Raw genomic sequence first — 121,896 nt, forward strand, 5'->3', positions numbered from 1 at the left:
CACTGTTTAGCTTTTGTATTTCTCTCAGTGGAAAATTAAACCAGATATTTCTCTGTGCAGAAAAGCCCATAACAAGGAAACAAGAGAGGAAGCCATTTGGAACAGTTGGGTAGATAACACAGCCCCGCAACACAGTATAGCAGTTGTAACTAGAAGTCAAGCTAAAGGCATCTCTACTAAGGCCCCTGAACCAACAGATGATGCTGTAAATCCCCGAACTCCAGGAAAGGAGGAGAGGCAAGAACTGATTAATGTAGCCCATCAGTTCATGCATGAGGGAGTAAAAGGAACCTTGAATAGGGGGAAACAAGTTGCAGAATGGAAAATCATGGAGGATGATGTTAGAACATGGGTAAGGAATTGCATTCGGTGTGCACAGGATAAAACACGGCCTCCTCACTGGCAACCCATGATGCATCAACGGAGGCTCGGGCCCTGTCATAGTGTTCAGATTGATTTTATTGACAAGTTGCCTAGAAGTAAAGAAGGATTTCAATACCCGTTCGTAATAATTGATTCTTTTTCAGGATGGCATTTCCTACCAAAACCAAGAGGACCAAGGTGGTGGCTAAAAAGTTTTTTAATGAGGTGGTGTGTAGATGGCACCCCGAGATAATAGATTCCGATAATGGGGGGCCCTTTGTGGGAGATATTTTTACATGAATGTTGCAAACTTTAGGAATCAAACAGAAGTTTCATGTCTCATATCGGCCCTAATCTTCGGGTCAGGTAGAGAGTATGAATCGCACCATTAAGGAAGCACTGCGGAAGGTAGTAAACCACACCGGAAAAGATTGGCCAGACAAGCTGCCTCTAATTCTAGCAGCTATCCACAGCAGAAACAGATTAAAAACCAAAATCCAGCCATTCCAAATTATGTTTGGATACTCTGTGCACCTAATGATTGACACTAGCCACTTGACACAAGGTGGCGGGGGGTGGGGGGAGAACCCCTAATGTGACACAGTATGAACATTTGTAATGGCTTAAGCAGCTGCAAGAAGACAAGACCACTCTTCAATATAGGGTCAATCAAGCTATTGAACAAATGAATAAGAAAATTCATGCACAGAAGTGTTCTGAAGCAGTCCTATGGGAAACAGGGGATCAAGTTATGTACCTTAAATTGGAAAAAAGGGGAAACTCCCTGGAATCGAAATGGACAGGACCCTATTCCATAGTGGACCACCTCAGCCCATTGGTATATCATATTGAAAAGGATGGAAAGTTGAAATGGGTATATGTCTTACAAATTAAATTTTTTGCATAATTAATAATGTTTTGGACTTTTTACAGAAAAGGACTTCTGGAACGTAAGACGCTGCTCTCGACCACTGCTATGTCCATATCCATGAAACCCCAGTATAAGGTTTGGCAGTCCCTGTTCTTGGGGGCATGTATGTCCCAGATATTTAAAGCTGTCTTGGGAAAAGCCACTGCCATCTCCCCCCGATAACAAATACCTCCACTCTAGCCAATCAATCATGGACTCTAGCCAATCAATCATGGATCCCCATCCGGGAACCAGGAATTCTCTTAGAATGGTATGATAAAAAAACAAATTGAATTCTGAGGCCAATAGGGAATACTGATATCTATGCCTGGGAAGGGGAAGTGGGACTCAAGGTTCACCTTACAAACATCACAGGAATACCAAACTACTGGGAAATAGGGGTTAAAATAGAGGGTCCCTATCGGGACACCACCTGGAGTGCCAGTTACCCAGGATTACCATATCAGTGGGATGAGCCTGTTAAGACAGGAACAATAGTAACTGTCATAGTAGGATATTGTCCAATACCTAACGGAGATTCAAACCTTTGGTTCCCAGACGGTGTACTAAGGGTATGTCTTCACTACCCGCCGATACGGTGTAGAGGCACGATAAATCGATCCCTGATCGTTCTGCCATCAACTCCGGAACTCCACCGCGGTGAGAGGCGGAAGTGGAGTCGACGGGGGAGCGGCAGCCATCGATCGAATCTTAGGTCGATCTACCTCTCCCACCATTGTAGACCAGGCCTAAGATTTGGGCCAAAGATATCGTGTTTAAAAGAAGCACTCCGATCAGGATGAAGAAGCCCAAGTTGTTTATAACTCAAAGTGAACCTATAAGGGTCCTTCTGAATCCTTTTCTAGTAGAGATTAGATTTTATATGGATTGGACCCAGTTAAATGTGTCAAGAGTGGAGCCAAAATGTTTGCCCTATGCCCTTCTTATTTTGAAAGCATGGATAAAGACACACCGAAGCCCCTATGGCTGAACCAGGCGATGTGGCAGATACTATATTAGGAGGGGTTGGTTCTGGAACCGGGATTATGAATACAGTAGATTTAGAAGGAATTAGAAATAAATTGAGTGCCTTATCACAATTACAGGAGAGTCTTATACACGAACAGGCAGATGCTAATGTGGATTTGGTGCAAATAGGCCTAGGCAATCTGAAAGCAACATGGAATTTGTGGAAATGGTTAAATACCACCACTTGGCTGGTATACAGAGAACAGCTGGAATTGGGAAATAAAACTGCCTTGGCTATGGGATGTACTGAAATGCAAATTCTTAGTTTAGCATCACTTGAACATGAAATGTTCTGGGTAATATCAGGAAATGTTAAAGTACTGGAGCACCTGGTTAAAACAACAAAAAAGATCTTTGTTCGTTACGTATAAACATGAATGGATACAGTATGTCTCCAGTAAAGTTAAGCCTGAATTGTTACTAAGAGAAATTATTGTTAAAATTGACCATCAACAATCTGTGGAGGCAGAGCTATGGAAAGTCAGTCCACTACCAAAATTGGCCATGCGATCTTTCTGGTTACCTCGCATTATGGGTCAGTGAAAGCGAAAAGATTATTGGACACACAATAGTGTACAGAGTGGGACCCTCACAAATGGGTATGCCTGTCCCTGCCTGCCACCACAGAACCATGCAGTAGGGAAATGTCACTAGGCACATGCATCTGGGATGAGCTAGAGAATATAACTCGTGTGGTATATAATGGACAATGTGTATGTGTTGTGTCCTGGCAAGCAATATTTTGGGAGGATTATAGCATTAGCCAGCCACCAGTGGATGAGTGTAGATGTAACACAAGCATTTTATACGCTAAGAATCACACTTATTATCTTCCTAAATTGGAAAAAGCCCCTGGTACTATGATTGCCCCCTTAGTGAACTTCTCCATTTCTCTGTGTTTGGATTGGCAAGAGTTAGCTGATCAACTGCTTTTAGAAGCCAAAGTAATGCAGTTTTTACAGGAAACTCAAAAGGGTAGAGGAAAGCGAGTTCTCCAAATAACACATACCAATGGAGATATGATTAACATTGCTAATGCTGAAAGGGCACTTACTGCATATCACTGGTGTGGTGTTTTCACAGGCTGGTCTCCTCTTCTAAAGGCATATTGTCAATCATGCTTCATCCATTGCTAATTGTATTGGTATTATCCTGAATTTGCCTAACTGGAATGTTATGTATGTGTTGCTGGATAAAAAGAATGTTTGTTAAATTGCAACCGCAAGCTCAAATTGCCTTTCAATTATATAAGATATGACCCACTAAAGAATTGTGCTTGAAGGGTCAAAAGGGGGATATGTAGGAGCAGGATTTTATAAATGTACTATGGGAATTAATGTATGATTTGATTTCATCCTTCCAGACACCCTTTTTGAATAGCAAAAGAAATGACAGACCAGAACAATCCTTATGACTGATTATGGTCACCCTTTTTTTTTAGGATAAATTATAATGTCTACTATGGTTTCCTATATGTATTACAAATTAGGCACTCTAGTTAACTATACGTTTCTTTGTTTTAATGTTTAGAAAGTAAGAGACAGGATCTTTTATTGTATCTATGTTAATGAGATTAGAGGAACATTGAAGGCCTGAGCCCCAGTGTAACTTGTTTTGATTATAAGGTTTAGGAAAGCTTAATTTACAATGCCTTTTCTTGCTCAACATAAAAATTACTGTATATCTTTAACTGTAAAAGACTGTGTGAATGAGGAATGTATGCATCAGGAAAAGATAAGGTGTGAAGACCATTGTTATAGCCAAATGATCAAGGAAGAAGGAGTGAAGAGACTTAACGACACCATCAACGCACATCCATAATGAAGGAAGGACAGATTGACGACCCTGACATGAAGGCTGGCACCCCTAAGGACAATTGATTAAATCTAAACCATGACAAGATGACCCTCTCGGAGGTGTATTGGAATGTTTACACCAATTAAGAAGTAACTGGTCAGAAACTGACACAGCAAAATCCATAGACTTCAACAGAGAAAAAAGACTATAAGAACAGGGTGCTTTGCCATGGGGTTTGGGTTCATCTTGCCACACTCCAGGAGCATCGGATCACAACCGAGAGACCCGGCTCCCTCCTGTGACCAATCTGGCTGGCCACTAGATTGATCCAGACTCTGGACTGGTAACTATAAACATCGACTGGCAGAACTCTGTGTGTGTGTGTGTATATGTATGACTGAAAAGCATATGCTAACTGCTGTATTCTCAATAAATGTGGCGTTTTTACCTTCTCCTCTATAAAAGATTCTGTGTGTTATACAAAGAACAATTGGAATTGGGAAATAAAACTTCCTTGGCTATGGGATGTACTGAAATGCAAATTCTTAGTTTAGAATCACTTGAACATGAAATGTTCTGGGTAATATCAGTGTAAGTGTGCAGGACTAACCGCTGCGGCGCCTCCTGATGGTTGTCTCAGGAATTAGCTTGTCCAGCCTCTGGAGCGCCCCCTGCAGACTGGTGTCCCACTGCCACTGGGCCCCCGTGTCCCTCCCTGGACTCCGGTGCTCCGTTATCTGGGGAGCTGCCCCTGGCAGTAACCTTTCACTCTCAGGGTCTCCCCTCCCCAGGGAACCCCCACCCCTATCCCCTCCTTGCCTCAGTCATAAGGCTACTGCCAGTCATTGTCTAGCCCCTGCGACCAGGGGCAGACTGCAGTATCAACCTACTCATCACCAGCAAGGTTTGGGTCCCTCTCCTGCCACAGGTTTCTAGCAAGAGGAGCCACCTGCTTCCTTCTTCTGTAGTCTGGGTCCTCACCATAGCCAGTCCCGTTTCTGCGTGGGTTCCCCAATCCGTCTGGGTCCCCACCGTAGGTCGTCCCGCTCCTGCATGGGTTCCACTTTTTATCTGGGGCTTTTCTGCCCCAGAGAATCCCCTTTCTAGGGCCTGGTCCTAACCACCTCTTCCTTTGGGGAAGTTCCAGACCCAGCCCGATCCTCCGGTCTCCCCCTTCTTCTCTGGGGGCAAGGCCATCTTTCATGGCCGCCCTTGTGGCACAGGAAGCACAGCCAGTGCCTTCTTTGGCCACCTCTGGGCTAGGCCTGGCCTTGTGAGTTCTATGAGAGCACTCCCTCTTCTTTTGCCCCGGCTCCCCACGGGCCCAACAAGTTGGGAACCCTCTTGTTAACTTCACAGGGGGCACTCGAATCTCTCCACCATGTTCCGGGTGGAGCCTCTTTGCTCCATCCCGAAAGGGGAACTCCCTTTTCAAGTGACCCTGTCGCCCACAGGCGAAACAGTCTTTAGGCCTCAGATTTCAGAGTAGCAGCCATGTTAGTCTGTATCCGCAAAAAGAACAGGAGTACTTGTGGCACCTTAGAGACTAACAAATTTATTAGAGCATAAGCTTTCGTGGACTACAGCCCACTTCTTCAGATGCCCTGTCACTGGCCTCAAGTCCAAGGTGCTTGGCCCCCATTGAGGTCCATGTGCCCTTCCCCTCAGCAGCTGAAGCAGCCCCGCTTGCTGCTCGACGAGCTGGGCCACACAGGCTCTTCAATAATAGTCCCTCATTCCATCCTGCATCTCCACCTTCAGTTCTTTCACTCGGATTCGGGCAATAGTCCCACAGTCCTTGTCCTTGCCCCTTGTATCGGGGCGGACCACACATACCTGCATTCTCAACCACGTGTAAAGGGGCGGGACTCACTGGCACAGCGGCTCCTGCTGGTCATCTCAGGGAATTAGCGTTTCCAGCCTCCGGAGCACCCTCTGCAGGCCGGTGTCCCACTGCCACTGGCCCTTGTGTCCTTCCTTGGACTCCAGTGCCCCGTTTATCTGGGGGGCTGCCCCCTGGCAGTAACCCCTCACTCTCAGGGTCTCCCCTCCCCGGGGAATCCTACCCCCTATCCCCACCTCTCCTCAGTCATAAGGCTACTGCCAGTCATTGTCTAGCCCCTGCGACCTGGGGCAGACTGCAGTATCAAGCTACTCATCACCAGCAAGGTTGGGTTTGGACCTGTTGCCTTTGCCTACCCCTGGGCTGCCCTCTGCAACCCCCAGTACCCGGTGGCCCTCTGCTAGGCCGCAGCCTGGGGCTTTCCAGTCTGGAGCCTCCCCAGCTCCTCAGCCTTTCCCCAGTTCCTCAGCATTTCCCCAGCCCTGCTCCACTCAGGTACTCTGCTCAGGTCCCTGCAGCCAGGTCCATCTCCCTCTATAGCTAGAGAGAGACTATCTCTGGCTTCTGGCCCCAGCCCTCTTATAATGGCCCGCTGGGCCCTCATTAAGCCAACCTCAGCCTAATTGGGGCATGGCCCCCAGCTGAGGCTGCTTTCCCCAATCAGCCCCACTTTTCCTTCCCTGCCACAGCCCTCTCCCCAGGCTGTTTTAAGCCTTTTAAGGCAGGAGCAGGTGACCACCCTGCTACAATCAGGAAATGTTAAAGTACTGGAGCACCTGTTAAAATAACGAAAAAGATCTTTGTTCAATACATATAAACATGAATGGATATAATATGTCTCCAGTAAAGTTAAGCCTGAATTGTTACTAAGGCTAGGTCCACACTACCCACCTGATTCAGCGGGTAGAGATCGATCTTCTGGGATCGATTTATCGCGTCTCATCTGGACGCGATAGATCGATCCCAGAAGTGCTCCCCCGTCGACTGTGGAACTCCTGCTCGCCGAGAGGAGGAAGCGCTGTCGACGGGGGAGTTTGCCTGCGCCACGTGGACCCTCAGTAAGTAAACTTAGTTCGATCTAGGAAACGTCGACTTCAGCTACGCTATTCTCGTAGCTGAAGTTGCGTTTCCTACATCGATCCCCCGCCCCAGTGTGGACCAAGCCTAAGAGAAATTATTGTTAAAATTGACCATCAACAATCTGTGGAGGCAGAGCTATGGAAAGTCAGTCCACTACCAAAATTGGCCATGCGATCTTTCTGGTTATCTCGCATTATGGGTCAGTGAAAGTGAAAGAGAAAAGATTATTGGACACACAATAGTGTACAGAGTGGGACCCTCACAAATGGGTATGCCTGTCCCTGCCTGCCACCACAGAACCATGCAGTAGGGACACGTCACTAGGCACATGCATCTGGGATGAGCTAGAGAATATAACTTGTGTGGTATATAATGGACAATGTGTATGTGTTGTGTCCTGGGAAGCAATATTTTGGGAGGATTATAGCATTAGCCAGCCACCAGTGGATGAGTATATATGTAACACAAGCATTTTATACATTAAGAATCACACTTATTATCTTCCTAAATTGGAAAAAGCCCCTAGTACTATGATTGCCCCCTTAGTGAACTTCTCCATTTCTCTGTGTTTGGATTGGCAAGAGTTAGCTGATCAACTGCTTTTAGAAGCCAAAGTAATGCAGTTTTTACAGGAAACTCAAAAGGGTAGCGGAAAGCGAGTTCTCCAAATAACACATACAAATGGAGATATGATTAACATTGCTAATGCTGAAAGGGCACTTACTGCATATCACTGGTATGGTGTTTTCACAGGCTGGTCTCCTCTTCTAAAGGCATATTGTCAATCATGCTTCATCCATTGCTAATTGTATTGCTATTATCCTGAATTTGCCTAACTGGAATGTTATGTATGTGTTGCTGGATAAAAAGAATGTTTGTTAAATTGCAACCGCAAGCTCAAATTGCCTTTCAATTATATATAGGGTGACCAGACGTCCCGATTTTATCAGGACTGTCCCGATATTTCCTTGTTTGTCCCGCGTCCCGACCGACGTGCGGTCGGGACACTGGACAAACAAGGAAACGCGCCGGAGCCTGGAGCCCGGAAGTGCTCGTACCCCTCCCCCCTCCCCGGCTCCACCCCCTCCTCCCCCGATTGGCTCCCTCCCCGAATCCCCGCCTCTTCCCCAGGCTCACCATTCCTCCTCCCTCCACAAGCGCTGGAGGGAGGCCCAGGAGACTCAGAGGAAGCGCGGGGCCAGGGTGAGTGAGAGTGCAGCCTGGCCCCGAGCAGGCAGGACTCAGTCGGGCGGTACGGGGAGGAGGGGGGGCAGCCCGCGGGGCCAGGCGACGGCCGTTCTCCCCCCCTGGGCAGCGGGGAGGAAGCGGCTATGGCACTTGGCGGCTGCGGCTCTGGCGCCCCCGAACCCCCCGAGCCTGGGCCTGCTGTGGGGACCCAGCAGCGCGCACGCTGCGCCCAGCCCAGCCCCTGGCCAGTCGCGTCTGGGCTGCTGCCCAGCTGGTACTATCCCGCGGCGGCCCCGGAGTGGGGGCATCGGCAGCCCAGCCCCGTTCGTTCCCCTGCGGGACCCGAGTGGGACGGGGGGACTGGGGCCTGCTGCCCCCACTCTGGGGCCGCCACGGGATAGTACCAGCTGGGCAGCAGCCCAGACATGACTGGCCAAGGGCTGGGCGTACGCAGCGTGCGCACTGCTGGGTCCCCGCAGCAGGCCCAGGCTTGGGGGGTTCGGGCCCGGGCGCCAGAGCCGCAGCCGCTGAGCTTGGCCATCGGCCGCTTCCTCCCCCCGCGGCAGTGGGAGCTGCAGCAGCGGCTGCTCCCGAGTCCTGCTGCCCGGGGGGGAGAACAGCTGCCGCCTGGCACCGCAGGCCGCCCCCCTCCTCTCCCTACCACCCAACTGAGTCCTGCCTGCTCGGGGCCAAGCCGGACTCTCACCCTGGCCCCACGCTTCCCCTGCGTCTCCCGGGCCTCCCTCCAGCGCTTGTGGAGGAAGGTTTTTTTTTTTTCCCCGCCACCCCGCCACGCCCCCCCCCCCCCCCCGCATCACCCTCCCGCCTCCCCCCGCGTCCTGATATTTGACTTGGGTGATCTGGTCACCCTAATTATATAAGATATGACCCACTAAAGAATTGTGCTTGAAGGGTCGAAAGGGGGATATGTAGGAGCAAGATTTTATAAATGTACTATGAGAATTAATGTATGATTTGATTTCTGCCAGACACCCTTTTTGAATAGCAAAAGGAATGACAGACCAGAACAATCCTTATGACTGATTATGGTCACCCTTTTGTTTTAGGATAAGTTATAATGTCTACTATGGTTTCCTATGTGTATTACAAATTAGGCACTCTAGTTAAATACGCGTTTCTTTGTTTTAATGTTTAGGAAGTAAGAGACAGCATCTTTTACTGTATCTATGTTAAGGAGATTAGAGGAGCATTGAAGGCCTGGGCCCCAATGTAACTTGTTTTGATTATAAGATTTAGGAAAGCTTAATTTACAATGCCTTTTCTTGCTCAACATAAAAACTGCTGTATACCTTTAGCTGTAAAAGACTATGTGAATGAGGAATGTATGCATCAGGAAAAGATAAGGTGTGAAGGCTGTTGTCGGATGCTCCCGGTGTGGTGCTCTGCTCTGTTCAATGTTGATATCACTCGGCTGCGTGCGTGTGTTCCCTCTGTGTGCTGCCCCAGCTCTGCGCAGATAGCTGACACAGCAGAGCCTGAGAGAATCCCCAATGACCACAGACTCTAGTAAGGTACGAAGGCACATCGGCCAGGTTTATTGTCGAAGAGAAACACAGTCTCCAGCTTTCCCTGGCATAGAAGTCCAAGGTGCTGCTAAGGTGCTGCTAGCTAGTACAGATGTGCTCCCTGACAATGGACTCAGCTCAGTCAGTGGCGGGACTTTCCACTGCCCCCTAGGCTGGACAAAGACATCCACTCAGGGGTGCATTCTTATACACAGGTACAAACAAGTTACACATCAATCCTGACGTGTTGAGGTGCAACCCCTCTACGTAGCAAGGTACAAGCCCTGTACGTAGTAAGGTGCCACTTCTCACCTTGCTACATGTTGGTTCAAACAAAACAACTCTATCCGTCATATTACCCTTTTGGCCCTGTCATTGGGATGGGTCAGCTTGTTCCTTGTTATCTGTGTGGAATGTGCAAGTATTGGAGTGTTCTGATATCTAGTGTCCAGTACCTTTTAGGTATGTCTCTTTTTGCAGCATCAGGCCTTTCCTTGCCAGCTTCTGTGGGCAGGGCCTGCCTCTGGCTCACAGCTTAATTTTGATTTATATTAGCAATGTCTTGACCATTACTTTAGTTCAGGCCTTAGGCTTCATACTGGGCCTCTGATAAGAGTTTATGTTTCAGGGCCTCATCTTACTACATTCCCGCACTTTTTGTCTTTTTATGGGGAAGATGTTTACCCATCATCCCGGAAAAGCATAATGCATGGACTAAAGATTACCCAGTGGGCTAAACACTGTTATGCGGTAATCTTATTTTACTATCCATACACTCATACCGCATTTGTCTTTTTAGTCTGCACATTCCCATGTACAAATGATAGGCAGATTTTATTATCCAATTATTTTTTAGTCCCTTATGTTGGGCCTGGGAATGTTAGGCCCGGGACCATGACTGAGGAATGTAGTATTATGATTGAGCCTTAGAGGCACTCCCAAATAATTAATATATATCAATTATATGGATATGGCATATATATTTGTTGTGTGTATGGGCATATATGTATAGTATGTATGTGTATATATGATACCACCTTATATCCAAGCATAATAATGTTTTTCCAGTCTGGTGTTGTACTCTAGCCCTTTTGCTTTGGTGACACAGATAGAAACACACTCCTATTAGGGCAATTCCAGTTATCACCTGTCTCATCATTAGTAGTAGGCTGAGTGTTTTGAAATACTGGGATAGGAATTGTGATAGTGTGTCCCACAGTGCTATGTATATGAGAAGTAAAACAGAAATTTGGAGCAGTGACACCACCACTGAAGCCTTTATAAATAAATATATTGTAATTAGTTACTACACAGTACTGTCCATTCATGTTATAGGTTACCCTTACTGCTGGTTGTCACCCTCGGGTAAGCTTCACTGGGCAGGAAACAGAAGTGGCTAGCCTCTCTGTTCCATTGGTTGAACTGCTCTGTGATGCACCAGTAGTCGACGTAGATCCAGTTGTTTCTTATGGATGCTGTCTTCCAGATAACCTACTGAATGGACAGTAACCAATTTATCAAATTGTGCTGTGTCAGGATTTCGTATTGGTACCCAGACACTGAACAAAATTGTTTTGAATAACATGTGCCTTAGTTAGGATGCAGTGTCACTGACCCAAATTATGACTGGTACTAACAGGCAATTTCTTTACCCAATTTGTAGTTACTATGTAACTTTTTGTTTGTTTACCACTTTGTTTTTTCCTTGCCTTCACGTTGTTTGCTGCCATTTGTTTGTAAATTTTTACCTGTGTGTTGATTAAACAGTTTAGCAAGGTTATGCACATTGTAAATGTTGTACAGCAATAATACAATGCAGCAATAAGACAACAGTACAACAATAATACAGTAATACAGCAATAATACAATTGTTTTTACACAGTAACCAAGTTAAAATTAAATGTTGGCTTATCCTGGTCCAGCTAGTGGTTTTTAGCTGATTGTTAACTTAATTGTCCATATATGATAGATAGAGGTGTATTTGACCAGTCTCTTATTTACAAAGCACTTCATTTTTCTTTTCTTGATGCTTGGGGGTTTCTTCACTGTATCCTGATATTTTCTGGTGTCTTCAGGGTGTGATATTTTCTGGTGTCTTTGGTCTGTTGGATGCACCTTAAACAACTTTTGTTACTAAGCATAGTAAAGTTTTTTGTTTGTTTTCCTTTTTTGTTTCTGTTTTCAGTAACCCAAACTTAATACAAAGTTTAAATTAATTTGCTTACAATGTAATAGGGCTTAATGGCTAAAATAGATGCTCACAATCTTCCATGAGAAGGTGTATTGCTTTCCCTTGCTGAACATTTTGTTTCAGCAAAAGAGTTAATAACATAATTTTAAAAAGCTTTTTAGAGTTAATTTGCTTGTGATACCAATTTCACCCTTGTTAACTGTTTAGAAGCACAAACTTTAACAACCATTGCTTCCCATTAACATAACGTAACAAAAGAAAAGTGTATGAATTAAATCAACTATAAAATTAAACCAAAATACATTTTAAATCCAGGTACATGTAAATACTTTGAGGGTATTTATGGGTATACTTTCATGATGCTTTGTTATGTTTGGGAGCCAAAGGTGGAAACCTATTGAAAACGCGGAAACTTGTTGAAATTGTTTGGTTAGCTTTATGCATAAATTGTTATTTTTAAACATTTTTGCTATCACATTCTTATAACTATATTTAAAAGTGCAAACAAGTTTATAAAAAGCCCAAACAAGAAATTAACATTTTGTTAATATTATCTTTACCTTAATGTTGAGGTTTCACCTTACATTTTTTCTTTGAATAACAAATAAAAAAAATTAAAAAACAAAACTGTGATTGATAAAAAATAATTATTTTTGTTTGCAATTGCATTATTTGTTGAGGCAGAAATATATGTACATATATTTGTAACTGAAACTTTTTTGAACTTTGCACAAAAAATTGGTGCTAATAATACTATGATTATACCCCAACCATGATCTTAAAATAGTGTGGTACCATATATATATATATATATATATATTTTTAAAAGGGTATAAATTTGACTTTTGTTGCAACAAAAAATAAAAATAGTAAAAAATAGTCACGTGACCCACACAACATACAACACAAGACAACACACATGACAAACTTCTAATTAAAAACAAATGGCGCCAGAATTCTATTCATAACTATACAAAATGAGACAAACAAACAAACAAAAAAAAAGGATTAAACATTTGAAGAAACAAATTATTTCCTTATTTAAAACTTGTAACATAAATTGATAAAAAATATATTAATATTTGCCAAATGTATTGTATTAATTTGGTAACAAGGAATTTTGCATTACTTTATATATAACAATATTTTAAAACTCTGCTATATGGAAATAAGAAAAGCCCATGTTTCAAATATTAGTGAATGGTTAGGATTAGAAGCAGAGAGTGCATTTCTGTTGCTTGGCAACCATATCTTCAAGAAAGTTAGGAATAATTCCAGCTGTTGCATTCCTGAAGGGTTAAAATACTTAATTTACTAGATTTATTTAAAGTAAAGTTTTTACCTTGTTTTCTTTTTGTTTCTTGTTTTATTCTGTTTTCAATTGCTTTATCTTTTGGAGGTTTCTGCAAAAACTATAACTTTTAACTTTTAAAACAAAAAGAGAGCAGAAGTGAGGAGAGTCAGGGGAAAGGGGGGTGGTGGTGAAGAGCAACCTAGGAAGGTAGCGAGACCTGAGCCAAGAGAGATTAACTCTATCAAGGTATTTGAAAGTACAGGCAGCATCAGCAAGTTTAGCAAACTGAGAAAGCATATAAAGGACAAAACTTAACCGGTATGTAAAAATATTTGAGAAAGAAGGTTATATTTTCAGATATGAGCTCGGAGTGTGGTTCCATGGGTCAAAGCAGTTGGGAACCTGCACAGTTGGGAATCACGCCCCTGTTTTTTATCCTGACTCTGAGAGGAGAGTGGGGATAGTTACCTGCCCTTGTAAAATCTGAATTTGTTCCCCCAGTGTCTGTTGCTTTTGTGTGCATGCCAAATGGATAGTGGGAGTTCCCTTTTTTGCCGCAGTTAACTGGTTTTGGGCAACTCCATGTGTTAATGCATCAATTCTAGGTGTTAACCTGCTTAATTTCAGTTTTTTACTTTGAAATTCTTTTTTATTCACTCCCCAGCAATCGAGTCGCAGTTCCTGTCTCCTAATGTGCTCTGTGAAATGTTCCATATTTTCCTTCATCTGATTTACCAATTCTGTGAAAGTATTGTGTGCTACTCTTTCCTTCTGTGCACTTACTTGTCCCGTTCAGATAGGTACCAGTCTAGGTCTCAGTTTAAGTTTAACCGGCACCTGGCTTTTATCATAAGGTGGTGGTTGCAATGCAGTGGACCCTGTTTCATCTTTTTTCTAGGGCCACCTTTTTCCATTTCTGTCCCCATTCTTCAGGCACAGGGTAGCTACCGGATGCCTGCTGTTTACCACCCATATTTATAACAGGGGACAGCACATGTATTTTTTGTCGGTACCTTGCAGCTGTCTCCAATGTTTTATTTTCCTGCTTTATTTGCTCGAGCATATCGTGAGTCTGGACTGCCTGTTGCCCTGCTAAAAGAGCTTGGGCTTTCCAGTGCTCAAATGCCCGGGTTGCCTCTTCTACTTCCCCAGTTTTTTCCATTACCCGTCCAGCCAGTATGGTGGCGTGCTGTTTGAGCCATCTCACTGCCATAGATATTAGTTGCACAATTCTTGCTTTTTTACTTTTATTATTATTTTTTAGAGCCTCGGTTTCTACCATTGCTCTACATATGCCAGTCCATGTTTCCCCACTTTTTAAAAATTCATATGGACCCCCTTTACTGGCAATTGAATGGGTCCATCAGTTATCAAACTCTGTGGGGATATAAAGGGAGGGGATAAAGGAGTTCCCTAGCTCGAGGTTTTCTGCCATGTTAGATCGCGGTACCTACAGTGGGCAGCTCGCTTACTCACCAGATCAGCGGTCAGGGTCACCAGTGTTGTCAGACGCTCCCGGTGTGGTGCTCTGCTCTGTTCAAGCAGCAAAAGAAAGCGCCGACCCCGAGACCCCCCGCTGAGCACCGTGCCGCCCCCCGCCGAGCGCCGCTGGAACCCCCCCAAGAGCACCGCCCTCCCGCACCGCCCCCCTGCTGAGCGCCGGAACCCCCCCCGAGCGCCAAGCCCCGTGCTGCCCCCCCACGCCGAGCTCCGTGCCGCCGGAACCCCCCCAGGGCCGAGCCCCGTGCTGCCCCCCCCGCCGAGCTCCGCGCCGCCGGAACCCCCCACAGTGCCGAGCCCCGTGCTGCCCTCCCCCCCGCGGAGCTCCGTGCCACCGGAACCCTCCCCCGAGCGCCGAGCCCCGTGCTGCCCCCCCCCCCGCCGAGCTCCGCGCTGCCGGAGCCCGCCGAGCGCCGCCGGACACACCCCCCCCGGAGCCCGCCCCCCGCGGAATGCCGCGCCGCGCTCCCCCCCCGCCTCCCCTTACCAGGTGCCGCCCCAAGCATGTGCTTGGGTGCCTGGTGCCTGGAGCCGGCCCTGCTTTTGGCCCTGTCATTGGGTTGGGTCAGCTTGTTCCTTGTTATCTGTGTGGAATGTGCAAGTATTGGAATGTTCTGATATCTGGTGTCCAGGACCTTTTAGGTATGTCTCTTTTTGCAGCATCAGTCCTTTCCTTGCCAGCTTCTGTGAGCAGGGCCTGCCTCTGGCTCACAGCTTAACTTTGCTTTATGTTAGCAAAGTCTTGACCATTACTTTAGTTCAGGCCTTAGGTCTCAAACTGGGGCTCTGATAAGAGTTTATGTTTCAGGGCCTCATCTTACTATACAGGCCATTGTTATAGCCAAATGGGCAAAGAAGAAGGAGTGAAGAGACTTAACGACACCATCAATGCACATCCATAATGAAGGAAGGACAGATTGACGACCCTGACGTGAAGGCTGGCACCCCTAAGGACAATTGATTAAATCTAAACCAGGACAGGATGACCCTCTCAGAGGTGTATTGGAATGTTTACACCAATTAAGAAGTAACCGGTCAGAAACTAACACAGCAAAATCCATAAACTTCAACAGAGAAAAAAGACTATAAGAACAAGGTGCTTTCCCATGGGGTTTGGGTTCGTCTTGCCACACTCCAGGAGCATCGGATCACAACCGACAGAGCCCGGCTCTCCTCTGCGACCAATCTGGCTGGCCACTAGATTGATCCAGGCTCTGGACTGGTAACTATTAACATCACCTGGCAGGACTCTGTGTGTGTATTGTGACAAAGTTCCTCCTCTACCTTGGTGGGTCCTGCGCTTATTGGCAGATTCGGTTGCCTCAGAGCTCTTCCCCTCTGGTGGAACCCACAGTCCGGGTCAACACTTCCTATGCCTGATCAGGAGTTGGGAAGTTTGGGGGGAACCCGGGCCTGCCCTCTACTCCAGGTTCCAGCCCAGGGCCTTGTGGATTGCAGCTGTCTATAGTGCCTCCTGTAACAGCTGCATGACAGCTACAACTCCCTGGGCTACTTCCCCATAACCTACTCCAAACACCTTCCTTATTCTCACCACAGGACCTTCCTCCTGGTGTCTGATAATGCTTGTACTCCTCAGTCCTCCAGCAGTACACCCTCTCACTCTCAGCTCCTTGCGCCTCTTGCTCCCAACTCCTCACACTCGCACCACAAACTGAAGTGAGCTCCTTCTTAAACTCAGGTGCCCTGACTAGCCTGCCTTAATTGATTCTAGCAGCTTCTTGATTGCCTGCAGGTGTTCTAATCAGCCTGTCTGCCTTAATTGTTTCCAGAAAGTTCCTGATTGTTCTGGAACCTTCCCTGTTGCCTTACCCAGGGAAAAGAGACCTACTTAATCTGGGGCTAATATATCTACCTTCTATCACTCTTCTGAAGCCATCTCGCCTGACCCTGTCACATATCCCACCTCCCCCCCACCCCCCCCGCTCAACATCACAGGGTTGGGCAACTTGGGACGTCAGGCAGTGTATACATGACAAGCCATCTGCATTGCCATGGTGGCATCCAGCCCGGTGTTGTATGGTGAATTGGAAAGGTTGTAGGGACAGGAACTATCTGGTCACCCTTGCATTCTTCTCGTTATTTCGCTGCATCCACTGGAGGGATGCATGGTCAGTCACAGGGGTAAATCGTCTTCCCAGAAGGTAATAACGTAGTGTTTCCATGGCCCATTTCGCAGCTAGGCACTCTCTCATATCCACGGCATACTTCTGCTCTCTCAGGAGGAGTTTCCTGCTGGGGTAGAGGATTGTGTGTTCTTCATCTCCGTCCATCTGCGATAGGACAGCTCCCAATCCTACTTCAGATGTATCTGTTTGTAACATGAATTCTTTGTTGAAGTCTGGGGCTATAAGCACGGGGTTGCTGCAGAGGGCTGTCCGTAAATCCATGAATGCTTTCTCTGCAGCATCTGTCCACTTCACCATGTCTGGACCCCGGGCTTTTATCAGTTCCGTTAGGGGACTCACTCTGGTGGCGAAATGGGGAATAAATCACTGGTAGTACCCCACCACACCCAGGAATGCCCGGACTTGCTTTTTCCGATTTCGCCGAGGCCAATTTTGGATAGCCTCCAGTTTGTTTAGTTGGGGCTTGACCATGCCCCTTCCTACAATGTAGCCAAGGTATTTAGCCTCGGCTAGCCCTATAGCACACTTGGCTGGGTTGGCTGTGAGGCCAGCCCGTCTTAGCGTGTCCAGAACCGCTTCCACCTTTTTCAAGTGAGTCTCCCCGTTGGGGGGTATGAATAATCACGTCGTCCAGGTACGTAGCTGCATCACTGGTATGGGGGCACAGGAGCTTGTCCATAAGACTCTGGAAGATGGCAGGTGCCCCATGCAGTCCAAAAGCAAGAACAGTATATTGAAATAGACCCTCTGGGGTAGAAAATGCCATCTTTTCTTTCACATCTTTGGCAAGGGGAATCTGCCAGTACCCCTTTGTTAAATCAAGGGTGGTAAAAAATCGGGCATTTCCCAGGCGGTCAACTAACTCATCGATACGGGGTAAGGGGTATGCATCAAATTTGGATATCTCATTCAGCTGGCGAAAGTCATTACAAAACCTAGTGGTGCCATCAGGTTTTGGCACCAACACAATCGGGCTCTACCATTGGCTGTGGGACTCTTCGATGACTCCTGGCTCCAACATCCTTTTTACCTTCACCTTGATCTCCTCCCTTTTCGCCGCTGGGACCCGGTAGGGCCTTTGCCCCAGCGACTGTGATAATGTGATCTGTTTCGGTGGTCCAGCCTGGTTTGGTTGAAAACACGTCCTGGTATAGGTTGATCATCTCAGTTACCTCCTCCTTCTGGTTTGGTGTCAGATCAGTGGATATCCAGTTATTTCCCTGGATCGGGGTCTCTTGGACCACTACACATGCCTCTCACTGGTGCCAAGGCTTTAAGAGGTTAATGTGCTAGATCTGTTCCTGTTTACGGCGTCCTGGATGCCGCACCTTGTAGGTTACTTCCCCGACAGGTTCAACCACCTCATAGGGCCCCTGCCATTGGGCCAAAAGCTTGCTTTCTGCCATGGGTACCAACACCATCACCTGATCCCCTGGTTGGAACTGGCGGACTTTTGCCTGGCGATTGTAATGGGTTCACTGGGCCTCCTGCGCCTTTTCCAAATTTTCCCGTACAATAGGGGTGACCCGGGCAATCCAGTCTCACATCTGCAATACATGTTCAATTATATTTCTCCCCTCATTGGGTTCCTCTTCCCAGATCTCTTTGGCGATATCTAATATGCCACAGGGGTGGCGCCCATATAATAATTCAAAGGGTGAAAACCCAGTTGAGGCCTGAGGTACTTCCCGAATGGCGAACATAAGGTAAGGTAATAGGGTGTCCCAATCCTTCCCGTCCCGACTTATCACCTTCCTTATCATAGCCTTGAGGGTTCGATTAAACCTTTCTACCAGCCCATCAGTCTGCGGATGATAGACTGAAGTTCTCAGGGTGTGTATATGGTGCAGCGTACAGAGGTCCTTCATTAGCTTCAACATAAATGGGGTTCCTTGGTCGGTTAATATCTCCTTTGGTGGCCCCACTCGGGCAAAGATCTCCACCAACTCTTTAGCTATTGTTTTAGAGGCTGTGTTCTGCAGAGAGACGGCTTCTGGGTAGCGAGTGGCATAATCCAGAATGACAAGTATATATTGGTGGCCCCAGGCTGTCTTCTCCAGGGGTCACACTAGGTCCATGGCTATTCACTCAAAGGGGACCTCTATGATGGGAAGGGGTACTAAAGGTGCCCTCAAATGGGGACGGGGACTGTGCAGCTGACACTCCGGGCAGGAAGCACAGTACCGCCGCACTTCTTCATGTACTCCGGGCCAGAAGAACCGTCGTAGGACCTTTGCCAGGGTCTTCTCTACTCCCAAATGTCCCCCAAAAAGATGACTATGGGCAAGACTTAATACAGCGTTCTGGTGTTTTTGAGGTACCAGGATCTGCTGTACCTTCTGCCCCTGTACTGGTGCGACCCGGCATAAGAGATCCTTCTTCATTATGAAGTAGGGTCCTGGTCCCTGGGTTTTCCCTTCCACGGGGACCCCATCTATTTCGGTCACCTCCTTTCTAATGTTGTCGTACCTTGGGTCTTCAGCCTGATCCTGTCCAAAATTTCCTCTCACAGGGCTAATCTGCTTGAGAGCTAGAGCCCCAGTCTCTGTTGCCTCTACTGGTTCAGAGGCATTAGGGTGGGGTTCAGACTCAGGTGCTTCTCCCTCCTGGGCGGCCTGCTTTTCAGCTGCTCGGGTTCGCCTACCTATGAGAGCGACCCTCTGGCTTTGGGTCAGTATTCGGGTTCCCAAGGCCTTAGCTGCCCTTCTTTCCCTTTTTGTCTTCCTACCCTGTCTGGGAGTGGAGAACAAATCTGGGGCTATTTCAGAGAAGACTGGGGGTTGACAGTCTACTGTGGATGCCTCACTAACTTCAGGGTTCCCCTCCTTCTCCAATCCTCCTACTGGGAGTAAGTCTCCAAACCCTGGGAAGTCCCTCCCTATGAGCACCGGGTATGGGAGTTTAGGGACTACACCTGCTGCTACCTCAGTAGGTAGTGTTCCCCGGATTTCAATTTTTATTGGGATGGTTGGGTAGTAACTAACTGTCCCATGGACGCAGGTTATCCCTGTACGTTTAGCCTGTAGCAGCTGACTACGCTTCACGAACTTTCCTGAGATAAGCGTGATAGCACTCCCTGAATCAACCAGTGCCGTGGTCTCTACCCCATTTAGTTTCACTGCTCTGGTGTACATATCTGGGATTAGTGAGACCCCTACAAGGTGGATTAGGGAGCATGGATCTGCCCAGTTCCCCAGGTTACACTGCATAGGCTCTTTGGCATTGGGAAACTGTGCAGCTATGTGTCCCCACTCTCCACAGGCATAACATCTGTATGGAGCCCTAGGTGGTCCCCCGTCTCTTGGTTTGGGCAGTCTAACATCCCAATCCTCTTCTCCCTCAGTGCTCCAACTCTTTGTGGCCTCTGATGGGCCTTCAGCTCCTCTCTTTTTCCACCTGGGCTCTCCTGGTGGCCCAGTCACCCGAGCTCTAGCGCTTGGTGCTGCTAGTTTAACCCGGGGTGCCTCTTCCTTAACTGGTTGGGTCAGCTCCCTCGCCGTCCTTTGCCTCTCTACCAGTGCGACAACCTCATCATAGGTGAAGGGTTCGTTCTGGCTTACCCAGGCACGAAGGTCTGGCGGTAGCCCCCTCGTGTATCGGTCGATGACCAGAACCTCTAGTATCTCTTCCGAACTCCGGGACTCAGTTCGCAACCACTTTCGTGCAAGATGGATGAGGTCATACAATTGGGACCCTGGGTTTTGTTTTCCTGGTACCTCCACTCATGATACCATTGGGCCCGCACTGTGGTCGTTACCCCAGATCTGGCCAGGATCTCCGCTTTCAGCTGGGGGTAGTCTGCTGCAGCCTCTTCAGGCAGATCATGGTAGGCCTTCTGGGCCTCCCCACACAGGAATGGGGCAAGGATGCCAGACCACTGATCTCTAGGCCAGGCCTCCCGTAGAGCTGTCCTCTCAAAGGCCAGAAGGTATGTCCCATCATGGTCGCGGTTCAGCTCTGTAAGGGTTTTTACCTGGTTTTCCAGTTCCCACAACATAGCATGGTCCTGAGCAGCCTGGTCCATTAGCAGGCGATTAGTCTCTCGCTGCAGCCGTACTGCCTCCTGTTGGGTGGCTGCCTGGACACGGTTAGCCTCCTGCTGGGCTGCCGTAGCTTGTATTAGTGCCCGCACTATGTCATCCATTGTGGTGAGAAAAAGAAATAAACTCTCTCCTTTTTTATATATATATATATATAATCACCCTCCTTCTTCCGCCACGCTGTACACACCAAGATCCCACCCCTAACACCAGTTGTGACAAAGTTCCTCCTCTACCTTTGTGGGTCCTGTGCTTATTGGCAGATTCAGTCGCCTCAGAGCTCTTCCCCTCTGGTGGAACCCACAGTCCGGGTCAACACTTCCTATGTCTGATCAGAAGTTGGGAGGTTTGCGGGGAACCCAGGCCCGCCCTCTACTCCGGGTTCCAGCCCAGGGCGATAGCTTTCCAGTCCATAGCACAAGGGAAGCGGGACAAGTGGAAGGCTCGGGCTCCGATCCATTCTTCAGATTCGGAAGCCCCCCTGAAGACCAGGAAGGGGGACACCAATGCTGATCCTTCCGCTTTGCCCCCTGCCAATTCCCATTCAATGGTGCCGGCTGGGGACACTGTGGCAGCACTGGAAGGTAACATCTCCCTGTGACGTTGTGCAGTCTATATGGTTTTATAAAAACTTGATAATAAGTCAATATAATGTAACTGAGATAGTTTTAGAGAAAATACGGTAATAAGTGAATGTAACGTAACTGGGATATGCCTCATGCAAAAGGTCTCTTGTAAGGTATCATTACAAAGCTTATAATCTACTGAGTGTGATCATCCGATTTGTATAAATGTACCACTCTTGTATCTAAAACTAGAAATATAAAATGTAACTCTGAGGGCCTATTGTAATTGTGTAAAGTGTGGACCATTAATGATGGTTTGGAATCTTGATGACTCCCATTGTCTGCAGATGGCTGTGTTTACCTGTGAGTCTTCCTGTATATGTGTGTGCTGGCAAGTGAGTAATGAAGTCTTGCAGTGACATGTGATCATGTCACCTGAACTGGAATCCATCTTTAACCTGGTGCTTTTCCAGTGAGGGGGGGTGGAAAACCAGAGAGACAAAGAGTTCCCGCCTTATGCAAAAGATATATAAAGGGGGGAAGAGAACAGAGAGGGAGAGGAGCCATCATGAAGAATCCCCTAGCTACCACCTGAGCTGCAACAAGAGCTGTACCAGGGGAAAGAATTGTGCCCAGGCCTGGAAGGTGTCCAGTCTGAGAAAAACTTACTGAAGCATCTCTGAGGGTGAGATTATCTGTATTCAGTTTGATTAGGCATAGATTTGCGCATTTTATTTTATTTTGCTTGGTGACTTACTTTGTTCTGTCTGTTACTACTTTGAACCACTTAAATCCTACTGTCTGTATTTAATAAAATCACTTTTTATTTAGTAATTTACTCAGAGTATGTATTAATACCTGGGGGAGCAAACAACTGTGCATATCTCTCTATCAGTGTTATAGAGGGCGAACAATTTATGAGTTTGCTCTGCATAAGCTTTATGCAGGGTAAAACGGATTTATCTGGGTTTAGACCCCATTGGGAGTTGGGCATCTGAGTGCTAAAGTCAAGCGCACTACTGTGAGCTGTTTTCAGGTAAACTTGCAGCTTTGGGACAGGAGATTCAGACCCTGGATCTGTGTCTGGAGCCAGACGGGAGTGTCTGGCTCAGCAAGACAGGGTGCTGGAGTCCTGAGCTGGCAGGGAAAGCAGAAGCAGGGGTAGTCTTTGCACATCGGGTGGCAGCTCCCAAGGGGGTTTCTGTGATCCAACCCGTCTCAGTGCTTTGCCCCCTGCCAATTCCCATTCAATGGTGCCGGCTGGGGACGCTGTGGCAGCACTGGAAGGTAACATCTCCCCTCTTCCAGAGTCCCTTCCTATGGAAACCCCTGCTGGAGCCCCTCTCGCGCCCTTACAATCTGAAGCTCTTGCAAGCACCAAGGCAATTGTTGCTTTGGGTGCTGGCGGGGAGAGCCCTGGGGTGGTGGAAGGTGATCTCCCCTCCATTTATGAGGAGATCGAGGCCCTGGGTCTGACCCCGGTTACCCAGGGGGAGGACGACCCTCTGCCAGCGGGCCTCGATCTAAAAAAAAAAAATCACTCTCCTGAAGCCATCTGGCCTGACACTGTCACAGTATGTATGTGTGTATGACTGAAAAGCATATGCTAACTGCTGTATTCTCAATAAATGCAGCATTTTTGCCTTCTCCTCTATAAAAGATCCCATGTGCTTTGTATAGCATAACACCTGTGCAGTCAGGATTGCTGCCTACAGTACATTTCTCAATCCCTCCACACAGCTCTCCTGTTCCTCCTCCCTCTACCAGTACAACTCCTGTTGGAGTACTGTAGGTGGCACATTTGCAACTATTGTAGGGGCCAGTAGAAACTTATCCTGTGAGAAGTATCATTAGTTCCTACTCAGATATCCATGGTTTTGGGATGGAAGCAGGCTGTGGGGAACTGCTGCTGCCTGGCTCTGTCCTCTCCCGTCCTCAAATATCCATGGAGCCCTAACTGCACAGAGCTCATACAATGGAGCATGGGAAGGGGGAATATGTAATGGATCTGGCCCTACACCTTTTATGGCCTCTCACCCTGTTATCACCAGGTCAGAGCCACATCTATTAATTTTGGCAGAGCGGAGAATATAGCCCTGTGCATTTTTATATATCTACAAGAAACAAATGGCCTGACCTGTGTGACTAATGTAACTCTTCCGCCTGTCAGAGTTGGCAGCAACAAGGGCTGGGTTCAGTATCTATGGGTTCCGTCTCAATAACACAACTCAAAACCAGTTCGAGCCCCCACCCAGTGACCTGGACTTCCCCTCTCGCAAGTACAGAGTCTGAGTGTAGCAAAAGCCTTTTAATAAAGGAGGGAAACAATGCATCATTATGTTCGGGAAACACCACAAACAGGATTCATAACACAAACCATGAGTAAAAGGCCCACCCCCAAGTAAGTTTGGCAGTGTCCTTCTCCCCTCAGGGTCTTAAGTCCAGCAACCCAACAGTCACCCCACCCACAGTTTCTGACCTTGGTCAGTGCAGCCCCCAGAGTTCAGAAGTTCCTCTGCAGAGTTTACCTCCCAGCCTGGGTAGAAGTGGGGAGAGATATGGGAGCATCTTACATGCTCCGCTGCTTGGGTTGACGGCCGATTGTCGTGCCTTTCTGTGGGGTTCTGCTGCAGTCTTCACCGCCAGCTGCATCTCTCCGCCAGCCGCCATGCTATCCGCTCTGCTCACCACGCCTCTCCACTAGCCATCCTGCTAGCCACTCACCAATTTGTCTTCAGGTCCCCCCCATTTAACACAGCTCTCAGCGAGCACAGCTCTTTCATGACTTCAGCACTCAGTGATTTTAGTTGGTAGTAGGGGAGCCTTGGTGCTAGTGCACCACTAGCCTAAAGCAGATCTAACACTTAGACCTTGGTATTAGTGATTTCAGCTCTGTAGCATGTAACAACACTCCTAATGGAATCAAAATTAGCTCTGTTGTTGCACAGTGGAGAGAGGAGCGGTAAAAGTGGTGTTTAGGGCCCATAGATATTTGTATCTGGTAGTATGGAAAAAAGGAGAGAAAGATGTCCCATACTACCAGCTACAAATACCCATCCCCACCCCTCTCTCAGTTCACTGGGGTTCGGAACCCATGTCCCTTGCCCAGCAAATGCTACTTAGTTGAGGGCGAGTCCCTCTGTCATAAAATGCCAAGTACAGTTCTACTGTCCTTGATTCACATAACCAAGATAACAACACTTTATTACTCCTGCCCCAATAACAAAGAGATTAAAGAGCACACAGCAGCCAAAGTGACCATTTGGGCAAGCTGTCCATCATGCTAGGCAGGGTGGGTGTGCCCATGCAAACGAGATCAGCCCCTGAAGTCCTTTTCCACAGCTCACCATCAGATGTCACGGGAGACCTCATTCTGATTCTGCTTACATCCTCCAGCCAAGAATTTGTCATCCCGACATATCACACTCCCTACTAAACCAACTCATTGGTTCCCTCCAAAGGGCCTCAGGAAGCCCACTATGGCTTCCACAAGTCCGTGTGCTAAACATATTGGCTCCTCACTAATGACCCCAGGTGCATCATAAATTAACTGTTTTACTGGTCCTATTACCCTGTCCTGTCTATTTAGAATCTCTCTTGCAGGGGTAAGGGGCACATCGTCTTGAGCAACGGATGGAAATGTTTCCTTGGAGGGTTCCTCGGCTACTGGCATAGACCCCTGCATCTCCGGTTCTAACAGTGGACAGTCTAAGGTGCCCAGGACACCCTCCCCTTGTATGTCTCCACTGTCCAATAACCTGTGTGTGTCATCACAGTGGGGTCCTATTGGCGGCATGGGGGTGCCAGTAACGGGCCTAAATACTTCTGCCATGGGGTTTAGAGCTGAGGAGGGGGAGCTCTCTCTTGGTTCAGCTGATCGAGACTGAAATCTTGTCTCCATTCCAGGATACACCATGGTCATGGCTTCCTCCTCAGACTCACTCTCAGATGTGCTGAATAGGGGTAGGTTAGCTGCAGGGGGCCGACTGTCCATGTTGGATGGCGACTTTGTTCTAGCACTTTTTTTCTGCCCGGTTGCCCTGTTGTGGCCCATCTCATAAGGAGTGCCTACCAATTCCCCCACGGGGAGCAAAAGCTTTCTATGCACCGTCTGTATTTGCCCTGGACCCACTTCAGGTTTGATCTTGTAGACTGGCAGATCTCCCAGCTTTTCCATCACCAGGTAAGGTATTGCCTTCCATCAGTCAGCTATCTTGTGTTTGCCAGCAATATCCAAATTTCGCAGCAGGACTCTGTCCCCGGGCTGGAGCTCCTGCGAACCCACCCTAGCATCATATCGATGTTTGTTGCAGTCTGAGTTCTTCCGAGCTAAGTGATAAGCATCCCGCAGCTTTTCTCTTAGTCGGGATACATATTGCTGATGAGTTTCATAGCTATCTCCATCCTCTGATACACCAAAACACAAGTCATAACACAAACTTTTAAATATCTGTTTTAATTTTCCACTGCTCATGCTGCTTGTTTAGTTTTTGTATTTCTGTCAGTGGAGATAATGAAAACAGTCTTGTCACTTTTTAATTTCATGCACAGCAATTCTCAAACTCTGGTCCCTGGACCACTGCTATTCTGTAGAGTGCTGGCTGGCAGTCTGTGAATGGGCGGCTGGTCACAAGGGGGTGGCTCTTCCTCTCATCTCCAGCTGCTAAACTACATTAAAAGAAAATACTAATACTGTACAAAATACTTTTGCAGTGTGACTCTGTAGTGAGGCGGCCTGGCTCCCGACGGCCCCTGAGAAAGAGGAGCCTGAACTGGCACCCAAGTGGGCGGAGCCACCGCCACCTGTTCCCGCCCCCCGGAAGTCAAGGGGCGGGGCAGGAAGTATAAAAGCCAGGCCCCAGCACTCAGTTGGAGCCCAGCGGCCGGAGAGGACAGACGTGCCTCCACAGCTCCCTCCCCCTCCCTGCTGGATATAAGACCACTTATATCTCAACCTATGGATTTAATAGCAAATTTTGTGTGCCAGTGTTTGAAAAACTGAGCTTTAAACACTCAGTTAAAATGGGGGCTGAAAGCAACTGAGATCTCTGGATAGAAATGGCTACAGATTGAAGCTAGCCCCTCGTTATCAGCTCAGTATTCAAGTTACCTCGTCCTGCCCCAACACCTAACTTCTCCGGGAAGTAACTGATCTTCCTGAAATTTTGCGTTCCGTCTCTCATTCAAGGATAGAATTTTTCTGGGAAGTTTGATTATAAGAAAATTAGTCAAAGCATTTTAAAGCTATGGTATGTTGAAAACTTCCCCAACATTCACTTCTTTTCCACATCCAAAATGGCTTGGCTGATGAACTCAAAATTTGTTTTGTGGGCCTTGCTGAGGAGAGATGCCTTTTAGTTTTGGGAGGCACATGATGGAAGAAAAGATGTATAAAGAGTTGTTTTTAAGTGTACAGGTCACCATCCAATACCCATTAAAGTCAATGGGAGTGCTTCCAGATTCCTTCCGTTAATGTCAGTGCGTGTTGGATCTGGCACATAAAAAGCAACATTCATTGAATAATAGTTATAAATATTTACAGTAGAAAGGTTTTTTTATAACTTAAATGTTTATAAGCATAAGCAGCCTGTCTCCTGACACTAGCTCCTGACTGTGCGAGAAGTGGGGACATGACCTGAAGGGCAGGACACCAGGAGACTCAACAAGGCTTTTACGAAAGCTAAGACCATTAAATTCAGTTTAATTTCAATGGAAACTGATTTAAAAAACAAAACTTTCTGCAGTGTTGGTAACCCCAGCATTGGTCAGAATCTGTGGGTGGGGTGACTGTTGGGTTGCTGGACTTAAGACCCTGAGGGGAGAAGGACACTGCCAGACTTACTTGGGGGTGGGCCTTTTACTCATGGTTTGTTTTATGAATCCTGTTTGTGGTGTTTCCCGAACATAATGATGCATTGTTTCCCTCCTTTATTAAAAGGCTTTTGCTACACTCAGACTCTGTACTTGCGAGAGGGGAAGTCCAGGTCACTGGGTGGGGGCTCGAACTGGTTTTGAGTTGTGTTATTGAGACGGAACCCATGCTTGAGAATTGTTTGCAGACGTGTTTCCTGTATTCCGCTTTTCCTCTGGTCCTTTCTTTACTTATTTCCCTGTCTTCCCCACCCTCCACCCCCCCACTGTTCCTTAGTGAGGTTAGCTGTTGCTTCAGAAATGACACTGAGCTTCTTGCTTCTGCAGTGTGTGGCAGTTGAATCATTTCAGCAATTTCAAAGCACAATTTGATAGTCATAGTGACGATGAAATGCTAAGGGAGATTAGAGAGACTATCAAAATAAAGAACTCGATAATAGTGGGGGATTTCAATTATCCCCATATTGACTGGGTACATGTCATCTCAGGATGAAATGCAGAGACAACATTTCTCGATACTTTAAATGACTTCTTCTTGGAGCAGCTGGTACAGGAACTCACAAGGGGAGAGGCAATTCTCAATTTAGCCCTGAGTGGAGCACAGGATCTGGTCCAAGAGGTAACTATAACAGGACTGCTTGGAAATAGTGCGCATAATATAACAACATTTAACATTCCTGTGGTGGGAAGAACAGCTCAACAGCCCAACTGAGTACACTGCGTAGACTATCGGTCCTTCATCAATTGAGACTGAGCCGATCACAACACGTCTTCCAATTTTCTCTCACTCTGGCCATCCTTCGCCATGCTTGTCCATATCTCCTTGTTCAGAAATCATCCCACATCTTTGGAGGCCGACCGTGTGGCCGTTTCAGTTCTCGCAGATACCACTCAGATATAGCTGCAGTCCATCTGTTGTCGCTGAGTCGGGCCACATGTCCTGCCCACCGCATTTTGCTGAGCCTGCTTTCAACAACAACGTCTCGTACTCCAGACTGCTGCCTAATTATTTAATTGGGGATGAATCGCGGAACGAAATGTCCAAAAATGTTCGTTCGATCGCCCTCTGTGTGACAGACAGCTGATGTTCTTCAATCTTTGTCAGCGACCATTTTTCGCTGCCATATAACATCGCTAGAAGCACGGTCGAGTTGAAGAGATTCGCACGAGTTGTTTTCCTGATCTTTCCTTGGAAGACGTCCTTGATGTCATTGAATGCGCACCATCCAGATTTTTTTCTGTGCAACAGTTCGCCTTTCTGATCGTGGTGCACGTTGACTTCCTGGCCCAAATAAACATATTTATCAACCTCTTGGATCTGCTCTCCTCCAAGAGTTATTTGGGTTTTTGGCAGAACATCTGATCTCATCTATTTCATTTTCAACTGATTCATTTTTAATCTGACTTGACTACTTTTCGTGTTCAGTTCTTTAAGCACTCTCTCAAGCTGGGCTGTATTTTCGGCTATCAGCACTATATCATCTGCGAACCTGAGATGGTTTAGCCACTCACTATTGATATTAATCCCATCTTTCAAGTCTGCTCATTGAAAAGCCAATTCAAGACAGGCTGTGAATAATTTTGGTGAAACTGTATCTCCTTGTTTCACACCTTTCTCAATGGGGATTTGGAGGGGAGTATCAAACAGCAATATGTCCGTGCTGCAGCCAGAGTTCGCTTCCTTTAGTAATGTGATATATTTCATGGGTGTATCGGGTTGTCAGGGAGGGGTAGTACCTCTGATGGGGGAGCAGTCGTACTCCTAGGAGTAGTTCATCCACTTTGGTCCCCACTTGACACCCAGCTCTCACCTGTGGCTCCAAGTAGCTGTCAGCATGCAACAGTGGCCACACCCCAGAGACCGTCTCGACTAGCAAGCTAAACCAGGTGAGGGTAGCCGACGAGTATGAGACTCTCGGTGAGTTAGGGCCTGTCTACCCATTGCATGCGAAGGCTGAATCCGGCTGACTGAGGCAACCTGGTTCAATGGTCAGGAAGGCAGTGACAGCAAGCGTTGTGGAACGCTTAAGAGCACAACAAGACACATAGGCGTCCTAGTCATCCACTGCACCCTGCCCTATCTCCAGCCGTCTCAACTTCTGTCCTGCCACTGGATACAGATAGGAACTGGGAAGAGAGAGTGAGGCTGACGTCACGCAACTCTCCCTCACTTTAATCCAATTCACGCGCAAGTCTTGACATCATATCATATCATATTACATCATATCAAGTTCTGTGGCGATGGGCGAGTGACGAAGCAGCAGGTGTGGATACACTGGGAGCTGTGGACCTGCACATAGGCGGCTCAGGCATAATGGTCGTTCCTCACTGACCGAAGCAGCAGTGGAGCTCGGCATCTTCTTGAGCGACTGAGCAGCCCTATTCAGGATTGCACTGCTCACCTCCGTAGAATGAGGAGGGGGCTAGAAAAGGTTCCCTAAACATTGCCTGCTTCACCTTACCCTGGCCAGCATACCGCGGCTGGCGGGGATCCCACAAAAGTGGTCGAACAAAAACAAAAACAAAACTTAGAGTGACACCGATCACAATTGAGACATGGAATGTGCGCACGTTACCGGACAACATCACGGCAGACAGACCGGAGAGAAGAACAGCACTTGTCGCTAGAGAGCTCGCACGCTACAGCATTGACATTGCAGCCCTTAGCGAAACTCGCCTTGCTAATGAAGGACAGCTGTCTGAGTCAGGCGGTGGCTATACATTCTTCTGGAGTGGCCGCAGCAGTGATGAGCGTCGCGAATCTGGAGTTGGCTTCGCCATCAAGAATCATCTTGTTCGGAAACTTGCCAGTTCCCCCAAGGGTATGAATGACCGGCTCATGACAATGCAGCTTCCGCTTCAAAAAGGAAAACAAGCTACTTTGATCAGCGCATATGCTCCTACAATGACCAACCCAGAGGATGTGAAGGATAAATTCTACGAAGAACTAGATACTCTGCTATTGTCAGTGCACCGCACAGACAAGCTGATTCTGCTTGGTGATTTTAACGCAAGAGTTGGATGCGATGCCGCAGCCTGGGAAGGAGTCATCGGGAAAAATGGAGTGGGAAAGTGTAACAGCAATGGCCTGTTACTGCTGAAAACTTGTGCAGCACATGACCTTCTGATCAGCAATACGGTCTTCCACCTTCCTACCCGTAACAGGACTTGGTGGATGCATCCCCGTTCCAAGCACTGGCATTTGATCGATTATGTCATCATCAGGAGAAGGGACAGACAAGATGTCAGGGTTACAAAAGCTATGCGTGGCGCTGACTGTTGACGGATCATAGGCTCATAGTATCCAAAATGAAGCTCCGTATCATGCCGAAGAGACAACCACAAGGCTGTAAGGCTCTCAAAAGGATCAACGTGTCGAAGCTGAAGAACAGCCGCATCACTGAAAATCTAGCGGAAGACCTAGAGAATGAGCTTGCTGATCTTCGTATTGAGGATGACGCTGAGAAAGACTGGGAGCGATTCCGCAACACTGTCCATACAGCTGCATCGAATGTATTGGGGCCCTCCACATGCAGGCAGCAAGACTGGTTTGACAAAAATGATGCAGAAATCCAGGCCTTACTTGCTGACAAGCACCGCCTGCATCGTGCATATCAAAACGATTCATCCTCAGCGGCAAAGAAGACTGCCTTTATCAACGCTCGCAGAACAGTACAGAACTGACTGCGCAAAATGCGGGACTTGCGGCTGAGCGCCAAAGCAGATGAAATATAGGCATATGCGGACAGGAACGACTATAAGCAGTTTTATGAAGCCCTCAACACACTCTATGGTCCACAGTCTTCTGGGAGCTTTCCCCTCCTGAACTCTGATGGTACTGTGCTCCTTACAGAGAAGAAGCAGATTCTCCAGAGATGGGCTGAACACTTTGAAGCAATTCTCAATCGTCCCTCAGTCATCAATGATGAGGCCATTGACAAGATGCCCCAGGTTGCAGTCAATGACTCCATGGATGCTTCACCAGAAGAGGATGAAGTGAAGAAAGCTATCAATCAGCTGTCAAGTGGCAAAGCCCCAGGGTCAGATGCCATACCAGCAGAGGTGTACAAATTCGGTGGACCCGTGCTGTTACGGAAACTCACTGAGCTGTTTCAGTCCTTCTGGAAGCAGGGAACCATTCCACAAGAATTTAGAGACGCATCCATCTTGCACCTCTATAAGAGGAAGGGCAATCGCCAGGTATGCGACAATCACCGTGGAATCTCGCTGCTTTCTACAGTGGGGAAAGTTCTTGCATGGGTTCTGTTGAACTGATTGATCACTCACCTGGAGAAGGGCTTACTGACAGAATCACAGTGTGGCTTCTGCGAGGGATGTGGGACTATAGACATGATCTTCGCTGTGCATCACCTACAGGAGAAATGTCAAGAGCAGAATCGTGAACTCTACACAACTTTTGTGGACCTCACGAAAGCATCTGACTGTGTCAGTTGCCAGGGCCTGTGGAGGATCATGTCGAAATTTGGTTGTCCAGACAGATTTATACGAATGGTACGTTAATTTCATCACGGTATGATGGCTCGTGTCCTGGATGACGGTGAAACGTCTGAGGCCTTCCCAGTCACCAACGGTGTCAAGCAAGGGTGTGTCTTAGCACCCACTTTGTTCAGCATAATATTCTCTGCCACTTTGATGCCTTTCAACACTGTACTGAAGGAATAGGCCTGAAGTATAGAACTGATGGGAAACTATTCTATCTGAGGCAACTGCGTGTCATCACCAAGGTGAAGGAAACTGTACTTCGAGACTTTCTCTTTGCCAATGATTGTGCTCTGAATGCTAGTACAGAGCCAGAAATGCAAGCCAGTATGGATAAGTTTTCAACTGCATGCAACAACTTCGGTCTCACCATTAACATCAAGAAGACTGAGGTCATGCATCAGCCAGCTTCCCACACTCCGTACTCAGAACCGTCCATCACTGTAAATGGACAGAGACTTCAGACAGTGGACCACTTCACTTACCTGGGCAGTACCCTTTCCCGAGCAGTGTCAATTGATGATGAAGTAAACTGCAGAATTGCTAAAGCCAGCTCTACATTTGGCCGATTGCGCCCCAACATTTGGGAATGTCGAGGGATCAGCCTACCAACAAAGCTGAAGGTCTACCGAGCAGTGGTGCTTCCAACTCTGCTGTACGCCTGCGAGACGTGGACTGTCTATCGGAGTCATACAAGAAGGCTCACTCACTTCCACATTTCCTGTCTGCGAAAGCTTCTAAAAATCAGATGGCAGGACAAAGTGACCGATACTGATGTCCTTACTAGAGCCAGTCTGCCGTCAGTTCACACATTGCTGATGAGAGCCCAGACCAGGTGGGCCGGACATGTCGTGAGAATGTCAGACGAACGCATTCCTAAACAGCTCTTCTACGGAGAACTCACTCAGGGAAAGCGCTCCCATGGAGGACAAAAGAAGCGGTTCAAGGACACACTGAAGACCTCTTTGAAGTCCTTCAAGATCAACACCACCACATGGGAAACCTTCGCACTGAACCGTCCAGCATGGCACAGCCTCATTCACACAGACAGTAATACCTCTGAGGCGAGGTGTGACAGGACGTTCCACGCCTGAATCGGACTGATCAGTCATCTTCGGACGCACAGAGCCCTGTCATCGAAAGAATGAGTTCTTGAGGTCTTCATTGATAACGATGGACGAACATCATATTTCATGCTGATGCCCTGTTCTGAAAGAGCTTCAAGAACGGCATTAGTCTCTACGCTGTTCTACACCTTCTCGTAGTCCATGAAGGCAATGCACAAAGAGAACTTATATTCCCTTGAACACTCTAGTAGTTGGTTTAGAGTGAAGAGGTGGTCTATCGTGTGATAATTCCTTCAAAAGCCAGCCTGCTCTCTAGGTTTCAGTTCATCCAGGTTTTGCGATAGTCGATTTGTTATTATTTTAGTGAACAATTTATAGATATGCAAAAGCAGGCAGATTGGGCAATAGTTCTTTAGATTTTCTTGATCACCTTTTTTATGCAACAGGATGGTATTGGACTCTTTCCAACTGGACAGTATCTTCTGGATTTTCAGATAGTGGCTGAACCTTTGGGCGAGAACTTTAAGCACTTCTGCTGTCAGACTGTCCTTACCTGGAGCCTTCCCCTCTGTCATTTGATGGACTGCATGGAGGACTTTGCTAATGAGAACTGGGAGTATGTGTTCATCGGTTTGTTGAAGTGATGGCATTGGGACCTCTATACGGGATGCAAACAGCTGGGTATAGAAATCCCTGCAGATTGCTTTCATCTCTGTTCGATCAGTTATTGATTCTCAGTCCCTGTTCTTCAAAGCCGATAATGACCTGTACAGTGCCAGTTCCCGTTTGCATTTTTTGAGACTTTTACGATCTTCAGCAGCCTTTAAGAGCTTTTTGGTTCAAAATTTCTTGAAGTGTTCCTTCAACTTCATTCATATAAGCTTGCAGAGAAGGGAGTACTCAAGTCTGTCGCTACCATTTCTTTTAATTTTCCTCCTCTTCTCCAAGAAAGTCTTTGTATTCTCCGAGATTCTTCCACTAGCTCTTCTTGGTCTTTCACATTCAGATTTCACACACCGTTTCAGTCTCTTACTGAAGTTCTCATAATCGTCGTTGCAGTCATCCAGGAAGCTCCAATCTTCCCTAGAAATGTTTTCCTTCAGGATTGCCTCATCGAAAGCTACCAGTTGGTGCCTTCTGTTCACCATACACGGCACCTTTTTCTCCACCTTCACAGTAAACATGAGTCTAGCTCTCAGTAGACAATGATTGCTACCGATATTGAATGATGGCACTACTGAGATATCCTGAACAATGAGTCGTCTATTGATCAGAAAGTAATCAATTTCATTTTTTCTCTTCACATTTGGTGCGATCCATGTACATCTTCTGTTGGCCTTCTTTCGGAACCAGGTGTTACCAATGAACATTCTCCTCATATCTGCCAATATAGCTAGTCATTTTCCTCACATGTTTTATTCTCCAATATCCTACCTTCCTATGAACTTTTTGCCCTCTCTCCCTCTTCCAACCTTGGTGTTAAAAATCTCCCATCACATTTGTATATGTGGAACTCTGAACGAGGGTTTCCTCAAGTTCCTGACAGAATCCTTCCACATCATCATCTTCGCATGCACTTGTGGGAGCACATATCCGGATGATTTTGAGGGTACTATTTTGGTTCAATTGGAGGTAAAGCACCCCGATATGTGATTTCAAATGGCATGAGACAATTTTCGAAGACCATTCCTTGTTTATGATGAATCCGACTCCTCCAACTGTCCTTGTGCATTCTCCTTTTCCAAAAATGACTGTGCTTCTGTCCCTCCAGCTGACCTCCATTTCCTTCTTTCGTCGTATTTGCAAACACCCAGCACATCGCAGGCTGTTTTTGCCTTTTCCTCCATGAGATGGTTTATCGATTCCTCCCTCATCAGTGTTCTGCAGTTATAAGTTCACACTGAGAGAGTTGTCCGGTTTCCTTTTGGTGACCTGGCACCTGAGATTCTTTGCAGACTCTCGTCGTTCAAATGCCTCACTGCCTCTGGGGATCGAGGGATGTGCTGAGAACTGAGACTTGGTTTTCCATGTTGTTTTAGCCATTGTTTTCAGTCACTCACTGGCTGGGCTGTCAGTAGCACGTTTACCTCCTCAACTTAGCTATTTTTCTCATAACCAGTCAAGAAGGCGAAACTCCAAATTGGCTAACAAACTTTGATTACTTGTGCTTTAATGGAAATGGGTATACTTAGTTAATGAAAAATGTGTTAGGTATAACTGATAGTGTAGCACAGGAGTTTTTTGAAGTGTTGGTTGTGGATGAAGATTTAAATGGGGGTAATCTGGGAAATTTCTTGAAAAATATCTATTCCAAGGCAAAATGTATGTTCTTTGTGAGGCCCAGGGAAAAGTTATCTCCAAAAGTGATGGGTTAGCCATATACAAAAAGGAAGTATGCACCATCATACACAGAAAAATCATCCCAACCTCCCTTCAGTTTTTGGCAGAATTTTAATAAAGACCTCTCAGGAGCTCCTTCCAGTTACACAACCATGCCTGCCTATTGAAAGCATAATACTAGCATCGTTGTCTTTTAACTGAGCATTGTGGTTTGATTCTGTGGCCCTTTTCTTACGGTGGTCTGACTTTGGCTCACTTGGCTTTAATGATATAGTTGTATGATCATACATGCTGGGAAGCAATAGGCCCAGGAAATGAAAATCCCTTAACTCTCCCAGGCTGAGAAATCAGCTGCTCCCTGAGTCAGTATCCCTCAGGGTGATAAGCAAGCTTTCTAGTTTCCGATTGCATTTGTCACACCCCAATGGCCCCCTCCCTCAGGAAGTCCCCGGGGAAGGCCAAGGGGAGCGGGGGGGGGGAAGAAAGAAAAAAGCAGAGAACGGATTAACTCGGCACTTTAGCTAGCTCCATGTGAAAATAAGATGCTGGCAGCGGCCCAAGGTCATGGCTCGATGAGAAATCTACATCTGCCCAGTTATAAGAAGAGAACTAAGTGGAGCAGAGCTGGAAAGAGAGCAGCAAAAACAGAGCAAATGAGGCGGCAACGGTGAAGGCCAACAGAAGGGAAAACAAATTCTCCAGAGCTGGTGTGTTTTGGGCAGCCGAGAAGGCCACAGCATGCCAATTGGGACTGGTACAAAGAGCACCAGGCACAGAGGGCCCTGGACGATGACACCCCCAAAGGAACTCGGGACTTAAAAACCCTCCCGAGAGCTGGAGCAATTCGGAGATTACAGCGGATTCCCCAGACGACCTGGGCCCAAGGCAAAAACTCCATCCACTCCTCCCCCTCTTCTTCTTACATTACACCCAGGCCTGGCCAGTGTTCGGTAGTGCATGTGTGAGTTTGAAAGTGGGTTAGGGCTTGGGACTCTAATGTTTTCTTTCTTACCCTGAGTAACGTGGGAGCATTTCCAGCACTCTCTGCTGTATTTTATTATTTTATTTAAATATAAAGCTTTAAAATTTAAACACTTTGTGTGATACATCATCACCTCCCCAAACGATCCTGTGGCCCAGCCTGATCAACTGTGGCTCAGGCAGATTGGTAATGAAAATTTGTCACAGTTTTGGTGGAGAATTGTGGTGTGGGGGAGCCCTGCAGAGCGCACCAACTGTTTTGCCCTTGGTATTTCATGTTTGCTCTGTCTGGCACTCTTGGTTTTACATGTTGAGGATTTTATGATAAAGGTGGTGCCCACTCCCAGCTGTAAAATGCCTGAGAACCAGAGAGGGATTTAGCATTCCTCTCTCCACCCTGGTCGCCGGGGGAAGGGTGCAGGTGGGTACACCCCCGGCTGTAGAAGTCCCGGGTGATAGAAAGGAGGAGGATTCAGAGATTCTCGCTCCAAGGAAATAATCTTCGGTTCATATGCCCTCAGCCATAGTTGCCTGAGTATAAGAGGAGAATGGAAGGTGTTTCACTGTGCCCAGAAAGGGTTTTGGTGTATGGACCCTTGGTGATATTGGACCGAGTAATACTGAGGGAGGCTTAGCGTCTCTCCCTCCAGTCCAGGGGGGTTGAGCATTGTAAGCCCCGGCGCCGGTCAGTGTGAGCAATGTAAAATCTCAAGTGATTGAAAGATCTTAGGAGTTGTACCAATGGATTGTGTCAGCATGTTCAGAAAACAAAAGGGTACAGCTGCGGACTCGGGTGTCCTGCAGTTGTGGGCGATGGCATCAGAGATGTGTTCAGTGCCGGATGTACAGGCTTTAGGGAGCACAGACACGGTAGTCCGGCTGCCCGGTCAGCTGGCATCACGGGACGCAGGTGGACCTGATGCCCAGGCCACGGGAGAGGCAGCAAAGAGTGACAGGACCCTGCTGCCTCTTTCAAACAGGGCTGCCTGGGGGTGGGGGGGCAAGATGGGCAATTTTCCCAGGCCCCGGGCCCCACAGGGGCCCCCACGAGAATATAGTATTCTATAGTATTGCAACTTTTTTTTATGGAAGGGGCCCCAAAATTGCTTTGCCCCTGGCCCCCTGAATCCTCTGGATGGCCCTCCTTTCAAAGGGGGGTGAAGACCTCTCCCGGCTGGAAAGGGCTCTTGCCAAGGTGGGATACAATCCCTGGGGTTCTGTGACGGAGCTTCAGAAAAGGGTGCATTCTTGGCAGGATTTGTTGCATCTGTATACTGAGTATGAAAAGCAGAAGGGTAAAAACCTAGGGGCAGCTGTGGGATTCATTTGGACTGCAGCTGCTATGTGGTATCAGATGTGCTCGGGACAGAAAGAGGAGTTGAGGAAAAAGGAGGAGGTGTGTACTCGACAGCTGGTGGAAATTAAGCAACTGAAAGCGCAGATCATTAACCAGGCGGCAACCCAAGCCTATGCCCAGGACAAGTTGCAGGCCTTGAGACAGGACTTCCAGGCGGAAGAGGCAGAACGCACCCACCTGGAAGCACTGGCTAAGCAGGTACTGGTCCTTCAGGGACTCATCAAAGACTTGATTAACCATGCTCAGCATACGCCGCAACGGCAGTGTGCTCGCCATGAAAAGAAAATTAAACCATTAAAACATGAGTTGGCCGTGTGTTCGGTCCAGGTGGCGAGTCTCACGGGGGATGATTCGGGTGACCCTTGTGAGGGGTGGCTTTGAGCTTTCCCTTTGTGAGGATCCTCACTTTTGAATGGAACCTTGTTACACCCCTATACTGGCCCTCATTAAGACCGAGGAGAGGTCCAGCAGGTGAAGTGGGAGAAGGTCGTATGTATGGCACCCCCAACTCCAAGGAGAGCACCCTATGGGGTAATTATGAAAAGAAAAGGGACCAGGAGAGGTGGGGACTAGTTAAGGAGCCCACTCTCCTTGCTAAATTGGTAGTGGAACAAAGTCTGTGCCCATGGAAAGAAATGGTTCAACAAGAAAAACAGGATCGGGCCCAGACAAACAGGCAGGCAACAGTTAAAGAAATTGGAAAAGAGAGAGTGAGAAGTTAACTCTGAAGAGGCTGGAGGGAATTAAGCAGTGAAACTTTGTAAAAATGTTAAAAAGGAAAGGTGTTATGAAAAGAAAATTCTTGGTTTCTTTGCAGCCATTCTGAAGGAAAATGGGCCCTTTTCCAAAGGAGTGTCTGTAAATAATCCAGGCAGAGAGGTTATGTGAGTGAAATCATTTGACTAAGAACAAGTTAGTCAAATTTGCTAAAAGAACACTCCTGGTGTGTATAATCTTGGTGTTTTGTAGGTTTAAGATGAATTGGTGGTGTTTTAAATAAGACCACTAAAATCCATTTGAATCTTCCATTTAAAATTGCAAAACCAAGAAACACTTTTGCCAGACACAGGTAACTAGTGTTGTTTAACTTTGGTATTTAGCATTTACCCCTTAAGGTAACTCAATGCTTTACAAAATTTAAAATGTTTTAAATAACGACCAAAGTCGTGGCTACAGCAGGGCAGTGAAAGCCAGGAGAATGGGGAAAAAAAATTAAATCTGTTTTCTGGTAACAAAATAGCAGATAAAAGCTGTAGTAAAAGAGAGAGAGACCTTGCCCCACACGGAGCCTTAAGGTAGCTTTGTGTAATCAAACTGTCACTTTGCCAAAGGGAGCCACAATAGGTTGTGTTTTTCTTTTCAAGTCACTTTGTGTTTCGGAAGCAGGAGTTAAAAGTTAAAAATAATCAAAACTCTGGTGAAAGTTGAGTGTATCCCTTTTAAAACAGAGTCTCTGAGCTGATGATGGCTTTGAATCCAAATGCAAGCTAGAAAGCATCTGTGTTAATGCAAATTACCTAACTAATAAAGGTAAAAGCCATTGAAATCTGGCCTGCCTATAGAACGAAAACAGGAAAATATGGGGGTAATTCCTCTGTTTTGCCTGCAATCAGCAAGGGTAATAATCTGCCACCCCCAAAGGGGTAGAAACATGTTCTTTTTGTCTTTCAGAAAATCAGGAAAAGCTGATACCAGCTGAAAAGCATCCCAAAATACCATGAATCTACTGTCACAGTAAAATTTATGTTTTGTGTTCTCTGTTTTGTCTTATGTTGTTTGTCGTGTTGCTAGCACTGTTGTGTATCTTACTTTGTGCACCTTGGAACACAAAATGTTTTGGGTAATATTAGGAAACACTAGGGTTTTAATACACTTGCTAAAGCAAAGAAAAAGATCTCTGTTTAATACTTATCAGTACGAATGGATGCAGTATGTTTCTAGCATAGTAAGGCCAGACCTTTTAATTGGGGGAAATTGTTGTTAAAATTGCACACCAACAGGCTCTGGAAGCAAAGATATGGAAAGTTAGCCCACTCCCCATATTGCACATGGAATCCTTCTGGCTACCCCGGATCTCGAGCCAGTGGGCTGGGGAGGGAGGGATGCGACTGGACACCAGAGGTGGCACCGAGTGGACTCCTCAAAAGTGGGTGTGCTTGTTCTTGCCTGTTGCTCCAAAGCCCTGTAATAAGACATTTCACTAGGATCCTATATATGGGATTAATTGGATAATGACACCAAATTACTGTATAATGGGCAATGTCTATGGGTTAATTCCTGGGAAAAAGTGTGTTGGGAGGATGGAAATGTTAGCAACCTGCTAGCAGACAAATGTAAATGTAATGTGAGTACTGTGTTTACCAATAATCACATTTACTGTTTGCCACAACCAAAAAGTCTCAGCTTTGCCCAGTTGAGGAAGGAGCTATGGGAAACCCGTGAAGCCGTAGAGACCGCTTTAGATAAGGAAAAGGCCAAGCGTAAGGGGATTATCAGTAAAGCCGTCTGGGGATGGCTAATTGAAGCTAAGGTAATGTTGCAAAAGCTGGGGAAGGCTTTGGACACTGAGTGGGTGGATGGGTCTGTACTCCATTGTAAATCGCATCTCCCCAGTAGTGTACCAGCTTCAGGTACCAGGCAAATTGAAATGGGTGCATGCCAATCAGCTCAAAACATATGTTTCTCCCTAATTTCTGTTCATGGCATTGTGGGGCTCAGTTGTGGACCAGCCACCTGCCTGGATCATCCGGGTTTCTAGCTATCCATGGGATTATCTGGATAATTATAATTTTGAGAAGGGAGAATACCTCCAAAGGCTCTTCCTGTCTTGAGCTGCTGATGGGGCCTGAGCCACAGTGTGGCGCAAGGCTGGAGGGGAGGAGCCTTGGAAACAGTGCATAGTCTGGATAGTCACAGCAAGGCCACAGCAAAATACCTGGTGGGTGGCCCCACACCTCCCCTAGATCCCATTAGGACCAACCCTGTTCCTCCTGTGGTGGCCTGGAGTGGAAGTGGAATGGGAAGCCCTTTGGCAAGCAACAGCAATTACTGATCTCAGGGCATAATATTGTTGTTGTAGCCTCCTAAACCAGGCAAACAACATCAATGATGAAAGCCAGGGAGGACTGTAATGGGACAATTAATAATTTAGGGAGTTTTCATCTGTGCCTAAGTTTCCCCAATGGATGCATTTGTGTTGTTCTTTTTCTTCCCCTCTTGCTTTGTTAACAGGGCAAAGCAGTAATAGTGAGAGCCCAGGGACACCCCGAACAGGAGTGGTGGGACTGCTCTTGCTGCTTCAGGCCTGCAGAATTTGTTGGTGTAATACAATGTATGTATGGTGGCACATATCTATGGGAATCCTCAGGTTTCCTCCTTTCTTAATTTTAACACTGTCCAAAATTGGCCCTGGTGGAAGAAACGATCAATTATCCACTGGCGGGGGTATGGGGGGCAATTGTGGCACATCATCCTGAAAATGTAACACCATGTATTACTTAAGTATCTTCCCCAGGGTGGCGCCCTGCCGAGAACCCCAGGTCTCCTGGCCCTGTGGAGCCCTCCCCAATTGGATCCCAAACCCTGACATTCTTTCAGGTCCCCACCTTCCTCCCCAATTGTACAAGGGGGGGGCACCCTCCAACTTCCTCTCCTTACACAGATGTTGTCCCCCCCGGAAAAAGCGGACCCTAGTAAGCTCCTTGTGGGGCTAATTTGGCAGTCAGTATTTGGAATATTCAGTAAGGGGCCATGAGATGTGAGCGGTTGGGACAATTGGAAAAGGCCACGAGACTGGTCACAAGTGAAGATCTCACCCACCCGACAGTGGCCACTGCCGCCCTCAAACATACTGCCAATTGGCCCTCCATACGCAGGATACCTTGAGACCAGGTACCAACTAGCATAGGATTCTGTGTGCTCCCAGATCCAACAATATTTGACCCAACAAATCCGTAGCATCCAGGAGGATGTGCTTCATGGAGCCCAAATCATCCCCCGAGAAATCCATTCCTACTCAGGGATTCCCCGGGAACAAGGCCTTTTCGCCATTTCTGGAGGCTCACTAATTCAAAGTGCACAGGCATAGCCTGCTCCTTCACGGCCTTCGGTCTCATGAAAGGAGTGTGGGCCCCACTATAAAAATCCAACCAGGCCTTTGGGAAGGCTGCCTCTGGGACTGGGTGGTCCATCGTGACGTGTGGGATGTGGTGGCTCCTCCAAATGACACGGCTAAGCGATATGTGCTGACTGCATCCCTGAACTATCAGTACATATGGATTGCAGAGGGTAACACCTGGCAACTCTGGCCCATGGAGCCCCCTCAAATAATGCCCTCAAGGGCATCAGAATACGCCCCCCACTGCAGCACATCTGTTTACCAATACCTCAGCATGTGTTTGGAGAGCCACCAACCCCAGGGTGCCTCTCAATTTACTGTTAAGATCACAAACACAAAAAACATTTCAGTGCATTGGCCTGTGGTTATGCAAAGTGTAGTTAATATCGCTAACTATGTTGTGTTTAATTTTTCATGAATTACAGCCAATGTTTTCCTGCCCTTGACGCACACCCAGAGACAACTAACCATATTCCAGACAGATGCCTCCTCCTTTACGGTGTTGAAGCATACATTTGATCTGAAAAGAGCTGCATTTGCCACCACCATTTGGGTGGGGCATCTATGTCAACAGGAAAATGTGTTATGCTATGTTACTAATGAAGCCAGAAGTCCTTATTGGCTGGTGTATGCAATTGTTGCTGTCCGAACAATCTGGTGCATTCTGTATTGCTGTTTAGGTAGAAGACCAACAGTAACCCTTGCCACAGTATCAGGGGGAGGGTGGAAACCTAAGTGGTGACCCCTCCCAACAAAATGTTGATTCGGGGTCAAGGGGGAGAATGTCACACCCCAATGGCCCCCGCCATCAGGGAGTCCCCAGGGAAGGAAGATCAGCACTGTATGTAGATAACGCTGTTGCAAGCATTGCAAAGCATTTTGGGGAGGGTCACAGGTGTCTGAGTGGGGAATGGAAGATTCCTTTGCAGTAGTACGAAACGCCAAGGGGGGGGGGAGAAAGAAAAAAGCAGAGAATGGGTTAACTCGGCACGTTAGCTAGCTCTGTGTGAAAATAAGTCGTTGGCCGCGGCCCAAGGTCATGGGCTCGACGAGAAATCTACAGACGAGAAATCGACATCTGCCCAGTCGTAAGAAGAGGAGAACTAAGTGGAACAGAGCTGGAAAGATAGCAGTGAAAACAGAGCAAATGAGGCGGCAACGGTGAAGGCCAACAGAAGGGAAAACAAATTCTCCAGAGCCGGTGTGTTTTGGGCAGCCAAGAAGGCCACAGCAAGCCGATTGGGACTGGTACAATGAGCACCGGGCACAGAAGGCCCTAGATGACGATACCCCCCAAAGAACCCAGGACTTAAAAACCCTCCCGAGAGCTAGAGCAATTTGGAGATTACAGCAACTTCCCCGGACGACCTGGGCCCAAGGCAAAAACTCCCGTCCACCCCTCCCCCTCTTCGTCTTACGTTACACCCAGGCCTGGCCAGTCTTAGGTAGTGCGTGTGTGAGTATGAAAGTGGGTTAGCGCTTGGAGCTCTAACTTTTTCTTTCTTCCCCTGAGTAACGTGGGAGCGTTTCCAGCACTCTCTGCTGTATTTTATTAATAAAGCTTTAAAATTTAAACACTTGGTGTGTTACGTCATCCCCTTCCCAAACGATCCTGTGGCCCAGCTGATCAACTGTGGCCCAGGCAGATTGGTAACAAAAATCTGTCACACATTCTCTTGGTCACTTTATAAACAGCCCGGGCAAAATTATTCCCTGATTTTGTACAGCACCAAAGTCAATGGAGTTGCATGGACTATAAGTCAGAGCAGAATTTGCCCTTGTCATTGCCTTTGAGTTTCCTTCTCACAATGAAGAACTAACTAATGCAGTAATTTCTTTGTGCTAATTCTGTTGTTTTGTATGTCTAGAGTCAGACATTCTCAAGAATGATAGTGTCTATTCCAGGTACATCTATTCTTTCTCTGAAAATGGCAGATACAACGTGAAAGTACGTGTTCAACGAGCTAACAAGGCTGTCAGACCACACCCCACAGTGCCATGGAGTCATTCTATGTATATACCCGGTTACATAGAAGAGTGGTCTCCAAATTTTTTTGATCACACACCCCTATCAGTAAAAAAATTTTGAGCAGCCCCCGCAATATATATATATTTATTTATGTATAAATTATATACATGGACTACTGTACTAATATATTACGTACATTATAAAACATACACAAAAATAGAAATTAAAGAAGGATGAAATAAAGATGAAATAAACAATATTTTTAAAATATTTTGTTATTTTATTTTATTTATTAACGGCAGAAAAAAACCTTTTTGCTCTCACAAAAAAATTATTATTAATAATAATATTTTTAGTGAGAGCAATGTGACTGAATATGCTTCATTATTTCTGAAAATATTGGTTTAACACTTTGTGATACAGCGATTCGAAGGTCTGGATTAGGGTTAAAGTGCGGGAAGGCGCTCAGGGTGGGGGTGCAGGGCCTGGGAGGCAGTTAGGGTGTGGGAGGGTGCTCAGGGTAGGGGTGTGAGGTCTGGGAGTGTGTTAGGGTGCGGGAGGGAGCTCAGGCTGGGGGTGCAGGGTCTGGCAGGGAGTTAGGGTGCAGGAAGGGGCTCAGGGTGGGGATGCAGGAGGTGGCTCAGGGCTGGGGCAGGCAGGAGGTGCAGAGCACTTACCTGGGGCAGTTCCTGTTTGGTGCAGGGGGTGTGCAGGTGGCTCTGCGCAGCGCAGCACCGCTCCCATGGCCACAATTCTGGGAGCCGCCATTCTGGGAGCTGCCACACACACACACACACCCCATCAGGCACAGCCACCCGGAATGCAGGGGCTTTATGGGCTGCAGGGCCCTGGGCCAGGGCAGCCCCAGGGCCCTGGCCTGCAGCTCTAAAGCCCCTTTCGGAACACGGCCCTGCAACACGGGCCGGAGGACTTAGGAGGAGCAGGGGCAGCTGCGCAGCCAGCAGCCATAGAGAGAAGCCGCATTTTGCCCTTCAAAGAGCCGCTTCTCTCCGGCCGGCTTTGAAGGGGAAACCACCGCTTCTTTCTGGCTGCTGGCTGCGTGGCTGCCCCACTCCTCCATGGGCCGGAGGACTCAGGGCTGCATTCTGAAAGGGGCTTTAGAGCTGCAGGCCAGGGCCCTGGGGCCCCCTTAGCCCAGGGCCCTGCAGCCCATAAAGCCCCTGCATTCCGGGTGGCCCTGCCTGGCTGCGGGGGGGGTGGGGGGGGCGGAGGGCAGCTTCCCTGCTCGCTCACTCGCTCCCTTCCCCCTCTCTCCCTCACAGAAAGTCCTATGCACCACCAAACAGCTGTTTGGTGGTGGGGGGAGCCCAGGGAGGGAGGGAGGAAGGAAAGGGGAGGAGGCGGAGAAGAGGAACTTGTGCAATCCTCCCTTGTAAAGTCAGTCAAATGACGTTATAAGGGAGCATTGCACAACTTTAAACGAGGATGTTAAGTGGGGAGTTACTGTATCTTGCAGGGCCAGCTCCAGGCACCAGGGTAGGAATCATGTTCCTGGGACGGCACACTGTAAGGGGCGGCATTCCGGCCAATCTTAGGGCGGCGCTCCTCCAACCACCCTTTTTTTTTTTCCCGGCAGCGCTCTTCCTGACACGCCGCCCTTTTGATCCAGCGGCACTCCTCCGGCCGTGGCCCCCAATGGACCATCTTGCACACCCTTCTTTGGAGACCACTGACATAGAAGATGGTAAGATGGAGTAATACGGGAAGAGGCATGTAAAACAGACTCCATTGTGCATACCCTGGAATAAATAACTGCATCACATTCTCTCAAACACTGTTAAAGGGCATTAGAGCATTGACATCCTTGCTAAGAGATCTTCATAAGTATAAGGATCTGCCCAGCTGGATGATGATAGTTTTGGATGCTTTTCAGAAATTGTTTTAACTAAATTCTGCCCTTTCTACACAGGAGCAAAAAAGGGGTCATTAAATCAATGTTTAAAGTAAGTTTAAAGCCATTATTTCCTAGAACACTACTTTTGTGATGTGGATGGGACTTTAGAAGGAATAAATCCACACGGATTTATGTTTTGCCTGTGAAAAAAGCAGATAGGGAAAGTTCTCCTGCCTCTACTTCTGTAAAGTGCCATGTACCCCAATGGCACTGCAGAATCACAGTCAATCATCTTACATTCAGAATTGTTACAAAGGTTTAGCAGATGTCATACACTTATCATTTTATGCTGAGTCCTAAGTACTTAACTTAGATATTATTTTCATTTTCATTAATTCAGTATCCTTGAAGATACAGAGCACATACTATGGAGTGATTCTGGTCTCTCAACTCCACTGAGTTCAATGGATTCTTTCTGATTTACAGCAGTATAAGTGAGATCAGAATTGGGGTCGCAATATCTGCAGAGCTCCTTAATGTGAAAATGTTGAGACAAATCCAACAGGGTGTGTGTCTGTAGGTAAGATCCAGATGAACCCATCAAGACCCTCAGTTATCAGTAATGAAGATATTCAAACCAGAGTAGGTGGCTTCTGCAGAACAGCCTCAGGAGGCTCCTTCATATTGTCTACATTCCTACTAGACCCCATACTGATGTGTTTCCACCATGTAAAATTATTGATCTTGATTCCAGAACAGCTGACAGTATGATTATTTTATCATGGACAATATCAGAGGATGATCTTGACTATGGGCAAGATATGCTTGATAGTTTGTCTGCTTGTCATCTGATTGCAATGAAATTGCATAGTGACTGAGGCAAATTTTCACTGGTCCCCCTTAACTGCTCACAAAAACTTGCCACCACAACTGTTTTGTACAGAGAAAACGCACCTTTTTTTAAGCATCACTACAGGTTTTGCCTGTGCAAAACAACACGCTTCTGAGGTATGAGAGCAAGTGAAGAAAATTTGACCCAATATTTCTGTTGGTTTAGTATGAATAAAATGTGATTATGAACCCGAGTTCTACCCATAGATTACCTATATGTGCCGTTCCTGTCACTCAGCCTGAAACATAGTACACCACACAAGTCCCTTGGGAAATCTGGTTCTATTGAAGTCAATAGGAGTTTTGCCATTAACTTAAATGGGGCCAGGATTTCACTCCTGGTTTTGGGGTGATTTTGGACTGACTCGGCCAATGGGTTTTGAAAGAATTGCAGAAGTGGTGCTTGCAATTGTGATGGGAGGCCTTACCTTCACTATACTGTCGTATAGTTTTCCAAGCAGCCACAGAAGGGAGCCATGTAGTCTCCAAATGTGAATGGAGACAGTGGAGTGAAAGCTTTTCACTCAATAATTTTACTTCATTCTAAGCTGAATTCAGTGAAGTTGGTAGGGCTGTAAGGCTTTGGGTGAGAACAGAATTAGCCCATTCTGGCTAGTAAATTCAATATCATGAATCTTTGTCTTCAGTGAGATTTCAAGTTCACAAGTGCTTCCTCAAGTCTCCCTCAAGTTACCAGAGCAAGTGTTCTGTTATGGGATCTGTCCAGCATGAAAGCTTCACTGTTCAGATGGTTGAATAGGTGACTGGAATAGGCGCTCACTTGTGCTGCTAACAATTTAACTGATTCTAAAGGAACAGATCAACAGTTTTAATTACAGGGCTAAATACATGCTGTATAATCTCTGACATATTTCCATTTTCAGCTGCAAGGTTCTAAATAAGAACAAGTGAAAATCCTCTGAAAGTAAGAGGCAACTTTGATAATACTATTCTGGTGCATACCTGCACTCTGACACCTCAGCATGCTGGGTACAGGGAAATATTTGTATTTAAACCAGAAGCTTTTGCAACTGAAAATATCACCATCATCTATGGGGCTGTACGTGCCATTGATAAAGCCTCCCTGCATTCTGATATATCTAATATAGCACAAACAGTGACATTGGTTCCTGCAATGGATTATCTTGCTGGTAATATTGAGTATAGTGTTTCAAGGATATGTTGCTAGTATTTGGGTTAACAACAGCAGTTTGCCTTATTGTAAGTGCAACCATATGTGCTTTAAAGAAAAAGAAGAAAGTGATTATCACAGAAACTGCAACAAATCTACTTTGATTTAAGATGCAAGTTTGGATAACATCTACTTTTCTAGGACTTGTTTAGATGCTTTCAAGAAATACGCAAAAATAATTGCACTAGTACAGAAAATGGGTGAATAAAATAGTTGAAAAGCCAAAATGCAGAACTGTATGAAACTGCGGTGATTTAGTAGCAGTATCATACTGCATGTACCTCAATTAGATTAAAACTATTCTAGGACAGGTTAGATTAAAACTACATTATATGTACTGCATACAGGGGCGGCTCCAGGCACCAGCGCTCCAAGCGCGTGCCTGGGGCAGCAAGCCACGGGGGGCGGCCTGCCAGTCGCCGTGAGGGCGGCAGAGTCAGGCAGCCTTCGGCGGCATGCCTGCGGGAGGTCCGCTGGTCCCTCAGCTTCGACGGTAATTCGGCGGCGGGTACGCCTAAGCCGCAGACCGATGGACCTCCCGCAAGCATGCCGAATCCGCAATGCCAGCGGACCTCGCGCAGGCGTGCCGCCAAAGGCTGCCTGACCACCCTGCTTGGGGCAGCAAAATACATAGAGCTGCCCCTGACTGCATATATACACCCTGAACTCATGCCACTTAAAGCTTTATGCCACTTGATTACATATTCTATGTATACACTATGATGAAAAAACTGTAACTAAATTGAATGAGATAAGGTCTTAAATCTATATGCAAAAGAAGACGTACAATGAGGTTTCCTGAAGCTGCCTATATGGTGAAAATCTTTATAATTCATCTCACGTGTATGTCATGGCATCCAGAGGAAGCAGCCAGCTAACAGTTGGTTTAGAAGTGCACCCATCTGGAGCATGTGTTGAAGCAGGAAAAAGCTTCATGCTGGTCCTCACCTGATTATTGGTTCATAGACACCCAACTACTGTGTGTTTAGTGGAGACTAAGGCTTGGTCTACACTACCCCCCCTAATTCGAACTAAGGTACGCAACTTCAGCTACGTGAATAACGTAGCTGAAGTTCGAAGTACCTTATTTCGAATTAGTTCAAACTTACCTTGGTCCACACTCGGCAGGCAGGCTCCCCCGTCGACTCCGCGGTACTCCTCTCGGCGAGCTGGAGTACCGCAGTCGACGGCGAGCACTTCCGGGTTCGACTTATCGCGTCCAGACTAGACGCGATAAGTCGAACCCAGAAGTTCGATTTCCAGCCGTCGAACTTGCCGGTAAGTGTAGCCAAGGCCTAAAAAGCGCGAGTGAAAGAAGTTTCCCAGGAATGATGCAACCCAAGGAGCTTCTTCACTCAGAAAAATGCAGCTGCAAATCTGTTTTCAGCCATTTGGAGTCAAACTCTCATAAAAATACTTCCATGATTTAGGGACCATTGAACCTGAAAGTAAGAAATGATTCTTTCAACTCAAACGGTAACTTAAACCTAGTCCACGCACCACCACTTTTTGCCCATTTCTACTATGATCTAGGTTTATAATTCAAATGATGAGCTGTTAACTGTATCACTGCATAGCTGTAACACCTGTGGTGGAGGGCTGAAGCCATTGTGTGCATGATTTAAAGGGACAGGCCCCATTAAACACCATGAGGAGAATTATTTTTAATAACTTTCATTATTTTTAATCATGCGGGTCAAGTGCCACTCACTTGATTTTGTGCTATCGCTGTGAGCCAGTCTGATTGTGTTGGGGAGGGAAGAGATGGGGGAAATACAACAGACACAGGAAGATGGGATCCAGAGGAAAGAAGAGAAAGATAAAAGGGGACAGAACTGATATAAGGGAGGAGGTCAAAACAATTATGTGGGAGGTGGGGTGAGAGAATGGAAGATGAAAAGTGGGGAATGGAAGCAATAACTGGAAAATGAAAGCCACCCCATTTTATGCTTAAACTTTTTTTTTTTTTTTTTTTTGCTGTATTTCTATCTTGTGGGCATGGTGTGTGTTCAGGTGATCAAGTTACCAAGAATTTCTTGCTAAAGCCACTAGTATACTTACAGTTGACCCTGCTATCTGCATGAACTTTGTCTGTTAAAATGGCTTTGTCTCTTTAAAAAGTGCAATTAGGTTACTGATAAGATATAGCTACATCTGTTATAATAACAATATAAGAACTTTGTGCATGCAAGAGTCCACAAGTGAATTCTATGCAGAGCCATACTTCCTTCTTCCACTGAAATGGAAAATAGCATTCCCCTGGTTTTGTATAGTTGGCTTTATGCTGTGCTGCACTGAGATTACCTTCTACATAGGACTGGATGACATTCTTAAATTTATGTAGGGTGGTGCTTTGATCTGTTTTAGGAGGGGGATGGCACTCGCATGGCTGAAATGCTACTTGGTGAACTGTATTACAGCAGTGGAGAGGGAAATTGGTAGGTGAGGCTGTGCAGCAGGTCAAAGGGGGCTACATGGCAATCTCCCCAGGACATTGCCGCTTCTTCAGATAGGTCCATGGCTCAGAAGCAGTGATGGTCTCTGTTACAAGACTGACCATCCCCGAACACCCCTTCAAGACCCAGCACTCTTCCTCATTTTCCCCACAATGATCTTCAGCCTGCTCCAGCCATAGAGGTAACTTGGCCCTCTGGCTAAGCCACTTCAAAGCATTCATCCCCTTCCAGGATAACAGAGTCTCTAAGTCCAGTCCAATACACCATCAACAAAAAAGTGCCTTCAGTCCCAATCTGTTCAACCTTCAACCACCTTCCTAACAGGCAGGTTCCCAGCAGCGACAGCCCTCTCACCATCGAACAGCCAGCTGCTGGGCTCTGGTCAACGAATGTACCAAGGTCAGGTCTGCCCTCCCACCAACGGCCTCTGGCAGGCTGCAGTCCTCAGTCAGTTTCTAGCTCAAGGTTAGTTTCTTGCCTCACACCAGAAACAGCCTGTCCACTCTCCTCCCATCCAGCCCTTAGCTGCTGGGCTTTCCTCCTTAGTCACTAAGTTCTGATCCAGCCCATGAGCTTCTGCCATTTCAGTAAACATGCCTGCATTACAATGTGTGTGATTTTTAACCTCTGAAGTGCCACCAGCCTCAACCATGGGGATTAGGGGAGTGCTGGTCAATGAGGAGAGAGTGGGTGCAGGGAAAGTGGATTATGGTTTGGATGATGGCTGTGGAATTTGATATATCAGAGAAATAAATGCTGAAGATCTTAAATTATCCAGGTGCCAGTTCAGTCCCCTCCCCAACACTGCCATGCTAGGTGTCTCTGGGTTCCAGGAGCCACTCCAATGCTGTCTCTGCCTTGGGGTCTTGGGGGAAAACATCCTGTCTTTTGAGGGAAATCTCCTCCTCAGAGTCCTGGTCAGGGCTTGGTTCCTTGGCCTCTTGGCTGCCTTTGGTACTGTCTGCAAAATATCTGATTTTGGTGCTGGCCTCCTTGGCAAAAATCCAGGTCCGCTCAGCGTAGATAAGTGGGGCAGGTGCTGGGAGCATTGCTGGAGGTCCTGGTGTTGTCCGTGGTTTTTCTGCAACACTGCCGGAGCTCCTTTCCTTGTTGCTGGAACTTGTCTCAGGAGTGACCCCACTCTGTCATTTGCTTCAACAAATCCTTGTATACCTTGGCAATTGAGTGGCTGCTGTTATGGCAGAACTGCACTGTCTCATCTATGAGATCTCAAGACAATCCATGATCTCTGCATGAGTCCATGTGGAAGTAGGAGACATGGCTGCTATAATGCTGAGAAGGGTATGTGACTCTGGGAGTGTCCACTCACATCTGGGATGCACCTGGCAGCGTGTCAGCATTAAACAGGGAGGTGACATCTGGTCAGCCTGACCCCAGAGCAGCAGAGGACACAGGTAAACAGATGGGTCAATCCAGGTATGAAGCAATGCAGTGTGGGATAGCAGTGGGAGGGCTGCCAGAGGTGGAAAAGTTAATCCAAAATACAGATGCATCCCAAGCAAAAATATATACACTTGGTGCGTTGAAAGGTCTAGTTTCCCCCAACTTAGGAAAATTCTGAGTGAAATTGCTTGGGAGTAAAAATTAGGACAGAAGTGAATGAAAATTGGGAGCTATTTAAGAAGAGTTTACTAGATGGCCAAAAAGCCCCAATTCTACGATTACAATAGAGGACAACATTGATTAAAAGGCCGAGCTGCTTCTGAGGGGAAGTGAAGGCAGCAGTTAGAAATTAAAGAACAATATATAACAAAGGGCAGGGGAGGAAGTAGCAATCAGTATAAATTAGAAATCATGAAGTGTAGAAAATTGATAAGAGTTGGCTGAGGAATTGCAGGAGACTGGATGTGTGCTAATGTTGGACTAATATTCAAAAATGGCCAGTACGACAACCTGGATGTTATAGCCCCGGATGAGCTCACCCTTGTGGGTGATAACTAGATTGTGTTAGATCCCAAACCTTGGGTCCCATGTGCTTTTAGGCTTACTGAGCTAGTCTCCCCAATAGCTCTTGCATGCCCTTTCTCCAGATTCACCCTTGTGGGTACTCGGAATGAGTGTTTCACCCTTCAGGGATTTCGTGACAGTTAAAACAAGGAACACGCAGACTTTACAGAAGCACTTTTAAACAATCACAAGATCTATGGAAAAATATTATACAGCTGCATGCAAGACTCTACTCAGTTTCCTCATCCTTCTTGTGAGTCCTTTGGATCATCTTCATTGTCTTCCAGGGAGAACAAGATTCTTTTACACTTCCTCTCCTCCAGCCCAGTCTTGTCTCCTTGGGTGGCCAATGAAAGAGTACCACCTCAGAACAGAACTTATCCTTTCATAACATTCCCAAACTGTCTGTCCGGGGACTCCTCTGAGCAGCTTCAATTCCCTCATCAAGTGATTTGTTGTTTAGTTCCAGTTCCACCTGAAGTCCAGATTGGGAAACTGCAGCCAGCAGATTGTTCTAGGAAGCTTCCATTGAAATAGAAGACAACCCAGGTTGATGATTCTTCTTTGTTCTCCATTATTTGCCTGCTGCCAGATGCAAGGATTTTTCCTGACACCTTAGGTGTGTTTTCAGCTCAAGATGAAGGCTCCAGTGCCAAAGTGAAGGCACAGCATAATTTTATAACCAGAATGGTGTTCACAAAACAGAATAGGGTTTGCAGATTGAAATAGACACATACTAATCCATCGCACAGGGTAATTATAGAATGGTTAGCCTGACATCTGTCCTGGGCAAAATAATGGAAAAGCTGATATGAGATTCAATCCATAAAAAATTAAATGATGGGAATATAATGAATGTAAATGATGTGATTTTATGTAAAATAGGTCTCGTCAAACAAACCTGGTTTTATTTTTTGATAAGATTCCAAGTTTGGTTGATTATGACCTCTACACAGTTGTCTTTTACTTATATCTTGTAAGATGTTTGATTTAGCACTGCATGACATTCCGATTAAAAATCAGCACTATACATTATCAATAGAGCACACATTAAATGGATTAAGAACTAGTTTACTGATAGCTCTCAAAAAGTTGTTGTTGTTGGGGAATCATCAAATGAGGGTGTTGCTAGTGGGGTTACCGAGGCATTAGTTCTCTGCCCAAGACTATTCAATATTTTATCAATGATTTGGAAGTAAATAAAATCAGTGCAGATAAAATTTAGGGATGACACAAAGATTTGGAGAGTGGTACATAATGATGAGGCCATGCCCTTCACACTGCGTGATCTGGATAGCTAGGTAAGCTGGGCTGAGTCAAACAAAAATACATTGGAATACAGCCAAATGTAAAATTATACATCTAGGAATAAAGAATGCAGGTCATAATAATAATAATAATTAATGGAGATATCCCATCTCCTAGAATTGGAAGGGACCTTGAAAGGTCATTGAGTCCAGCCCCCTGCCTTCACTAGCAGGACCAAGTACTGATTTTGCCCCAGATCCCCAAGTGGCCCCCTCAAGGATTGAACTCACAACCCTGGGTTTAGCAGGCCAATGCTCAAACCACTGAGCTATCCCTCCCCTCTCCCCCAGTCATGGGGAACTGTATCTCCGAAAGCAGTGACTGTGAAAAGGATTTAGGGGTCAGAGTGGACAAACAACTCAACATGAGCTCCCAGTGGCCATGTGCTGTGGCCAAAAGGTCCAATTCAGTCTTTTGGTGTATAAAGGGGGAGTTTCAGAGTAGCAGCCGTGTTAGTCTATATCCGCAAAAAGAAGAACAGGAGTACTTGTGGCACCTTAGAGACTAACAAATTTATTAGAGCATAAGCTTTCGCGGACTACAGCCCACTTCTTCGGATGCATATAGAATGGAACATATATTGAGGAGATATATATACACACATACAGAGAGCATAAACAGGTGGGAGTTGTCTTACCAACTCTGAGAGGCCAATTAATTAAGAGAAAAAAAACTTTTGAAGTGATAATCAAGCTAGCCGAGTACAGACAGTTTGATAAGGAGTTGTGAGTAGCAGCAGGGAGAAGATTGCCTATGCGACACTGGTGAGACCAATACCGGAACACTGTGTACAGTTCTGGTGTCTGCAGTTTAAAAAGGATGTTGGAAAACTGGAAAGCATTCAGAAAATAGCTACAAGAATGATTCAAAGTTTGGTGAACGTAACTCAGTGTGAGAGACTTCAGAAGGCTCAATTTATTTAGTTGATTTAAAAAAAATCAAGAGATGACTTATGGTGTATAAATACCTTCCTGGGAAGAATATACTAGGCATTAATCTCTTTAATATACCAGGCTCTTGAATCTCATGGAGAAAGTCATTACAAGAACCAAGACTGTTGAAAGTTAAAACCAGACAAATTCAAATTAGAACTAAGTCACACATTTTTAGCAGTATGAGTGATAAATCATTGAAACAAACTGCCAAGAGAAGTGGTGGATTCTCCATTAGTTGAAGTCTTCACATCTGGACTGGGCCTTTCTGGAAGACATGCTTTAGTCATCATAAAATTCCATTGCCTGTATTATACCGAAGGTCAGACTAGATGATCCGATGGTCCCTGGTGGCCTTAACATCGATGCATCTGTGAATTGTGACTGCAGTTATATGCATTGTTGAAGTACAATAGCTAAGCCGAGTGGAAATGTTCTTTCTACAAAACAGAAAGCAATTTAAATTACACAGAATATAAAGTTACATACCGTACATAATAATTGTCCCTATTTTATTTTATTTATATAGTAGATTTCAAATATTGGCAGGTATGACAAATTTCTATAGTACTACACCTCTACCCCAATATAACACGACCCGATATAACATGAATTCGGATATAATGCGGTAAAGCTGTGCTCTGTGGGGGCGGGGCTGCGCACTCTGGCGGATCAAAGCAAGTTTGATATAACGCGGATTTTTTGGCTCCTGAGGACAGCGTTATATCGGCGTAGAGGTGTATTTAAACTAAAGCATCTGATGAAAACTAATAGGTCCTCTGATATATTCCATATGGAATTTCTCTCTCAAATCACATAGATTAGCACTAATCTCCCTTTGCCACTTAATCTGCATTTGTCCCCTTCAGTAGTACATACAGGGCCAATCAGAGGGGGGAGGGAGAGGGCCATTTGGCCTGGGCCTCAAGCTCAAAGGGGGGCTCAAATTTAGACACCTGTTAATTTTTTGGTATTTGATAAGTTTCGCAACTTGTTTTTATGTGCATCCCTATCAGACCAAAATGTGACACATTCTCTCAGCTTAGAGCTGCAAATTTAAGCAAATAAGGGATGTGATTTGGTAAAAGACATTTTTTTTGTTAACTGATATAGATTTTATCATATTAAAGAGTTTAAAATGTTCATAAATATTAATAAAAATATATCAGTTCTGATGGCACAAGATTAGACCGTGATGAACGTGTCCTCTCAGATCAGCTGATTATATAAACAAATCCCTATTTGTGGCTGGTGCCGAATCAAGTGCACGTTGAAAGGTAGAGCATTGTTACATTTTAGTGTATTTATAGTTTTATGTCTAGCTGATAAAGGAATTATTTATGTGTGAGAATTCTTCATTATTATCTTCATATGGTGGCTAAAAGAGGTGACTGGCTGGTTGGTTAAACCCTAACTTGGTAGCTTGGCCATCTTCATAGGCTTTCGTAGTCTGTAGGCCCAGATTCAAGGTGAAAATTTGTGAGGACAATCTTGTATGGTGAGTTTCGTGAGGACACACGTTTGAAACTTTTGGACATTATCCCTCTGCCTGTATCTGTGTCTGTGTTTACTATAGATATGTCATCCCTTTGTCTTCAGCTCAGCCTGTTATATTACACCTTGCATGCTTGAGTTTTGATTCAGTGATAAGGATAATAACCTGACTGTTTCATTTTGTGTTCTTAATTAGTATTCCTTTGTTTTAAGTCTTATCAGCATTTATATACCATTCAGCATTTGTGTACATGTTTACAGTAGAAGATTTCAAGGGTTGATAAACTACCTATTTACAGCAGAATATTTCAAGTGTGGATAGGCTACATAGGTTCAATGTCTTCCTTGTCAAAATTGACTCTATTCAGTCAGGTGTTACATGTCGATTTGAGTCACTGTGACTAATTTGTACCCTTTTGGGATTACTTTGGCAGTACAACAGACTGAGTAATGAAGATCTGCTTTCTGCAGCTGAACAATTTCAGAAACAGTACAACAAAGAAATCTCAAAAGATCTCAGTGACAAGGTCATCTTCCTCAAATGAATATATTTCACGAACTTTAAATGGGATTGCAAGCCAAAGGAATTGCTTCAAGAAATACTAGAACTTGGATTCTCTGGGGTGTTTCCTAATGTTACAATTGCATTGCATATTTTTGTCAGTTTGCCTGCATCAGTGGCTTCAGGTGAACGCGGCCTCAATGTGTTGAAGCAGGTAAAGAGCTATCACTGTTCAACTACAAAAACAACGAGGAGTCCGGTGGCACCGTAAAGACTAACAGATGCAAGAAGTGGGTTTTTTACCCCCAAACGTTTATGCCCTATGCCCGACTTGCTCTTAGCAACACAACCATAAGCTTACAGTACTGGAAAACTTGCCACATGCACTTTATTACAAACAGTTTAACTTAATTAAGCACATTATAATGCTGATGGACTATATTTGCACTAAAGAAGTAGCGCTATTGAAAAAATTGTGATTGATTGACAGAATGATGCAAATAATATATTTTTTTTAATTTGTCAACATTTTATTGGAAATTTCTATGAAAAAGTATTGAAACAAGGATTTGTTTTTAATTAAAATCAATCTTTCTGTCTTTTTTGGTTGCAAAATCAGTAATAATGTCATCATATGACAAAGACAAAGTGATGTCTTATTCGATTGCAAGAATAGCACCGATTTTGCATGTGGCAACATTGATGACAATGTAGTCAATTCTTCATACAGTTCAAGTCCATTTAAATCAAAACTATCACCGTGCTTCAGGAGGCTCTCTAGGTTCTTGTACTTTGTCATTTGCTGCTCTTGTTTTCCTATTTCGTTGAATTTAGTTATGTCATACAAAAATCCAAACTGTTCATGGTGTACTCGTTAGGTATTAAACCTTTCATCAATAGCAGATATTGCTTTATCCATCACAACATTAAAAAATTCAACCTCAAATTTCTTTTCTGGATCCTCTATGGGCTCATCTGCTTCTTCATATTCCACTTGCCGTTTTTTCTTTGAAACTCGTGCCACGTTCAGACATGGAAATTTTGGTTCTATACCGAGTGTCTGTGCAAGCTCTCTCGCTGTATCCTGTGCTTCTTTGAATCCATTTTCTCTGTATTTCACTAAAAAGTCTTGTGTGTTGTTTAGTAAGGTAAGCGTTGAATCTAGCTGCATCATTGGACTCTGCATTATTTTGCTTACACTTGAGATTTTAACAAGAATGTCATACCAGATTACGACAGATGTTAGAAACTTGAAACTGGATATTTCAGAGGCCAATGACTGTGCTTCACTTTTAGTTTTTGGATCTCTGGCTTCTTCCGAAATAGCAACCAGTGCTTCGTAAACTTCCTCAGATTGATATCTCAACGTTTTTGCACTTTCTACTCTGCTTTCCCAGTGTGTCTCAGATATAGGCTTAATGGTAATATCCTTGACATGTGCTTTGAATATTTGCCATCATTGAGTGGAAGCTGAAAAGAGCATGAAAATGAGTTGCAGCAAACCAAAAAAAGAAATAGCTTCTACAGAAGACTTGGCCATATCACATAAAATCAAATTAAGGCTGTGGCATGCACACAGAACAAAAAAGGCTCATGGATTTTCTGCCAGCAATCTAGTTTACACGCCAGAAATGCATCCTCTCATATTGGCACCATTATCATAGCCTTGTCATCTAATATTTATTATGTACAATTCCATTCGTTTTAGTTCATCAAGGAGAGCTTGAAGAAGTCCAAAACCTGTAGTGTCCTCTACTTCTAAAAATGTGATAAACTATTCATTAACTGTAATCTGTGCTGAATCACTAATGTCAACAAATCTCACTACTAACGACATCTGTTCTTGATGACTTATGTCCGGAGTGCAATCTAGAATTACGGCAAAATATTTTGCCAAAGTAATCAATGAAACAATTTTGTCTTTCACTTTATCAATCATTAGAATGTTCAGTTCATTTTGAATTTTTGGTCCCAAATAGAGGTCATGTATTTCATTTTCAGTTACTCTTCACTCATCACTGTGACAAATTTTTCCAGCAGTTGTGCAAGGCCCCCAAAATTTTTTGGAGCTGGAATAATTTCTCAACGCTTCCTCTAAAAGCAAGATTGTTTGTTGATAGATATTCAACAATAAATAATAGACGTTCAAGAACACGACGCCAGTGCTGCTTCTCTGACTCCAGCAATCTTTGATATCACATGCTAGTACAGTCTCAACTGTTGTAATTTCTTGTTTTTTGTCTGCATCTGTTTCAAATGATTGTTCCATGTGTTGTTGCATTTCTTGAGCTTCGTCTGCATAAAAATGTTCTTCGGCAGTTACTTGATGATCTCGATCAACTTCGTTGTTTTCATGACGTACAAATTTAAGTATAGAACCCTTCTGTGCTTGTATAGCTAATCCTATTTCATCTTTCCGTTTTCTTTTTTGTGACCCGGAAAGTTGTTTTCGATACGACATAACTTATAAGGGTGTTTTTTAAAGAAATAACTGTTAAAATTATTGTCAGATTATCAGAAATATTATTTAAAATAATTAATATAGGATAGCTGTGAGCCTGTGACCTTGAGCTAGTGTAAAGAGACCTCACAAGGCGCTCCACCCTGACTGAGACACAGTAGAGCAGGAAACCCATTTTTACAAAGCCATTTTTAGTTTTAAATGTATAGTGGGCATCAGTCTTAATGTTAGTTACAACTCTATATCAACCGTATACTGTAAATAGATCAATGGCATTATCCAGTTTAATAAGCTGGGTTTCCAAGCAGTGGCAAAACATAACCCTAGTTTTATTCCTAGGTAAAGCACAAAGTGACCAAAATGAAGTCAGCACAGAATCATCTCATCTAGCATAGAAATGTCACAGAAGTCCTAGTGTGCCTTCTTTTTGTTTGGAAAGACATTAGTAATAGCAGCACATTTTGGGCACTGCCAGAAATACATAATAAATCACTGCCTCTAAAGTTCCATCAAAAATGGCCATTTTCACAGCTCTAGCATGATCTGCTGCACAGATTCTTCACAAGGAAGTGTCCCTGGCCTTTTAAACTCATATTAACCATGTGTTTACTTTATGGAAGTTGGACAAAACATTGTGAAAATGTAAGACATTGGCTGCCCAACCTCTGGGCCGGCAAAAGCTATACTGACTCACTGGAAAAAAAAAAAGAGAATCTTAGTACAACATATGGTCACTCTACACCAGGGGTCGGCAACCTTCCAAAAGTGGTGTGCAGAGTCTTCATTTATTCACTCTAATTGAAGGTTTCGTGTGCCAGTAATACATTTTAATGTTTTTAGAAGGTCTCTTTCTATAAGTCTATAATATATAACTAAACTATTGTTGTATGTAAAGTAAATAAGATTTTTAAAATGTTTAAGAAGCTTCATTTAAAATTAAATTAAAATGCAGAGCCCCCCGTACCGGTGGCCAGAACCCGGGCAGTATGAGTGCCATTGAAAATCAGCTCACATGCCACCTTTGGCGTGCGTGCCACAGGTTGCCTACCCCTGCTCTATACACTAGTAAGGCGAAGAGCATATTACAGTTGTTGGAAGGCTCTATTTAGCAGTAACAGGGCTATAGGAAAGCCAGAAAACATTTTTTGTTCCTCTAATGAAAACTGGCCCACTCCCTGCCCCAAACCAAACTTGTCACAAATAATTCTCAACAACTTAATTTTCTGTTTTTGGCTAAGATATTGATTTTATAAAAATATATATATATATTGAAATTGGATTCAGGATTGTTAGCAAGCATTTTTGGCAAACAAAGTTGTTAAATGACAACACAGTACTGCTTTCATGCTTGGCCCACCCCCAGCCTGCTGGTCCAACAGTTGCAGTAGAGTAGGGTTACCATACGTCCGGATTTCCCCGGACATGTCCTCCTTTTGTGTGCTAAAAATAGCGTCCGGGGGGAATTTGTAAAGCACTCACAATGTCCGGGATTAGCAGAGAGTGGCTGGGAGGGCTGCAGGGAAGTCCCGGGCTGGACTCAGGAGCAGCTGTAGAGGAGCCGGATCCGCCCTGCATTCTGAGCAGGCAGCTCCTTTGCAGCCCAGTCCGGCAGCACTGTGCAGGGCAAGACCGGGTTTTGTTGTGCAGGGCCAGACCGGGTTTTGTTGTGCAGGGCCAGACCGGGTTTTGTTGTGCAGGGGAGCTCAGCCACGTGTCCGGCTCGGCTGCACAGAGGCCAACACTCTGTTCTGAGCAGCAGGGTAAGGAGGTCAGGGGGCAGGAAGGTTCTGGAGGTGGAGGTCAAGAAACAGGGGGGGCTTTTTGGGGGGAGTGGAGAAAGTTTTGGGCAGTCAGGGTACAGGTAGGGGGTAGGGTCCTGGGGGGCAGTTGGGGGGGGTCTTAGGAGGGGGCAGTTAGGGGACAAGGAGCGGGAGGGGGGGTAGGGGGCTGGGAGTTCTGGGGGGGAGCTGTCAGGGGGCAGGAGTGGAGAGAGGGATCGGAGCAGTCAGGGGACAGGGAGCAGAGGGGTTTAGATGGGTTGGGAGTTCTGGGGGGGAGCTGTCAGGGGGCAGGAGTGGGGAGAGGGATCGGAGCAGTCAGGGGACAGGGAGCAGAGGGGTTTAGATGGGTTGGGAGTTCTGGGGGGGGCTGTCAGGGGGCAGGAGTGCGGAGAGGGATCGGAGCAGTCAGGGGACAGGGAGCAGAGGGGTTTAGATGGGTTGGGAGTTCTGGGGGGGGGCTGTCAGTGGGTGGGGAGTGGTTGGATGGGGCGTGGGAGTCCCAGGGGTCTGTCTGGGGGTGGGGGTGTGGATAAAGGTTGGGGCAGTCAGGGGACAAGAGGCAGGGAGGCTTAGATAGTCCTGGGGGGCAGTTAGGGGCAGGGGTCCCAGGAGGGGGTAGTCAGGGGACAAGGAACGGGGGGAGGGTTGGGAGGTCAGGGGGGGGCGGGAAGTGGGAGGGGCAGGGGCGGGGCTAGGGCGGGGCTCCTCCCGTCCTCTTTTTTGCTCGCTGAAATATGGTAACCCTACAGTAGAGGAGGAGATAGGTGGAAAGCTGCAGGACCCCAAAATCCACCTCTTGGGGTGCAGAGTGGCAACAGCAGCAGCAAACCCTCAGGTCCGATCACACTCCACTGGGCACCACCACCAGCCCCACGGACCATGGTGAAGTTAGCACAGCATCTGATCTCAGGGCCGGGGCACCCATGCATCCACAGCAGCTCACCCTGCCCTGCGCAGCTCCCTCCAGATGAGATGGATCACTGCCAGCCCGGGGGAAAGACGCCCTCACCAGCTAGGGTGACCAGATGTCCTGATTTTATAGGGCCAGTCCTGATATTTGTGGCTTTGTCTTATATAGGCACCAATTACCCCCCACCTAGGGTGACCAGACAGCAAGGGTGAAGAATCAGGACAGGGTGGGGGGTAATAGGAGCCTATATAAGAAAAAGACCCCAAAATTGGGACTGTCCCTATAAAAGTGGGACATCTGATCATCCTACCCCAATCCCCTGTCCTGATTTTTCACACATGCTATCTGGTCACCCTATCCTCAGCCCAGCCAGCAGTGTATGAGCATTCCAATCCAGCCCCTGTTGCTTGGACTGGCTGCCAAGGAAGTGAGTCACTTTCAGTTTCACTTCCTCCGCATGCAGCCAGCAAACCCTCCCAAGCAGCTTTACCCAACCAAGCCCTGCCAGAGGGGAAGGTGGAGAGAGGGGTGCTCCCTATGGCTAAGAACGGCCTTGCTTCTGTGTAAATAAGCAATTGTATAAATAGCGCTGCTGTGCCATCATTTTTATAACAAAAAATTGTGGGGAACAGGACAATGAGGGTGTTTAAGAGCTTGGTTCTTTTGTTTCTAGTACCTGTGGTGAGAGGTTCTAGGGTACAGCTGAAAAATGGTGGCTATGAGGATATTGTTATTGCAATTAACCCTGAGTTACCAGAAGATCACAATATCATTAGAAACATACAGGTAAGAACATTTGTATATTTGTCATTCAGTGATATTCAGACTTCAAGGTTATTTCAACCTCTAGATTAGCAGTAATCTTAAAAGACCATTTCCAGCTCCCATTAATGTCAAGCGTGTTTTTGTTTTTTTGTTTTTTTGTTTTTTTTTTTCATTTTCAGGGGAACTAGATCAATTCTATGGTTACTAAATTTGTTCTTAGCTTGAATTTTTATTCAAGTGCTGCTGTTAATGAAATGAGTGTACTCATCTCTTGAAGTTTAACAGGAATATTATGGCTCAGGGTCAGGCTGATTCTATGTATCACCTCCTTCTTAATTACTTCTTTCCAAAACATGAGTATCTTAGACTAGAGACTCTCCAGAACATGGATATTTAATTACCAATTACTGCACCTCCATTACAATGTTTGCCATTTGCTTTTATCCCTCCTTTCTTCCTGTCCTTGCAGGTATTCACTGTAGGAGCAGGATTTTATAATTGTGCTATGAGAATTAATATATGATTTGATTTCATCCTGCCAGCCACCCTTTTTGAATAGCAGAAAGGAATGACCCTCGGGGACATTGGTAGAAATGCATCTGACAGACTGCCTTTTCTTGCTCAACATAAAAATTGCTGTATACCTTTGAAGGTCTCTGTAAAAGATTGTTTGTGTGAATGAGGAATGTATGCATCAGGAAAAGATAAGGTATGAAGGCCATTGTTATAGCCAGATGGTCAAGGAAAAAGGAGCGAAGAGACTTAATGACACCGGAGAACCATCAATGCACATCCATAATTAAGGAAGGGCAGATTGACGACCCTGAGGGGAAGGCTAGCACCCCTAAGGACAGGATAATTGATTAAATCAAAACCTGGACTGGATGACCCACACGGAGGTGTATTGCAATGTTTACATGAAAAGATACCACCAATTAAGGAGTAACAGGTCATAAACTGACACAGCAAAATCCATAGACTTCAGCAGAGAACAAGGACTATAAGAACAGGGTGCTTTGCCCGGGGACTTTGGGTTCCTCTTGCCATACTCCAAGAGCATCAGATTGCTACTGACAGACCCTGGCTCCCCTCTGTGACCAATCTGGCTGTCCACTAGATTGATCCAGACTCTGGACTGGTAACTATAAACATCAACTGGCAGGACTGGGTGCATTGTGTGTGTGTATGTGTGTGTTTGTTGAAAAGCATATGCTAACTGCTGTATTCTCAATAAATGTGGCGTTTTCCCCTTCTCCTCTTTAAAGATCCCATGTGCTTCTTAAAAGTATAACATTTTAAACCCCTTGGTGTGTGTATACGTATGAGTGTGTGTGTATACATATATATATATATATATATATATATATATATATATAGTGATATTTCTGTTTTTAGTTATTCTTTAAGTTCTCAAAGTCACCGTGCAGATCTTTGCTCCATGATCTCGTCATTGAGCATTCACTTGCTGTGAAGAGAACAATAAACTGAGGCGGGCATAGCCATTAACTAGTGGCCCCCAAACTACTCAGGAGAGGTGGGGAAGGAGCAAGGACGACGGGAACAGGAAAATAGTGACAAAGTAGTGCCCACTGTAGAGGCAGAAAGAAAGTCGACTCTAATAGAAAGATCCCAGGGAGAAGAAAAAGGAAACCACAGGTTATTACTTACTATTTATTATTTTATTTGATTCATCAAGCACCACAGTACACTTTGCAGATTAATGAAAAGGACTGGTCCAGGACTGAACCATTCTTCACCTCGGGCTCATGTAACTTTTTTGAGGAAATTTCATATTTGGAAGGATCTCTTTCAGGTTTTATTTTAAGGAATAGATTGTGGTTTTTATCATAAGCCCTGAGGAAGGGGCGGTGTATATTTGCACTGTCTTAGGAGCATTCCAGTCTTTCGGAGTTACAGTTTGGTCTCTCCTTGCTCCATGAGGGAAATAATCTGTCCCAGCCCCTTCCTTGGCCAAGGTTGGTTTCTTTCTATGCCTTCACATACTTAGTGTTACTTTATGTATTTTTCTTTCCTGGCAAGGCTAAACTACTCATTGCCTCTACTGTTCAATTTTTAATTCATAAAATTTTCTTTTCTTTCCCTACCAGGACATGGTCAAAGAGGCTTCTACTTACTTGTTCAATGCTACAAAACAGAGATTTTTTTTCAAGGCTGTAAAAATTATAATTCCTCTGCATTGGCTGCCAAAACCTGAGTATTTAAGTGTGAAAACAGAGTCATATGATAAGGTAAGCATTCATTACAAATCAAAAGTATTTGTTGTGTTCATACGCTTACGGCATAGGGTCTTGTCTACAAGGTGGAGCAATGCACACTATGGAGGTATGATTTCTAAAACACATTAACGTGTTGCTCATTAATTGATCCTTGTAGACCCTGCTGGTGTCTACTAAATGTTCCCTGATGCACTTTAACGTAGTGCTGCACTTCAGAAATCTCCCCACATAGTGCGTGTTACCCCACCATGTAGACAAGCCCTAAGTTTTTCCAATAACGAGGGAATATAAATTGCTCTTTTTAGAATTTGTATTGCCCTCTAGTGCCCAGTCCTGCAGTCCTTACCCAGGGAAACAATCAATGGGGGTGTTCCGTGAGTAAAAGCTGCAGGATGAGTCCATTCAGGAGAATCATCTGCCACCCTCCATTTCCTGCTGCTCTTTAAACAAGGGCTTTTTTTATTTTCAGGCAGATGTTATCGTGGCTAATCCTTTCTTGAAGTACGGAGATGATCCCTACACGCTGCAATATGGAGGATGTGGGGAAAAGGGACGATACATTCATTTCACTCCCAACTTCCTGTTAAATGACACTTTGCATAACATCTATGGATCACGAGGTAGCACCATCTATTGGACCTTAATTTTCTGCGTTTGTTGTTATAAATATGCAATGGCCGAGATTTTCCAAGGTGACTAGTGACTAGTGATTTGAGATGCCTCCCTTTTGGTTGCCCAACCTGCGAAACTTTAAAAAGAGCCTCTTTTTTCACACAGTGTTGACCATCAAGCTCCCTGGATGAGTCTTAAGTTGAACACTCAGAAATGGGGGCACCTAAAATGACCAGTCTCTTGAAAATACTGGTTAATAATTGTACAGTAAATGAAGGTTGTTTTTCCTTGTAAATCATTGCTTTGACTTGGAAATAATCTATATCCTAACATTACAGTGCAGTAAACTAATCTGAGAGTTGCAGTGGGTGTAACCTGGTGAACATGCAGGTAAAACCAGTCCCAGAGGATTCTAGAATAGACCAAACTCTCATGAGCAGATCCTCCTCTGAGGATGTGAAGGTTTTTATTGGAACTTCTGGAAGTCACATTTGCCCAACTACCCTTCTTGTAAGTGTACATTCACAAGGAATTAACAATATTCCCGTTTTGATTTCTTCAGCATGTTTTTTGACTCCATGGGCATTGCCTATGTGAGGCCGTTAATAAGCAAATAAAAAAGCCCCAATAGAGACCTCTCAATTTTGTGCAGTGTAATCTGCTGTCATTAACAATGACTTTCTCCTATGCGCATTTAACCAATATACTGTCCAATTTATTTATCTCTGTTCCATACACAAGTTAGAATCAATCATTTATGTGTTTCTTTTAAAACAGAGCTATGTCAAAGCCAGTCCCCCAAATCTGAACCCTGGTAAATGTGCAAGGTTATTTGGATTCAAATCCAAGATGAACCTGCATGAGCTTGGATCAAAAATGTAGAGGTTTGTTGGCCTAAAATGGTGGAAATCTCACAAGAATGGTCTTTCTCATCAGATTTCTGGCAGTTTGGGACAAAAATCTCCTTAGAATAATTCATTGGATTCTAGTAAAGTCAAATACAAACCCAAATTCTAGCCGGGTGAAGCATTGAACTCAAACCTTGAATTCTGATTTAAACTCAATCTGAGCTGAGCTCTGCTTCCTTGGCCCATCTTTAGTTGAAAGCTTTAGTTAGACAACATTATATACATTCTCCATGTCAATGGCTTTACCAACACCTGCAAGAAAGGGATTAGATTGTCTTGGTGAGATAGTTTGGTTTTCTGCAAAAGTATTCTGGTTGTCTAACCTTTTACACTTTATCTGCCTTCAACTATCTACATCAGGGATCGGCAATGTTTGGCATGCGGCTCGCCAGGGTAAGCACCCTGGCGGGCCGGGCCAGTTTTATTTACCCGCTGACGCGGCAGGTTCGGCCGAACGCGGCCCCCACTGGCCGCGGTTCGCCGTCCCAGGCCAATGGGGGCTGCAAGAAGCCGCGGCCAGCACATTGTTGAACGTTGCCGACCCCTGATCTACATAATCTACATAATCCTTAGTTTTACCCTGAAGTGAAGTTAAACTAACTTCTCTATGGTTTTCTAATATACACCTTTTTCTTTGTGTTATATAAGAGCCAAGAATTATGATTTTAAAAGACATGGGTAACATGAGAAACCTTGCTTGATACCTGGAATAGTCAGAAGCTCCTGTATGGAAACAGATCTTTACTTTAGGTCTGTTAATATTCTGGGAGGGTTAATCTGAACACAGTGATCTATTTGGGTTTCAAGCTGGATCCCACAGTGAGTCCTGTGTGGGCACAGGGATATCTCCAAGCAGAGGCTATTGTAGGATTGGGGCTAAATTTGTTTAAATGATCTACGGAAGTATAAAGTAAACTTAAAGTGTTATATTTAGAATTCACATATGCTCTTGCTCTTTCACAGCTAAAGTTTTTGTCCATGAATGGGCCCATCTTCGTTGGGGAGTATTTGATGAATATAATTACGATGCACCTTTCTATTTGTCTGTAAACTCTGGAAAAAAAACTGTTGAAGCAACTAGGTACCAATGTTTTATATTTTGTCTTCAGCTGATGAAATTTTAAATATTTCAGTGATACCTGTCACATACTGGTTATCTGTGTTCAGTCTGTACCTTGAGCCCCATGCGAAGAGTTTTGGCAAGTTGTTGTTCATAGGATTAAAAAAGAAACTTATACAATGATGTTTAACTAAAAATATTGCTGTCTACAGATCAGTCTCATTGAATCTTCACTATCATTTTGTAATGTGTCACATTTTTACCACTAAATGAGCTTTTAATTTAGATGCAATTACAGATTTGAGTTCCCATTCTCTACATTCTGATTTACCCTGGCTTTATCAAATAGCAGTTAGCATGTAGTAAATAAGAATATTTTCTCAAGTTCCTTGGGGGTGGGAGGAAGATCTTGGAAGTTCCAAAACATTCTTACTAGTTAATGTTTAGTGTTATTTAAATATTAAAAAGGAACATGGTCAAAGTACACACCCCATTATTGCCCTGTTTTAGTGCTATTACTATCTTATGATAATGTTCTCTAGATTCTTCATAGTTAAGTGGGTTTTTTAAAATGTTCAACTCTGTCAATGAGAAACAAAAAACAGTGAGACTGGATATCTCAGTGGGTTTGAAATGGGATACAGAACTTTTCACCTCTCAGGCACTGATCTGAACTAGAACCAGTTTGGTAGTGCCTAAAACTCATTACCATCTGCCAGTCACTTGTTGACCACTGTGAAATGAATTGGTGTTTTCAGTCCAATTCCTAATGGACAAGTATCAACATCACCAAACTTCTGTACTGCAATTGACACTGTGACGGAGCTCCCTGCTCCGCCCTTTCAAACACTGCAAACTGGCTGGACACTTTCCAGGTTTATAAGCATCGGTGTGTTATTTATTAGGTCCCTTCCACCAGTACGTTTGGGCAGCAAATAGCTTAGTGGTTTGAGCATTGGCTTGTTTAAAACCAAAGTTGTGAGTTCAATTCTTGAAGGGGCCACTTTGGGATCTGGGGCAAAATCAGTACTGGGTCCTGCTAGTGAAGGCAGGGGGCTGGACTTGATGATCTTTCAAGGTCCCTTCCAGTTCTAGGAGATAGGATATCTCCTTTAATTTATATGTGTACATAAACTTCCCCATAGCCCACTCACTGGGGTGGCAGAGGGAAAGATCTCCTCATCCTGAGCCCCTATATCTCCTGGCATCCTCCCTCTTGCACTTCCTTCCTGCCTCTTAACTGCTCCCAGCTGATGGGTTGATTGCTCTCATTAGCACATCAGCCCTGTGTCTAATTAAGCCATTGAGCCCCCAACTCCCAGTTAAGTCCACTCCAGGGGGAATAGCTTGGTGATCAGAGTGTTGGGTGAGCTCTAGCCCTAGAACTCTGTCCCCAAGACAGTAATTGAACAGGCATGGAGAGTGTAGTACCAGTTCACCTCAGGCGAGGGTCCTTCATGTCTGGATTGAGGCATATTGATGGAATAGTGGAGGCACTTGCACTGTTATTCTTCACATAGATGGTGTTTCACACACAACCTATAAATAATTTTGATTGTAAAGTCTTTAGAACAGAGATGGTGTCTAACATGGGCAGCGGATATTAAAGGCAGGGGAAGCTAAGCTTACCCAAACTGCCTGCGTGGCCCCACCCACACTCCTCCCATAGACCCCCTCCTGCTTCCGGCCGCGCTCTGCTGTGGCTCTTTCTTCTCTTGTGGCCGGGGCCTTGGGCCAGTGGCGCCGGAACCAGGAGTGAACCAGGAACCCACCCCTTCCCCTCCTCTTCCTCCCTCAAGCCCCACCCTGTGGTCAGGCCAGCATGGAGTCCACCTGGGGAGCCCGGGCAGCTGTGTGGAGCCATGGCAGACCCTCCACCTGCCCGGCGTGCAGGTGGGGATGGGGGGAGCTGAGAGCAGCCCCCGAACCATGTCCCCCCTGCCCGGCTGCCCAGGGCAGGAGGAGGGTCTGTGACTCCGGGCAAGCTCCCTACAGCTGCCTGCACAGCTCTCCCCGACCCAGCTCCAGCCGGGGCAAGGTGGGGGGGGTGGACTCAGAATTGCAGCCTGGCCATGGTAAGAGCCGCGCAGGCAGGTAAGAGGAGCCACAGACCCTCCACCTGCCCACAGATGCCCACCCGACTCTTATCATAGCCAGGCTGTGGCTCTGAGGCCCCGCACGCCTGGCCAGAGCAAGGTTGGGGAGAGCTGCGCGGGAAGCTTTGTGGAACCTGGGTCCCTCCACCTGCCCTGGGTGGGGGGCCTGTGACTCGAGCAGGGGCTGCTTCTGCCTCCACCTTGGGTGGGAGCCTCTGGACCTCCCACATTTGGGAGGGCTTCAGGGCCCTTGCCCCAGGCTGGGGCTAGTGGGGGCCGGCTGCAGCCAGGGACTCCGGGCGGCTGCAGCTGGTGCTCGTGCTGCCCACCCACCTGGCTATCCAGCGGGGGTGGGGCGTGCTGCCTGCCCACCGCGCCGGGGGCCGCACTCAGTTGCCTGCCCGCCTGCCTGCCTGCCACTCTGGGGCTGAGGGGTGGGCTGTGCTGCCCGCCCACTCGGTGCTCCAGCCTCTGGGCTCCAGTGGGGGAAGGTGGGGAGGAGGGGCAGGGTGCCAGGCAGAAGGAATGGGGCGGCTGGGGGGCTAGCCTCCCCAAGTCCGTGGTTCACCCACTGCCCATGGTGTCTAACTAATGCCAATCATGTTTGGAGGTTTTGGGCCTACCACGATTCAAATAATAAATAACAGATTATTATTTGTTGGTTATATGTGGCTTGTTAGCTAAGCCTCTTTCTATCTCACCTTCCTTCAGCTGTTCGACTGATATCACTGGTAAATATATAGTCCAAAGCTGCACAGGAAACAGCTGCACGACAAGAGAATGTGAATATGATCAACAAACAAAGCTGTATGAAGCTGGATGTAAATTTGTACCAGAAAAACCACAAAATGTCCCAGCATCTATAATGTACATGCAGAGCCTCTCTTCTGTAAGTATTGTTACTGCTTTTTGACCTAATAGGATATTCGGGGTCTTATGGGTTGTTTCCATCAGGAGAACCTGATATGGAGTAAAGTATTTCTTTGATGCAATCTTGTTAGTTTACAAAGAATATACAGAAAATCCTGTTACTCTGAAGACAGCAGAAATCAAACAACAGGAGGTATTTTCTTTGTTCACAGTTCCAAGCCTCTTTCAACCCATCACTCTGCCCAAAAAGCTTCCCCTCTGCTTTCCGAGCAACATTTCCAGTCCTCGCTCCACATGTCCAACATTTGCTGAAGTATAGTGAGGTGGATCCACTGGCTTTCATTAACCTTCTCATTGCCAGGCCTATTTGCCTCATCACCCACCAATCCCATGCACGCACCCACCCACCCACCCACACACACACACACACACACACACATACCCACCCACACACACACATACACACACATAGAGAAAAAGGATCTTACTTAGGGCACTGCTTTGCACTTCAGCTCCCCTCTACTGAGTCTGCATTTCAGTAAGCAACCCAGTCCTATGCCAGACACAGAAGGAGAAGGTCTGGAGAGAGCCGTATCACCATGAGTTGGGGGTTGATGTCCTTCATGGCATGGAATCATCATAGAGGTGCATGATCCACGACCAGGGTGAATTAATTGCCAAGAAGGTAATATTGGAGTGCCTCCATGGCCCATTTCACAGCTAAGTCCTCTTTTTCTATAATGGAGTAGGCCTCTCTTGGGAACAATTTGTAACTCAGAATGGGATGTTCCTCACTATCAACCACTTGGGAGAAGACAGCCCCCATCCAGCTTCAGAAGCATCAGTGTGGAGGAGGAATTTCTCGGTGAAGTCCAGGCTGTATAAAATGGGCTCCCTACAGAGGTGAGCCCTTTGTGGCTAAAGACCTTCTCACAGGTTTCCGTCCAACGGATCTTTCTCAGGCTGCTGTTCTTGAGCATATTGTTGAGAAAGGGCACAACATTTGAGAATCCTGGTACAAACTGGTAGTAGTATCCTGCCAGCCACTGCCCATGACCTGCTGTGGACACAGACCATGAGAAGTCCCACCTTCATAGGTCTGACAGACGGCAGCCCCATGACTCCTGATTGGCTCCCCATCCTATATAAATCTAAGGGGCATTCCAGGAAGCGTCCAGGGAACAGCATGGATTCTCTGTAGCTGCCATGACTTCTCTCTGCTCCGATCTCAGTTTGATTGGAACTTCACCTTGTGACTTGGCCCCCAAAATGTGACTTGGACTCTGACCCTTGTACTGACTCTGCCTTGGAACCTGACTATGCGCTCCTCAGCTACTGTCTACCTCAGATATTGAAGCTAGCCCTTGTTGCTGCTAACACCACCTAACAGAAGGTTCACATGAGCTACATATAGGTCTTCCCCAGCTTAGGGACCTTAAGTTGTCAAACACCCCAGTGCAGTTTATTTGCATTTGTTATTCCTATCCCCTTACTGATCCATGCACCATAATTATTTACAGTTTCAGTTTCTCCTCAGTTCTCTGAGGAGAGAAGAGGGAAGGGATCTCTCTACTCAGAGATCCTTCCTGGTTTTGGCTCTGCTAGTCTGCCTTCCACTCTCCCCTGCACTGCCTTCCTGTGCCTTTTTCTATCTCCTGTGTTAATGAGCCAATTTGTTCATTAGTCCTCCCCCAGCCCATTCTAATCCACTAATTAGACCCTGTCAGGTCCACCCTGGGGGGGGGGGGGAATTAATTGGTGTTTAAATGTACAAAGCAGTGGCTCAGCTGTTGGTTCCCCCGGGTCCTCAAAGACCATTGGGCTCGAGGTGCCTTTGTTCGATCCCGCTTTCATTTCCTTTGGGAGATGGATTGCGGCTCCCACTTCTTCTATGCCCTGGAGAAAAAGAAGGGGGCTAAGAAGCATGTCACCTGCCTTTTGGCAGAGGATGGCACCCCTTCACGGATCCGGTGGAGATGCATGTGAGGGCCAAGACCTTCTATTCCAGACTCTTATCCCTGGTCCAACCCACACTGATGCCTGCAGGGTGCTCTGGGATAGAGTCCAGGTGACCAGGACTGGCTGGAGCTGCCTCTCACTCTGACTGAGTTCTCAGAAGCCCTCCATCAGATGCCCACTAATAAATCTCTGGGTATGGACGGGCTGACCGTGGAATTCTACCATGTGTTCTGGGATGTCCTCAGTCCGGACCTTGCCATCATCTGGGCTGAGTCCTTAGGAAGTGGGGTGCCTCTCCTGTTATGCAGGCAAACTGTAATCATCTTGCTACCAAAGAAGGGGGACCTCCATGACCTTCGGAATTGGCGTCCCATCTCGCTCCTCAGCATGGACTACAAGGTCACAGCAAAGCCATCTTGCTGTGGCTGGGGTCCGTGCTGGCGGATGTGGTCCATCCCGACCAGACCTACACCGGGCCATCCTACCTTCGACAATCTTTATCTGGTCCGGGACCTCCTCAAGCGCGGGTGTAGGGATGGTCTGTCATTCGCCCTCCTGTCCCTTGACCAGGAGAAGGCGGTTGACAGGGTGGAACATGATTATCTCCAGGGCACTCTGCGGGCATTCAGCTTCAGGCCTCAGTTTGTGCGTTTTCTCCAGATCCTGTATGCCTCTGTGGAATGTTTGGTCAGACTCAACTGGACTCTGACCAAACCTGTCAGCTTCGGGCGAAGGGTGTGACAAGGATGTCCACTGTCAGGCCAGCTGTACACTCTGGCCATTGAGCCCTTCCTCCGTCTCTTCTGTAGGAGGTTAACAGGGTGGGTTCTCCATTAGCCAGAGTTGTGTGTGGTCCTGTCAGCGTATGCTGATGACATACTCCTCGTGGTCCAGGACCTGGGTGACCAGTCGCAGATTGGCCTCCTCCACTGCAGTCAACTGGGTCAAGAGCTCTGGCCTGGTGGTCGGGGATGGATGTTAGCGAGTTTCCTCCCACCCGTGCTTCAGGTCATTTGGTGGAGTGTGGGGCCGCTGCTCTATCTGGGCATTTACCTTGCTGCCACCCATCCCTCTCCGCTGGAGAACTAGCAAGATTTGAAGGGCAGGGTGGCTGAGCGGCTTTCCCTGTGGGGGAGGGCACTGGTGCTCAACCAGCCAGTACTATCCGGGCTTTGGCACCAGCTCAACACCCTGAGCCCAGCCTGGGATATCCTGGCCTGGCTCCAGAGGTTAGCTCTAGAATTCTTTTGACCAGGACTGCTCTGTGTCTCTGGTGGGGGGTTGAGTCTTCCCCTGGAGGAGGAAGGACAGAGCCCATTCTGGTTTTGCAGTCAGGTCCATCTCTTCTGCCTCCAGGCCCTGCAGAGACTCCTTTATGGTGCAGGTAGTTGAGCATGGCGCACGTTGATGCACGCCTTCCTTTACCATATCTGAGGGCTCCAATATGACTGGTAGCTCTTTTATCTCTGATGGGTCTTCCGCAAGACTTCTACCAGGATCTCCTCCAGACCTGAAAGCTGGTTTCGATGACCAGGTCTGTGGCGGCCACCGGCAGATCTCCTCACAGAGGCTCTGCTACACAATCCCCAACATGGTTTGCAGGTGACGGAATCCCACTTGGTACACCAGAGGTTGGTCCTGTTAGGAATGACTAGAATTGGAGACCTTTTGGACTATGACCTGGGGGATTGGGTGGATCCCCTGGTACTTGGCGAGAGCAAGGGGCTCTCCACCCGTCATACTTCCCATCGTGTACTCCAGGAGGTGCAGGCAGCCTTATCGCCCACCTCTCAGTTTTTCCTTGAGCAGATCCTGCAGGACGGTACTCACCGCCTGCCCCTCACCCCAGGTCCTCCGGACCTTGTTATCGGTCCCCTGCCCCACGAGCACACACACCCACCCCATGTCACCAGCACAAGTCCTGTAGTTTCTGTGGCACCATGCAGGACCAGGCCCCCAGATATATCCAATGAGTTTTAAATGGCCACCTTGCCACAGACTTTGCTATCGGAGGCATAATCCCATGCTGTCCCTGGGTGTAGCCCACAATAGGCAGCCTGTGGTTCTGTCCTGGTCAAGTAGGTGACTGGTAAGACTGCTCAGTGCCACTGCCACACATTGAAAATTTTCAAGAAAAGTCACTGGATCATCTTCAGGCCTCATCTTCATGAATCTGACTGGTACCAGGGCCAAAGCCAGGTCTGTGTCCATCAGACCCATGGTGGAAGCCTGGCCACTGTGAGAGGCTGCAGTGAGGTCACACCCTGTTGCACCAGCCTTTGTTGCTGTTGCTGCTGAGCAGCTAAGTTTCAAATCAGTTGCTGATGCTGAGTGGCCAGTTGTTGTAGGAGCCACTGTTGCTGCTGGTGTTGGTGGGTGTCCTGCTCCACCGTTGATTTCAGTAGTTGCTCCACATGCATATTGCTGCGGAGTCTCTTCCGAGAGTGTTGATTTTTTTTTTAAATATCCGACCTCTTCCCTTCCCCTGGTGCTAGATCTGTGCCTGTATTCTTGCCCAAGTTTGTTCTGCTGCCTCTGTAGTGCTCCCTTGTGGCCCGTCAGGGTAAGATTAATCTGGCTACAGGTCTCTGAGGATATGTTGCTATGTCTACGAGGTCCAAAGTAGCATTGCTTTTGCCCTCTAGCCAAGGCTCACTTGAGTCCTACCTCTTCCAAAGGAATCAGGAACAACAAAACAACAACAAAAAACACAACTCAAAACAGAGTTGTCCGATTAAACTTATATGGGACCCAGCCTTTCTATTCAAGGCTTGTCTCCAAACAGTTCTTGCTTCGGCTGATCCCCCAGGAGCTGGTTGTCCCTTCTAACAGGAGCTTGTCAGGCCAGCAAGCCGGCTCAGACTCTGATCTGCAACCAGGTTTCTCTCTGGAGAAGCGGAGTTCTGCTCTTCTTCCTGGGCAGCCCTGAGTTTAGTTTCCTTTAGCTCCTCTCTCCATGCCTGACATTTGCTGTTGGTGTAGTGGGGTGGGGCCAACTGGGTCCATAGGTTCTCATTAACCCTTTCGTTGCCAGTGTGGGGCCTATCTCCCATCACAGGTGTATGGAAATACCCTGACATTGTGGAAACTTTTTTGCTCCCGTTTGGGTCAGATAACAAAGTTACCCAGCTGGGGCATTTTCTGTTACAACATTGAGAAGGTTTATTCCTTTGTGACGGTCTAATCCTGTGATGTGCTAAGCTCCCACTAACATGTATGGATATTGAGTGTGCTCAGCAACTTGCTAGAGACACTCCGCACCTTACTTCTGGAGCTTTGAAAATATTCTATGGGCTAAATTCTGCCCTGCGGGGAGTAGCAAGGGGGGGACAGACACAGCGAGCTGGTCATCCTCTTTAAAAGTATTCCTGTCAGCCAGGAAGATCAGAGGGTTTTTGTTTTGAAAACTTTTTTCCCTTCTGCATGATTTTCCCCTGGCAGAGTATGTTGTGTCCCAGGTGAGTTAGAGCCTTATGTATCCACGCACTGAGACTCCACAGTAACTACATAACTGTGAACTTTACTGATGATGTCTGCATTGCCAGGGCATGCTTACAACACTGATTAAATGTCTACACTGCACTCAGAGGCATGACAGAAGTTCAGGAATGCATATTGGTGCTAGCTTTAATCTAGCTAGCAAGGCTAAAAATAGCAGCGAAGACATGGTGGCATGGACACTGGTGCAGACCAACAATGTGGAGTATATAGCGGGAGTTCTGGGTGGGTTTGTACAGCCCATGATGCCACATCTTTACTTCTATCAATAGACAAACTAGCTGGATTAAAGATAGCATGTGTATGCCCGCCTGAGCTCCAGTCATACCTTTGATTGAAGTGTGGACATACCTGTGTAACCCCTAAGACAGATTCTTTGGGAACACTCTTCTTTGATGACTTCTTCCAAGGTCCAGGACATAGAAAAATTTTATTCTCTATAGCCTTTAGAGCAGGCAAAGAATTTCTGTATTTGTGGTTGTCGTGAGCAATAGAAAAATAGTAGACTGGGATTTGCTACTACACGTGTTCACTTGCTTTTCAGTAATCATTCTTCTCTTCCAATTGGCTTTTTTTAGGTGGTTGAGTTCTGTGATCAAAATACTCATAATAAAAAGGCTACAAATATGCAGAACAAAATGTGCAACTACGAAAGCACCTGGGAAGTAATTATGAACTCTACGGACTTCAGTAACACCTCTCCAATAAATAGCACAAGTCCTCCGTTTGAGACCACCTTCTCATTGCTGCAGACCAAAGACAGAGTAGTCTGTCTAGTACTTGATGTTTCTGGGAGCATGGCTTGGGTAAGAATAAACATATAAGTTCTGCTTAGAAACAGTTAGGCAGTTATAAAACAATGTGCTGTGTATATATTACCGTATTTTCTTTAGTTAATATTTCCGTAATCATCCTTTATTCTTAAAGAAAAAATTGAGGCCACTATTTCTCCCATTACACCTATTTAGGGATTGCTAAAAGGAAACTCATCACATTCCTAAAAATGATATGCCAGACTTGGTTTCTTTTTCTTTACAAAATATATCTTGTGCTCCTCTTTTTAGTTTCAGATCCAGAATGTCAGAACCACTGTACTTCCCCAAAACAGAAAATATATCATAGATGCAAGTTTCATGATATTTTTCATATGTGACTCTCTCAAATTATTTTAAAAATAAATATATGTCACCAGGACTAGCAAAATAAAAATTAAATGCTTTTCGTCATAATCATTCATCCTTATGAGTCAAGAATTTGGGTTGTCATAAAGTGATGCTGGATTAACCAGGGTGAGGCTTTTTTAAATTTAAATTTAGCACAATTCTCATCTTGCAGAGGCTGCTACAGGTGATATGAACCTTTAAAGAGACTTTCAATCTGTTTAGGGCCTCAAATTTACCATTCTTAAAGTAAATTCAATATAACCTCTCTGAATAAGGTGTGTTAATATGTATAAATATTCCATAGAAGTGAGAGTCATCTGGTAAATTTGCCACATTTTTTGCAATTTATCCTGTATCTTTTCAAGCTTCACCTGCCTTCTGCCCATAAATCCATCTCCCCAGGTTTTATGCTTACATTCCAAACCACTACCCAGCTTCCAAGAGCTATTTTTATATGAATCTCTGTTGCATTCTTTCCCTAATATACAGAATTTCCTCATCCCTAATTTATTTATTTCAAACATTCAATCCGGAGCTAGTGACAATGACTGTTCTCAAATATGTTATAACTTTCAAGTTTGATATCTCACAGACCTTCAGGGCTAGAAATAGGACCTTCCCACCAGTATATTTCTGGGAAGAGAAGATTCTCAGCTTCCCTATGGGAGACACAACATCCTTTTGTGCCCTGGAGAGGCCCCAGATATCTCACTTTAAAATTGTGACCGGTTTCAGAGTAGCAGCCGTGTTAGTCTGTATCTGCAAAAAGAACAGGAGTACTTGTGGCACCTTAGAGACTAACAAATTTATTAGAGCATAAGCTTTCATGGACTACAGCCCACTTCTTCAGATGCATATAGAATGGAACATATATTGAGGAGATATATATACACACACATACAGAGAGCATAAACAGGTGGGAGTTGTCTTACCAACTCTGAGAGGCCAATTAATTAAGAGAAAAAAAACTTTTGAAGTGATAATCAAGATAGCCCAGTACAGACAGTTTGATAAGAAGTGTGAGAATACTTACAAGGGGAGATAGATTCAATGTTTGTAATGGCTCAGCCATTCCCAGTCCTTATTCAATCCGGAGTTGATTGTGTCTAGTTTGCATATCAATTCCAGCTCAGCAGTCTCTCGTTGGAGTCTCCCAACTAAAACCTCTCCAGCGCATCATCAGAGATCTACAACCTATCCTGAAAGATGATCCTTTACTCTCACAGATCTTGGGAGACAGACCTGTCCTCGCTTACAGACAACCCCCCAACCTAAAGCAAATACTCACCAGCAACCACACATCATTGAACAAAACCACTAACCCAGGAACCTATCCTTGTAACAAACCCCGATGCCAACTCTGTCCACATATCTATTCAAGTGACATCATCATAGGACCTAATCACATCAGCCATACCATCAGGGGCTCGTTCACCTGCACATCTACCAATGTGATATATGCCATCATGTGCCAGCAATGCCCCTCTGCCGTGTACATTGGCCAAACCGGACAGTCTCTCCGCAAAAGAATTAATGGACACAAATCTGACATCAGGAATCAAAATACTCAAAAACCAGTGGGAGAACACTTTAACCTGTCTGGTCATTCAGTGACAGACTATATTACAACAGAAAAACTTCAAAAACAGACTCCAACGAGAGACTGCTGAGCTGGAATTGATATGCAAACTAGACACAATCAACTCCGGATTGAATAAGGACTGGGAATGGCTGAGCCATTACAAACATTGAATCTATCTCCCCTTGTAAGTATTCTCACACTTCTTATCAAACTGTCTGTACTGGGCTATCTTGATTATCACTTCAAAAGTTTTTTTTCTCTTAATTAATTGGCCTCTCTGAGTTGGTAAGACAACTCCCACCTGTTTATGCTCTCTGTATGTGTGTATATATATCTCCTCAATATATGTTCCATTCTATATGCATCCGAAGAAGTGGGCTGTAGTCCACGAAAGCTTATGCTCTAATAAATTTGTTAGTCTCTAAGGTGCCACAAGGACTCCTGTTCTTTTTTTAAAATTGTGGCATCTTAATGTCTGGAAAAAAACGTATGTAATTTTACACGTCTTTATGAGCCCTCTATGGGTTCAATAATGATAGCAAAGGCAGCTGGCTTTACAGGTGGGGGATAAAAGGTAGTCCCAATATAAAAATATTAAAACCTCTCTAAAACATTCCAAGAATGCTTTTTACTATCATACTGAATATACTCGCTCAAAATTTCATCATCAAGGAATAACATTAGAATCCCCAGTTCATGCTATATCACACTATCATGTATTCCATATATATTATTATATAGTATAAATAAGAGTTTTACTATAGCTTTCTTTAAAATATAAATATTTTTGGACTTCAGTTCAACAATCAACACAACTCCACTGAGGAGCCAAATGATGAAGTTTTGATCTTAGGCTTATGGTATGGAATTTGTAAAGGATGGTGTATGGTATCCATCTTCTTTCTCAGAAAGATAATTTATGGGGCTTAAACAGGTTGTGAGCGTCTTTTAAAATATTTGACACAAACCCACAATAATGAATTCAGTGAAAATGTACAGGAAGATGCTTAAGATGGTATATGATGTATTTCTGTGGCCTACAGGTTACTATATAATGTTTTATAGGCTTTCAGTTTTGTAATTGAGTATTTCTCAATATCAAATCATAATTTCATTTTCTTTGTGACAAAGAAAGATATGGATCTCAAATAAGTGGTGCATTTTGCGATGAGCTACAGTTGAGCAGAATGGAATTCAGTGCTCTTGAAAGTAAAGTACTAAACCCTGTCTGAAAGCAGGTACAGGGCAGTTATACCCTGTGTAAGCTTCCCCTGTACTGCTCTGCCAACACAATTTATTTCTGCCAGGCCACACCATACAAGTCCATTCCTGGGACTGATCTTCAACAAAGATTGACAATTTTCCCAAATTATCTAGTGAAGTTATGATGTGATAAATGTCTGTCACGCATGACACATGCTATGAAATCACCCAACTAGGGACTGAGACTGGCACAGGATTTAACTGCACCAACCTTTTCTCTCTAGAGATAATACTTCAAATTCTAGATCACGAGTAAAAATGAATGTGGTGTTCTCTAATAATTATCCATCCCCATCCCCAACAACCAAATACAGCTGACGTTCCTTCTTCTGGAGAGATTTCAAATTAGAAAAGCTTATGTAGACTAGTACTATGAGCATTTTCCTGTCATTAGCATCAAATTCAACCCAAAGCTATTGAGAGGCAAACAAGTACTAGATTTCCAGAGATAAAAGATATAAATCAGCCCATCCCTTAATCTTAATATAGGAGACTAGATCAAGATCTTAACTAGATCAAGAATAATGACAGCTAGTTTTATAGAGAAAGGAAAGCTTCCAGGGTAAACTTTCTCAGCTGGTTTTCAGCAATCTGTTCAAATATTTACATTTAAAATAAACCCTTTCACTGTAATTACCAACTTTCAAAGTGCCAGAAACCTGTGAAATACAGGAGCTATTCGAAAGCATAGATAGGTTGAATACTGTTCTCTGAGGCTGCAGCCATTTTACCTAAACAAATTATGTGAAAGAGAAAACCTTATTCGTGAGGAATATCACCATATTATTAGAATGCTCTTTGGCTGACACAGTTATATATCTCCTGGATGTTTCAGTATGCAGATATCCTTCCATGATAGCAGAACAAAGTACACATCTCCACTGGTCTGGAAAGAATATGCCTGGGGATGATATGTAAGGTAGTTTGGGTTACCCAGATATTGGATATTTGTCTAATTTTCCATATTTTCCCTTCAAAGCTCTCATCTACTCTATGGCAGGTACATTCCCATTTATCAATACAAACTGAACAACATTAGTAATTGCTGTATTCTTGCTTTTTGCTATCACTCTTGAAAAGCCTTGATACTTCTAAGTTCTTCCCTTTCTTCACCTGCAGTATAACCGCATTAATCGTCTGTATCAAGCTGCGGAGATATTCCTGCTACAGATTATCGAAATGGATTCCTGGGTTGGAATTGTCACATTCAATTTTACAGCACAAATTACATGTAATCTACAACAAATAGTCAATGAGACTGTACGCCATGATCTTATCAAATGCCTGTCTACATCAGCTCGTGGAGGAACTAACATCTGCGCAGGAGTACGCAAAGGATTTGAGGTGAAGGAGAACTTGGGGGGAATGTATCCTGGAATGCTGTGATAATGAAATGGAACTAAGAGGAGAATAGTGAGTAGGAGTAAGGAGGTGATATCACCTCTGTGTACAGCAGTACTGAGATTATGACTGAAATACTGTCTCTGGTTCTGGTGTCCACATTTCAAAGACGATGTTAGGGAAACTGGAAGGGGTTCAGAAAGACAGCTACAAGAACAATTACATGTTTGGAAAATGTGTTTTATAGTGAGAGACTTAGGAAGCTCTATCAAGTTAGTTCAATAGGAGCAGGTTCACAGCCTAAGAAATTAACAAGCCCCTGCTATGTTTATATTAGCAAAAAAATTAAGATTGCTTTGATAAAATCTTACAAGAATGCTTTGCCGGAATCTCAAGGCATTGTGCAGAAGATCAAAATCATATAACTTCTCATAAAGAAATTCGAAATTTTGTTTATTTTAACATAGGTTTAAGCATGGTTTTATTCTGAAAAGACGTTATGTAAAATGGCACCTTCATGCTCCATGATTTCTCAAGTCACTTTCCAGAATGGGCATGGAGAGGCTTCCACATGCCCTGTGCACATGCTGTCATTGGCAGCAGGACCTGGAATGGGGGCCGGCAGACACACATGACTACTACTTGGAATGCTGTAAGAAGTGTGCTAGACACCTCTCCCCTTAACCATCCTGCCCTGTACAGGCAATGTAATTCAGACACCTTCAGTTCAGCCATTGCCACATGACACAGCCTCCTACACCAGCACAATTCACACTTAAGGAAAAGATTTTGCCTTACACTTGCACTTTAAGAATTTCTCTTGATGTAGACACTGTCTGTGTTAGAGCAGCTAATATTTACAATAAAGTCCTATTGCTAATACCTGAAATTTTTTTCTCCATTCAGGTGATTAAACAAAAATACTCTAATCTCGATGGTTCTGAAATTGTACTGCTGACAGATGGAGAGGATAGGGGTATGAACATTTGCCTTACGGAGGTGAAAAATAGTGGATCGATCATTCACACTGTTGCCTTGGGGCCAAATGCTGCTCCACAACTAGAACAATTTACAAACATGACAGGTAAGTATGTCTCTGATCTAATTCTGCTTTTGGCATGCACACTTTAAGCATGAAATGTACAACTGGAGTGGTTTACAGCTTGTAATATGAAAAGAAAATAAGGTCAACTAATTCCAGTCGAATTTACAGAATGTTTATTTTCAGCTGAATAAACACAATAATATTGGGAGCAATTGTTCTTGCTTTAAAAAAAAATGTATCTGATAACACCCTGCTTAATAGCGAGGTTTGATAATTATATTACTGGAGGATGTTCCTCTAAACAAAAAGATAAACTTGGTGTTTAAATGATTAACAGTTTATTTCTGATGTTTACATAGCAGTGATATGCAAACCTATTAATGTTCTAAGTAGTTAAATAATGACCAACTCACAAACAGTCACAGCTGGAGGGCTCTAGCTGAGGAGTCAGCAACCACAGTCTCTAAACTTGCAACTCGGAGGCTCAGTCAGCTCTGCTTTGCATTGGAGCTGCACCGTTACTTTGAACTTCAGCCATTTGAAGGAAAGCCAGACGGGTGCTGGGTGATGCTGCAGTACAGGGCAACTACCATGGGAGTTCCATGTGTTGATTTAGAATGTAGCTTTACCCTGAATAGTGACTAGGTATAAATTGCACCTTCTTAGTCAACAAAGATGCTCCTTTTTGTGTATTCAGAGTCACATCTGCTTGCTTTAGGGACTTAAATAAGATTGTACTGCTTTTTTACTCGTTAGCATTGTACAGCCAACATGGCTGTGAGAGAACAACCTGAATTCTGTTCTGGTTTGTGTATTATAACCAGGGGGTCAAATAACTTAAAGGACTTACCAGTATGCCGGACTCCTGAGCGGGGGCTTGGCCTCAACCGGGAGAGGCAGGGCCTTTCAATATTTAGCAGCTGGAGCCCTGGACCCTTTAAATCACTGCCAGAGAAGCTGGACCAGACCAGACAGGCTTACTTTCACTTCTGATTATAACAGAATAGTTCACTAAGTTCTGATCACAGAAACTTTAGTTTTAAGTGGTTGATGTGTGAGCCAGAAAGAACCCAGCTGGTCTTTCAGAGCCCAGTCTCAGCGGGCAGGGCTCACTGTTTGAAATAAATGGCCAGATTTCCAAAGACACTGTGCACCAGAAGTTCCCATTGGCATTATGGGTGCTCAGCACAAATAAAAAGAGGCACAAACGTTGTATTTGTAAACTAAGCAGATTTGATCTGAGTCACCGAGAAACAATAATCTTGGAATTCCACCATGTCATTTTTACAGAGGTGTTTTTCAGAGTGAAATTGCACTTTACAGGTCCATGGCTCAGAGTCTAGACCCCAAGAACAGCCTATGAGTGAGCACTGTACTTGATGAAGTGCTACAGGTGACAAGTCAGACCAAGCTAGGTGGAGTTAAAATGTGAACAGATGGGATCATTTCCCAGGTCAGACTTGCTTTCTGCTGGAACTCACTGGGTGTTTGTATTAATTGATTCCCCACCACCCAGCGGTTCCTCCCTGCACTGCCCCATGAATAAAGGATAATAAGGGACCAACATTTAATTTATCAAATTAACACTGTGCTCTATAGCAACAACCAAACTAGCATAAGGCACATAACAAAAACCTACTTTTTTACAGTAAATGACTATTCTGATTATTTTAACAATCATATTTCAGGAGGGTTAAAGTTTTATGCCACAGATACAGTTGATTCCAATGGCCTAATTGATGCATTCAGTGGAATTTCATCAGGAAGTGGAAATATTTCTGAACAGCCTATTCAGGTCTGAGTTTCAAATTTTGTTTGTTTTTTTCACATTAATAATCAGTAACTGGTCAATTAAGAGTAATTTTAGTAGTCTGTAATCTTAACTATTGCACTGCCAGTGACTTATTTTAAAATATAAACTGATATTTGGAAATAGCAGTGGGAATTTTTTTTAAATTTTTTTGGTGGTCTATTAACAATAAAATTAAACAGATAATGAAACAAAGAAAATTAAATTTCTCACAATTAGCTAATGCAAAGGGACTTATATAGCTAGAGGTAGGCAGAAATACCATAGTATGTGTGGTCACTGCTGTGTAGAATGCTGTAAATAAGTGATCTTGTTACTATACTAACGTTATCAATAATGAGGAATCTATCTCAACTGCTTCTCTTCTACACAATAGATAACATTTTGATTCCCAGCTTTCCTGACACTTCTCATGATCTATTTCAACTCAGCGATGATTTCTTCAAAATAATTGAGACTAGTAGTAGTAGTAGTCCCCTTCTCCTATTTCTACAACCAGGGCCGGCTCTAGGCACCAGCTTGTCAAGCAGGTGCTTGGGGCGGTCACTCTGGAGAGGGGCAGCACGTCCAGCTATTCGGCGGCAATTCGGTGGACGGTCCCTCACTCCAGCTCAGAGCGAAGGACCTCCTGCTGAATTGCCGCCGCAGATCACGATCAGGGCTTTTTTTTTTTTTTTTTTTGGCTGCTTGGGACAGCCAAAACCCTGGAGCCGGCCCTGTCTACAACAGCTCTTGTATTGTGCTATCTATAAATTAACAATTCATCCCTCACTTTGTTAAATCTCTGCTATGGACCCAGTTTTGCACTTTATCTGAATCATGCATAGCATCTAATATAAGTTTGGGTATGGACTCCTTAGCTTCTCTGCAATTGTATACTGGTCTTGACAAGAACTTAAGAATGGCCATACTGGGTCAGACCAATGGTCCATCTAGCCCAGTAACCTGTCTTCTGACAGTGGCGGGTGCCAGATGCTTCAGAGGAATGAATAGAACAGGGCAATTTATCGACTGACCCATCACCTGCCCTCCAGTCCCAGCTTCTGGCAGTCGGAGGTTTAGGGACACTCAGAGCATGAGGCTGCATCCCTGACTGTCTTGGCGAGTAGCCATTGATGGACCTCTCCTCCATGAATTTATCTAATTCTTTCTAGATCCCAGTTATATTTTGGTCTTCGCAACATCTCCTGGCAACGAGTTCCACAGGTTGACTGTATGTTGTGTGAAGAAGTAATTCCTTATGATTGTATTAAACCTGCTGATTATTAATTTAATTGGGTGACCTCTTGTTCTTGTTTTATGTGAAGGGGTAACTAACACTTCCTTATTCACTTTCTCCACAACATTCATGATTTTATATACCTCTATCATATATCCCCTTAGTCATTTCTTTTCTAAATTGAACAGTCAAAGTCTTTTTATTCTCTTCTCATATGGAAGCTGTTCCATACACTTAATCATTTTTTTTTTTGCCCTTCTCTGTACTTTTTCCAATTCTAATATCTCTTTTTTTGAGATGGGGCTACCAGAACTTCACACAGTATTCAAGGTGTGGGCATATCATGGATTTATATAGCAGCATTATGATATTTACTTTCTTATTATCTATCCCTTTCCTAGTGGTTCCTAACATTCCGTTATCTTTTTTGACTGCTGCTGCACATTGAGTGGATGTTTTCAGAGAACTATTCACAATGATTCCAAGATCTCTTTCTTGAGTGGTAACAGCTAATTTAGACCCCATCATTTTGTATGTATAGTTGGGGTTATGTTTTACAATGTGCATTACTTTGCATTTCTCAACACTAAATTTTATCTGTCATTTTGTTGCCCAATCACTCAATTTTGTGAGATCCCCTTGTAACTCTTTGCAGTCAGCTTTATAACTTTTGCAGTCAAATATTTTGTATCATCTGCAAACTTTGCCACCTCCCTGTTTTGCCCCTTTTTCCAGATCACTTATGAATAAGTTGAACAGCACTTGTTCAGTACAGATCCCTGGGGAATCCTGCTATTTACCTCTCTCCATTCTGAAAACTCATTCTATATTCCTACCCTTTGTTTCCTGTCTTTTAACCAATTTCTGATCCAGGAGAGGACCTTCCCTCTTATCACATGACTGCTTACTTTGCTTAAGAGCCTTTGGTGAGGGACCTTGTCTAAGGCTTTCTGAAAGTCCTCATACAACATGGGCACTGGATCGCTCTTGTCCACATTTGGTGACCCCCTCAAAGAATACTAATACAGTAGATTGGTGAGACATGATTCCCCTTTACAGAAGCCATATTGACTCTTGTCCAACATATCACATTCATCTATTAGTCCGATAATTCTGTTCTTTACTAGTTTCAACCAATTTGCCTGGTACTAGAGCTAGGCTTAGTGCCCTGTAATTGCCAGGATCACCTCTGGAGCTTTTTTAAAAAGCTCATTGCATTAGCTGTCCACTAGTCATATGGTAGAGGCTGATTTAAGCAATAGGTTACATACCACAGTTAGTAGTTCTGCAATTTCATATTTGAGTTCCTTAAGAACTCTTGGGTGAATACCATCTGGTCCTGGTGATTATTACTCTTTAATTTATCTATTTGTTCCAAAAACTCCTACACTGGCACCTCAGTCTGGGATAGTTCCTCAAATTTGTCACCTAAAATGAATTGCTCAGGTGTGGGAACCTCCCTCACATCCTCTGCAGTGAAGATTGAAGCAAATAATTCATTTAACTTCTACACGAAGGTCTTGTTTTCCTTGAGTGCTCCTTTAGCACTTTGATCATGCAATGGCTTCACTGATTATTTGGCAGGCTTCCTGCTTCTGATGTACTCAAACAAAACAAGAAGAGGATCAAAACAGTGCCATCATGACTAAACAGCAGAGGAAACAGATGTGGTTAGAAACAAAAAGACATGTTTTAAAAATTGGAAGGCAAATCCTACTGAGGAAAACAGTAGAACAAACTCTTGGAAATCAAGTGCAGAAGTATAATTAGGAAGGCCAAAAAAGAGTGTGAAGAGCAGCTAGCAAAAGAGACAAAAACTAACAGCATTTTTTTAATTTGAGGTATAAACATCTTTTGAGCCTCTATCTTAGTGTTTTTTAAAAGTTTGCATGCAATTTGAAGGCATTTCACTCCTCTGACTGTTCCTTTTAATTTCCATTTAACCTCTTCATTTTTGTTTAGTTCCCATTTTCAAAATGCTCCTGTGGTGGGTATCTTTGGTATTTCCCCCCTACAAGAATGTTATATTTAATTACAGTATTGGTGCTATTGCTAGGCAGTTCAGCTATATTCATCTCTTGGACCACGTCCCGAGCAGGGCCGGCTCCAGGCATCAGCTTAGCAAGCAGATGCTTGGGGCGGCCACTCCAGAGAGGGGCGGCAGATCCAGCTATTCAGTGGCAATTCGAGGAAGGGTCCCTCACTCCCGCTCAGAGTGAAGGACCTCCCTTTGTAGGTTCCTGGACTAGCTGCTACAAAAAGAAATCATTAATGATATCTAAACACCTGACTCTCAAATGTCCATCCAGATGCTCTTCGAAATAGCATTTCAGAATCTAGTTTCCCATTTTTATTCTAAACAGAAAGTTATTTTATTAAAAGGTACTTGTAGTTTTTCTAATCCATAAAACAGAAGTGAGCACTATAAAACTTATACTGATAGCTTATCGGTAAATTCTGGTAGCTCACATATGCAATACCAATGTTGGTAAAGGAAATCTTGTTTCTCTTCTTTCTGTGTTTTATAATTTCTGTCTGTGTCTCTCATTGATTTTCTGTTGTTCCTACCTGTGGTTGTATGGCTCTCTCATTGTGCTGTCTCTCTGGAAACAGGTTGACAGATGGAGAGGAAATTTAGCACTAATCTCCTGCACAGACGTCATTTGATAGCTAGGTGGATAGACCACAAAGAGCAGTGGCAGGAGACCCTTCGTTACTATATTTCACATTCTTAAGCAATTGTACTCTGCAAATGGGCATTACAGAAAATTTGCTCAGGGCTTCATCATTCCACTCCTTTCAATGGCTAATCCACGTGACCCTCGCCCGCCGGCTAGTTCTCCATATGTGGAGGCACAGTGGCAGGAGGCTTCTGCCTCCTTTGCACAACCCTGAGCTCTGCACAGAACAGCAGAGACCTGCTCAGGGTGGTGCCAGCATTAATCCTCCTCTGTCCCTTCTTCCAGCAGTGGGCCAGTTGTCCACCAGCCAGTCAAGATGCCCTCTGAATAAATAAAATATTGATTTGTTCTCTCCTTTAAGAGGAAAATGAACCACTCTGAAATTAATGGTATTTTAAGTGTTTATCTGCTAACTAGCCATAAAACATATTTTATTTGTCTAATAGCTTGAAAGTACAGCTCAGAGTGTCGCAGTCAAGCAGTGGATGAATGGTACAGTGACTATAGATAGCACCGTGGGAAAGGACACCTTCTTTGTAGTTACATGGAATCAAAGCACATCTCCACCAGACATTTTACTGCGGGACCCCAAAGGAAAAGAATATAGAACATCAAACTTCACAGTTAGTGATCTAAACCTCCGAACAGCTCGACTGAATATAGCAGGCACTGCAGAGGTAAAGACTAAACTTTGTTTTATTATCCAAACATGTTAACATTTTCATAGACTAAAATGCACCTTCTCTTTTTAGAAGTTATAAACACATATTCCTAATGAACCAATTTTATCCCTCGTGTAACTCCACTGACTTGTTATGGAAGTTGGGTATCTAACTGTTGTTTGTGCTCTTCCTAATTTTTTATTATGCTCTATACACATCCCAAGTATAGAAGACTGCCAGACAAAACATTGAATTCTGGGGAAGTTAAAGTTGAGAGTACATATCTATAATATACAGGTTCCAGTCCTTCCAAGAATGTGATAAGTCTCAAACATCCACCACTAAAACTGAGCAAATTCAGATATTAGGTTAAATTTAAAAGAAACCAAACATTTGAGAGCACGAAGAATCACAAATAAGGTACCCAAATTACCTTAGCTGTGGTCCTGTAGCAATACCCTAACTGCCCTTTGTGCCTTGGAAAATCTCCCCTAAACTAAGATAATTATTAACTAAGGGAAACACAAAGCTACCCTTAGACTAATGAAGTCTTATATTATATTTTTATACTCCATATATTTGATATGCAGGTGCGGGATTGGTTTTATACGATTAAAAATAACCACACAGAATCTCAAGTCATATCAATGATAGTAACATCTCGAGCAGCATCTTTGGCTGTGCCTCCAGTGACTGTGAAAGCCCACATGAACAAGGATACAAACAACTTCCCTAATCCAATGGTGATTTATGCAGAAGTTAATCAAGGATTTTTGCCTGTTCTTGGTGCAACCGTGATGGCCACTGTTGAACAAGAGACTGGATCTGCAGTGGAGCTCAGACTCCTTGATGATGGTTCCGGTAATCTGATTATTACTTTCCTTACATTTTTGTCTACCCATTTTGTGGTATGTATTTTAGAATGTCTCTGCACGTTGCTTCCAAACTTATCACTAAGGGTTCAGTCATGCCTATGCCATGAGCACAGAAAGGGGTAGCAAGTGGAGGGAGATGATAACTCTGGTCTCCCCCACTACTTCAGGATGAGAGTAAACTGCAGTGGGTCTAAACTGGTGCACTATGTGTACCCTGACATGCTGGTGCCCTTACACAGTTGGGTGTATTAGGAAGGAGGAGAGAGAGAAACTGCGCCCAAGAAGAAGGGAGTGTTGTGGTTGTGCAGAGCGTTCTCCCTCACCTGTGCTGTTACCACTGATGCAAATAGCCAGCACAGGGACAGAAGGAGGTCTACTGATTCAACCATATTCACTGTATGTGAAGATACTTATGTATCTTTTACACACTGGTCTGCCCTGCAGAGGGGATGCAGGTGGCAGAACAGGAGAGCGAGAATCTGTTTCTATAGCTTGTCACATGCTATAGAGGCAGTATAACTATGTTAAAAACATCTCCTTTGAAAGTATGAATTACATAGATTATTATTCTCCTTTTCCAATCTACTGTGCCTACAGAGGTGATTCAAATGCACAGTTCTGTTGTTCTCCAACTTCTCCATTATCTGAACCATGTCATGGAAACTGTAGACTCTCTCCTCCCCACATTCCAGCATTGCTTCAATCTCAAAGTATTTTAGTCTGCAGACCACCAAGAAGGGCTCCACAGATCAGACGACTATGGTGAACTACTAAGAAGCAGTTGAGAACTACTGGCCTATTGGTTACTATTGGAAACAACAGTAAATACACAGTAACATGTTTTAATGCTACATTGTTATCTCCAGTTAAATATCTAATGAGCTCATGTCACCACAATGGGACCGATCCTGTTTTCACCTAAGTCCCTATCAAAGCTCTTATTGATTTCGATAGAAGAAGGAGTAGGCCCTATGTGTTTATGAACTGAACAGCACAAAATGCCCTTGCTTAACAAAGGTACCTTGTTTGGATGGTTAATTATTACTATTTGTATGCCTAGGTGTTGATATTATCAAGAATGATGGCATCTATTCAAAGTACTTTACATCTTTCAAGGGAAATGGTAGATACAACTTAAAAGTGCATATCCAGGGGAGAAATCAGACTGTCAGACTTGGCCGCAGGCAGAGCCGAGCCTTGTATGTTCCAGGCTACCTAGAAAATGGTAAGGAACATTCATGAAATAGAAAATACTGTGTGTGTGTGTGTGTGTGTGTGTGTGTGTGTGTGTGTGTGTGTGTGTGTGTGTGTGTGTAAAAATATGGGTGAATGGGAGATCATTTAGCATCACAAAAAGCTTTCTAACCTTAACATTTGTTACATTTATCTTTTCCACTGTTGTTTATACTTTTAGAAAACAGTTGGAACCACAGTATTTTTGCTATATATGAACACTGGGTATAGTACCACATTTTATAAAAATATATATATTATAATAATTAAGTGCTCTTTGGACCACATGGGAGTTGCCAAAGATCCTGGAACTGAAAATCATATTAAAAAAACAGCTGAAGTTAGATATTTTAAATTTGTGTGTTTCACTGAGTCTTAAAAATGAGGTTTCAGGGAATCAGTTTCAAAGTTATGAAATTTTAAAGTTATGTTTAATGCCTCCACATGAGAATTTTTCTGTTCTTCTGTTGGGTTTTCTGGACACATTGTTCAGGACTCTTTCCATTAGGCCTGTGTGAGTTAAAGATTCTCAGTTCCAGAAATCACAGGTATGGATACTGCTATTAAGATCTTACTGCTTAAGCCTTCTCAATCAGTGGAGCGTCAGTTAATGATACTTTTACAGGGAGTCTGTTACAAGTGTGTTGTGACTTAATATATTTTTTCATCTTTCCATTATTTGTGCATTTCTCTTTTGATCTAAAGGCCCAAAGAAATCAAGTGCAATTAAAACAGTTAATTCATCATTAAAATATACTTTTATTCTGAAAAGTGACTTTATAAAAATAGTATTGTCAAATTCTACACTTGTTTTCTCAATCACTCCAGAACAAATTTGCTCTAGTTACAGATTAGCAACAGATTCAGCCTAGTATCTGAAAACCAAGTTGTGTTCTTTCTGGCTTGTGCATTGTCACCAGGGTCTGCAGGCCAAATGCCATGCTCCATATATCTATGCAACCCTCTGGCCTTCAGTGGGATTGCACAAATGTAACTAGGGGCATAATTCGAAGACATTAGTTACAGAGTTTGCCCTGCAAATGGAACTTGGTTAACAACGTTTGTTGGGGGGGGGGGGAATAGTAACTTACTTTTTGCCATTTAAGTCAGCAGATCTGACTCTGGGTAGACAGAGTGGCAGCTCTACTGAGTAAGAACCACACTCCAAGCTTGAGATATTAGGCACCCAAAACCCTCAGGGGGTTCCAACACTTAAGATGTGTACCTGTGTTCATTTGGCTCCATCACACAATGTAGTATTTCCTGTTCCTGTTTTTCTTGTTAAATATACATCTTAACGTTATTTTACCAGTAACCCCCCGCCCCCCCAAAAAAACCTACCCCAGCAAATTGTGCAATATGATGGTAAATATATATATTATTACTCCTGCAGAAATTCTGCGCCAAAAATTTGAAAATTCTGCAACAAAAGAATAAAAATTCTGCACAGAATATTTTAAAATCTGCAAAATTCTACATATTTTATTTGTCAAAATAACACAATCTAATCACACCAGTTTCAATTATTTTTGGTAATTTATTTCAAAATACCTGTCAGCAAGTATGTCTGTAACAATACAGACAATAAAAAAAGATTTAGGAAATGTTTTTTGACAAGTAGATTCCTTACTAGGCATATTAATACAGAACTCTGAGTAATAATTCATTTAAACTACAATAAAGAATTGTATTTCCCGCAGCCCTCAGAAGCAGTGCAAAGGCTTGGGGGAGTCAGGGGTAATGGAGGAGCTGAGGGACAGGGAAGTAAATTGCTGGGAAGGAGCCTGGGTGTGAACCTGGAGGGTTGTTGGATATGGGTGGGAAAAGTATGGAACAAAGTTTTTTGGGGGGGGGCGGGGAGGGATTATTAGGGAGCTTCCCCCATGCAGACACTGGCTGACCCCTAGCCTCTCCCTTGCAGTCAGGCACATCTGCCCGTCAACGTGTCCCTCCACCGCCACTCAGACACCCACTCCACCCATTCCCATATGGCCCTGCACCCCCTCCCTCTGTCACTATGTGGCTCTGTACCCCCACCCCATCCGATGTGTCTCTGTGCCCCCACCCAGCCACTCCCCTGTCCTTATATGTCCCTGTATGCCCTCCCCCAACCCTATGTGTCTGTGCCCCCACCCAACCACCCCCTGTCCCTATGTAGCTGTGCACCCCCTCCCCCATCACCATGTGGCCCTGAACCTCCTTCCCCCCACCCCCATGACCCTGTGCCTCCACTCCCATTCAGCCCCTGCCCCAGTCTGTCCTCCCCCACTAGCCCATATAAGCCCCTGTCTGACCCACACACACACACACCAGGCTGTCTGTCTCCCCATAGTCCCCATCTCCTCACCTGGCTTGACAGGTGCTGTGAAGAAGGTAGGCTTTCTCTTCTTTAGCTGGCTCTGAGCTGCTGCTTTGTTCTATCGCCACAGTGCCTTCTGGTGGGCAAAAGGCAGAACTGCAGGAACATTTCAGCAGAAGCTTTTTCTGCACAAAAAAATAAAAATCTGCGGGGCTCATTACTTATGCATGCATGCAGTCAAGCAGAACTCCCACAGGAGTAAAGATAGATAGATAGATAGATAGATAGATAGATAGATAGATAGATAGATAGATAGATAATGGTGGTAGAAAACAGGTTTTGGAATTTCTTGACTTTTGAGTGCCTGATTTCTCAACCTTAATTTTATATTAATGTTAGCTTTTGCATTTCATATCCTCCTTCTTGCACATGTGTGTGCGCGTACACACAGAAACAATTTTCTGTATTCCTGGAAAATTAGAATATACTGAATGAAAAAAGTCTACATAAAAATGTGTCCAACTTTAACCCAGAAAAGTAAGGAAATTCCTACAAGGTTGTAATTCTTATGCTGCCTGCAATATCTAGGAAGAGATGGGTGGATGCAACCTTATCACAACCACTTCCCACTGACACCTGCTTAATACCTTAAATACCATAACGGTTAATAGGAACTGTTGCTACTTTCAATTGCACTTGAAATCTGGTTTGCTTTTGGGGTCTGCCTTAGTTTTGTGCAAAGATGCAGGATCCTGAAGTTCACTTTGGTTTTTAGCCTTGCTAATTTTTGCACTAAACTTCAATAAGCCAAAGAAAAAAAGTAGATTAAAGAGAGAGGGAATGCTAGATAAAAATGAAGTGTGTTATGATTTGGAGTTTTGTAATGTTCAAATAGCATGAGCAATTTTTTTTCTTTTTGGGGGCAGGTGAAATCAAAATGAATGCACCGAGACCTGAACCTAGTAATGAGGAAATTCAAGCAAACCTAGGAAGTTTCAACAGAGTTGCAACAGGAGGTTCTTTTGTAGTGAAGAATGTTCCATCAGGAGGAATTACTGATATGTTCCCACCCTGTAAAATTACTAACGTTGAGGCTCAGTTTGAAGAAGATAAAATTCACTTGTCTTGGACAGCTCCCGGGAATAACTTGGATGAGGGACAAGGTAAGGTGAAGTTTTGTTTTAGTCAGCTGGAAGTGATGCATTATTGTCAGTTATCTGAAATTACATATGATGAGCCAGCCAAGGAGAGGTGAGGAAAAAAGCTATGTCTTCCCCATCTGCAAAAAATATGACCATCGCTCTGGCTTGACCTACTCTAGATTTTCTCTGTAAAATTTCCTAGTGTAGACCAGGACTCAGTGTAACCAATAAATTCCATGTTCAATATGATATTCATGTTAGTCCCACTTAATGCTTTAAAAAAATGTTTAAAGAAACATAGAACACTCCCAAACATAGGCACCAACTCCATGGGTGCTTCAGGGCTCAAGCACCCATGGAAAAACACGGGGAGCTCAGCACCCACTAGTCACAGTGGCTCGGCAGGGTCCCGGGGCTGGCTGCCGATCAGATGTTCAGCAGGGCCCCAAGGCTAGCCGCCAATCCACTGTTTGGTGGCCAGGGGTAGGGGGATGGGGTGGTGGGAAGAGAAGGGGATGAGGCAGGGGACAGTGGGAAGAGGAAGGGGAAGAGTATGGGAAGAAGTGGGGACTTGGGGGAGAGGGCAGAGTGGGGGTGGCAAGAGATGGGGTGAGGGTGGGGTCTCAGGGGAAGAGGTGGATTGAGGGTGAGGCCTCGGGGTGGAGCAGTAGTGTAGAAAAACAAAAGTCAGTGCCTGTTCTCCCAAACCTGGTACAACAGAAAATGCAAAACCTGTATACCAACCAGCCTTATGCTAGTTTACAAAGGCAAACAAATTGAACCAAAAACATACTCACCAGTGACTCTTCCAAGCAGGGCCAGCTCCAGGCACCAGCCAACCAAGCCCCTGTCTACACTGCAACTGTAAATAAATCAGGGGACCCAGTTACAACATGGACAGTCCAAGGCTTTAGTCCATTTATGGGGACACAGTTAGGTTTTGTACAAAATGTATATTTTAAGTATGTTGTAACCAGGTTATGTTACAGTGTGCACATCAGCACATGCCAGAGAGATTAAGTCAGACAGTCTGCAGTCACACAGAGAGCAGCTTCAGATTAAAAACTTTACATACACCTACAGCTCTTGCCAACCAGATCACAGGGAATAAACCAACAACTCCATTAAATCCCCAAAACACTGGCCTAGGTTCTTCTATGTGGTTACTTTGTGCTACTTGTCCGGTTCAAAATAGCCTTACAGCTAGACTAGCCAGCAATGGAAGAATAACCTCAGTTAGGAAGATCTTCTGATGGTGTAAAGTTGGAATAGCACTCTTATGCTACCCCTTACCCCATCTCTGAAGGGATAGAAAAGAAGATGAGGAGCAGGAAATAGAACTCAAGTCAAGCAAAGAACTAGAAAACCCACAAGCAGAACAGAACCATACAGCCTTGAAATGATAACTGTGGACAGTGGGAAGCCAGGCACATTTGCAGCAAGATCCCTGACACACTAATTATGCTGGCAAATGGAGCAGGCATTTTGCTGTCTCTCAGCCTATGCTTTAGAACCTGCTCACATTAAGAGAGGGAATGCTGACCAGGATGCAGGGATCTCTCCCTGTACTGTTTGATCTTATACTTGACCTGGAAACTCAACAGAGACAAGTAAAAGAAATCCTATTTTCATTTCTCATCCAAAAGTTAGGTTTCCAGTTTAGTACTATAGAGACTTGTGTGAAGTGTGGGGGATGGAGGCATAGATGGGGACAGTTTAATGGCAGATATCTGCACTGCCATGTGGAAGACTCATCTGCCCAGCAGGACCTAAGAGTGCTGGTAATATAATGTGGTTTGTGCTCATGAAGGGAGGGAATGCCCCACATCAGCTAACTGTAGACTATTGACCCAAATAAAATGTGGAACTGATAAGTTCTAACAGGAATCCTGTCCAGAGCTCTACAGAGAACGGATGTTAGTCAATTAAGCAGGCCCGTCAATAATGAGGGTGGGTAAAATGGTAGGGATGGTAATGGAGTATCATTGGAGTTCTGATAAAGATACAAAACTGTTCTACAAATCCTGTACTGTGCTTGCATGTACAGATAGTATAATAGGCATTACTAACACACTCTTACTTGTATTCCTCACTTTTTCCAGCTGATAGATACATAATAAAAATGAGTGAAAGTCTTCTGGACCTAAGGAACACCTTTGAGAATGCTACTTCAGTGAATACCTCTAGTCTGGTACCTAAACCTGCTGGCACCAAAGAATCATTTCAGTTTAAACCGGAAAATGTCACAATAGAAAATGGCACCATAATCTACTTTGCAATATGTGCCGTTGATAATGCCTCCCTGACCTCAGAGGTGTCTAATATAGTACAGGCAGCTCTGTTTGTTCCTCCAAAGGAATCCTTGCCTGATACGCTTCCCACTGAAGTTATCACTAACAGTGTTCCTAAACAGGAATCCTTGCCTGATACAATTCCCACTGAAGTTATCACTAACAGTGTTCCTACACAGGAATCCTTGCCTGATACAATTCCTACTGAAGTTATCACTAACAGTGTTCCTAAACAGGGATCCTTGTCTGATATGCTTCCTAATGATGGTATCAATGATGGTATCAATGTTTCAATAATAGTAACTGGGTCTGTAATAGCTGTATTAATAGCTGTAAGTATAACTATCTGTATTTTACATAAGAAGAATAGAAAGGGAGGCTATGAGCTCAGAATGTAATAAAATGAATTGTAAGATGAAAGCTCAATTTATATTTATCCTAATTTGTTCTATTTGTGATTTTCAAAATACATAAGGAAAGACAAATTTGTAATAGATTTGAAAATTAAGTGCATTGCCTTTAAAATAGAGGTGGATTGATATGTATTTTGATCTGCTTTCAATGTTACAGTACATTATGTAGACTGAACAGTGAATTTAAAAGTATGTACTGAGTAAACTAAGACGCATCAGTATAATGTGTAGCATATAAATGACAATCTAATTGTATATTTTAATTATAATCTTGCTAGAGTTCTGCAACATTAGGTATTCTGTGCTTTATTTTTTTAAAAATAGGAAAAAAAACTTTCTAATTTTGTTTTCCAGTTGCTTAGCAGTCAGGGAGGGGAGATTTAAGAAGAAATTAGATCTGTAATCTTTGGTGTTCATACATTACTTTCAGTTATATTCAATGAGTAGGAAACATAAATGTATACATCTGTTGGTCCTGAGCCTGCAACTGCTTAGGTACATGCATAACTCAACTCTCATCCTATGACTAATGCAGGTGTTTAAATATTCACAGGATCAGGGCCATATGTTATCCCAAAATGAGCATATGGAAAACACTTTTTACCTGACATAATCATCAAACACACATGCAACATTCCAACTCTAAATGACAGAACAAAAGCAAAATAGTAGAAGAGAAAACACTAGGTAGCAGAAATGCCACTTACCACAGCATGTGACAGAAGCGAAGGCATGTAGCACCCTGTGATGTGATGCTCCAGAAATGGCAAAGGATCACCCATTCTTTGGATAATGAAAACATCCATCGTTACATTAGATAGGATCAAATTATTTTATAAGGTATATAAACCCTCATGCCTCAGGTCATCAGCTAATCACTAGCAGGGGCTAGGGAGGAACTTTTCCATGTGCAAATTATTCCGTAATTGTCCATTATGAGATTTCTTGCTGCTTCCACTGACATATACTTAGAAATATTGGGCCAACATGGATATGCCTACACTCAGATTGTTTACAATTTTAATTAACTGACAGTTAGCTCAAGGTAGTTACCACATTTGGACTATGCCTGGACCAAACACTGGGGAATGTCCATGTTAGCTTTTACAAACATATTAAGTGAAAATCACTAGTGAAGACAAGCCCTTTCGGAGAAGTGTATCTGGGCTCATATGGACCATCGATCTGATTGGGTAGTGCAATTCCTATGTTTCTCAGATGTTTTTTTTTTTTATGGCATGAAGTGAAAGTAAGAAATTAAGTATTATGGCATGAAGTGAAAGTAAGAAATTGAATTGAACTCATAGTTGCTCTTCCAAATGTAAAGGCAATATAACTCCCCGTTTTTGTTTTGTCTGGTGCATGTTGGTTTTCTTCACTTCTCTTGGGGATAGGTGAATGGGACAGAAGAGAGTGATTAGTAGAATAGCTGTGTAATAAACAGAAGGCTTGGATGCTTGATGCATATGTGTTATTCATAAAGACCAGTAAAACAAAACAGACCATGGGAACTGGGGATTGTGTTTTACTTTTTATTTTTTAATTAATCTCTAGTCCTGGTGAGAAATATTCTGAATAGGGGATTTCTCACATTATGATCTGCCCAATCATATATATCTGAGCTGTTTCCTGATAGAAAAATTGAGCTGGGAGTCTAGGAGCATTTGACTTAGTGATGACATTTGATTACCATCTGGAGATCTGTGTTTGGGGCTGGTCCTTCATTCCTGACATGGCAAAAGCTAAGAGCACTGTAAAGAGAAAATGCCCTCAACCTAGGGAGGAAGCACCTTGTAGCACTTTGCAACAATCTCTCTGGCTGATTTGAGAACAGCCCTGATAATCTCTGGAGGGAGCCAGGACCACTCCTCAAAGTCTGGAAGAATAGTCATTGCATTCTGAAGAAAAGCTGGAAAGACCCCTTTCGGGGAGGAATAAAGTGAAAAATTACAACCACAAAGCAACATTCACAGCTATCAACCCCCTCAAGTGCCCCTAGTTTTACCTGCATTCCACCTGTTCAGTAGCACTTCATTTTGCCTGCTCATCCTACCTCTAAACTGGAGGGTACTACGAGCTCATCATTCTCAGAAGTATTTACATTCCTACTCCACAGAAGTTATATTGGTAGGAAGTACATCACAGAGTCTAAGGGTATGTCTACACTACGAAATTAGTTCGAATTTATAGAAGCCGGTTTTATTGAAATCGGTTGTATACAGCCGATTGTGTATGTCCACACATAAAATGCTCCAGGTGCTCTAGTCGGCAGACCGCGTCCACAGTACGAGGCTAGCGTCGACTTCCGGAGCATTGCACTATGGGTAGCTATCCCACAGCTATCCCACAGTTCCCGCAGTCTCCGCCGCCCCTTGGAATTCTGGGTTGAGATCCCAATGCCCGGATGATGCAAAACAGTGTCGCGGGCGGTTCTGGGTACATGTCGTCAGGCCCCTCCCTCCCCCGTCACAGCAACGGCAGACAATAGATTCGCGCCTTTTTATCTGGGTTACCTGGGTTACCTGTGCAGACAACATGGAGCCCGCTCAGCACAGCTGAGCTCACCGTCACCATATGTCCTCTTGGTGCCGGCAGACGTGGGACTGCATTGCTACACAGCAGCAGCTGCTAACTGCCTTTTGGCGGTAGACGGTGCAGTAGACTGGTAGCCTTCATCGGCGATCTGGGTGCTGGCAGCCGTGGGGCTTGCCTTTTGGCAGTAAATGGTGTATTATGACTGTTAGCCGGCCTATTACAAGTCGGGTCATCGCACGTTAGCAGAGTCTTCCCCGAGCAGCCGATTGTGCAATAGGCCTGAAGACCATCGTCATACACCGCCCCGTATTTGCTGCCAAGCACCCAGAAAGATGCCGAGGGCTATCAGTCACGCTGCACCGTCGTCTTAAGATGTAAAAAAATAGATTTTCTCTGTATTCATTTGCTTCCCCCTCCCTCCGTCAAATCAACGGCCTGCTAAACCCAGGGTTTTCAGTTTAATCTTTGGGGGGGACCAGTCTGTGACAGTTGTTTGTGTCTCTCCCTGATGCACAGCCACCGTTCTTTATTTTAATTCCCTGTGCCTGTACGCCATGTCGTCACTCGGCCCCCCTCCCTCCTTCCCCTAGGCCGTCAGATACTACGTTTGCGCCACAGCTCGAGCCGAGAAGCGGTTCGCGCCTTTTCTTTGAATTCTGGGTTGAGATCCCAATGCCCGGATGATGCAAAACAGTGTCGCGGGCGGTTCTGGGTACATGTCGTCAGGCCCCTCCCCCCTCGTCACAGCAACGGCAGACAATAGATTCGCGCCTATTTACCTGGGTTACCTGTGCAGACAACATACCACGGCAAGCATGGAGCCCGCTCAGCTCAGCTGAGCTCACCGTCACCATATGTCCTCTGGGTGCCGGCAGACGTGGGACTGCATTGCTACACAGCAGCAGCTGCTAACTGCCTTTTGGCGGTAGACAGTGTAGCATGAGTGATAGCCGTGGGGCTGGCAGCCGTAGTGCTGCATTGCACCAGCCCCTTCCAGGCGATGGTATATTATGACTGGTACCCATCGTCGTCATACTGGTATGGCTGTCAATCATGGCCACCTGGGCAGACATGCTACTGTTTTGATGATGACGGGTTACCAGTCATAATATACTATTTTCTGCCAATTGCCCAGTATTGTCTGCTAAGCACCCAGAAGAGGCCGAGGGCGATGCTGGGTGCTGGCGGACGTGGGGCTGGCAGACGTGGGGCTGCATTGCTACACAGCAGCAGCCCCTTGCCTTTTGGCAGATGATGGTATTTTATGATTGGTAACCATCATCGTCATATTGGTATGGCTGTCACTCATGCTGCAGCGTCGGCTGCCACCTTAAGATGTAAAAAATAGATTTGTTCTGTGTTCATTTGCTTCCCCTTCCTCCGTGAAATCAACGGCCTGCTAAGCCCAGGGTTTCCAGTTTAATCTTTGGGGGCACCATTCTGTGTGACAGTTGTTTGTGTTTCTCCCTGTTCCTGTACCTGTACGCCATGTCGTCACTCGGCCCTCCCTCCCTCCCTCCCTCCCGCCCTCCTTCTCCTGGTCCATCAGATACTACTTTCGCGCCTTTTTTCTGACCAGGCGCCCTAGCTAGCACTGGGATCATGGAGCCCGCTCAGATCACCGCGGCAATTATGAGCACTATGAACACCACGCGCATTGTCCTGGAGTATATGCAGAGCCAGAACATGCCAAGGCGAAACCCGGACCAGGCGAGGAGGCGATTGCAGCGCGGCGACGAGAGTGATGAGGAAATTGACATGGCCATAGACCTCTCACAAGGCACAGGCCCCAGCAATGTGGAAATCATGGTGTTACTGGGGCAGGTTGATACCGTGGAACGCCGATTCTGGGCCCGGGAAACAAGCACAGACTGGTGGGACCGCATCGTGCTGCAGGTATGGGACGATTCCCAGTGGCTGCGAAACTTTCGCATGCGTAAGGGCACTTTCATGGAACTTTGTGACTTGCTTTCCCCTGCCCTGAAACGCCAGGATACCAAGATGAGAGCAGCCCTCACAGTTGAGAAGCGAGTGGCGATAGCCCTGTGGAAGCTTGCAACGCCAGACAGCTACCGGTCAGTCGGGAATCAATTTGGAGTGGGCAAATCTACTGTGGGGGCTGCTGTGATCCAATTTGCCAGGGCAATGAAAGACCTGGTGATAGCAAGGGTAGTGACTCTGGGCAACGTGCAGTCAATAGTGGATGGTTTTGCTGAAATGGGATTCCCAAACTGTGGCGGGGCCATAGACGGAACCCATATCCCTATCTTGTCACCGGAGCACCAAGCCACCGACTACGTAAACCGCAAGGGGTACTTTTCAATGCTGCTGCAAGCCCTGGTGGATCACAAGGGACGTTTCACCAACATCAACGTGGGATGGCCGGGAAAGGTACATGATGCTCGCGTCTTCAGGAACTCTGCTCTGTTTCGAAAGCTGGAGGAAGGGACTTTCTTCCCGGACCAGAAAGTGACCATTGGGGATGTTGAAATGCCTATCGTGATCCTTGGGGACCCAGCCTACCCCTTAATGCCATGGCTCATGAAGCCGTACACAGGCAGCCTGGACAGGAGTCAGGACCTGTTCAACTACAGGCTGAGCAAGTGCCGAATGGTGGTGGAATGTGCATTTGGACGTTTAAAAGCGCGCTGGCGCAGTTTACTGACTCGCTCAGACCTCAGCGAAAAGAATATCCCCATTGTTATTGCTGCTTGCTGTGCGCTCCACAATATCTGTGAGAGTAAGGGGGAGACCTTTATGGCGGGGTGGGAGGTTGAGGCAACTCGCCTGGCCGCTGATTACGCGCAGCCAGACACCAGGGCGGTTAGAGGAGCACAGCAGGGCGCGGTGCGCATCAGAGAAGCTTTGAAAACGAGTTTTGTGACTGGCCAGGCTACTGTGTGAAACTTCTGTTTGTTTCTCCTTGATGAACCCTCCAACCCCCCCCCCCCGACCCGGTTCACTCTACTTCCCTGTAAACCAACCACCCCACCCCACCCTCCCCTCCCCTCCCGCTTGCAGAGGCAATAAAGTCATTGTTTTTTCACATTCATGCATTCTTTATTAGTTCCTTACAGAGGTAGGGGGATAATTGCCAAGGTAGCTGGGATGGGTGGGGGAGGAGGGATGGAAAAGGACATACTGCATTTTAAAACTTTAACTCTTATTGAAGCCCAGCCTTCTGATGCTTGGGCGATCATCTGGGGTGGAGTGACTGGGTGGACGGAGGCCCCCCCACCGTGTTCTTGGGCGTCTGGGTGAGGAGGCTATGGAACTTGGGGAGGAGGGCTGTTGGTTACACAGGGGCTGTAGCGGCGGTCTCTGCTCCTGCTGCCTTTCCTGCAACTCAACCATACGCTCGAGCATATCACTTTGATGCTCCAGCAGACGGAGCATTGCCTCTTGCCGTCTGTCTGCAAGCTGACGCCACCTATCGTCTTCAGCCCGCCACCTCTCCTCTCGTTCATGTTGGGCTTTTCTCATCTCCGACATTGACTGCCTCCACGCATTCTGCTGTGCTCTATCATCGTGGGAGGACATCTGCAGCTCCGTGAACATCTCGTCCCTCGTCTTACGTTTTCTCTTTCTAATGTTCACGAGCCTCTGCGAAGGAGAAACATTTGCAGCTGGTGGAGGAGAAGGGAGAGGTGGTTAAAAAAGACACATTTTAGGGAACAATGGGTACACTCTTTCATTACAAGGTCGCATATTTCGGCTTGCAGGCAGCCATCGTAGGCCACAGTGTTTTGGCTATTTTAACCTTCTTAGCATGCGGGAAAGGTTGCAAACAGCAGCGCATTTCCCATATCAAGGATGAATTGGGTTGTCCATTTAAAATGGGGTTTCAATGTAAAAGGAGGGGGCTGCGGTTTCCCGGTTAACATGCGGCACAAACACAAGTAAAGCCCCCCCCTCCCCCCACACGATTCTCTGGGATGATCACTTCACCCCTCCCCCCCACCGCGTGGTTAACAGCGGGGAACATTTCTGATCAGAATAGCAGGAACGGGCGCCTCTGAATGTCCCCCTTAATAAAATCACCCCATTTCAACCAGGAGAGCTTTCTGGAGATGTCCCTGGAGGATTTCCGCTCCATCCCCATACACGTTAACAGACTTGCTTGCTTTTTTTTTGTAATGTTTACAAATATTTACAAAGTTACACTCACCAGAGGTCTCCTGTGTGCCCTGAGGGTCTTGGGTGAGTTCGGGGGTTACTGGTTCCAGGTCCAGGGTCACAAACATATTCTGGCTGTTGGGGAAAACGGTTTCTCCGCTTCCTTGCTGCTGTGAGCTACCTACAGTACCTCCATCGTCATCTTCCTCGTTCCCCGAACCGTCTTCCCTGTGTGTTTCTCCAGTGAGAGAGTCATAGCACACGGTTGGGGTAGTGGTGGCTGCACCCCCTAGGATCGCATGCAGCTCCGCGTAGTAGCGGCAAGTTTGCGGCTCTGCCCCGGACCTTCCGTTTGCTTCTCTGGCTTTGTGGTAGGCTTGCCGTAGCTCCTTAATTTTCACGCGGCACTGCTGTGTGTCCCTGTTATGGCCTCGGTCCTTCATGGCCTTGGAGATCTTTTCTAATACTTTTCCATTTCTTTTACTGCTACGGAGTTCAGCTATCACTGCTTCATCTCCCCATATGGCGAGCAGATCTCGTACCTCCCGTTCGGTCCATGCTGGAGCTCTTTTGCGATCCTGGGAGGACTCCATGACGGTTACCTGTGCTGATGAGCTCTGCGTGGTCACCTGTGCTCTCCACGCTGGGCAAACAGGAAATGAAATTCAAACCTTCGCGGGTCTTTTCCTGTCTACCTGGTCAGTGCATCTGAGTTGAGAGCGCTGTCCAGAGCGGTCACAATGAAGCACTGTGGGATAGCTCCCGGAGGCCAATAACATCGAATTCCGTCCACACTACCCCAATTCCGACCCGCAAAGGCCGGTTTTATCGCTAATCCCCTCGTCGGAGGTGGTGTAAAGAAACCGGTTTAAAGGGCCCTTTAAGTCGAAAGAAAGGGCCTCGTTGTGTGGACGTGTCCAGGCTTAATTCGGTTTAACGCTGCTAAAGTCGACCTAAACCCGTAGTGTAGACCAGGCCTCAGTAATCAGTTGTGAGATTGTTCCTGGAAATATTTCCTAGAGTAGCATAAAAATGTAGCAGTCCCCACATGTATTGTGTCCATGGGGCAAGATAGAGCATAACTATGGTTCCACAGACATCCCTGTCCTGGTTCTCCATTTAATAGAGTTGTTCTCTGTCAGCTTAATGCTTTGGTTACACTGACATCTAGTGGATTGTCAAAATACACACACACACACAAATTTCAATTATGTTTCCAAAATCTCACATTTACCCAACAGACCAAAACTGCTCCTTCAAGGATGCACTGATCTCCTATATAAATACTTATTTAGTGGAACAGTTAAAAATGATAGAGCCAAGTTTTCATGTATCAGTTGTGATTGGCTCTTCTTCTTCTTTATATTACACAAGTACCTAGATCAAGGACGGGCAAACTTTTTGGCCTGAGGGCCACATTGGGTTTCCGAAATTGTATGGAGGGCCACTTAGGGGAGGCTGTGCCTCCCCAGACAACCAGGCATGGCCCGACCCCTATCCAACGCCCCCTGCTTCTTGCCCCCAACGGCCTCCCCGGGACTCCAGCGCCATCCACCGCCCTCCCCCCCCCGGTCCCTGTCCAGACACCCCCCCCAGAACCCCTGCCCCATCCATCCCTCCCTGTCCCCCCGCCCCTGACTGCCCTCCCGGGACTCCTGCCCCATCCAACCACCCCTTCTCCCTGACCATCCCTGGAACCCCTGCCCCTGCCCCTGACTGCCCCACCACTGTCCCATCCAACCCCCTCTCCTTCCTGACTGCCCCCCCGGAACCCCTGCCCGCACTGGTGGCTGGCAATGCTACAGCTGCACCACCCAGAGCAGCAGGACATGCAGCCGTGCCGCCCAGCTGGAGCCAGCCACACCAGCACGCAGCACAGAGCACTGGGTCAGGCTACGGCTCTGCAGCTGCACTGCCCGGCAAGAGCTCGCAGCCCCGCCACCCAGAGCATTGTGCTGGCAGCGCAGTGAGCTGAGGCTGCGGGGGAGGGGGAATAGCAGAGGACAGGCTGGGGGCTAGCCTAAGGAGCTAGGGCCAGGAGCTCAGGGGCCGGGCAGGAGGGGCCCGCGGGCCGTAATTTGCCTACCTCTGACCTAAAGGACCCAACTACAACTGGGTCTTCATTGCTTTTGCTGCTTTTCACACACAGTGTAAATGACAATCTTGCCCCAAAGAGCTATATGTAATGTAGTGAGTCACTTCACCCCCAACACATCCGTAACTTGGCTGCTTATGCTTCCTGAGTGCAAGAGAAGAGGTTGTTAACAGTGGGCCTGATCCACTGACTTCAATGAGCTTTGCTTCAGGCTCATGTTGGCAGTGCTGTACGTTCCAAAGGAAATGTGGGGTGGGACCATGACTACCCACCAGTACTGCCACACAACAGTTAGCACTGGTTAGCTACAAGGTGGAGTGAAAGCTACACGTTTTGTATAGTAGACAGTGCTACTAAACATGGTCCCCACACACCCTTGTAATAATAATAAATTAATACCTAGATTTTATACAATTCTTTTCATCAGTAGCTCTCAATGCACTTTACAAGGGAAGTCAGTATCAGTATCCCCATTTTACAGGTTGGGAAACTGAGGAACAGAGAGATGAAGTGATTTTCCCCAGCAGACCAGTGGCAGAACCAGAAATAGAATGCAGGTCTCCTGAGGCCCCAGTCCAATGCTCTAACCACTAGAACACACACCAAGCATTATGCACAGAACCTTACACCTCAGTGCACGTCCTTTGGTGCACTACGGGCGCTTGACCCCTCATGCACACATGTTTATCACTGCTCCACTGGCTTTCAAACACCAAAATGTAGCCCCTAAAGTAACATTTTCAGTCTGCAACCATGACACTAGGGTTACCAACCCTTCAGGATTGTCCTGGAGTCTCCAGGACTTTACGATTAATCTTTAGTTAAATATTATGTCATGTGATGAAATCTCCAGCAATACGTCCACCCAAAATTGGCAACCCTACATGACACTGTTCTTTTAAATGCAAGTGTGATACTGAGGCAGCAAGGGTTAGACAACCAGTAGGCTAAATAACCCAAAATCAACCTTTAAGGATATATTACGGAAGTATTGAAGTGGTAAACAGGGCCATTCCTTGTAGACGGTTATCAAACCCATGTTAAATGGATGAGATTTCTGTACTGTTAGAGAATTAGAGGTAAATACTAATTGTATTTGTCTTTGTTTATCTGTATCTTATTAGATGATAACAATGTAACCAGATTAGTTTATGGATGCTAATTCCCTGGCATGTCTTAATTACAATATATTATGCATGCGGATGGTTCAGTTAACCTTAAGATCAAAGATATAAGATATTGCAGGAAATAATATTACTTACATTGTCTTCATCTTAAATTGTCTGTTCCATAATGGAATGCCTTGATATTCTGAATGGATAATTGCCTTATGTTAATTAATACTACTAGTTTACCTATGTATACATAGGGAATAGGAGGTTTACTTCAAAGCAACAATGTATAGTACTTACAAGGAATGCCTGCTGTATTATCAGCTGTCAAGAGGCTATCCTAGCCTGCCAGAGATCTATAAAAGAACTCTAGGGCCTGATCTGCTTGTACTTGGTCAGGGGAAGTTTAAGTTACAAGACTGAGGTCTCCCGCTCCAGTCTGGATTACACTGCTATTTTTCATGGAAGAATTTAAACAGACTCTGCACATGGATTGCCTGTTTGGACTATAACCTAATGAACTGATTCTGGAAGGATTTTATACAACTCACCATCTCTGCTATGAAACTGACCTAAGAACTTTATTTATACATATCTCTATATATAATGATCTTTAATCACATTACTCTCTCTCTTAGATCGTTAATAAGAATTGGCTTTAAATGTGTATTTAGGTAAGATCTGAAATATACATTAACCTGGTGGGTAATGTGTCCAATATTTTAGGATTGATAGAACTTTATATATGTAATCCTCACCATATTTGACTTGGCTGTTTGGGTGGGAGCCCAAGGCTGGATTGCTTAAGGGAAACTGTATTTTTGGGCTTCTTGGTAACCAGTAAGATATTGCTGGCTTGGTGAATCTAAGTATTAGAATAAACTACCAGTTTAGGGGATCGTCCACCCCATTCTTTGCAGTTTGCCCTCTTTGAGCATTCTCAGTGTGGCCCCTCTACCAACCATGCTCACAGCAAGTAAATCTGTTTCTAGAAGTGTCAGATTTTTAATCTAGTCCTTTGTGTTTTTCAGACAAACTTTAAACAAATGTCATTACTTTAATTTTGTAAAAGTCTCAAAAGGTTCCCCCCTAATACTCTCCAGTTATACTAGGAATCATTTTACTTTATACTAATATGCACAATAATCTTATGTCATTTGTTCTTGTCTGAATCTTCGTATTGCATATGAGCCTGATCCTGCAATGAGCTCTGTGCAGGTGGACCCCAGGCCCATTCAGAGCACCATTGATTTCAACAGGGGCTTCATACATGTGCAGAGGTCCACTTATATGGAGCTCATTACAGAATCAAGGCCTGTACTAATATACTAAGTATATTATATAATTAGTAAGTAACATAGAGTTTGATTTTGCATCTATCAACTGATCTCTTCTCTTTACTGTCTCATGGATGAGTTGTCATTTGCATGCTGTATTATAATATACTAGAAATGTGAGATGGAAAAGAGCTATTGATCATTGCCATCATCACTATTATTTTCAAGTGTCCTGCACAGCGCTAGGTGCCCCAGACACAAAGGCATAGTCCTCCCCCAGAGTGCTTACAGCCTAAATTTGACATGCCAAGAAGTGACAGTCATAGAGGGACAAAAAAGGAAGATGGGGAGTGGAAGGACAGGAGTTATAATAACAGCCGTGCGTGTTCATCCAATCCATCTCCCTGTGAAGTCAGGATTGCTGCCTACAGTACATTTCTCAATCCTGTAAGGATAAGGCCTTTTCCTGTGTCCATATTGTAAGGTCTGAGGCCTTTGTCTGCAGCCATATTAGGAGAACAGCAGCCATGAGCTAAAAAGCAGAACGTCACATCCCACATTCCATCTAAATTACATTAAAACAATGTAATATCAGCCTGTTGAGAAGGCGATCCTGTCCTAACAGTATCCACCATCACCAGATAAACATATAAATCTTAAGATGGTTAAAGAAAACTTTGTCTGATAGCATTAGATCTGACAAGAAATCAACACTTATGATTGTAAAATCTATACTTCTATTGTTTTGCCTTTATGGTCCCCACTTCTCTGTTGTTTATCTGTGTGGTCTCTGTCTGGTTCTTTGATTGTTTCTGTCTGTTGCATAACTAATTTTGCTAGGTATAAATCAATGAAGGTGGTGGGGTATGATTGGTTAAATAATTGTTTTACAATATGTTAGGATTGGTTAGAAAATTGTTTAATAAAATTTAGTAAAATGATTGGTTAAGGTATAGCTAAGCAGGACTCAAGTTTCACCATATAAACTGGAGTCCAAAAGGAAGTTCTTGGGAACCAACTCCAGGACACAGCCCGAAGATCAGAGCTGCCAGACCTAAACACCCTGCCAACCACACCGTGCAGTGCAGAATCTGGAGTCCCGCAGGCGACCTGATCCTGACTGGCCATCAAGAAAAGTCCATTTGCCTTATTGGGAGTCGTGAGCATTGTATGCTTAGCGTGTGCATTCAGTTTTGGTGATTGTTAATAAAGAGAGGTTAAGTAGGATATTACTGTATAAGGCTCTTTCACTGGTAAAAGACCTCACAAACTCGCAGAGTGTAAGGTTACGCCCTGAGCCCACGGAAGGGTAAGGGTGGGTGCCTAAATTAATAGGGTTATGCTTTGAGCCACACAAGGGTAAAGGTGGGTTCCCTAGAGTATAAGGTTATGCCATGTGCCCTAGGAACTCCTAGGAATGGGGTAAAGGGGGATGCCCCTGGAGTGTGCAAGGAAAAGAGAATTTTGTGTGGGTAACAATCCCGCCACACAGTTCTCGTGTTCCTCTTCCCTCTACCAATACAACTCCTGTTGGAGAACAGTAGATGGAACACTTGCAACTACAGTGTGGGGCAGTAGAAGTTCATGCTGCGAAAAGTAACATTAATTCCTACTCAGATATCCATGGCGTAACATTCTATACTTCAGGGCAGTGCCCTATAACCCCCATATTCCTCATTTATACATAATTGTGATCTTGCATATAAAGCATGCCATGTAAGGTATCAGGGGAAAAGTTACAATCCGCTGAAAGTCATTGTTCTATCTAAATATGTATATCATTAGTGCATATGAAGTTATGAAATTGTGTTTTATGGTTGTGAGTACAAAATGCTGTAAGCTGGGTAATCGGCCAGATATTAGCTCCCCAGAGACAACAGCAAGGAAAGTAACCAACATCCAGGAGGGTGTCAAACCATCAACAGCCATTCTCCAGCAAGGGAGTTACAATTCAATGACTCACCTGCATAAGGCCACACCAAGTGAATTTCTCAACCTTGCCCGGGGACAAGCAATACCCCCCCAGATATGCCAGGACTTGTGTTCTCCAAGCACATGGACTAAGGGTATAAAACAGAACACAGTGACCCCGTGCTTGGCCTTTTCTCCTCCCCCCACCTATGCTGCGATCAACGAGGACATTCAGAAGACTGAAGACTCCAACAGAGGAGACTGGCCCAGGTTTCAAGGGTGAAACCTGTGTACTATGAACTGCAATATTCAGTGGGGTGGAAAAAACTGCTTAATTTCAATGTTGCCCAGTCTAATAGGGTTGAGAGTTTAGACTGCGTGCTTATACTTTATTTGATTTTGGTAACCACTCTGCCATTTTACCTATCACTTATAATCACTTAAAATCTATCTTTTGTAGTCCATAAACTTGTTTTACTGTTTATCTTTACCAGTGAGTTTGCCTGAAGTGTTTGGTAAATCTGCTCAGGTTAACAAAGGCTGGTGTATATCCACTTTCCATTGATGAAGTGGTGAACCAATTAATAAACTTGCATTGCTTGTCTTGAGCAGTGCAAGATGGTGTATTACTGAGGTACAAGGCTCGGAGCTGTGGGGATTCAGCTGGTGCCTTTCTCTGTGTGATTTATGAGTGGCTCTGGGAGCATTCATGCAATCTAGCTGGGTATGGGGCTCCACATGCAGTTGTGCTGAGTGATAACAGTGCCAGGAGGGGTTTGCTGCTTGTCTCTAGCAAAGCATTGTGAAAAACAGCCCAGGCTGGAGAGTTAAGGGGGCACAGCGGTCCCACAGTCCCAGGCTATACCCTGGGGATCCCATCACACATGGTTTCTAGATGGAAGCACATTGTAGGGAACAGCTGTTGCCTGACTCTCTCCTCTCCTGTCCCCAAATTTCCATGGTGCCATAACTGCACAGAGCTCATAGAATGGAGTATGGGAAGGGGGAGTATGTAATGGAGCTGGCCCTACACCTTTTATGGCCTCTCACCTTGTTACCCCCAGGTTAGAGCCCCATCTGTTCATTTTGGCAGAGGGGAAAATATAGCCCTGTGCATTTTTATATATCTACAGAAACAAATGGCCTGATCTGCATGACTAATGACTTTGATCATTAAAACACAAAGAATTTTAAATATCTGTTTTATTTTTCCACTGCTCATGCTACTTGTTCAGTTTTTGTATTTTTCTCAGCGAAGACAATGAAAATAAACTAGTCCATTTTTTACCAAATTTACCTTCAGATTTTCATGCACAGCGATTCTCAAACCCTGGTCCACGGACAACTTCTATTCTGCAGAGTGCTGGCTGGCTGGCTGTGAATGGCTGGCTGGTCACAAGGGGCTGGCTCTTCCTCTCATTTCCAGCTGCTAAACTACCTTTAAAAAAATACTAATACATAAATACTTTCTCAATATGTCTTTTTCATGTAAGCAATTGCTGCAGTTGCCACAGGGATGTTATGTGATCATGGATGGGGAGAGGAGGCACAAATGGCAGGAGCTGTGGTCCACACTATTAAGAATGTGAGAACCCCTGCGCTAGTACAGTGCTGGGGTTACAAACACTGCAGAAAGTTTTGTTTTTTAAATCTGTTTCCATTGAATTTAAACTGAATCTAATGGTCTTAGCTGTTGTAAAAGCCTTGAGTCTCATGGCCTCCTGCTCTTCAGGTCATGCCCCCACTTCTAACACACACCAGAAGAAGGGCTGCTTATATTTATAAACATTTAAGTTATGAAATACTTATAGTACAAATGTTTATAATTATTATTCAGTGAATGTTGCTTTTTATGTGCCAGATCCAACGTGCACGGAGGTTAATGGAAGGACTCTGGACACACTCCTGTAGACTTTAATGGATGGTGACCTATACACTTAAAAACAACTCTTTATATATCTTTACATCCCTCATGCTCCTCCCAAAACTAAAAGGCACCTCTCCTGACCAAGGCCAACAAAACAAATTTTGAGTTTATCAGCCAAGCCATTTTGTATGTGGACAAAAAAGTTTTGAAAAGTAAATGTAAAGGATGGTTTCACAATACCATAGCCTTAAAACTCTTTTGTCTGATTTTTTTTTATCAGACTTCCCAGAAAAACTCTATTCTGGGATGAGACAAGGAATACAAAATTTCAGGAAGATCAGTTTCTTCTTGGAAAAGTTAAGTGCAGGGAGTCGGGGAGAAGGAGGACTTGAATACTGTGCTGATAACAAGGGACTAGCTTTAATCTGTACTGATTTCCATTCATAGATCTCAGTTACTTTCAACCCCCATTTTTCTGAGCATTTAAAGCCCAGTCTTTCAAATAGGGTTGCCAGATGTTGGGTTTTCAACCAAAATGTCCGATTGAAAAGGGAAACTGACAGACACTAAAAGTCTGGTTACCTGCAGTAACTGGCCTCTGCCACGGGGTGGGGGTGTGGGAAGAGCAGGAGCTGCTGCTGGAGCCTGGAGGAGCAGCCCTGCTTAGCAGCTGCCGCTCTTCCCATGCCCCAGCCAGCTGGAGAGAACTGGCTGGCTCCCAGAGTCATCAAAGTAGGTACCAGCAGGGATGCAGGAACAATCTGTATAGTGCGGGTGCTGAGAGCCATTGAACCAAACTGTAAACCCTGGATTCGCTGGAAACCACTTCAAGCCAGGGGGTGCTGCAGCACCGCCCCACACCCCTAGTTCCAGCACCTGTGGGTACCAGTGCCATCCGGGGGAGGGGGAGTAACCTGTCTACCTCCCTCCACCCCATTGTGCCCTGATTTCCCCACCTCAGCCCCTCGCTCTAGGGACGGACCCTCCCCCACCATCCTGCTGTGCCCCAATTTCCCCACACCCTTGTTCCAGGGACTGACCCCTGCCATGCCCCGCTGTGCCCTGATGGGGCAGGCAGGTAGGCTCCCCCCATTTCAGTTCTGCAGGTGGCAGGTGAGTCCCAGGGAATGGGGGAGCGAGTACCGGAGGAGGATGGACAGGTGGGGCAGGACGTCAGAGGAAGAGGATGGGCTTGGGGGAAGGGGTGGGGCAGGGGTGTTCAGGTTTCAGGGATTAGAAAGATGGCAACCCTACTTTTAAACACTGACTATTATGTAAAATTAGCTATTAAATCCATATTTAGAGACATAAGTGGCCTGATCTATAGAGGCAATGAGCAACCACAACTCCCATTTGATCAGTGGCAGCTATAGGGATTCAACCCCTGAAAGTAGGGCCACTTTTATCTATGTATTCAAGTTTGAGAACTTTAGCCTAACTGACTTTCAGAAAGTCTCAGAGTGACAGCACTAGGAATAAAACCCTGATCCTCTCACTCTCACTACACTATAGTCTCTACAGGAACATGCTGCCTCCGCTGAGGTTTGAAAAACAATGACACGTTATATTACAAAAAATAGTTTCAGCAAAATGGAGATAAATCAACAGTAGAAAAAGGGCTTGAAAGCAGCGTTCAATCAGCAAAGATACATACATTTGCTAAAGTGAAAGGTGATGGTAAAATGCCCTCAAGCAGAGCAAGTGCATACATACTCAGCAGCTTTCAGGCCCTGTCTTTATCAAGAACTGTTTTGCACAATGGCAACTTTGCTGAAAGTTTGTTTGTTTGTTTTTTCCCTCCACCCCTTCCTAGAATCCCATTGTAGAAGAATGTAAGCTAGACTGAGTTGATTGTTTTGGTTACTTCCTCTTCCTGGAATTTGCTTCCTATCCTAGTACCCTAGAATCTCCCTGTCCATAGGCAAAACAGTTTTACTAAGTTTAGACAGTAATTATTGCACCTGTGGTGTGGCTTACGTGAAAGCTATTTACCAAATTATTCTCCAACTAAATATAACAATTTGTTGTTTTTGCAACATGTCACATCCTATAATAGTCAAATCTCATATTTGTTTCTCCAGCATTTATAAATTGTCAGAAGGTGGTGGGGGGAGGGATTTTAATAGTGGGAAATGATTTAAATGGGAGAGAAATTTGACCTTGTAATTTTTTGGTTTGTTGTTAGTGAGTTATATTTAGATTATATTAGTGCCTGCACTTTAGTTATATTTGGATATTAATGTATTTTAAGTTACACTAAAGGCACCTAGAATGAATGGAGATTTATAGGTATGTAAATAAATAAATTGCATTATGTATACAAATGGGACTGTTCTCTGTGGTCTTTTTCTTGGCTTTTCCCAATCTACCTTGCCATGAATTATCCTGATACTACTCTTTTGGAAGGCAAACAACAGGATTTGACCAATATAAAACAGTGTATTTTGCAAAGTGGGGAGAGTTAATCTCTCCCATCAACAGAAGTTGGTCCAATAAACAATATTAACTCACCCACTTTGCCTCTCACATTAGGTATAGCACATTTTAGCACACCACAAGCCATCTGAACGGGTGAAATCTTGGTGATCTCTGAGAGGTGATGGGGATGAAACTGAAACAAATTCCACTGTGACCCTCCAAACAACCAGATTCTCCAATCAGATTTGCGTATAACCACTTGCAACTATTGTAGGGACCAGTAGAAGCTTATCCTGCGAGAAGTATCATTAGTTCCTACTCAGATATCCATGGTTTCGGGATGGAAGCAGGCTGTGGGGAACTGCTGCTGCCTGGCTCTGTCCTCTCCCATCCTCAAATATCCATGAAGCCCTAACTGCACAGAGCTCATACAATGGAGCGCAGGAAGAGGAAATATGTAATGGAGCTGGCCCTACACCTTTTATGGCCTCTCACCTTGTTACCCCCAGGTCTGTTGATTTTGGCAGAGGGGAGAATATAGCCCTGTGCATTTTTGTATATCTACAGAAACAAATGGCCTGACCTGTGTGACTAATAACTTTGATAATTATAACACAAAGAATTTTAAATATCTGTTTTAATTTTCCACTGCTCATGCTGCTTGTTTAGTTTTTGTATTTCTCTCAGTGGAGATAATGAAAACAGTCTAGTCACTTTTTAATTTCATGCACAGCAATTCTCAAACACTGGTCCCTAGACCACTGCTATTCTGCAGAGTGCTGGCTGGCAGTCTGTGAATGGGCGGCTGGTCACAAGGGGGTGGCTTTTCCTCTCATCTCCAGCTGCTAAAGTAATTAAAAGAAAATACTAATACTGTACATAAATACTTGCTCAGTGTGACTCTTTCATGTAAGCAATTGCTGTAGTTGCCACCGGGATGTTATGTGATCATGGATGGGGAGAGGAGGCACAAATGGCAGGAGCTGTGGTCCACACTATAAAGAATGTGAGAACCCCTGCGCTAGCACAATGCTGGGGTTACAAACACTGCAGAAAGTTTTGTTTTTTAAATTGGTTTCCATTGAAATTAAACTGAATTTAATGGTCTTAGCTTTTGTAAAAGCCTTGAGTCTCCTGGTCTCCTGCTCTTCAGGTCATGCCCCCACTTCTCACACAGTCAGGAGCTGGGGTCAGAAGACAGGCTGCTTATGTTAATAAACATTTAAGTTATAAAAAAAACCCTTTCTACTGTAAATATTTATAACTATTATTCAATGAATGTTGCTTTTTATGTGCCAGATCCACCACACGCTGACGTTAACGGTAGGAATCTGGAAGCACTCCCATTGACTTTAATGGGTATTGGATGGTGACCTGTACGCTTAAAAACAACTCTTTATATATCTTTTCTTCAATCATGTGCCTCCCAAAACTAAAAGGCATCTCTCCTCAGCAAGGCCCACAAAACAAATTTTGAGTTCATCAGCCAAGCCATTTTGGATGTGGAAAAGAAGTGCAGGTTGGGGAAGTTTTCAAAATAGCATAGCTTTAAAATGCTTTGACTGGTTTTGTTTTTTTTAATCAAACTTCCCAGACAAATTCTATCCTGGAATGAGAGAAAGAATGCAAAATTTGAGGAAGATCAGTTACTTCTCAGAGGCCTGGTCTACACTACGGGTTTAGGTCGACTTTAGCAGCGTTAAACCGAATTAAGCCTGGACACGTCCACACAACGAGGCCCTTTCTTTCGACTTAAAGGGCCCTTTAAACCGGTTTCTTTACACCACCTCCGACGAGGGGATTAGCGATAAAACCGGCCTTTGCGGGTCGGAATTGGGGTAGTGTGGACGGAATTCGATGTTATTGGCCTCCGGGAGCTATCCCACAGTGCTTCATTGTGACCGCTCTGGACAGCGCTCTCAACTCAGATGCACTGACCAGGTAGACAGGAAAAGACCCGCGAAGGTTTGAATTTCATTTCCTGTTTGCCCAGCGTGGAGAGCACAGGTGACCACGCAGAGCTCATCAGCACAGGTAACCGTCATGGAGTCCTCCCAGGATCGCAAAAGAGCTCCAGCATGGACCGAACGGGAGGTACGAGATCTGCTCGCCATATGGGGAGATGAAGCAGTGATAGCTGAACTCCGTAGCAGTAAAAGAAATGGAAAAGTATTAGAAAAGATCTCCAAGGCCATGAAGGACCGAGGCCATAACAGGGACACACAGCAGTGCCGCGTGAAAATTAAGGAGCTACGGCAAGCCTACCACAAAGCCAGAGAAGCAAACGGAAGGTCCGGGGCAGAGCCGCAAACTTGCCGCTACTACGCGGAGCTGCATGCGATCCTAAGGGGTGCAGCCACCACTACCCCAACCGTGTGCTATGACTCTCTCACTGGAGAAACACACAGGGAAGACGGTTCGGGGAACGAGGAAGATGACGATGGAGGTACTGTAGGTAGCTCACAGCAGCAAGGAAGCGGAGAAACCGTTTTCCCCAACAGCCAGGATATGTTTGTGACCCTGGACCTGGAACCAGTAACCCCCGAACTCACCCAAGACCCTCAGGGCACACAGGAGACCTCTGGTGAGTGTAACTTTGTAAATATTTGTAAACATTACAAAAAAAAAGCAAGCAAGTCTGTTAACGTGTATGGGGATGGAGCGGAAATCCTCCAGGGACATCTCCAGAAAGCTCTCCTGGTTGAAATGGGGTGATTTTATTAAGGGGGACATTCAGAGGCGCCCGTTCCTGCTATTCTGATCAGAAATGTTCCCCGCTGTTAACCACGCGGTGGGGGGGAGGGGTGAAGTGATCATCCCAGAGAATCGTGTGGGGGGAGGGGGGGGCTTTACTTGTGTTTGTGCCGCATGTTAACCGGGAAACCGCAGCCCCCTCCTTTTACATTGAAACCCCATTTTAAATGGACAACCCAATTCATCCTTGATATGGGAAATGCGCTGCTGTTTGCAACCTTTCCCGCATGCTAAGAAGGTTAAAATAGCCAAAACACTGTGGCCTACGATGGCTGCCTGCAAGCCGAAATATGCGACCTTGTAATGAAAGAGTGTACCCATTGTTCCCTAAAATGTGTCTTTTTTAACCACCTCTCCCTTCTCCTCCACCAGCTGCAAATGTTTCTCCTTCGCAGAGGCTCGTGAACATTAGAAAGAGAAAACGTAAGACGAGGGACGAGATGTTCACGGAGCTGCAGATGTCCTCCCACGATGATAGAGCACAGCAGAATGCGTGGAGGCAGTCAATGTCGGAGATGAGAAAAGCCCAACATGAACGAGAGGAGAGGTGGCGGGCTGAAGACGATAGGTGGCGTCAGCTTGCAGACAGACGGCAAGAGGCAATGCTCCGTCTGCTGGAGCATCAAAGTGATATGCTCGAGCGTATGGTTGAGTTGCAGGAAAGGCAGCAGGAGCAGAGACCGCCGCTACAGCCCCTGTGTAACCAACAGCCCTCCTCCCCAAGTTCCATAGCCTCCTCACCCAGACGCCCAAGAACACGGTGGGGGGGCCTCCGTCCACCCAGTCACTCCACCCCAGATGATCGCCCAAGCATCAGAAGGCTGGGCTTCAATAAGAGTTAAAGTTTTAAAATGCAGTATGTCCTTTTCCATCCCTCCTCCCCCACCCATCCCAGCTACCTTGGCAATTATCCCCCTACCTCTGTAAGGAACTAATAAAGAATGCATGAATGTGAAAAAACAATGACTTTATTGCCTCTGCAAGCGGGAGGGGAGGGGAGGGTGGGGTGGGGTGGTTGGTTTACAGGGAAGTAGAGTGAACCGGGTCGGGGGGGGGGGGGTTGGAGGGTTCATCAAGGAGAAACAAACAGAAGTTTCACACAGTAGCCTGGCCAGTCACAAAACTCGTTTTCAAAGCTTCTCTGATGCGCACCGCGCCCTGCTGTGCTCCTCTAACCGCCCTGGTGTCTGGCTGCGCGTAATCAGCGGCCAGGCGAGTTGCCTCAACCTCCCACCCCGCCATAAAGGTCTCCCCCTTACTCTCACAGATATTGTGGAGCGCACAGCAAGCAGCAATAACAATGGGGATATTCTTTTCGCTGAGGTCTGAGCGAGTCAGTAAACTGCGCCAGCGCGCTTTTAAACGTCCAAATGCACATTCCACCACCATTCGGCACTTGCTCAGCCTGTAGTTGAACAGGTCCTGACTCCTGTCCAGGCTGCCTGTGTACGGCTTCATGAGCCATGGCATTAAGGGGTAGGCTGGGTCCCCAAGGATCACGATAGGCATTTCAACATCCCCAATGGTCACTTTCTGGTCCGGGAAGAAAGTCCCTTCCTCCAGCTTTCGAAACAGAGCAGAGTTCCTGAAGACGCGAGCATCATGTACCTTTCCCGGCCATCCCACGTTGATGTTGGTGAAACGTCCCTTGTGATCCACCAGGGCTTGCAGCAGCATTGAAAAGTACCCCTTGCGGTTTACGTAGTCGGTGGCTTGGTGCTCCGGTGACAAGATAGGGATATGGGTTCCGTCTATGGCCCCGCCACAGTTTGGGAATCCCATTTCAGCAAAACCATCCACTATTGACTGCACGTTGCCCAGAGTCACTACCCTTGCTATCACCAGGTCTTTCATTGCCCTGGCAAATTGGATCACAGCAGCCCCCACAGTAGATTTGCCCACTCCAAATTGATTCCCGACTGACCGGTAGCTGTCTGGCGTTGCAAGCTTCCACAGGGCTATCGCCACTCGCTTCTCAACTGTGAGGGCTGCTCTCATCTTGGTATCCTGGCGTTTCAGGGCAGGGGAAAGCAAGTCACAAAGTTCCATGAAAGTGCCCTTACGCATGCGAAAGTTTCGCAGCCACTGGGAATCGTCCCATACCTGCAGCACGATGCGGTCCCACCAGTCTGTGCTTGTTTCCCGGGCCCAGAATCGGCGTTCCACGGTATCAACCTGCCCCAGTAACACCATGATTTCCACATTGCTGGGGCCTGTGCCTTGTGAGAGGTCTATGGCCATGTCAATTTCCTCATCACTCTCGTCGCCGCGCTGCAATCGCCTCCTCGCCTGGTCCGGGTTTCGCCTTGGCATGTTCTGGCTCTGCATATACTTCAGGACAATGCGCGTGGTGTTCATAGTGCTCATAATTGCCGCGGTGATCTGAGCGGGCTCCATGATCCCAGTGCTAGCTAGGGCGCCTGGTCAGAAAAAAGGCGCGAAAGTAGTATCTGATGGACCAGGAGAAGGAGGGCGGGAGGGAGGGAGGGAGGGAGGGCCGAGTGACGACATGGCGTACAGGTACAGGAACAGGGAGAAACACAAACAACTGTCACACAGAATGGTGCCCCCAAAGATTAAACTGGAAACCCTGGGCTTAGCAGGCCGTTGATTTCACGGAGGAAGGGGAAGCAAATGAACACAGAACAAATCTATTTTTTACATCTTAAGGTGGCAGCCGACGCTGCAGCATGAGTGACAGCCATACCAATATGACGATGATGGTTACCAATCATAAAATACCATCATCTGCCAAAAGGCAAGGGGCTGCTGCTGTGTAGCAATGCAGCCCCACGTCTGCCAGCCCCACGTCCGCCAGCACCCAGCATCGCCCTCGGCCTCTTCTGGGTGCTTAGCAGACAATACTGGGCAATTGGCAGAAAATAGTATATTATGACTGGTAACCGTCATCATCAAAACAGTAGCATGTCTGCCCAGGTGGCCATGATTGACAGCCATACCAGTATGACGACGATGGGTACCAGTCATAATATACCATCGCCTGGAAGGGGCTGGTGCAATGCAGCACTACGGCTGCCAGCCCCACGGCTATCACTCATGCTACACTGTCTACCGCCAAAAGGCAGTTAGCAGCTGCTGCTGTGTAGCAATGCAGTCCCACGTCTGCCGGCACCCAGAGGACATATGGTGACGGTGAGCTCAGCTGAGCTGAGCGGGCTCCATGCTTGCCGTGGTATGTTGTCTGCACAGGTAACCCAGGTAAATAGGCGCGAATCTATTGTCTGCCGTTGCTGTGACGAGGGGGGAGGGGCCTGACGACATGTACCCAGAACCGCCCGCGACACTGTTTTGCATCATCCGGGCATTGGGATCTCAACCCAGAATTCAAAGAAAAGGCGCGAACCGCTTCTCGGCTCGAGCTGTGGCGCAAACGTAGTATCTGACGGCCTAGGGGAAGGAGGGAGGGGGGCCGAGTGACGACATGGCGTACAGGCACAGGGAATTAAAATAAAGAACGGTGGCTGTGCATCAGGGAGAGACACAAACAACTGTCACAGACTGGTCCCCCCCAAAGATTAAACTGAAAACCTTGGGTTTAGCAGGCCGTTGATTTGACGGAGGGAGGGGGAAGCAAATGAATACAGAGAAAATCTATTTTTTTACATCTTAAGACGACGGTGCAGCGTGACTGATAGCCCTCGGCATCTTTCTGGGTGCTTGGCAGCAAATACGGGGCGGTGTATGACGATGGTCTTCAGGCCTATTGCACAATCGGCTGCTCGGGGAAGACTCTGCTAACGTGCGATGACCCGACTTGTAATAGGCCGGCTAACAGTCATAATACACCATTTACTGCCAAAAGGCAAGCCCCACGGCTGCCAGCACCCAGATCGCCGATGAAGGCTACCAGTCTACTGCACCGTCTACCGCCAAAAGGCAGTTAGCAGCTGCTGCTGTGTAGCAATGCAGTCCCACGTCTGCCGGCACCAAGAGGACATATGGTGACGGTGAGCTCAGCTGTGCTGAGCGGGCTCCATGTTGTCTGCACAGGTAACCCAGGTAACCCAGATAAAAAGGCGCGAATCTATTGTCTGCCGTTGCTGTGACGGGGGAGGGAGGGGCCTGACGACATGTACCCAGAACCGCCCGCGACACTGTTTTGCATCATCCGGGCATTGGGATCTCAACCCAGAATTCCAAGGGGCGGCGGAGACTGCGGGAACTGTGGGATAGCTGTGGGATAGCTACCCATAGTGCAATGCTCCGGAAGTCGACGCTAGCCTCGTACTGTGGACGCGGTCTGCCGACTAGAGCACCTAGAGCATTTTATGTGTGGACATACACAATCGGCTGTATACAACCGATTTCAATAAAACCGGCTTCTATAAATTCGAACTAATTTCGTAGTGTAGACATACCCAGAGAAGTTAGGTGTTGGGGCAGGACAAGGTAACTTGAATACTGAGTTGATAATGAGGGGTTACCTTCAATCTGTAGTCATTTCTATTCAGAGATCTCAGTTCCTTTCAGCCCCCATCTTAACTGAGTTTAAAGCTCAGTCTTTCAAACACTGGTACACAAAATCCATATGGAGAGGTATAAGTGGTCTGGTCCATGGAGGCAACGAGCAACCACAACTCCCACTTGATCAATGGCAGCTAACTCAACCCCTGAAAGTAGGACCACTTTTATCTAGGTGCTCAAGTTTGAGAACTTTGGCCTAACTGACGTTCAGAAAGCCTCAGGGTGACAGCACTAGGTATAGAAACCTGCTCCTCTCACTCTCTGTACACTATAGTTTCTACAGGAGCATGCTGCCTCCTCTGAGGTTTGAAAGACAATCATGAACCAATGACACATTACGTTACTAAACATACTTTCAGCAAACTGGAGCTAAATCAACAGGAGAAAAAGGGTTTGAAAGGAGCATTCAATTAACAAAGATATAAACTTGCTAAAATAAAAGGTAAAGAATGGTAAATTGGATTCAAGCAGAGCAAGTACTTACATACACAGTAGCTTTCCGGTCCTGTTTTGCTCAATAACTGTTTTGTACAATAGCAACCTTGTAAAAAAACATGTTTTTTGTTGGTTTGTTTTCCCCTCCCCTTCCTGGAATCCCACTATAGAAAGGATATAAACAATGAATGAGTTGATTGTTTTGGTTACTTCCTCCTCCTGGAATTTGCTCCCTGTCATAGTGCTCTAGAATCTGTCTGCCCATGGGTAAAGGGAAGGCAAAACAGTTTTACTGAGTTTAGCCAGTAATCACCGCTGCTGTAGGTGGGTAAGCACCGTAAGTGCAACAGGTTTACAAACTTATTCTCCAACTAAAAAAAAAATCAATTTGTTGTTTATACAACATGTTACATCCTATAATGGCCAACACCAAACTAATCT

The 121,896-nt window shown here is 45.4% G+C and overlaps 2 protein-coding genes and 2 long non-coding RNA genes across 6 annotated transcripts; 3 read left to right on the top strand and 1 right to left on the bottom strand.

Moving 5' to 3' along the window:
• The first annotated feature begins 35,018 nt into the window (after positions 1-35,018).
• LOC135973008 (uncharacterized) lies at positions 35,019-43,935 on the top strand. 2 transcript variants are annotated; one of them, XR_010589679.1, is made up of 2 exons: positions 35,019-37,788; positions 39,262-43,935. It is a non-coding gene; the product is annotated as an uncharacterized LOC135973008 (long non-coding RNA). The 2 variants fall into 2 exon arrangements; XR_010589680.1 differs by having other exon boundaries at positions 35,019-36,213.
• Positions 43,936-53,810: 9,875 nt separating this feature from the next.
• LOC135973011 (uncharacterized) lies at positions 53,811-97,407 on the bottom strand. The gene is made up of 4 exons (XR_010589687.1): positions 97,158-97,407; positions 94,544-94,608; positions 92,653-92,789; positions 53,811-54,718 (listed from the first exon to the last, which is right to left on the bottom strand). It is a non-coding gene; the product is annotated as an uncharacterized LOC135973011 (long non-coding RNA).
• Positions 61,867-96,738, top strand: LOC101942101 (calcium-activated chloride channel regulator 1-like). Of its 2 annotated transcripts, XM_065554182.1 has the most exons (14): positions 61,867-62,212; positions 64,300-64,440; positions 64,898-65,048; positions 66,912-67,029; positions 69,816-69,993; positions 76,010-76,237; positions 80,559-80,783; positions 81,687-81,864; positions 83,514-83,620; positions 87,982-88,212; positions 88,788-89,058; positions 90,133-90,297; positions 93,531-93,767; positions 95,849-96,738. In XM_065554182.1, exons 1-14 carry the CDS (start codon positions 62,063-62,065, stop codon positions 96,433-96,435), a joined length of 2,967 nt encoding a protein of 988 aa, XP_065410254.1. In that variant the 5' UTR covers positions 61,867-62,062; the 3' UTR covers positions 96,436-96,738. The 2 variants fall into 2 exon arrangements, with proteins under 2 accessions (XP_065410254.1, XP_065410255.1); XM_065554183.1 differs by lacking the exon at positions 76,010-76,237 and having other exon boundaries at positions 61,902-62,212.
• An 18,026-nt stretch (positions 97,408-115,433) lies between the features above and the next one.
• Positions 115,434-117,377, top strand: LOC135973004 (uncharacterized). Its single transcript, XM_065554181.1, has 2 exons — positions 115,434-116,365; positions 116,908-117,377. Exons 1-2 carry the CDS (start codon positions 115,825-115,827, stop codon positions 117,375-117,377), a joined length of 1,011 nt encoding a protein of 336 aa, XP_065410253.1. The 5' UTR covers positions 115,434-115,824.
• Positions 117,378-121,896: the final 4,519 nt, after the last annotated feature.

The sequence above is a fragment of the Chrysemys picta genome, chromosome 8 (assembly GCF_011386835.1).
Source record: "Chrysemys picta bellii isolate R12L10 chromosome 8, ASM1138683v2, whole genome shotgun sequence".
Classification (NCBI taxonomy): domain Eukaryota; kingdom Metazoa; phylum Chordata; order Testudines; family Emydidae; genus Chrysemys; species Chrysemys picta.

What these genes read in the sequence shown, in the direction of transcription:
- LOC135973004 (XM_065554181.1), top strand. Translation starts at nt 115,825, where the DNA reads ATGGAGTCCTCCCAGGATCGCAAAAGAGCTCCAGCATGGACCGAACGG. An exon ending in GGGCACACAGGAGACCTCTG is followed by an intron (nt 116,366 to 116,907) that starts GTGAGTGTAACT and finishes CTCCTCCACCAG; the next exon opens with CTGCAAATGTTTCTCCTTCG.
- LOC101942101 (XM_065554182.1), top strand. Translation starts at nt 62,063, where the DNA reads ATGAGGGTGTTTAAGAGCTTGGTTCTTTTGTTTCTAGTACCTGTGGTG. An exon ending in AAACAGAGTCATATGATAAG is followed by an intron (nt 64,441 to 64,897) that starts GTAAGCATTCAT and finishes TTTTATTTTCAG; the next exon opens with GCAGATGTTATCGTGGCTAA. An exon ending in ATATAGCAGGCACTGCAGAG is followed by an intron (nt 88,213 to 88,787) that starts GTAAAGACTAAA and finishes TTTGATATGCAG; the next exon opens with GTGCGGGATTGGTTTTATAC.